The 144,179-nt window shown below is 36.8% G+C and overlaps 1 protein-coding gene across 9 annotated transcripts; it reads left to right on the top strand.

The window, feature by feature from the left end:
- The first annotated feature begins 40,800 nt into the window (after positions 1-40,800).
- On the top strand, positions 40,801-109,737 carry LOC131037835 (chromatin remodeling protein EBS). 9 transcript variants are annotated; one of them, XM_057970070.2, is made up of 6 exons: positions 40,802-41,158; positions 41,266-41,614; positions 41,746-41,814; positions 74,710-74,839; positions 102,587-102,724; positions 102,817-102,840. In XM_057970070.2, exons 1-6 carry the CDS (start codon positions 41,092-41,094, stop codon positions 102,823-102,825), a joined length of 762 nt encoding a protein of 253 aa, XP_057826053.2. In that variant the 5' UTR covers positions 40,802-41,091; the 3' UTR covers positions 102,826-102,840. The 9 variants fall into 9 exon arrangements, with proteins under 9 accessions (XP_059066951.1, XP_057826053.2, XP_057826059.1 ...); XM_057970097.2 differs by lacking the exons at positions 102,587-102,724; positions 102,817-102,840 and adding exons at positions 80,372-80,432; positions 109,222-109,737 and having other exon boundaries at positions 40,810-41,158; XM_057970104.2 differs by lacking the exons at positions 102,587-102,724; positions 102,817-102,840 and adding exons at positions 80,372-80,432; positions 109,219-109,737 and having other exon boundaries at positions 40,810-41,158.
- The last annotated feature ends 34,442 nt before the right edge of the window (positions 109,738-144,179 follow it).

The raw sequence follows: 144,179 nt of genomic DNA, 5'->3' as shown, positions 1-144,179 counted from the left end.
TGCTAGGAGCATTTGTGATTCCAAATGTCATAACAAGTCATTCATAGAGTCCTTCTATGGTCTTGAAGGTTGTCTTCTATTCATCACCCTCTTTCATTCTAATTTGGTGGTAACAACTCTTGAGGTCTATCTTGGTGAAGTATTCAGAACCTCCCAAACAATCCATCAAGTCTTCAATTCTTGGAATGGGAAATTTGTACCTGATAGTAATCTGGTTTATGGCTCTAGAATCAGTGCAAAGTCTCCAAGTACCTCCCTTCTTTGGGGCCAAAACGGTGGGTACTGCACATGGGTTGATGCTCTTTCTAATTAGTCCATTGTCTAAGAGTTCTTGTATTTTCTTGGCTATCTCCTTGTTCTGATCCGGTGTCATTTTGTAAGCTGCCATATTGGGCAATGAAGCTTCAGGTATGAAATAAATTTGGTGACTTATGGCACATTGAGGAGGCAATGTAGCCGGTGTTCCATCACTAATAATGTCCTTAAACTGATTTAGGACCTGCTGCACTTCTTTAGGAATGCATACTTTCTTCTCTTTGTTGTCTTCTTTTGGCTTTGCAACAATGGCAAACCCCACTCCTCCTTCCTTGAGTGTGCTGATGAACTCTTTCTCACCAACTAGCAGCATATTAGAACCTTTTGAACTACCCTCTAATTGATCTCTTATGGACTAAATTTTGTAGGTGGTTCCATCCTTTTGAAAGGTATAAGCATTCTTCTCTCCATGGTGTATTGTTTTTCTATCAAGCTGCCATGGCCTACCTAGGAGTAGGTGGCAAGAATCCATGGGAAAGATGTCACACAAGATTTTGTCCTTGTAGCCTCCTATAGTGAACTCCACCCAAGTTTTTTCATTCACAAGAACATGATGCCCCTTGTTGAGCCATGTAACCCTATAAGGATCACTATGTGGTATTCTTGGCAAATTGAGCTTACTCACCACTTCCTCTAACACTATGTTATCTGTGGATCTTGAAACCACCACCACCCTACATACCTTTCCCATGATCTTGCATTTTATCCTAAACTAGGATCTCCTTTGGCTAGGTTCCTCCTTAACTAGTTCTTTAATCAAGACTCTTCTTATCATAAGGTTCTCTCCAACCTTTGAATCCAAACTTACTTCTGATGCTTTAATGTTTGTTGCATCCTCTTGAGAATAATTTACTCTCCTCTCACCTCCTTCGGATGAAGAAGACTTCTCGGGACATCTATAGGTCGGGTGTCCAAGTTGATGGTAATTGTAGCACTTCGTGGTGGCAAAATAGGACCCTCTTCCTGATCCACTAGACCTTCCTCTAGTAGAGTTGCTAGATCCCCTTCCTCTATAGTTGCTCTTGCTATTGGAATCCCCACTTTGCTCAACCAACTTGGATTCCCCCTGGGATCTTTGGTCTACACTTCTTCCACCAAAGCTACCTCTTTGACCTTTGTCATCTCTTCCTCTACCTCTACCTATGTTGCTTTGCTCTTGTTTCTTCTTTGTCTTTTCCTCCACCTTCAGTGCCAATTGATAGCACTCATGCACAGTTGTGGGACATAACAAACTCAATTCCTCTTGAATATTCCATCTCAAGCCATTCAAGTATCTGGCTACCTTGATGCTTTCATCCTCTACCACCTTGGATCTTAGACACAACTTCTGAAATTCCTTAGTGTAGCTACTCACATCCAAGTCTCTTTGCCTCAAGTTTTGTCTCCTCTTGTGCAACTGGATCTCATAATCTTCAGGGATGTATGCTTATTTCACCTTGGCTAACATGCCTTTCCAAGTGGCTATTGGGTTCTTACCCTCTTTTTGCCTCTCTTCTTGGATAAATATCCACCAAGTCAAGGCTGCTCCTCTTAATCTAGACTTGACCACTTCACCTTTTGTGCCTCACTGATTCCATCACATTCAAAGTGATTCTCCAATTCTTCAATCCATTCCATGACTACCTCAGGCTCCATTTTTCCACAAAAAGTGGCACTCCTTCCAAGTATTTTCCTCCTAAGGCCTTGATTTCTTCACGGAAAGGTTCTTCAAGTAGAATAGGGTCCGGTTCAGGTGTTCTATCCTCTTCTACAAATTCTTTACCCTTCCCTTCATTGACCTTAATTGTCACTTTCTCATTTTTGTCTTCAATTGCATCTAGTTTGCTCTCCAATTCTAGTAATCTTTCCCTAAGGAGCCTATTCTCTTTCTCTTGGTCTTCTACCTTCTTGGCTAACTCTACATTGGTCACCATCCTTAGACTATTCTCTCCTACTGATTCAGTGTTTGTCATGTATTGGCTTCTTCCCAAATCTTGGTTGCTCTGATACCACTATGATGGGGAGGGGTACTCAAAGAGAGCCAATCCTTTCTCAAAAGGTAGACAAGTGATGTCTTAATGGGCTCCCTTCATTAGTCACTGGTATATCAACCAAACTAAATATCTAAACTCTCTAGGAGTTCTCCCAATCAGTATGTGCTCACTGGTTGCTCAGGCATGGTTGAGATTCACAAGGGTAAATCCAACCTTACTATGTCAAACTCCTAACATATGCTTGAAGGGGTCGTAGTAGGTTTCCATGAGTTTTTACAAGGCTAATCAACTGGTTTAGAGTTTGGGTTTCATCCATTTCTCCCTCGTTCTTTCCTTTCCCTATTTTCTAGGCCTAGTAGCCCTAGAGCCCTAATTAGCCCTACCTAACCGGTTTTTGTGGATTTATTTAAAAATTTCCCAAAGAATCAGACAAACTCATTTATGATTTGAATACCCTTTTGGAAGAACTTCAATATTCATGAAGTGAGAAAACTCAGTCTGACCGTACAGGTACGAAACCCAAAAATGACTTGTTTTGAAGGGTTTTAGGGTCTTTTTGGTCTTCTTCAAGGGTTTAATGTCTTCCCTGATCTGCCACACCTCCAAACTCTCACATAGGCTCTGCCACATCCCACTTTCTCATGCCAAACACTTGGAAATTCCAAACCTTCTCATCCTTGCAAGCACTTGCATAATTTGAATCACTTCCTAACTGGGCTATGACTGAGATCGCCTAGGAAATTATATCCAATGGCCTTTCCATGACCTCCAAAGCAAGACAAATACTATGTACACTATACAGAGGTTCCATGGCTTGAGTCCCAAGGGTTATTGAGAATAAATCAAGGGACTTTAAGTTGGAACCATGATTGGGCCTCTCAAACCCTTGCTTAGGCCGAGAGCTTACAAAATCAAAAACTCAGTTAAAACCTACAACAAAGACTAACTTAATTGCTTCATGAGAACTAAAAGAACATATACAAAGAAATTATTAAATAACAGCAATGTAATCAATCCATTAAGTACAGACTACTGCTCCAAATTTGAGAAAACACAAGGTAAAAACTTGGAAAATGGTCTTCAAATGTATTATGATGTACTCCAAGATATCACCAACCTCATTACATTCATACTCAAGGCATTTATATTCCATTTTGATCCTAACTAACTCACCATCGGTTTCTTAACCAACCCTTTTCTCAAAGTTGCAAAATGTTGTCAAGCAACTTTGACAACTTTTGCCAAAAATTGCATTTTTGCATTTCATGCTTTGTTTCTCATTCTAACCTACCTAGGATGACTAAAAACCACTAACATGACATGTCTCAATGCCAAATAAGGCTTGTCAAGATGTTTTACAACAAAATGCACATTTATGCCATTTTAGGCTTACAAGCCAAAATTGAGTAAATGCATGATCTCATTGACATCCAACCTACCAATGCATAGCACAAACACATGAGGACCTGTGAGAAGTACCTTATTCACAATCCAAAACCAAACTATGGACCAACACACCAAAATGAAGAAATTGCACTCAAAACTAGGTGCTCCTGCACCGGTGACCTAGACTTGTGGGTGAGTCGAATGGTTGCTTTTGTATGTTTGATATGTTTGTTGATTTGTGCACTAATAGTGTCATGACTATGGTTGTAGGCTTCTAGGAGTAAGCCTAGTCCTAGGGAGAGGGTGTAATACCCCTCTAGTTCGCTCTTCTGCATTATTGCTTCTTGATGTGAATTTGGCTATGTGCATATGGTTGTGGCATTTCCAGTTTGGATGTAAATGATTCTATGGTGCTTTGAACTAAATCTGGATGCTTCATTTGTTGCAGTGTATGACCTTGAGTGCATATCTTATGCTCTATTTGATATATGTTCTATGATTATTCTGGACCCGTGATGTGTCGGATTGCCTTATGGTGATTTGTGATTATGCAGTTGCATCAAGATGTGTGATGACCTATTGTGCATTTGATGATTATGATGGATTGATGAAGTGATTTAGAACTTTCATATGTCAAATGTAGATATGGATGTTGATTTGATTGTTGATTGGAATGGAACAAGTGATGTTAACCTGATTGGTTGAATTAAAAGTAGAAAACTATGTTTATGTTATTTTATAAATGTCAAAGAGATTAATTGCTTATTGATGCAATTATTGATACACGTGTCAGATATAGTGGACTACTATATGATGATAATTAGGTTAGGATGTTGACCATTTGGGGAATATTTATATGCTTATCATTGCAGTGAAATAATATAGATATTGTAATTTAATGCAATTAATTAGATGAGATTATTATTATGTGCTTTAATTGATGATTAGATGTAAAAGGGGGGATGTTGCATCATTTGAATGTGTGTGTGTGTGCACGTGCGCGCATACACACACACACACACATATATACATACATACATAATACATATATATATGTGTGTGTATACATATATATACATATATATATATGTATGCATGTATGTATGTATGTGTATGTATATACACACATATGTGTGTGTATACATACATACATATACATACACATATATGTGTGTATACATACATACATACATACATACATATATATATATATACATATATATATATATGTATGTATGTATGTATGTATGTATACACACATATATGTGTATGTATATGTATGTATATATATATATACATGTATATATATATGTGTGTGTGTGTGTGTGTGTGTGTATATATATATATACATGTATATGTATATGTATATGTATATGTATATGTATATGTATGTGTGTATATATGTGTGTGTATGTATGCATATACATATATATATGTATATGTATACATACACATATATGTGTGTGTATGTATGCATATACATATATATATGTATATGTATACATACACATATATGTGTGTGTATGTATATATGTATACATATATATGTTTATGTATACATACATATATGTGTGTGTGTGTGTGTGTGTGTGTGTGTTTATGTATACATATGTATATACATATATATATATACATGTATATATATACATACATATATATATGTGTGTGTATGTATATATATGTACATACATATATATACATATGTATACATATGTATATATATATATATATATATATATATATTATGTATACATATGTATATATATATACACACACACACACATATATATATATACATGTGTATATGTATATGTATATATACATACATATACATGTATGCATATATACATATATATATACACATATATACACACATGCACACACAAACATATATATACAAAGATATATATATATATATGTTTGTGTGTGCATGTGTGTATATATGTGTGTATATATACATATATATACATATACACACAGATATACATATATATGTATATATGTGTATATGTACACATATATACATGTATGTATATATATATATATATACGTGTGTGTGTGTGTATGTATACGTACGTGTATATATATATATATATGTATGTATGTATGTATGTATGTATGTATGTATGTATGTATACATGCATAGTATATTTATATATGTATATATATGTATGTATATATATGCATACATATACATATACATATACGTATACATGTATGTGTGTGTGTGTATACATATATATACATATATATACACACATATATATTTGTATATATATTTGTGTGTGTATATATGTGTATATATGTGTGTATATATACACATATATAAATATACACAGATATACATATATGTGTATATATGTGTATATGTACACATATATACATGTATGTATATATGTGTACGTGTACATATATACATACATATATATACATACATACGTGTGTGTGTATATATATACACGGTATATATACATATATACATGTATACATGTATATATACATGTATACATGTATATATACATGTATACATGTATATATACATGTATACATGTATATATACATGTATATATATACATGTGTATATATATATGTACACACACACACACACATATACACACGCAGGTATGTATGTATGTATGCATATAATTGTTAATTTATATTTGCTTTGGATTTGCCTTAACCCTAACAATCAGTATCAGAGTCGTGTATTTATGTAAATTGGCAGGGACTTTTAGATTTGAGTGGGAGCAATGGAAGAAACCAAATTCAAGGTCGAGAAGTTCAATAACCAGAATTATCAGTTATGGAAAATGCAGATGGATGATTACTTGTATCAAAAGGATATGTAGCGGTCATTTGAAGGAAAGACAAAGAAACCGACCATGATATCAAATGAATATTGGGATATTTTGGACAGAAAGGCACTGGGAACCATTCGATTGTGCCTTGCACCATATGTAGCATTCAATATATCAAAAGCAACAACAACTACAAACCTAATGCAAGCACTGGCTAAATTGTACAAGAAACCCTCAGCTTCAAATAAGGCATTTCTTATGAAGCATTTATTTAATATGAAAATGAATGAAGGAGGATCTGTAGAAGATCATTTAAATGAATTTAATACAGATACCAACCAATTGAATTTTGTAAAAGTTAACTTTGATGAAGAGGTTGGGGCTCTCTTAATTTTATGTTCTTTACTAGAAAGTTGGAATGGCTTGGTTATGGCTATTAGTAACTCTGTCTTTGGTACAAACACTTTGAAATTTGATGATGTTGTCGATGTTATCATAAGCAAGGAAATGCGGCGAAAAAACACAGGTGAGACTTCAACATCATTGGATACTGTTTTGAATTAGATAACAGGGGAAGCTCAAAGGAAACAGGAAAAGGTCCTAGGCGTGAGAAGTCATGAAAGAAGTCAAAGAAAGGACGCTCTCAATCAAGAGGAATAAAATATTGTTGGTACAGTGGAAAGCCAAGACATTTAAAGAAAGATTGTTGGTCTTGAAAAAACAAACAAGGAGATGTAAATGAAGATGACAATAAGGAAGCCAACGTTGCAAGTAATACTTTACAAGATGCCTTAATTTTATGTTTAGATAATGTTAATGATTCTTGGGTAATATATTCAAGGGATTCATTTCATGCCACACCCCATAGAAAATATTTTCTAGATTATGTTCAAGGTGATTTTGGACAGGTATACTTGGGTGATGATGAGCCTTGTCAGATTGTTGGAAAAGGCAAGATAAAAATCAAGTTGCAGAATGAAAATTATTGGTTGTTGAACGAGGTAAGGCAAGTCCCTAATTTAAGAAGAAATTTAATTTCTGCAAGACAATTGGGCAGTGAAGCCTACATAGTTGCCTTTGCAAACAATGTTTGGAAGGTCACTAAAGGTGCAAAGGTAGGCATGTTGTATTTGTGTACTAGTAATACTTATTCTACCTCAGCTTCTATGGGAAAAGTTGTTGTAGGGACAACTACAATAGATGTTGCAAGAACATATTCAAAACTATGGCACCATAGACTTGGGCCCACGAGTGAGAAAGAGATGAAAATCCTTCACTCTAAAAATTTGTTGCCATGATTGAAGCAGATTGATTTAGAGTTCTATGAAAACTGTGTTTATGGGAAACAGAAAGGAGTCAGATTTCTCAAGGTTGGTAAAGAGAAGAAGAGTGAGAAGTTAGAGCTTATGCATTCAGGTGTATACGGATTGGCTTAGGTATCATCTCTCGATGGCTATTGTTATTATGTTATTTTTATAGATGGTGCAACCAGGAAAACATGGGTGTATTTTCTAAAACATAATTCAGATGTTTTTGAAACTTTTAAGAAATTGAAAGCTTTGGTTGAGAATGAGATAGGAAAAAAGTTGAAGTGTCTCAGATCTGATAATGGAGGTATATATTTGCAGCAAAGCATTTGAAGATTATTATTCTTACAATGGAATTTGAAGACAGAAGATGGTTCCAGGAACCCCACAAGAAAATGGTGCATCTGAAAAAATGAATAGGACCAGCATGGAACATGCAAGGAGCATGAGATTGCATGTTGGACTGCCCCTACATTTATAGGTAGATGTTGTACATGGTACTATTTATATGATAAATAGAGGACCTTCAAATCCTATAGATGGTGGCATTCCAGATGAGGCATGAATTGGTAAAAAAGTAAATTATTCTTTTCTCAAAACCTTTGGTTGTGAAGTTTTTGTCCATGGTGATAAAGAAAACATAACCAAGCTTGATTCTAGATCTCAAAAATGAACCTTCATTGGATATGAAATGAATGACTAAGGTTATTGGTTATGGGATTTTCAAAATTAGAAAAAAATTAGAATTATATATGTTATATTAAATGAGAAGGTCATGTATAAAGAACATATGCGGGAAAAGAAGCATGAATAGGTCAAAAAGGGATATGTGGTGCTGGATGAGATTCCCAATAATAAAATTCCATTGGTACCTGATGCTCAGCAACAACAAAATATCCCACAAACTCCTACAAGTGTTAGACATTCTACAAGGTTAAGTAGACCTCCTAAAAGATTTTCTCCTTTTTTGTATTCTATTTTATTAACTGATTTTGGTGAACCAGAAGGATATGAAGTAGCAATGTAGGTAGATGCCAAACAACAGTGGGAGCTAGGCATGAAAGAGGAAATGGATTCCTTGCAGAATCAAATTTGGGACTTACTCCCATTACTTATATGAAAAAGAGCCTTACCAAATAAATGGGTTTGCAGACTGAAGAAGGAGGATGGAGGACATAAAAGATATAAGGCTAGACTCGTGGTAAAAGGATTTGCACAGAAAAAGGGTATAGATTTTAATGAAATAATTTCTCCAATTGTAAAAATGTCTTCAATCAAAACTATTCTAAGTCTTGTGGCTGCAAAAGACTTGCATCTTGAACAACTAGATGTTAAAACAACTTTTCTCCATGGGGATTTTGAGGAAGAAATCTACATGCAACAACCATAGGGATATTAGGACAAAAGTAAGGAGGAGTTAGTGTGCAGGTTGAAGAAGAGTTTGTATGGCCTAAAGCAAGCACCCCAAAAATGGTATTTGAAATTTGATAGCTTCATGGCTGAACAAGGGTACGATAGATGTCATTTTGATCATTGTGTTTATTTTAAGAGATTAGATAACAATAGTTATATTATCCTGTTGCTTTATGTTGATGACATGCTTGTTGTTGGGACTAAAATGCAATGTATAAATGAACTTAAATAGAAATTAGCAAGGTCATTTGCTATGAAGGATTTGGGTGCAGCTAAGTAAATCCTTGGTATGAGGATTTCACAGGACGGGAAAAATGGAACATTAACTTTGTCCGAAATTGAGTATATAAAGGTGTTGAAAATATTTAACATGCAAAATTCAAAAGCAGTTAGTACACCTTTGGCTAGTCATTTCAAATTGACTAAAGATATGTGTCCAAAGACACAGGAAGAGGTAAACAAAATGTCTAACATTTAATCTTCATCAACTATTGACAATTTGATGTATGCAATGGTATGCACACAACCAGATATTGCACATGCAGTGGGAGTTGTGAGCAGGTATATGAGCAATCTAGGAATGGAACATTGGAATGTTGTCAAATGGATTCTCAAGTACTTGAGAGGTACTTATGCAAAGTCATTATGTTTCAAAGGATCAAACTTTACTCCACAAGAATATGTTGACTCTGATCTGACAAGTGATATTGATACAGGGAGGAGTACTACAAGGCATGTCTTTACTGTAGGGAGAACTGTAGTTAATTGGATTTCTAGGCTACAAAAGGTTGTTGCACTTTCAATCACTAAAGTTGAGTATGTGGTTACTACTGAAGCTAGCAAGGAGATCATTTGGTTACAATATTTTATGGAGGAATTGGGCAAGATGGAGGAGGATAGCCCATTGTACACTAATAGCCAGAGTGTCATTCATCTTGCAAAGAATTTCACTCTTCATTCGAGGAAAAAATACATTCAGCTCAAGTACCACTTCACGACCTATTTTGGAGGATGGCTAGTTACAGCTTGAGAAGATTCACACAAGTGACAATCTTGCAAATATGTTCATGAAGGCAGTCACATGGGAGAAGTTGATTTCCTCATCAATTTCTATTAGCCTTCTTGACTGAAAAATCATGAAATTAAGGAATCACCAAGTCCATGTGTTTTATTCAATGGGAGCTGCAAGACAAGCGACGTCATCCAGGATCAGTCTCCAAGCGGGAGATTGTTTGGTGTGGAGCCTAATCAATCTCCAAGTGGGAGATTGTTAATATGCGGTGGCTGATCATGCAAGTATTGTACACTCGTAATGTATCCTCACCTTAAAAATTGTATGTTATAAGTGGTTGGAATGAAAAAAAGGCAATGTAATGGTGTTGTACTAATTTACTAGATAATAAGAAAAGATTGGATAGTTGTGTTTTGTGGATGTAGTCCATCTTGGGTGAACCATGTTAAATCTATGTGTTATGTATTTTTCTTCATCTTTTGTGTTTGTATTTTTCTTCATCTTTTGTGTTTGTATTTGCATATAATTGTTAATTTGTATGTGTGTGTACATATACATATATACATACACACATGTGTATGTGTATATGTATATATATATGTATATATACACACATATACATATACATATATGTGTGTGTGTATACATACATATGTATGTATGTATGCATGCATGTATGTATATATAGATACATATATATCTATATATATATATATATGTATGCATGTATGTATGTATATATATCTATCTATATATACACATACATATATATACATATACATATAATATGTATATGTATATATATGTATGTGTATATATATATATATACACATACATATATATACATATACATATTATATGTATATATATATACACATACATATATATACATATACATATTATATGTATATGTATATATACATACATGCATACATATATATATACATATATAGATATATATGTATCTATATATACATACATGCATATATATAGATAGATATACATACATACATATGTTATATATATGTATGTATGTATGTATGTGTATGTTATATGTATGTATGTATATGTATATATATACATACATGCATACATACATACATATAACACACACACACACACAGACATATATATATAACATACGCATACATATATATACATGTTTGTGTGTACATATACATATATGTATATATGTACATGTATATATACATGTCATGTATACATATATACATGTATACATATGTATATATGTATACATACATATATATACATGTATATATGTATACATACATATATATACATGTATATATGTATACATACACATGCACGCACATGCACATATACACATACATACATATATATATGTGTGTGTGTGTGTGTGTGTGTGTGTGTGTGTGTGAATGTTTTAGTGACTATAGGTACAAGACATTGACTATAAATATATACATATACATATGTGTATGTGTATGTGTATGTGTGTGTATGTTTATATGTATATACATACACATATGCATGTACATGTACATGTATACATATACATGTGTGTGTGTGTGTGTGTGTGTGTGTGTGTGTGTGTGAATGTTTTAGTGACTATAGGTACAAGGCATTGACTCTACCTAACTCCATAGGTTTGAGTGTGCCCGTATTTTTTATTGTGATTACAAGATATATCACACTAGTCATTAATATTACCTAGCCACCATCATTCTTATTATGGATTATTTTTCTTAATTTCATTCATTTACACCTCTGTTTACCATTTTGGTAATGTCTGATCACCCTAACACATATTTGTGTAAGAATTGTAATGATTGTTTGTGCATAGTTGGTTGTAAAATTGTACCTATTATAATATTTATATTAATGATATTTAAATACTATAGTAGCAATTTAATATCTAATTGTGTAAATAGCTTATATGTATTCGATTTAATGTGGATTGCATGATTTTATCTCAAGGGTCATCTTAGGGATTTAATTGATATTTAGTTTAAAGGTTTTTATTATTATTTCATTTCTCATTCAAAAATCGAGTTTATAATTTGTTATTTGAGCTCATTATCAACGCTTAGTCTATTTTTCACAACTTTTGCTCTCAAACCCTACATGGCCATTTTTTATTTGATGAAATTGGGAGATTGCTTTGGTAGGATTTTGTGGGTAGAGACTCAAAGGATTCGTGTTGGTGATCTCTACAAGTTGTCCCAATTTCATAGGCTATTTTGGTATGTGTGGATCTCACTTTCATTATAAAGTTTCTCCAAGTTTGAAGGTATGGATCTCGATTTATCATTTGTTTTTCAATTTGAGTGTCCATGGAATGATTTAAAACCTCTCCATCGTTCAAATTTGGTATTTTATTTATTCAATTGAATTCCATGTTCGTAATTTTAAAATTGTGAGTTTATATGGGGAAACTTTGCCCATTTTTTTTATACATGGGTGAAATGATTATTTAATTACTTTTTTGGAGTGTTGTGTAGTTGTAGATCAATGAGTTTTCTCAAAATTTTGATTGGTGAAGTTTGAATTTTGAAGCTTTTTGGAGGTCCATCAATGGTGGGTGACCTCCATGACTGGATTTGGTCCAAAACTTGAATTGGATGAAAATTGGAATTTGATGCTTTGAGTATAATTTTATAATATGGAATCATAATATTATATCTATAAATTTCATTGTGGGATCAATTTGGATTTGTTATCTTGGCATAATGACTAATTGAGTATGCCATGTTTGTATGTGAAAATGGCATTGTAATTGTGACTATTTGATGTGTATTGAGATGTCTTGGGTTTTGTTTTGGATTTCATTGAGCCTAGGGTAGGTAATAGGGCCAATTATGCGAGTGGTGTCTACTAGGGATTGAGGTACAAAGGGGCCACCAAGGTAACTTATTAGGTATTTTAGTAATCATGTGAAAATATTAAATAAAACTTGGGATGGGTTAAACATTAAATAAGATAAATGGATGTTCATCTCATGCCTTGAGTGCTCGTATAGACTAAGGATGAGTTGGGAAGGCCTGGTCATTTGTGGAGTGTTGATCTGGAATGATTAGGTCTCCTCATTTATATGAGAGGACTACTCAATCCCGTATGAGCCATCCCTTCGAGTTATGCGATGACACTCCTTGCTCTTTTTCTCCATGCACCTAGCCCTATAGATGTAAGTAGTTCCCTATGGAATTATTGTTGTTTAGAAATTTGGTTATCTCATTGTGGCATATGTTGAATGGTAATGTTGATATTGCTCTTGATGGTGCCTCCCTTGACTTCATTGTTACTGATTGAGGATGCTTCATCCCCTTTTGATGTTGCTTATTATTGCTCGAGAATCTATTCTTATTTGGTTGTTTCTCTATGTTGTAAGTGATGCATTTTTGGTGCTCCAACCTTGTTGTGGCATTATGATTCTAACATTGTTGATATGCTCAGTTGAGTGTTACTTCATATTGAGTGTTTCTCCATGTTTTCTCTTGTAGGAGCCTATTACTCCTCTTGCATGCTTGTGTGATTATACGGGTCATGTGGCTATCTCCATGAGCATGGTGGGGTGGACTTGAGGGTACCACATGTTCGACCGACGTTGCCAACCACCATTTGGAATTGAAGCACTTGGATCATGAGTGGTTCAGATAGTTCTTCCTCCTTCCCCAAAAGATATTCCTTCTACTTCTTTGCCTTCTTGCTAGTTGTAATCATTGTAAATTGTATCAACCATTGTAATAATTGATGATATGTATTTAGAACACTTCATGAGGAGATTCATTTAACTGATTTGGATAAGTGTAATTCTTTACATGGACCTATGTTGGAAACAACCACAAGCATGATCTTGTATGCTTCTCAATTATTGATGTATCATGATGATATCATAGGAACAATTCCATTAGTGCTTTAAAATGAATTGAGACAAGTTCTAAATAGTTTCAGAGGTTGATTTAGTCATCTCCTTGATTGGTCATGAGTTCTCGACTAATTTAGAGTGGTTTGTGCTATTTGGAGCCAATCCATGCTCATTTAAGACATTTCGATAGGTTTCATTAGGGTTCAATTGTGGTTTATAGTTTTATTATACTCCCTTAATTGTGTTTGTAATGGTTTAGGGAGTTTTGGATGAATCAGTGGCATTTTGAGTCCACCTAGACTCTGCCTTGTCTTGTAGGAGCAATTTGGTGACTCAATGTCACTCATCTTGTCTCAATTTTGTACCTTTTAATTGAATTCTCTTATTTAGGGTGTCATAGAGATAATTTGAATTCAACAAAGGGTTTGGGGTATCTGAGACGTCAAACTATCCATCCATGAAGCTCATTGATCCGTACGAATGTGCATCTCAGGGTACGACAACACAAGTTCACCAATTTGAAAGATGCTAGTGTGTCCCAAAGACACTTGTGTAGGTCATGTAAAATTTCATGACATGCTAGTGACCTCTCAGGACACTTTGCATATTCCCAAAATTGTCATTAGACACTTGCGTAGATGCTTGACAACTGCCCTTGGACACTTGTGTAGGTTTCTAAAAATTGTCTTACATTGTTTAGTTCGTAGAGGATGTGCTGCGAAGGTAACGATGCCAAGTAACCCTTACGGGTGGTTTTATTAAGTTTTGTTTAGGTTTATATGGTGTTAGTGGTGTCCATTGCAACTAGTTTTTTGTCAAAGCACATCCATGACACTTAGGACTTAGTAATTGGTCTTGTTTACTGATTTGAGTCTTGCAAGTTTGAGGGTGGTCTTGCATGGTCCTAGTCACCTCTTTCAGATTTTTGTAAGGTTAGGGAGACCTGTCTCCTTATTCTTTTTGAGTTTCAATTATTTAGTGTTCTACATGTGCATTGTCAGTTATCGACAGTTTGATCATATCTTGAGGTTTGAGCATTATACTTGTATTTGTTATGCATGGTTAAACTTAATTACTTCAACAAAAAAAAAATTCCATGCATTATATGTGTAATTTTCTCTTATCCTATAAGGTTCCTTTGTGGGGCATTACATTAGGTGTGATTGTCTCTGGGAAGGGAAAGATTGCAAGGATGTGTCAAAATGAAATTGTTTTAATGTGATCCATTCATAGTGTTGGAGGTTATAATTGAGAATGCTTTTATACTTGATTTTCCATCTATTATGAAGATACATTCATTCATAAAATCTGTGAATATTTTTATTTTTATGACCCTTAAATATATGATTGAAAAAAGGAATAAGTGCTACCTTATTTAGACGACTTAGTTTTGGTAACCCAACTATGATTATAGAGGATGTAACACTACAAAATAAAATAAGGAACTACATTCATAGTTCAAAAACTCATAAAGTAGGACTTAAAGGACAACATCTAAAATTAGCAAGGTGATGAGAAATATTTCCCCTCTTATTATTCGAATAACCTTTGGGGGACCAAAGTCTCTCTAAGAAGGGATGTGCAATGTGTAAGGATCTAGAAAAGACTAGGAATGATCCATGTGATAAAAGCAAAAGATGACCAACACTTTAAAACTATCAATTTTGTCCATAAGATGAAACTACCACTTTTATACAGTAGGATGCTATGAAAATGTATTGGTAGCATTTAAAATATTATGGTGCTTTTGAAAATGTAGTGTCCCTCCTTGACTTATCTTTTGATTTATGCATCGATAGACTTGATTAGACTCTTATGTGATGTTTTAATTTATATTTCAGATGCTTGTGGATGATGTTAGACATTTATATGGACATTTGACATATGATGACTCTATGGATGATTGATGTATCATAGACTATTATGACTTGATGGATATACATTTGATGATCTTTATGAACTTATTATCATTGGCTGATTCATATTTTTTATGAGATTATGATGGAATCTTGATTATGATAACCATATTCCATGATTATGATGATGATTGAATTAATGTTATAATGATCATGATTGTCTTCTAGTGTCTTCATGATAGGGACGATGTCATACCACTCATTGCGAGCATGATATGGCATTGTGATTCACTATCACTTGCCTTATTATCTATGATATATGTTATTGTATATGTTGTGTCATGGTTATTGGTGGTTGCAAGATTGCGGGTACTAGACATCGACTCCACTTGGCTTCACAGGTCTGAGTGTGTCTTTATCCCAATGGCAAGTTGTTGGAGATGGCATGAGTTTCCTCTACACACTCTAGGCTTAAGTTGTCATCAATGTCAGTTTGAGTGTTTTGGCACAAGTCATTGTGTTAGTATTTTGTGATGTGGTTGTCTCGAGGTGTTGTGGGTATTTGATTGGTCAATTAATTTATGATTGTTTCGTATAGTTTAAATAAATAAATTTAATATTTAGCTTTGACATTTTATTGAGTGATTTATTATTATTGTTCGATTAATATTTATTTAGTGTTTTAATATTTTTTTAGTCGATCTAATGTTTATTTGATATTTATTTATTTATTGTTTATTTGTTTAAATGTTATTTCTAATGTTGATCATGATTTTATATTTATTTGTGGCATTTATTTATGTTGCCTTGAGTTATATAATTGGGCTTTGGTTATTATTTACTTGTTAATGGATAATATATTATTTTATTTTATTATATTCTCTTGTTACTAATTGGGTAAATAAGAATTAAAAAATTTACCTACCCTATTATTCTATTGGTCAATTTGTGGGGGTAAGTAAATAATACTATTTTATATTATTTACCACGTATCTCTGCGTGGTAGGTAATTAATATGGTTTATTGGAATATTTTGATTGGTGGAGATTTTTCTATAGTTTTGAATTCAATTTTTTATTTATTATTTTTTTTGTACATTTGCCTGGGTTGGCTTTCAGGAGAAATTTCTGTGTGATTGAGGATTTTGGCTTTGCTTGAGTTGGTTTTTGGCTATGCTGGTTGTGGACTTGACTCTTCATCTAATTCTCTTGATCACAACTTCTATTGTTTCCAAGTTGGTTTCATTTCATTCCTCTGTGTATTTCATTTCCGAAAAGAATTGTCTACTTTGTGCTTGTGTAGAGCAAGATGTGGGTCATTTGGGGAAAAAGTTGTGAATGGTATATATAGATATATTTATCAAGTTACATTATTGTGATTTGGGGAAACAATGCAATATGTATTTTTATTACTGTTTGGGCTATTGTCGTGAATGGTTTTCTTTGCTTCTATGTTCTATGTATTGTCGGAAAGCATCTTGTAATGATTGTTGTATGAGAGAGAAAGATTTGTTGATTGTCTTTTGGAATGCTTGCCAATCCTTTTGTTGAATTTTCATTTCCTTGGAAGTTTTCTCTGTGGTTCTCTCTATGTTGGTTAGCTCCTGTATATAGTTGGGAGTTGTGTTCATATTTGATGAAGTCATTTTCCCATGATTGGTTTTCCATTGTGATTATTTGTTAAGTCCTTAGTTTTAAGTGGCTTTTGTGTGCCCATCAGACTTGTCTTAGAGTTGATTTCGAGCCTTAGCGATTTTTCTAAGCTAGTAGTAAGTTTATGTTTCCATTTTCAGAATTTCTTGACTTTGTTTCAAGTGTGCCATAAGATGTGTTGTATGCACCACTTTATTGGTTGAATGCGCTAGAATGTGTGTCAAATGCACCACATAATGGGTCAAATGCGTCATTCTACCTTTTCAGTGGTTTTTGATAATTTTGTTAGTTTGCGATCGATTTTTCTAAATTTGGCTTTGTACCAAAGGCTTTTTATGATATCCTTGAGGTTCTCAGGTTTGTTTATTGCTCATATTTTGGCTATTTGTATTCTATGAGCTCCAAAAAGAGGAATAATGCCTTGTCATTGAGGATGGTGTGTGTTAAAATGAGATTGCTCCAACGAGATATGTTGCTTCCTTGTTGCAGAGGTTTTCTTGATGGCTCTAGCGAGAGGACTAGTGCCTCGCTGTAGAGGGGATTTGGTTGTGCAATAGGATTCTTGCCTTGCCTTATGTTTAGGTTTATGGATTTTATGAGGCTCTTGATTGATATGTTGGCTTTATGGTTTTAATTATGTTTTAGATTTGTATGTGTGCATGATTGATGGTAAATGTGGATTCATTTCTTGTGAGCCTCTTTGTTGTTCTATGTTATTTGAGTTTACTCTAAGGTCTTGGCTCATGACTAGGGAGAGTGGGTTTCCACGTGATGGTTGGGGTCAAGAGAGAATAGGTTGTCAAGAGGTTCCTTGTAAGGATGCTTGAAGTCTAGACCACCAGGAACACGTTGGGGGTTTTCTTGTTGTAATTAGGTGATAAAAATAATAGTTAATTAGCGAGATGGGTAATTCTGACTCACCTACTAAGATAATAATTGATATTTGTGCCCTATAAGCCCAAGGTAAGGCTGGTTGGTTCATTGGGTTGGGTCATGGGGATACCCCTAGTGTACTGAAAAAAAAAATGATATCGGTGCCCCACCTCATGGCCCTTGAGTGGAGACTCGGGATGAACTTGGGAAGACCGTGGAGACAATAAGCCAAACTCCCTTGATTCTCTCATAGGTTGAGATGGCTCTGTAGACACCTAAAATTGTCCTAGATTAAATAAATATTTTATTTATTTAATTATTTTATCCTAAGCCTTCTATTAATTAAATAGATTTTTATTTATTTAATTAATTCACTTACCCTCTTCTAGCCTTTCCTTATTTAAATAACCATTTTTTTAATTTAAATTATCTTTTCCCTAAATTAAATAAATATTTTATTTATTTAATTGGTCTCACTTCCTCTATTAATTAAATATTTAATTAATTCATTAGCTTTTTCTCTTCATGACACATGTCATTTATCTCTTAATTTTCCTCTACCTACCCCCTTCACATTTTATTATTTCTTCTACCTACCCTTTAATCCTGTTAGTGTAGGTTTTTTTATTTTCCTTATGTTAGGGGGTATTTATTTTTCCTACACATATATTATTAAGCTTGCTTAGGTTATTAGGTGTGGTTAATATGAGGACACGTGGCAGAATACATTAGCTACATGTGTAACTCTCCACCTCACATGGGTAGTTGAGTTACACGCCCTCTTTTGGCTTGTTGTGCCACCTCTCATAACCACTATTTTGTCATTTCCTAAGTGGGTTATGGGGTAGTTGGGTTTCTCACCCTCTTTTGGCCTTATGTGCCACCTCTTATAACTCCTTTTTTGTTTTCATGTAAGGAGGTTATGCCACATGTTTTGACATTTACCAAGTAGGTAAAAACCTCCCACCTTTTATGGGGTAGTAGGTAAAACCTCCCACTTTTTATGGAGGTGGGAGTTAATGCATCTCTTGGTTGTATATGCTATTATTTTTCTATATAATAAGCAATATACTCTCACCTTCACAAATTAAGTGATAGCTCGGTGAGAGTCTTCTCTAAATTCTCTTCTTTATCTCTATTTTTCTCTCATATCAGATTTATCTTCATTCAGCTATTTTGATCTTCGATCATCCGTTGCTTGGAGTTGCATGTGATCTATGACCGACATCAGATCCTGGCTCGATTCTTGCTTCTCACAGAATTTAACATGGTATCAGAGCCGTGTTGTCTGGTATAACTCATTGCTTTTCTGATTTATTTGAGAGATTTGAGATTGCTAGATAGCTAATATTTTTCTTAAAAACCAAGTATGCTCTTCTCCTACATTTTCGTGTGATCTAGAGAATCAGAACAGTTTAAAGGAAAATAAGCTTCTAGTTAAATCTAGTTTTATATATGTGTTCTTTGAGATCTGGGTGATTGCAGCATTTTTGGTAATATTGGAGGCTTCTTTAGCATTTCCAGAGTGTCTAGAAGGCTTGTGAAAATCATAAGTGACTTTTATTTCACCAAATTCAGAGTTTGGAGAACACAGTAAAAAAAATCAGAGTGAAATATTTTACTAGAGTTGTTTTTATTTCGGCCCTAGTGTTCTAACCTCCGTTCATTCTTAGAAAAAAAGATTTCTAGGTTTTGTTCCCAGCATCGAAAAACTTTTGGGTTTTGGAGGGTTTTTCTAAAAAATTAATATTTTTTGCAGAAATCGAGTTTCAACAAGGCTTAAGCCGTTTTTATATCAGGGAAATTCAGCAACCTTTCTTAAAAGTTGCATAACTTTTGCCTCGGGTGTCAGTTTTTTGCAAATGAGTACTTGACAGAAAGCTGGAAATGAGCACTCTTCATAATTGTAGGTCTTATTGAAATATTCTACCCTTCTTTGTTAGATATTGCAGGTTGAATCAGCTGCATGTTTTTTTTTTTCCTTCTATAGATCATATCTTTCTTCTCACAACTCTATTTTACAAAAACGAATAGTTGTTGGAAAGGTATTAAGATACATTGAGCAGCTATAAGGCTAATTTTTTCAGATTTTGTGTTAAATTTATATGTATTTAAACTTTCTATTTTGGCCATTAAAGCCTTAGAAAGCATTGTAATCTGATAAAAGCCTTGTAAATGCACTAATTATGAAGTGCCAACCTTGTAATATTTGGGGGGGGTGATTTCAAAGACTAGTGAAAAGGGGGGGTGTCTCTTGTGTCTTCTTTCTTGCACTCTTCTTGACTCTTTGCAATCTTCTTTTCTACTATCATGGATGCATCTATAGTTCCACTTTTAACACCATATAATTACTTTGAATGGAAATCTAAGATGATAATATATCTGAAAAGACATGGATATCATCGTGTTACTATGGGACTTGAAACTGAACCTCAAGATGCTGCAGAAAAGATTAAATGGTTTAATAAATGTGATGAAGTTTTTGGTACATTGTGCATGTCAGTCTCTCCTAACCTTCTTTTTCACATTGAATTTGCTACTACACCAAATGCAGTATGGACTACTTTGGGAAACCTCTTTGGTAAGCAGGATGAACTAAGAGGTCATCAATTGGAGAATGAACTCATAGGGTTGAATCCAACCAATTTTGATACTATAAAAGACTTCTTCACTAAACTTAAGTCTATAAGATTGCAGTTGGAACAGTGTGGAACTAAGAAAGATGATAAGCAACTGATATTGAGTATTCTTTCTAAGCTTGGTCCTAACTATTCAGTGTTTGTTTCTACATTCTATGCTACCAAATGTGCCCTAGGTACCACATTCAAAATGCCTTCTTTAGATGATTTTACTGCAGAACTCACTAGGGAGCAGGACAAATTGGTTCAAATGGGTACAATAAAGCCCTCTAAGTCACATGCCTTAGTTGTAAATCAAGGCACAAAAGAACAAAAAGGGTCTAGTAAGCAAGATAAGAAACAAAAGAACCAAGGAGAGAAGAAGAAAGATCAGAAATCTGCTACTTCAAAAGCAGACAATGAGACCTCTTCATCAAAAGGTGAACAACCTAAGAAGGAGAAGGTCGAGTGTTCTTATTGTAAGAGGCCTGGTCATGATGAACATAAGTGTTTAAAGAAACAAATTGATCACCTTTCAAATCTTCTTGAAAAGAATAATATCAAGGTTCCTGATTCAGTCAAACAAAGTTCATCAGAAGGATCTTCTAAGGACATAGATAAGAGTAAGGGGAAAGGAAAGGGTAAGGCCCTAGTTGCTATTGCTTCACAACCAAATTCTTGGATAATTGACTCAGGTGCTTCACACCACATGGCTTCTTCAGAAGATGATTTCACATCTTTAGAGCCATGTTCTATGCCTTCCATCCTAATGGGTGATGACACTCCTGTTGAAGTGCATGGGAGAGGGTCTGTTGATGTGGGTGAAGGAACATTTCAAGATGTCCTTTCTGTTCCATCTTTATCAACTAATCTCCTATCTGTTTATTGGATCACTCACACTGGTTCTGGCAAGCGAGTTGAGTTCACACTAGATGCTGTGGTAATCAGCGAAATGCATAATGGGTCTACTGTTGCTGTGGGAAAAGCAGATCATCATTCTAGATTACATCAGTTTTCTCACTTTGTTCCTGACTCTCCTTCGACAGTTTTACTCACTCATGCAGATGAGGTGAGTTGTTTGTGGCATCAACGGTTTGGCCACTTGAACTATCGTTACTTGCAACAACTCAGTCAACAAGAAATGGTTTCAGGGTTGCCTTCTATTCGATTTTCTGATGGAGTTTGCCAGGGGTGCATTCTTGGTAAGCATCCAGAGGAGAAGTATGATAAAGGTAAAGCTTGGAGAGCTACACAACTATTGGAGTTGGTACATAGTGACTTGGCAGGACCATTTCCACAACCATCCTTCAACAAGGCTAGATATGTCTTGACATTTATTGACGACTTTTCCAGATATACATGGGTTTACTTTCTCAAACAAAAGTCTGAAGTCTTTGAAAATTTTATATATTTCAAAGCCTTTGCAGAGAAACAATCTGGGAAGTTCATCAAGATTCTGCGTACAAATAATGGGGGTGAATATGTTAATAATCAGTTTGAACAGTTTTGTGCTTCAGAAGGTATCAACATGCAGCACATAGTTCCATACAGTCCTCAACAAAATGGTGTAGCAGAATGAAAGAATAGGTCCTTGAAGGAGATGGCTAATTGTATGATTCACTCCAAGTCTTTGGCACCTCAGTATTGGGCAGAGGCCATCAACTGTGCATGTTACATCCAGAACCGAGTTCCTCATAAAGCTGTGAAGGGGGTAACTCCCTTTCAAGCTTGGACTGGTCGAAAACCCACAGTTAAACACTTTAGAGTGTTTGGTTCTCTTGCATGGGCCCACATTCCAACTAAAAAATGCAAGGCTATGGATCCGCAGAGTAAGCCTTGCATATTTGTTGGGTATCCAGATGATGTCAAAGGGTATAGACTTCTCCATCCCTCTACACATGAGTTGTTCATTGAGAGGAGCGTTCGTTTTGAGGAGAGTTCTTCTATTTCTTCTCATAACACTTCTCCTTCCACTATCACATTGGAGACATTGCATGATGTTGATAGTTCTTCTGAGGATCTTAATCCTCCTAATCCTGTTCAGGAGTCTTCTTCCTCCACTTCAAATGGTGACAGTGATGGTGAGGATTCACATTCTTTTCATAGTCATCCTTCAGAGGTTGATGATTCTCCCCTAGACTCTCCAGCTTCAGTGCCTCTGTGGGCTCGACAAACTTTTGAGTCAGCAGGAGATTGGCTTGAGGTCACAATTTCAGCAAGCTCCACATCTCTTCATTGCTTCAGCTTCTGATCCACAGTCCTTTCGAGAAGCTTTAGGTGTTCTTGAGTGGGATGCTGCAATGCAAGAAGAGTTCAATTCCTTGGAAAGGAATCACACATTGAGATACATATGCACTATATTCAGGAGCTCATTCAGGAAGGCATCATTGATCTTAAGTATTGTTCTACATCGGAGCAAACTGCGGACATCTTCACCAAACCTTTCACTGAAAGCAAGTTCCTTCATTTGCAATCTTTGCTTGGGATGCAAAAGGTGTCTACTTCAAGAGGGGCTTCTTATTCCTTCATTCTTTCTCTCTCTATTTAGGGGGGTCTATTCCTCTTATGGGGGGGCTTCTTCTTTTGGGGGGGATATTTATGTACATGGGTACCTAACATGGCCTCATTTGCCGGGACCCATCTTTTCACCCACCTAAGCTATGCTTAAGGGGGGGTGTTAGTGTAGGTTTTTTTATTTTCCTTATGTTAGGGGGTATTTATTTTTCCTACACATATATTATTAAGCTTGCTTAGGTTATTAGGTGTGGTTAATATGAGGACACGTGGTGGAATACATTAGCTACATGTGTAACTCTCCACCTCACATGGGTAGTTGAGTTACACACCCTCTTTTGGCTTGTTGTGCCACCTCTCATAACCACTATTTTGTCATTTCCTAAGTGGGTTATGGGGTAGTTGGGTTTCTCACCCTCTTTTGGCCTTATGTGCCACCTCTTATAACTCCTTTTTTGTTTTCATGTAAGGAGGTTATGCCACATGTTTTGACATTTACCAAGTAGGTAAAAACCTCCCACCTTTTATGGGGTAGTAGGTAAAACCTCCCACTTTTTATGTAGGTGGGAGTTAATGCACCTCTTGGTTGTATATGTTATTATTTTTCTATATAATAAGCAATATACTCTCACCTTCACAAGTTAAGTGATAGCTCGGTGAGAGTCTTCTCTAAATTCTCTTCTTTATCTCTATTTTTCTCTCATATCAGATTTATCTTCATTCAGCTATTTTGATCTTCGATCATCCGTTGCTTGGAGTTGCATGTAATCTATGACCGACATCAGATCCTGGCTCAATTCTTGCCTCTCATAGAATTTAACAAATCCTAGCCAACCATTTATTTCTTTCACCTCTCAATCTTATCCCTCCATTTTCTAAAGTGCCTTCTATACAAGAGGATTCTTTCATCCTTATAAAGACTAATAAGAAATCCTAATCTAATCCAACAATCTTTATGCAATCGAGTGACTTTACAACCACAATCCATTCTTTGTTGAGCTCTTGTGCGTATACAAAATTTGAGAGCAAATATATCAAACTAGATCAATGGAGATAGGAGACAATGGAGCTCAAACCCTACTTGGCATACAAATGGTATTATTGTTTCAATTTGTTAATTTGTATGTTCTTAGGTTTCTTCATTGGTGTATGGTGAATGTTTTTATTGTAGAGCTAGAATTATTTGTGGTTGGATCTTTGTGTTTTTGCAATAGTTTGTCATCATCATTTTTCACCTAACACAAGCTCCACATGTTTTATCAGGGTGTGACTTTTCCCCTTCTATGTGAGCATAGCATGTGATGACACTCTTCCCTTACATGTGTCCATGATCCTTATGCCTTGATTGGTTGATACACATTTGAGAGTTTCCTATGTTTTATGTTTAGCCTTGTAGTGCATTTTAAAATGTGACTATTTGGTGGTGATGTTCTTGTGTAGTATCCTTTGGTTGTTAGGTGTCAACCTAGGTCTAGAGTGTGAGTGAGACCTTGTGTCATCTCCTAGCACGAGGGGTGGTTCCTTTGGTTCCACATGGTCGGGTGGTTTGATGCCTTATTCCATTGGGATATTCTTCGTTGGATGCTCTTATGCGTGGATGTGGATTATATTCTCTTCAGCTTATGGTTGGATATTATAGCAGATGGATGTATGTGATTTATATAACATTGTATTGTGGACTTTATGAGATCTTTATACTCGTACTTGAGAGCTATGCTCCTAGATGAAAATGGAAATGTTTATGTATTAATAGTTGATGTATTAGGATGAGGATGAGGTTATGACTATTGTAAGAGGACATATTGTTGTATCATGAGGTATCTTGGATATTGATTAGTTTATAGAAATAATGTATTGGTTTATCGATGTGTATTTAGTATTATGTGGATGATCATTATGTTAGGATTTGAATTGGTAATTAATATGGCAGGTCATGTTGGAAGGAAATAAGGGTGTTAATTAATGATTAAGTAAATGGGATTAGGAACATTTGATATTGGTACTCTAAAATAAACTTAAGAATAAATGGGTAGTGAAATGAAATATTTTGCATTCATCATATATATATGCATGAAAAGAGTAAATGATAGTTGTTTTTATTATGCATTGGATAATGGTAGTGGTTATATTGTTATTTCTTATAGAGGTATATGAGTGATGACGTTGAGATACCCTATGGATGTTTAGATGTTAAGTCGTGTTTAATTTCGCTTGCGTAATGAGTATTATGATGGTACTTTTATGTTCATGTTCACGATGGATATGCGTAAATCATGTTGATGGATGTAGTTGTATATGAGTACTTGGTTATATGTGTTGCATTAGTTGTTGTTTTAAAAAAAAATATCTCTATTTGCATGTTAGTTAGCTTTATTTCTCTAGGGTATTTTGGCGGGAGTTACAAAACATTTCCATCTAGTTCCAAAGTTGTTGTGTAATTCTAAAATTTCCCTTATGTCACTTAAGGATATTGATGTTTTTGACATGATTGGTAGAAAATAAAAAATTGAAATAAATGGTTGAACTTTTCACTTCTAATTTTGCTTGAGGATCCTTCTAATACCTGTGGGTGATTATCACGCCCTAAAATTACCTTGGACGTGTTGGAGTAATTAGGAGAACACCTTAGTAATTAATTGCTCGGGTCACTTATTACTTTAATACACTTAAGCTAAACACAAGAGTGCTTTTCCATTATTAGATTGAACTAATTATAGTTCAATTTGTCTCAAGTCATATGATTAAGACACTTGCCATGATCTAAATCAATCCTCCCCTAAGGTTTTTTTCTAGGGTTCTTATTTTTATGCTTTTATAATCATTCATTGTAATCAATTCAATTCATTTATAAGTTAATCTCAATATCAAGCTCATCTTTGGACCAATCTCTCTCAAGGTTACAAAACATCAATCATGGCTTTTTCTCTTTAGATGTGATAGGAATTTTGGCTGCAAGTGATTTTTGGGAGACGTGGGGCTAGCTATCAACTCCAACAAGATAAAATATAACTAACAATTATTGTTGTTAACAAATTCATGGCAATAGGGAAGATAACTCATGACAAGTGTTTTTCTCATGTGTGATGTCATTTGATATAGAATTTTTTGAGAAGAAACATGTTTAAAAAATCATGAAAGGGGGAGTGGTAGGATAAGTGGGAAGAAGGATGAGAGGATGCAACACAAGTAGTGTCATAGAAAGAGGAGGTTGGGAAATAGTTTAAGGTTATGTATTATTGCTTCTAGATTTAATTGTGTGTTAAATTTTTCATCTAGAAAAAAATAGATGCAAAAATTAATACACAATCAAATCTAAATGCAATAATACATAATTTCATGGATTGTGGAAATTTTTTGTATACAATAATAAGGTACCAATAAGAGTGATGCCTAAAAGAGTGTCACCTCTATGGCATTTGAGCTCAATATAAAGGTATTATGTGCAAGATATTTAAAACGTAGACCTAAAATGAAATAATACCTTGATTATAAATAAAATCAAAGTACATTTTATTTGTTTAATTTGTCTGCTCTAATAATCAAGAAAAACAAGAATATTTCTTATAGATTTACCTTTTAAAAAGGTATGGGATGAGAGAAAGGAGTGCCTTTTATATCATTTAAACACCTTTACTATGAGTCATTTTCTATTAATCCTTTAACACAAAATATAATAAATGATGCCATGCCATCGTTGGAAAAATGAGAAATGTCACATCAAACCCCTTCCTTTTTGTCACATGAAAGAGTAGAGAGGGAGATATAAATGAATTTTTTTATGCTTATGTAATAAAAATAACATACTAATCAATTTCAAATAGAATGAATCTTATAAAGGATTAAAGTTGAGCAGGTGGTTAGTCCATCACTCTTTGAGGACTTGAGGAATGAAAATTCATTTTTTTAAAATATACATTAGTTGTTAGGGGTATAACAAATAAGGGAAATAACAATAAAATTGAAGGAAGGTTCAAAACAAAAGGAAGATAAAAATCTCTTGGTAAATCCAAGGTTAAATGTTAGAAATGTGATAAAAAAGGGTCACATAATATGACTAAAATGAGAAGAAGAAATGAAAGAAAGGGTCCATTCATGATTTAAATTTAAGATCCCCTTAAAATGATGTTAGTGGTGTGTTTTCTAGTCCTTGTTATAGATACACAAATAGTTAACTCTAAAGCTTCCTTTCACATGACTCCCCATAGGGATTTTTTTAATGAGTATGCAAACATTGTTGGTAGAAAGGTATGATTGGTTGACAATATATTCTTCAATATAACTAGATGTGGTAGATAACTAAGATCGTGTTTGATGATGAAATAATTAAACACCTTTAAGGAATTTTGTACATGCTTGGTTTAGAGATAAAATTATTACCAATAAATAAAACTAGCAATTGCACCTTAGTGTGCAATGGGTATGCCGAAGAGGTGTAGAATGTCAATTAGGACTAAATTTGGTCAATTTTTTTGCATAAATTTGTGTAGTACATGAGATCAATTGGTAAGCCAAATTTAGAAAACAATGTTTCTTGTGCAACATAGGTCTCAATGTAGAAGTGATACTTTCAAATCCACTTTGCATCCTCTTACAAGGTTCCCACTATAATAGAAACAAAAAAAATCAATTAGGAAGATAATCAAGTTCCATGACCAACAGGTTCATATTATGTTTGCAATCAAGTGAGAGGGAGAGAGAGGTAGAGGGGGGTCGGGGTGTTGGGGGGGGGGGGGCAAGAGAGAATGAGAGAGAGAGGTAAAGAGATAAATATAGAGATATGGATAGAGATGGAGATGAGATGAATACGAAGATGGAGAAAGAGGAGAGAAAGATGGAGAAAAGGAGAGAGATGTGCATGGAAAAAAGAGAGAGAATAGATAGGATTAGATAGATGTGGAAGCTATATATATATATATATATATATAGAGAGAGAGAGAGAGAGAGAGAGAGAGAGAGAGAGAGAGAGAGAGAGAGAGAGAGAGAGAGAGAGAGAGAGAGAGAGAGAGAGAGAGAGAGAGAGAGAGAGAGGAAAATCAATATGAAATTTGAGGTTTAAAAGGAAGGATATGGAGAGAGAGATGGATATATAGAGGGAGACATCTATATAGATAGAGCGGTGAGAGAAAGAGGTAGAAAAGAAGATAGAGTGAGAGAGGAATAGAATAAAATAGGTAGAGAGACAAAGAGGTGTAGAGTGAGAGATAAACATATAAAGATAGGGAGATAAAGAGGTATATAGAGGAATATGGAGAGATAAAGATATATATAGATATTTAGAGAGAAATAGAGATAGACAAATAGATATGAAGGGAAAGGGAGATAAATATGGGGAGATAGACCTAAGAGAGACATATATTGGAAGATGAACAAGAGATAGGTAATGATAAAGAGATAGATAGTGGGATATATATATATATATATATATATATATATATATATATATATATATATATATACAGAGAGAGAGAGAGAGAGAGAGAGAGAGAGAGAGAGAGAGAGAGAGATTATGAGTTAGAGAGAGAATAAGTAGAGAAAAATATACAAATAAAAATTTAAATATAATTATGCTACAATAAATTAAAATCTAATAAGACATCTATAAATTAAATTAATTCTATTATCTTGTAAAATTATTATTTGTAACTTCATGAGACAAAATAATTAAAATTAAAATTTTAACTAAAATGTAAATTAAACCTTAAAAGAAGAAGATGATGACTATAATAATTTAATAAAAAATAAGATAGAATATTCTAATAAAAGAAGATTAAATTAAACTATATTCTTATAAAAAAAATATAGATTTCTAATTCAAAAAATAGGTATTGTACGATAATTAATTTTTTTTTTAATAAGTAAATAGTTGCATAGGGGCAACACCCTTGTATTATACAATAATTAAAATTTTAATAAGACAAATAACTATAAATTAAATGAATTTTAATACTTTTGAATTATTATTTGTAATTTCATTAAAAAGAATAAATAATTAAAATAAGGTTTTCACTTAATGAAAAAGTAATCATTTAAAAAAATAGGAAAAATAGCTAATCCTTTCCTTTTTAATAATTTTGTCTTTTCCACTTTCCAAACTTAAAAAAATATATACCATTAAAATATATTAACCTGTTGGTCATGGAATCTCCAAACAAAAGAAGGTACCATTAAAATATATATTATTAATAACATTCTTGTTTAAGAAATTATTTTATGGCTCGCAAGATGCGAAATCTTGCAGTAAAGCAGCATAGAGTGCATACCCCTCTCCCAAGTTCGCCTGCCCGTGGGGTTCCTTGAGAATAGGTTTGAGATTCTGGGTCATCATCCTCCCTCTGCCATAGGTGTAGACCCTGCTAAGTTATCCCACTCGGGTTTGGTTAACCCTGGGAGGGAACAATGGCCTCAAAATTAGCTTCCAAAAAATGCAAACAATAGGCACAATTCTATAGAATGGCAAGATATTTAAAGCAATAAATCCTGTAGGGACATTGCGAGCTCTAACCAAGGGGGACCATGGAAATATCTCTGGTAATTTCATCTACAAGAATCTCAGAGATAGGGTTTAGATCGCCCCCATATCCTCTTTCACACCAAGATTTGCTTCAGGTGCCAATTCGATCCCCCTGGGGGAGAGACGAAACCCTACCATTGGTACCCCCTCTTCCCATCAACGTCTGCCTCAGACCCGATCAAAGGATGGAATTTTTATGGGGCAAGGTCTCTCCAATCCCCATGGTAATCCTGATCTTCCTGGGGAAATGCTCATTTCAGATCAAACAATAACTTAAAGATTCATGTGCCCCAAAATATAATCCCTAACCCGACAAAGCAATTTTCAAAATTGTCCATGTCTGTAGGACAAAAGCGACTAAACAAATCTGGAGCTGCAAACCCTAGACCGCGGGACAATTTCTTGCAAGTCTCTGACGAAAAAATTGCCAAGGGTTTGAGGGATCACTGCAGAAAGTTTGGTCTATTTGCTAAATGGTGCGGGAAAGAACAATCCGTTGAATCCATTGCTTGTTGGATGGAAAAAAAATATGCGGGCCATGTAAGTATTACTATCCTCCCTAATGACTTTCTTTTTGTTGATTGTAGAAGTGAATCATTAAAACTGGAATTGTTAACCGGTGAATATGTTTTGTATCAAAGCTTTAATTTTAATTTCATAGATTGGCAACCTAATTTTTGTCCTAGCTCACATGAGTTTCAGAAAATGTTGAAATGGGTTAGATTTAAATACCTCCCGATTGAACTCATGCATGTCCAAATTCTGTTTAAAATCGGTGACTGCCTTGGGGGTTTTGTAGGCCTAGAAAGGGATTGGTGTCAATCCTCGGATCTTAAAATGCTTATCAATATGGATTTCAACACATCCTAGTTTAAACCAATCGTCTTCATAACAACCAACTGTAAATATCATATAGAACCTAAAATTTATGATGGCCCGGTGTCGGATCGCATTGCCTTCAAGTTACCACCTTCCTCTCTTTTAAGAAAGAAAAATACTACCTCTAAATCCCCTATCAAAGAGAACTTGAACACAGCCTATCCAACCAATGGGTCAAATGGCTCTAGGGATGTAGGGGATCCATCTAGGCTCACTGAGAATGTCACCATTATGAAACCCCCCTAAGATTGAAGAGGGAGAATTTGTGTTGGATAAACAACACTCCTTATCCCCTCCCCTTACTTCTCCACCAGAATTTAAGAAGTTATCAGATAAAAATATGGTTGAAACCGTAGATGGCAATATTTCTGAGCCGAGGATTGAGTCACTAGGTTTGGTGAACCTTACTCATGAGAATATGATTCCACCTTCATCTTATACAGTCTCGAAGGGTGAAAATACTCAAAGGCTGTTTGGAAACAGGGTTGAGAATTTGAATAGTTTCAGTTGTGGAGAAGGTTAGAGAGACTCTGGAGCCCTCCCCTTTTAATCCCATGGAGGTAGTTGGGAAGAATAATAAAACTGGACCAGAGGCTTGTGTGTAGAACAATCGACAAATGACCATCCTGAGTTGCAAGATGATAGAGATAAGATGCCTCGATCAGAGAGGGGAAATGCAAATGAGGATAAGAAGGAGGCATTACTCAACTAGGTTTGCAATAAAGTCACAAGTGATCTCAGGGATAGGTTTATAGAGGAAATTTTTTATGAAGATGAACTAATCCTTCAGAAACAAGCCCTAATTGCGGGGATCATGGAATTAGGGGATGAGGGAGATGAGTCGAGCAAGGATGCTGAGATGTTGGAGGGGTTGAGAAACACAGATGAGGAGGTCAAGGAATTTAGGGAGGAAATCCTTGGGATTGATCATAACGAATGTGGTAAGGAAACCCTGGACTATGCTAAGCAGATTAAAAGAAGAGGCAGGAAATCTTTATCAAAATTGAGAAATATGGACGGGCCTGCAGAAGGCTAGGTCAAATTAACCTCTATGTTTGATGTAGGGAAGGGGAAGTACCTTCCCAAGGAGCCATGAAACTCTTTTTATGGAATCAAGCAATGATCATAAAACACTGCAATACAACAACTAACTCTGAGATAATAATGATTTAGGAGACTAAACTTAATTCAGTTGATATTGAGATCTTCAAGAAAAAATTAGGTTTCAGGGAGATGGTTGGCCACCTGACCAATGGAGCTTTAGGGGGTCTAGTTGTAATTTGGGATCCTATAGTGGTTTCTTTTGAAGTAGTTAGTAGTCAAGCACATTGGATGAGTGGTTGGGTAAAAAGTATCAAAAACAACCTCAGTTTCCTTCTTATAAATGTATATGACCCAATACAAAATAAGGATAAAAAAAGGACCTGGAGTGAACTTGAGTTATTTGTGAAGGCAATCCCTAACCAGATTTGTATCTTTGCGGGAGACTTTAATGCCATCTTGAACCCAAAAGAGAAATGGGGAGGGAATAGAACAATTTCACAATCAGAGAAAGACTTTTGTGAATGGGTCCATAAAACCAACCTCATGGAGAAAAAGACAGTAGAGGGCACTTACACTTGGAACAACGCAAGGTTAGGCTTCAGCGTCACAGTGAAAAAACTAGATAGGTTTTTTCTTAGGGGGAGCCTGATCGACCTCCCTAATTCCCTATCTGCAAAAGTCCTTCCTATCTCAGGCTCTAACCATTATCCCATTCAGTTATCTATTACAGAGGAATCCATACCCAGAAGGCGTCCTTTTAAGTTTGAACTGATGTGGCTGAAAGAGGACAAGGTGATGGGACGTTGAGCAATGGTGGAAAGAGACGAAAGTCTCGGGATCCAAGCTTTTTGGAGTTGTTAGTAAGCTGAAAGTGGTTAAGAGTAATCTGCTAAGGTGGAATGAAACTTATTTTGGCAACATTTTTGAGAGTAAGGCTAGACTTGAAGATGAAATAAGTGTGCTTAATAAGATAGTTGTGGAAAAAGGGATGGATAAGGCTCTTTTCCTGAAAGAAAAATGTTTATTAGTGGATTATGATGATATCTTGGCTAAGGAAGAGTTTTTATGGCACCAAAAGTCCAGAGAGTTGTGGTTAAGTGATGGAGATAGGAATACTAAGTTTTTCCACAATAGCACTAGACAGAGGAGGATAGTTAACATTATAACTAAAATCAGAACAAGAGAAGGACAAATAACTGAATATCCTAACCTAATCGCATATGAGGTAGTAAAGTATTATGAGAATATCCTAAATAATTGGGAGGTTTCTAACTTGGGTTCTCAAGTTGAAATCCTAGCTAAAATACCTAAAATTGTCACAAAAGAGTTAAACAAGAATCTAGGGGCCAGATTCTCTAAAGAGGAGGTGGAAACAACACTAATGCAGATGAACCTTGACAAGGCACCGGGCCCTGATGGCTTCCCACCGCCCTTTTTTCCATAAATGTTGGTATTTTATTGGGGATGATGTAACAACGACATTAGAGGGTGTCAGGAATTCAAGTAACATGCTCAAAGAAACCAATCATGCTTTTTTCACCCTTATTCCTAAAAATGATAAGGTAGACAACTTTGAAGATTTCAAACCAATAGCTTTATGCAATAATATCTATAAGCTACTCACCAAAACTATTGCAAACAGATTGGAGAAACTGCTCCCCCTCCTAATTAGTGAAGCTCAAACATGTTTTGTCCCGAGTAGATCTATTTATGATGGTGTCATCATTGCCCAAGAGGCCATCCACTCTATCCAACCAAACAAGGATTCAAGTATGCTTATTAAGTTAGATATTAAGAAAGCTTATGACAAGGTGGATTGACATTTCCTTTGTAAATGCTTGGAAGCCTTTGGCTTCGCCAAGTCTTGGATTAACCTTATCTATGAATGTATCTCCTCTCCTAGAATATCCATCCTGGTGAATGGTACCTCAGAAGGCTTCTTTGGCATTTCTAGAGGACTGAGGTAGGGAGACCCTATATCCCCCTTTTTTTTATCATCATGGCAAAATCTTTAGGTAGATCCATCTCTAGGGCTAGGGAAAGGGAGACCGTTAAAGTCATTAGAATAGCTAATGATTTGGACCCCATCACTCATCATTAGTTTGTTGATGATACAATGTTGTATGGCCTAAGTAATAGACATGAGGTATGATCATTCAAAGTAATACTTGACTCCTACACTAAAGCCTCGAGACTAGAAATTAACACAGAAAAATCTGAAATCTTCTTTTTAAATACTGAGAGGAGTGAAGAATTTGCAATATGTAATATTCTGAAATTCAAACTAGGGGAACTTCCATGCAAATACCTGGGATTGTCCTTAGCTAAAGGCTATAGATCTTCAAAACTTTGGGATCATATAGCTACCAAAATAGAAAACAAAATGAAATCTTGGAAAGGAAAATAGCTTTCCTCTGCTGGTAGGGCTACCATGATTAAATCAGTCCTCTTTGCCATGCCAATTTACCAACTCTCTTGCATTGATCTCTCGGTAGTTAAAAAGGAGAAGCTAAATAAACTCCTTAGAAATTTCTTCTGGCAAGGATCAGAGGATAAAAAGAAATTGGCACTGCTGGCTTGGGATAAAGTATGCAGGCCTAAGGAGGATGGGGGGGGGGCTGGAATTAAGAATATTAGAGAACAACGTAAGGCTTTAGGAGTGAAATTAATATGGCGAATGAACAAATTCCCCCACCTTAAATGGGCCAGAATCCTTTGCCATAAATACTTGAATAGCAACAACTCTACAAGTATCTTTAGAACTGCAAACCCCCCAAGAGGTTCCCACATTTGGAACTTCATGTTAGACTATAGAAGCATTATTATAGAAAAAACTAACATGGAATTTGGGAGATGGTGACCAGGCCCTATTTTGGTTAGACTCTTGGGGTGGATATCTGGTTATCAACAATATGGCCAACTTCAAGCATTCCCAAACCCTCTTGGAAGGAAGGTGGGGGAAATATGTTAGTAATTATATTGAAGAAGTGGAGGGCAACATTGCTAAAAGTTGGAGGTGGAAATCCTTTGATAACATTGATATCCCGACTAGTGAAAATGAGGAGTTGATCAAAATCCTAGAGTCAAGAGTTATAACTTTTCAGCCTGGCCAAGATAAATTGGTGTGGGATGGCTCCAAAATAGGGAGCTATAACACCAAGGAGGGGTATAAACTTCTTATGGGAAAACAACAAGTCCAAAATGTAATATTCCATTAAAACTATGTTGGGATAAGAATTGCCTTCCTAAGGTAGGATTGTTCTCTTGGCTAGCACTGCAAAACAGGGTCCTTACTGTCGACATGTTTAGAAAGTGGGGATATGAGGGTCCAAGTAGGTTCCCTCTTTGTGAAAAGGATGAGGAAAATGTGGACCACTTATAATTACCCTATGATTTCTCTCATTAGTGCTAGAACTGGCTACATAATAAATTTGGATGGAGTTCAACAATTCCAAGTTCTATTATGAGTATGTTCCAAGCTTGGCCTATAAGTTGGATTGCTTGTATAGAGGTCTTTGGATCATTGCTCCATCTATTGTTATTTGGGAATTGTGGAAAGAAAGGAACATGCAAATCTTTAAATAAAAAAGGTTGGGATGGGAACAACTAACTAATAAGATGGAAGTTGTTATTATTGAAATTATGAACAACCGAGTCATGAAGTGACATCATGGGAAGGCAAATTTGTCCTTCTAGGATGAAAAGATGAGGGGCTGCTGGACTGGCATGAAGATCCCTCCTTATATTGGGCTAGGGGATAAGAAAGGTAAATGCAATAGGGAGACTTGTGCTTAGCAGCCACCCATGAGTGGATGGTTTAAACTTAACTTTGATGGGGCTTCTAGAGGTAACCCTAGTTAGACAGGTATTGGGTGTTATCTTGATAACTCTTAAGGGACTAAGGTGGCTCAGAGAGATAAACTAGTAGGCATTGAAACCAACAATAGGGCATAACTCATGGCTCTGGTGGAAGGACTAGAAATGTGTAAAAAGTCAGGAGTGGAGAAACTAGTTGTTGAAGGGGACTCGACCATTGTGATCAATGCTTTGAGAAAAGGATCCATACCAAATTTGAGGTTGTATGTGTAACTTAGTAGAGCTTTAAACTTGGGTTAGTCCTTTAAGAAGATTATATTGAATCACATTTTCAGGGAAAGCCGATGAATTAGCGAACATGGGAGCAGATGGTCTCACCATAGAATAATAGGGGTCTCATGGATTTTAGCCTCATAATACGGATGTGCAATTCCTTCTTCCACGCTCCTTGATCTACAAGGGGATTACAGATAGGCAAACCTCTTAACCAAACCCGTGGTCATTGATTTAAACTCTTTCCTCCCTTCACTATTACAGTCTTTAGTCTAAGTTTTTAGCTTGAGATATAGAGGCACATATAGTCTTTCATATTTGTCAATATTATTATATTTTCACACATATATACATATTCCTTAGGTATTGTAATTTATATATATTTACTTGAATAGGTATATGTATATTTTTATACATACCTTAGTCATTTACTCCACACACACACACACACACACACACACACACACACACAAATATATATATATAAGACATATATTAGACATATACACTACACATGTATTCTTATTCTTCTGCCCTTACGCGTGCACACACACACACACACACACATATAGAATTACATATACTTTTCTGATTTTGTATACTCTCTCTCTCTCTCTCTATATATATATATATATTATGGGGAGTGTGTTCTCTCATCTGTCACATGGGCAGTTGTTGTATGCATGAGTAGTCATTATTACTTAAATGCTCATCATTATCGATAATGTTATGAATCACATTATTCCCACCCTGCTAGATGAGCGGTTGTATGTGTGCTAATTTGGGTTATTTAATACTGTTGGCATCTGCTAGATTAGTTGTCGATGTCACTTCTTGCATTTATTTGCAACTTTGCACTCTTATCTACCTTTAATTGCATAGAACTTTCCAGAATAGTGTTTTATTTCCCTTAGGTTTGAGGGCTAGGTGGAGGCTATAGGTAAAATGGAGTCTAATTTGAGCCTGGTCTCGACTAGTGATAGCAGGATGATGGCTTTCAGAGGAGCAATTAAGTTTGAGAGATGGGGAGTTATCCTGAAAGACATGGATGACTTTTCCCATAGAGCGGTTCAAATTATCCTAGGGGATGATCAGGTGAATAATGAATTTAGGTATAAGGTTAATTGTGATATTCTAGCCACATTTGCTGCTATCCTTCTTACGATAGGGTAGGCAAGAGGGAGGTGATATTGTTAACCAGGGTCATTTTCAAGGATAAATTTCTTGGTAATCTGGAGCGGGCAGTAAATAGTGTGGATGATAAGTTGAGAATTCCCTTCCCAGAGGATTACAACATCAACGTAGGGTCGGGTGGGCCCCAAAATGAGGGGAGGATTATTATCAAATGTCCCTTGCTTGTCATTAGGGATAAAGGAGCTTTCAATCTGCGTCGAGAAAGCATCGAAAGAAACTTGGACTTTCTCTTCAAATGGCTTCATTTGAAGGAAGCTCCTAATAACAATTGGTGGGTAGAATATCTGGTGAAGGAGGGGTATAGTGTTCCGGAGGACTTACCTGATATTCTGGTAGATAGGATTCAAGTCTTACCACCTGTTATTATCAAAGCAACTAAAAGTAAAAGCAATCCCATAGGTGGAGGTAGGGCTTTTGGCAACTCTCGTTCGCAGAACCATGGAGAGGTTGGTTCGTCTATGGGCAGGATGCTGGTTACTGATAGAAATTATGTGGACTGTAACTTACTATAGGATTAACCCATGCATGTTTTTCGTATAGTAGGCATTTTGTTTTTTAAGTTAGCATGTATTTTTTATGGTTTATATCTTCAAGAAAACTTGGGTATTTTAAACTAGCCGATATAGTAGGCTTTTGACTCAGGACTTAATGGTTCAAAGAATGGACATTTAGTATATTCTAACAGTCACTCTTGTGGCTCTAGTCTGTTATGGGAGTGTTATAGGTCTTGTGCTTAGATGATAGTTGTTGTTTTGAGCCTTATGTGATATATGTTCTGGATAATATTCTTGACATGTTGATAGCTCTTGTTCTCTCGTTAGCTATTTATATACTAAGATGGATAGTTATATTAATATATTGGATATACATGCTTCTCCTTTATTACTAATGCTTGACAGAAATACAATATACTCGGCCTTGTTTTGAAATATTTTTGTCTACTTGTTTTAACTTGATGGAATCTACTATCGCCTGTCTATTGCTTCACTGATTACATTTTGGGAAACATCAAATTTTCTAGTATAGATTTAATTTTATAGTATCTATGCTATATGCCTGAATTATGGTTTTGAATTATAAATGTGCGCAACTTCCCTCATATGGGAATTGGAGTAGGATTTTTTTTCTTGTCATTGTGTTTTTGCAAACGACAGGAAAAACAAATACCACAATCATAGGAACAATTAAACCTGTACATTAGGCATTTTGTATGCTTAAGTTAGCATGTATCTTTGCAGGTTTATGTCTTTAAGAAAACTTGGACATGCTTTGGATTTCTCGACAGTTATTCATATACTAAGTTGGACAATTATATTTATATACTAAAGTGCGACATGAACCCAATTCACTTGGCTTTGTTTTGCAATACTTCTGCCTACTTACAATCATCTGTCTATTAATTCATTGATTACATCATGGGAGAACATCAACTATACTGGTATTGTTGATTTAATTTTGTCAGAAATGAAGGTTTGGTTTGCTTGTAATTTTGTTTTGCAGGTGACAAAATGGCCACCTACCACAAGCATTGAACCAATTTATCTGGCAGTACTTGATATAATCAAGGAATTTTAAGGGAGCTAATGGAAAGCACAGCTGCACAAGGGCTCCCGATCAATGTAGAGTAGGATCAACATTGGAAACCCTGAGAGTCTGGATCTAGGGGTGGACAGTTCAACATCAATCTTTGTGGTTAATGGTCAATGTAGGCTGTGCTTTGAGTTCTCTTGTATGTACTAAATTGCATCAAATCAGCCAATAACTGAGATTGGACGAAGGTTTTTGTAATACTCCTCAAATGTGTAGTAAATATACTTATATGGGGCAAGACCGAAGGTTTTCTCCACTCGACTCTTTCCTACCGGTGCCCCTAGCGAGCAGGGTTGTACTAGGATTTAATATCAATAAAATTCTTTGTCTACGACCTTTTACTGATCATATATATATATATATATATATATATATATATATATTATTAGTAAAAGCAAAAAATAGTAGATTTTTCTTTTGTGCACATTCCTTTTCTAAATAATCATATTAAAATATATGTTTTTTTAGTTTTTTATCAATTAATTTTTTTTTAATATTAATGTAAACATACTATTGAGATCAATTCATTCATCTCACATCCTTCTAGTCAATTTTGAACCATTGATTTCAATAAGTAAGTTGAAAACTTCATATAGGGTATGCCTTCGACATAATAAAGGATGTGGTTGTGTAGGTTGTCACTAACAAGGATTTACGTAAAATGGTTCATGGAGTTATGGTGCTTGGCAAGGAGTTCATGTTCATACTATGTTTCACATTGAAGGGTAAAACTTATTATCAATGCAATTTTTTTTAAAACATCTAGTGCAACACGATGGAACTTCAACAACATGTTTGCAATTTAGTAGTAGCTATGTATAATCAATAGCAAAATGCCACTTCAACAATAATATCGCTCTGGTAGTAACATCACTCACTAGCAAGTTGTCACTTTGGTAACACATATACAACTTTAAAAATAACCATTAATATTTGACAATAATATGTCACTTTGAAAGTAATGTCATTTTGACAATAATTTATGAATCATTGATAATAATGCCACTTTGACAAAAAATGTGCATCTTCAGTATCAAGATGATATCTTTTTGGTAATATGACTTCAATAAAATTATGCATTTTCAATAGTAATTAGAACTTCAATAACAAACTCTTACATTGGAAAACCATAGACTTGTAATTGAGAAGCTTGTGTTGTGTTGCGAGCACATGCAACACATTATTATACAATCGATGTATTTTAGCACACATTAATTCTAACTCATTAATTCTAACTCATTAATTCTTACACATCATAAATCATATAATGAATTGTAAAACTTCTTGGTAAAATTTTTTTTTTTTTTAAACAAACATTTTGATTCATTAATTGTAAAACTTAATGATAGAAACTTAATATAATTTTTAACAACATTTAAAATCAAATGAATGGTCCATAATTTAAAAAAAATTATCCTGAAATTTTAAAAAAGATTTTAATTCTTTTCAATAGGAATAAATCGTTATTTAACGACCAAATTTGATTTCAAAAAAGCGAGGGTGTGGAGTGGGGGGTCTGATTATTATTGATTTGAAAGAGCCTTTGGAAAGCAAGAAATACAACTTATGTAGAAGAGTATTTAACCTCATGAACAAATTGCCGGCTAACTGACACGATTATTTTGCCGGCTACCTGACACGATTGTTTTGCCGGCTACCTGACACGAAAGCAAGCAAAAGATAGACCAGAAAGACGGGAAAAAACACGACAAAGGATAAAAAAAAAATGTTTAAAATAATATGGATGAGATAAGTCCCTGTAACCTGTAGCTTTTCCTGTGATCTGAAGCCGTGCGACTTTCCCATAATGGAGTTTACCGCGGTAAAAGAGGTTTAAAAGAGAAGTAACCTAATCTCTGATTTGGTAGGTGACGGAAGTCGGTGGGTCAAAAAAAAAATCTCATCTATGACTGCCGCATCAAAATCTCGCGGTTTGGAGAAATATTTGAGCTCTCATGTGATCAGGCGCGTAGAATTCTGGGCGCCGACGTATCATGCCTTGGGTATCGCGAAAATAAAGGAAATAGGCCAAGCAAACGATAATATCGTTGATTGGCTAGGGTTTGACATCAGACAAAGAATTCAGGCTGGTCGCCGTAGCATGGAAATCACGTAGTAGCATATCTACTCACTTGAACAACCATACACAGACGTAGTATTAGCTGGAGAAGTTCATTATATCGGTTTTGCTTTCTGAGGTCCCGCGTTCGAATCGCGACGATGACGAGGGCTAAAAAAGAAGCTTTGGATTATTGCACTATCAAGGGAAATGGCAAGGTCGTCAAAGGTAAGCACGCACGGTAAATTATCGAGAAAAAAGTAGGACTGCAGATCTTAAAACCCTAGTAATGGCTTGTGGCTGAGCCCGATGTTTTGCTTTTGTCTTTGTTGTAGTGGGAGATACCGTGCTCATGCGCGCTCAGGATCCCGATAACCCTCCATACGTAGCGCGAGTGGAGAAGATTGAGAGCGAAGCGCGTAGCAACGGTCATGTTAGGGTTCGCGTGCGATGGTATTACAGGCCGGAGGAATCTATCGGCGGTCGACGGCCATTTCACGGCGTGAAGGAGCTCTTCTTGTCCGACCATTACGATACGCAGATCGCCGACACCATTGAAGACAAATGCGTCGTTCATTCTTTCAAGAATTACACAAAACTCGACAGCGTGGGCGCGGAAGATTATTTCTGTCGCTTCGAGTACAAGGCCGCCACCGGCGCGTTTACTCCCGATAGGGTGGCCGTGTAAGAAAATCGCATATTTTGGTCTTTTGTCTTTCGAATCCACTCCCTTTAAGATAAGCCATGCCGTATTCTTGGCATGTTTCAAACCCGCGGTCTATACTTATGATAAGCTTGGCTTTCATTTTGTATAGGTACTGCAAGTGTGAAATGCCGTACAACCCCGACGATTTGATGGTGCAGTGCGAATTGTGCAAAGACTGGTAAGCACTTTCCTATCTTTTTCGTTGGACTTCGTGGAATAAACAAAAGCCGGAGTCGGGCCTATCTATGCCGGCATGTCTGGTGGTAAAGTTTTGATGTGGACGACGACTTTCTTTACTTTAAATAAATGGCGGCGTTTGACCTCTTTCTTAACAAACTCAGGCCACAATTTTGACTGTCCCGAAGTTCGCCTTTTATACAATGGCGGTATCTACACTTGGCCGAACATTCGTCCATTTAGATCGCCAATCGAAACCCTTGAAGTTTAGAACCCTAGTTGTATTGGTTTGCATAAATTTTTCGCTTCAAATCTGTAGTTCGCTCCTTCTTTTGAAAGAGAGTTATCGTATTCCTCATGAACGTACTTTCTTCTTTGAGATTGAGTGTAATAACCATATATATACGTGCTCTCTGCGTTAAGTTATCTGTTGTTTAGACAGAGCGTCGTCAACAGCATTTTAGTAGCTCAGCTCACACTTGTAGTATTTTTCTGTGTACGTCTGTCAAAATTATTTAAAAAGCTTGATAAGAGTTTCTTTATATTTTTTACCTTAAGATTTTTCAGGAGAAATGTGTTAAGTAAGATGCTTCTGTGCTATGAATATAAATTGAAACATTGCACGTGGTATGAGAATGTTGCTCGTTTTTCTATCTCAAACGTTACATTTAGTTTTGACTAAAGTCTAGAAAGCTTATGTGCATTTCGCTCTCGCATGAAAATTGTTTAGGCTGAGTTTTGTCCACTACACACTCTACTTTCTACATTATTGCAACTCTTTTTGTAGTACACAAGCAGTTTTTTGATTGTAATTTTTTCAAAATTATTGGAAAACATTGTAAGCTCTATATAAGGATATCATTTCTAGCTTTTGTTCTCTTACCAGGTTTCTCAAAAATGAGAGAAATGAATCCTCAAAGATGCTTCTGTAGTAAGAACATAAGTTAGAATTATTCACATATGTGGTATGAGAATGTTATCAAGAATAACTCGAGACATGCTTTAGAATTGCTCTGAAAGTTATCTTATACACTCTGCTGCTGCTCTTTGTGGATGGATGTCATGCAACAAGCTCCATAGGTTAGGCTATTACTGCTCCATTATTTCTACTCTTTTTGAAATTTACAATATTTCTAATAATAGTGCACTAAGCTGTGAGAAAAATGGCGGTACTCTTACAGTCGCTTCCTTCCGATATGAACATGGTTTTGGAGTCGGCGTTTTGAGATGTTATTTACATTCATCTAACACGTGTATATTGCTTTTACATGTATCCTTTTTTAAACAAGGGTCTTTCTCTGGACATTTTAGTAAAACGCTAGTTCAAAGTGTTTACTTTTCAATGAATGCATCTATGCTCATAATAAATTCATTGTGCATAACAGTGCAGTAACTGCAGTTCCACTTCAAGTACACATAAATGCATCAGACTGTTCTGTAGCACAGGGAGAAGTGAAAGTATTAGGATAGATTGACAGTTGCATTACAATAGCTTAGACAGAAACATACACAGGAGTAGGTACATTTCGTCACCTGAACAGTGTCTCAGTTCAAGTATTTTAGGTTCTCAACCACTCAGCGTTTTCTTATACTCATTATTCTACGTTTTGAATCACATTCTTTTACCATACGTATGTACAAACATCTTCCTTGTTCATTTATAGTTTTGTTTGAGCCTAATATCAAGTGTGTTTTGTTCAGCAGAGTTGACAAAAAACTTAAGTAGACAGATGTTTGTCTACAAAGAGCTCAATTGAAAGAAATGTGCACATTTTATGTGATTGCAGTTAAGGAAATTAAATTTAGAGCAATGCTTATTTGAGAAGGAAATGCAGCTAAGCGTGCAAAGGGTTTGTCTCTTAGGTTAGTGCACTGAAATGTGTAATTGCCTATATGTTTTTCTTGGAGCCTAGTAAATGTGAGACTTTGACAGTGAATGCATCAAAACATTACAGATAAAAGAGCATGCTGTCATTAAATACTTTTAAAAAACAAACATTTGATATTTAAAAAATGCTGTATCTGTTATATGGTTCTCTATTGTTCGTCCAGTTATCTACTCTACTACAGCTTGAGATAAGTTTTATGTCTTTGTCAACCTCGAAATAACTCTCTTATTGACTTTAGCTTTTTTTTTCCTTTTTTGGGTTTAGTTTGGTGGTTTATTTTTGGAGCTCTAATGTACACTCTACCTTAAATTGATTTCTATTTATATGTTCTGTTTGTGCATTGCATTACCATTTTACGAGTCCATTAAAAAAATGCAGTCAGAATGTAAAATATTTTGTTTATAGCTTCACGTCCCGATGCATTAACTCTATTTTTGCTATAGTGTATATATATCTATAAACAAGAATTACCATATTCTGGCTACCATTTAAGAAAAGGCCTCGTAAAACAATGATGCAATGGACAAACAATGCAAAATAGTTCATCAACACTCAGGGAGATAAGTCTCTGTCAATATTTTATAGAGAAATTCTTAGATGATAGAAGGTGATGGTGTAAATAACAGCACCAAAAATTAACCACAGGACTGAACAAAAAAAAGAAAATGCTAAGAAGAAATGCTTAAGACACTGAAAGCTAATATTCCTTTGCAGCTAGTTGAGCTCCGGGAGAGCTAGAAAAGTAAAACAGATTCTTGACTCTGCTTGAAAAAGGTTGCAATAAGTCAAAAAATCCCATCACCTCAGTTTGGTATCTTGCTAAGTTGCTGGTCCTGGTATGGTGATGGGTATGAGTTCAGGGTTTGGGTACATTGGTACATCATATTTTTTTCCCTTGGGTACGCAGGTATGACATATATTTTGTATTTCTTGAGTATGGGTACAGGTTTGTCAACAGTAATTAGTAATAGTCAATTTAACTATAATTTATAATTTAATATAAATACAAATTATAAAAACAAGAATACTCATAATTTCCAATAAATTAAATATTTAAATACCTCATAATTTATAGAAAATTCAGTGATTTGCCAAAAATCAATACAAATTGAAAATTACAATCAATATTCAATACATAGGCATTTTTTGTTGATCATAATTTATATTTACAAGAGAATTGATTCAAGCTGGTACCAATGAATTCCTCAATAGTGTTGAGTGTAAAATAACAATGGGGCATCTGTTTGTAAGTGAAACAAAATTATCATCTGCCAGCATAATGTACATTTTAAATTGGAAACTAGCATCCATGCAGAAATTTATTAATTTGACTATGAAAAACATGTGACAATTTAGGATGCAAGTCTGTCTGATGGCACAGAGATTTTGTAATTTGCATCTGAATATCTTTGTTAACAAGTCCAATCAAATTGCAAAAGAAAAATGGAGAAGAAGATTCAGTGAAATGGGCAATCATCAGTGGTGTTGTTACATCAGAGCAAAGGGTTGGAACCAAAGAAGACTGTGCATTTCCTCCTGACCAGAGCAAGCTACTAAAGCCCAAATGCTGTGGAGTGAAAAAACCTGCTAATATTGTTGATACAGTTCTAACACTGAAATGTTCCGCTTTTAGATAGTTTCAAACTTGTTTTGTTAGGTAGATATTACTTTGATGTGATGAGAACAAACAAATGACTTCGATACCAGTTTTTATTCACAATGTAGCTCAACTGTGGTGCATATATTATGCCTGTGAAACCTTATTCCAGTATTAAAAAAATGTCCAAATGATCCAAGGAATATTTTGAGAATCAGTTTGAGTTCCTATCTGAAGTCATTTTTGAGCTTATTTAAGGGATTTTGTTCACATTGTACAATAGCATTGCACAAAAAGTTGATATTTTTGGAGCCAAACTGTTCGTTTTTATTTTGTGAATTGGGAAATTGCCTTAATGCAAGGACTTTTCTTGTTTGGGCCAACCATCAATATGGGAAAGCAATTGAATGTAATGAGGAACTACACTTGAAGGCCACAACCTTCAAGGATGAAGCACTAATAAGCCAATAAATGCTTTGGTTACATGTTTAAGGTGTTTCTATTTTCCAATTCTAGGTGGAACTTGCACTTGATTAGGATGTGGTCGAGTTGGGTCAGAACTTAGGTCTTCATTATGCCTACTTTACACTAGGTATTTGGGGACAAGGATAGGACAGGCAAATGCCTTGGATGGATTTGTTTGGGAGACCATTTTTTTAGGGAATGACAAAGGGTGACTATTGAAAAATAGGAAAATTAAATTTTTTTCAAATACTCATATAATAACATTGATAAAATCATTCATTATATACATTATAGAACCTTAATACATAACACTAGAGTTGAATTGATATTTCACTTGAGAGTTGACACAAATTAACAATATTTTGTTGCTTTCATTGGCAATGTGCATATGTATTATATGCAAATAACAAAAAAATGCCCAAAGGTTGCAAGTTTCATCTAATGATTGACAAAAATATAGAAGCTTGCCAATGCCCCTAATTAACATATGTTAACATTGCATCAAAATTGGAGTATGAATTTGAGTCATTGCTACTATGTGGGATTGCCTTATCCACTGGAAACCCAACCCATCCCTCCTATGCCACCTCCCCTCATCACCCTATATGGCATCTTTGAGATTAACATCCCAATGTGTGGTTGGATTTAGATAATATTCAAGAGTTCGTCGATCTTGAAGTCATAAGATACTATGTTGGAGTTTGGCGATACATTAATACTTTAATAATAAAATCGTTTTCTGCAAGAGTGACTTGCAAGTGGTTGATGAAGTGAAACCATGTTGTTATAGATGTTAATTGCAGCAAAAATGACTTTCAAGTGGCAATTACAAGGGCACTTTGTTGGAGTGATGATATTTTAATAATTTAATAATAAAATCATGTTGTTGCAGAAGTGACTTGCAAGTGGTTGACGAAGTGAAACTATTATGCTATAGAAAATGTTAGTTTTGGTAGAAGTTACGTGCAAGTGGCAAACAAAGTGAAGTTCGTGATGTTGTTGAAGTGCAATCAATAAGATTGTTGAGTTATATGTTGCTTGTTGATGAAGATTTTAGTGGCTACAAAAGTGACTTACTAGTGGTTGATGAAGTGAGGTTGTTGAGTTATACAAAACTTTAGGTGAAGATTGTAGTGGTTGCATAAGTGACTTTCACGTGGTTGGCAAAGTGAAATAATGTTGCTCCAAAAGATGTTAGTTGTTGTAGAGGTGACTTGGAAGTTATTGGCAAAGTGAAACCATGTTTATGTAGAAAATTGATACTTATAAAAGCAACTTTTTTGTATGCTTGTGCAATAGGAGAGGGCTAACCGTCCTAGGTTAAGGGATGCCTACACAACTCTTGGCCTTGTTTGGGGTGGCTAGTTGCTCCCTTTTGTTTTTGGCAAACTTTTTATTTGGTAAGTAAGCTTGTAGCTAGGGTTGCAAAATCCAAGTTGTGTTTTCTTGGTAGGACTTTTCTACTTGGCTGATATTTCTTTAATCCTACTTCTCAAGGCATTGCCAAAACCTTGAGCTATATCTACAAAGATAGTTATATATTGATATAACATCATATTCACCACTACCTTTCTTTACTTCTATATATATAGAGTAAGGATTGGCCCTTTCCTACTAATGTGAATCCTCCATGTCTTGTTCTTGATTGATGACGTTACACAACCATTTGATGTTGTCTGTTGGTTCCAAATTAGTGATCTTCCTAAAAAACGAACAAACTTTTTCTGCTTTGCTCCAATGCCTCATTAGGGTGCTTGTGGAAAAGCTAGACAAGAATGGACGTCATTACACCAACACCCCACATGACAACAACCTTATGATGTCGATAGGGAGTGGAATCCTTACTCCATGTTGAGCAATTTCGATCACCTCATTTAGTTTGTCGAGGAAACAATTCTTCAACAATTGCTAAGCCAATGCTCTCACAGTGACCTTCGACTCTCCCATATCTAGAAGCAATGCCACAAATTTGGAGGCAATGTTCTTGTTTACCCTATATTGGTTATTGACCACAAAAAATCGTCCTAGGGAATTTGTTTTATGGCCATTAGCACCAACCCGTGTTGAGTTTGAAGGACATCTTGAGCCTATCTATACTCAAAATTTTCCTCAAGAAAGGCCATCCGCCTCTTTGCACTTACCAAGCAAATTGGGGTGTCCATCTACTAAACCCCACAACTCAAATTTGCTGTTGAGCGAATGAATGCCCCATTCATTTTTATTGAGATTTATAATAAAATTGCTCTACTTGCACACGAGCCAACCAAAAGCTCATTGGGAAGGAAGAATCGATAGTTTATGAAATGATTTCACTCAACTAATCCTTGAGATTTTAAGTTATGATGCTATTTTGCTCGTGCTTCTTTGATGCAGGAGCATCCACGGTCGATGGGCAATCTTGCATCAACCAAAAATATTTCCTTTCAGTTTTGTTCTTGTTTTGTTCTTTGTGCAGTTTTCTGTGTTCTTGCCTGTTGGCACTGATAGTTGCTTGTTCTTCGTGGTAGATCTTGTTTTCAGTTTCTTGGCAGTTTCATGTGGTTGATTCCAGATTTCTAGTTCATTTGGGTTCTTTTCCGGTCAGTTATCACTTTTGGTTGGCTGTTTCTGGGTTCTAGGGGTAGTTCTTTTGCTTACCGGTTGGTTTTCCTTCATTACCGAGGCGATTCTTGGCGTGTGGATTCATTTTGGGTCTTGCCCGATGTTCTTTGGCATGTGGTTGACCTTCTTGCTGGATCGTATCACTTGGTTGTTATTTTCTTGAAAGATTTATCTAATTCTTAGGGTCGACCTAATTACACGTTTCATTTTCTGTATTGGTGAATGTAATCTTATGAGGCCGACCTGGATGTGTTCCGATGGGTATAAATATGATGTTAGGTAATCATTTGTAGGGGTAGAGGAAGTAAAACACAGAATAAGGATTGAGATTCGCATGTTGTGATCCGATTGATTCTTAGAGTCCCAGTTGGATAGTATCTGGCTTGAAGCTTGCATGTAACCAGTTAATTACCGGATGTTCTTTGATGATAATATAATGATCGCCAGATAATTGCCGGAAGTTCTATGGCTTTAATATGGTATGTTTATGTGAATTTGTTATGTTTTCTTGCTGCTTTCGTTGTGTCTCCCTCACTGCATAAGCCGGTTGACTCATTTGAGGGTTTTTACCGGGTTATAGCTGCATCAAGTGGTATCAGAGCTGGTTATGGACCGGCTGGTGGAAGAATCGTTTGTGAACATCGAGGCATTCCTTGAGGTGGACAGATCACCTATTGGAGGTAGGCCGCGTGTGTATTCAATAGTCCGCCAAGGGGAGGCAATTGAAATTGGTAGTCAGATCGCCGAGTTGAGGCAGTTCACTGGAGTGGAAGAAGAGATGCCGTCGAGGAGAACAAACCCCCGAAGGGTAGAATAGATGATGGAAGGCTTCAAGTATGAAATCTAGAATGCTTTGGTTGGTTTGCAAAGAAACCTTGATTCTGAGGATGAATATGAGGAAGCCGGTGAAGAGCTTGAGGAAGCTGAAGGACCGAAAGATGAGAGAGAGGAAAGATTCCGAAAAGTGGTGGCGCAAGCAAGTAAAGTGCATAAAGTTGAGGTTTCTAACTTTTCCAGAATGTTGAACTCGGAGGATCTGATCGATTGGATCAAAGAGTTGGAGGACTACTTTGAGTTTGAAGATGTGAAGGACCCGCAGAGAGTCCAGTTGGCACAAACCAAGTTGAAAGGGCATGCTGCCTTATGGTGGAAAGAATTGCAGAAAGACAGAGTAGAGAATGGTGAATTGAAGATCACCTGGTGGAGACAGATGGTTGCAAGATTGAAGGCCAAGTTCATACCGGGGGACTATGAGTTGGAGTTGTTCAAGAAGTTGCAGAACCTGAAATAGAGAAACATGACTGTGAAGGAATATACTGAGGAATTCTCCAAGGTGGTAATCAGATCTGGACATAGAGAGATGGACAGAGAAAAGGTGGCAAGGGTACATCAATGGACTTGCTTTTAACATTCAAGATGAGATGAGTATGTTGAAGATTTCCACAGTTGAAGAATCTTACCAGTATGCTTTGAAGGCTGAGGAGAAAGTGAGGAGAAGACAACCAAATAAGGGAAGGGAGAAATTCAAGATGAGTGATAATATGAGGAAACTGGTTGAAGAAGAGGAGTCAAAACCTAAGTGGAGTAAAGAACCGGAGCAGAAGACACCGAGGAAAGGTAGCAACAGTACCAGTAGAGAATTTCTTGGAAAATGCTTCAAGTGTGGAGAAATCGGACATAGATCCTATGAATGTAAGCAAGGGATGACAAGAAGTTGCGTGGCAAGTAAGGAACCAGAAGGTAATGGTATTGGGTCTGACTGTGCACCGGAGCAAGGAGAATCACTTATGTTCAGAAGAAAGGATACCGGATCTACTCAGAGGAGGAGTCTTTTCCGTACTGTGTGTAAATCAGGTGGTAAGTGTTGCAAGGTCATTGTAGATGGTGGAAGCATTGATGATTTAGTATCCAAGGAGATGGTTGTGAAGCTTGGGTTGAAGAGGCTTAAGCATCCTTGTCCTTATGAGGTGAGTTGGTTACAAGATGATCAAAAGATAGAGATAAAGGAGCAGTCTTTGGTGAGTTTCAATATTGGGCCTTTTAGAGATGAAGTTTTATGTGATATTGTGTCAATGAGTGTTTGTCATGTCTTGTTGGGAAAACCTTGGCAGTATGATAGAGGAGCTATTTATGACTGTAGAAGAAACCTGGTTACTATTGAAAAGGATGGGCAGAAGTTCACATTGATTTCTTTAAAGGAGAAAGAGAAGGAGGCGAAGAAACTGAGTCCTGAGGGAAGTTGCACTACTAAGAAATTGGTGATAGGGGCTATACTAGAAGGATTGATAGAACCGGTTGCAGAAGTTATACCGGAGGATTTGAAGAAAGATATGATAGAACCAATTGCAGAGGTTATATCGGAGGGTGACATGAGTTTGCAGAAGGATCTGACAGTTGAGCCTGATAGACAGGTGGATCTGGATGACAGAGAGTTGAAGGTAACTAACCGGATAAAGTCTTGTGGCAAAACCAAATCAGAGTTGCAGAAACAAAGACAATGTGTTGATCAGAAGCAAGGAAAGAGAAACAATGGGGGTTAGGGGTTAGAGGAGCCGGTTGAGGCACCGAAAGAGCCAAAGCAGAGGTTGGCAGACAAAGATGTCTGGATCAGAAATGAGCATGGGATCTTCATTCTGAATCCTTTTAGATGTTCATGAGTTGCCTCTCATGGAACATCTTTTTTTACCTGGGTTGTTTGATGCAGGAGCATCCTCGGTTGATGGGCAATCTTGCATCAACCAAAAATATTTCCTTTCAGTTTTGTTCTCTGTGCAGTTATTTGTGTTCTTGCCAGTTGGCACCAGTAGTTGCTTGTTCTTTGTGGTAGATCTTGTTTTTGGTTTCCTGGCAGTTGATTCCAGATTTCTAGTTCATTTGGGTTCTTTTCCGGTCAGTTATCGCTTCCGGTTGGTTGTTTTTGGGTTCTGGGGCAGTTCTTGTGCTTACCGGTTGGTTTTCCTTCATTACCAACGCGATTCTTGGCGTGTGGATTTATTTTGGGTCTTGTCCGATGTTCTTTGGCGTGTGGCCGACCTTCCTGCTGAACCGCATCACTTGGTTGTTATTTTCCTGAAAGATTTATCTAATTCTCAGGGCCGACCTCATTACACGTTTCATTTTCCTACATTGGTGAATGTAACCTTATGAGGCCGACTCAGATGTGTTCCGACGGGTATAAATATGATGTTAGGTAATCATTTGTAGGGGTAGAGGAAGTAGAACTCTGAATAAGGATTGAGATTCGCATGTTGTGATCTGGTTGATTCTTAGAGTCCTGGTTGGATAGTATCTGGCTTGAAGCATGCATGTAGCCGGTTAATTATCGGATGTTCTTTGATGATAATATAATGATGGCCGGATGATTGCCGAAAGTTCTATGACTTTAATGTGATATGTTTATGTGAATTTGTTATGTTTTCTTGCTGCTTTCGTTGTGTCTCCCTCGTTGCATAAGCCGGTTGACTCTTTTGAGGGTTTTACCGGTTATGGCTGCATCACTCTTTTGATTTATATCAATTGTCCCAAATGATCTAGATGGACAATCAGTATAATTCATTGCTCCATTTGTCCTTTCGTATATTTGCACAAGAAGTTGCATAAATCATTCTACTTATGTCATAATTACATTCGATTATCATGTTTTGTCATAGGCAATGAGATTAGTGCGGTTAACAACTAGGTTGGCTAATCCATCAACTTACTTTGTCTTCTCTATAAACATGATTGACTGTGAATTTTTTTTGTTTATTTACACTTTCAATTGCTTCTTATAACATTGACTTTACTTACCATTTCTGCATATTTCAAGTCCGTTTGCATTAATGGTTAAAGTTGAGTCCTCTTCAATCTCTAGGTTTAAATTTCTTAGCTTGATACTGCGTTTTAAGCTAGTTATGAGGTCTTGAAGCTCTACATCATTGTTCCTCTATGTAGGCAACAATATTGAGGCTCTACAAACAGACTCTCCCTTGAGTCCCTAGGATTGCCCTTGGAGGCCCCATCAAAATTCAGTTTGAACCAACCTTGCAACGGTGGACACCAAGTAGCCTCCAATCTTGCCCTTTTAGTCCCATCCCCACCAACACCACAGACTAGTGGAGGTCAAAAACCAAACCATCTCTTCATCATCTTATTACCCCACATTGTACAAACTCCTTTTGTTTGAGCTTTGATTTCTGATTTTGCTGTTAATTATCTCAACTATTGCTGCCTTTACTTTATTTAGGAACGAAGGCAAGCTTATTTCTTTATCTTGAAATACTCTCCTATTTCTCTATTTTCAAATTTTCCATGCCATGACTGAGAGGCAAATAATCGGTAGGCAAGAAAAGAACACATTTTTGTTAAGAATTGGCCATGACTTGAGGAGGCCAAAAACATCATTAAGGCCCCAACCCATCCTAACTTGGTGTGTAACCATCTTCAACACTCATCCGAAAATTGACATCCCAAAAGGAGATGATTGACATCTTCTACCCAACTTCTACAAAGGGAATACCTTGAGGGGCCACTATAAGCTATCTTAGTGAATTTTTCAATAGTTAGTATTTTCTTTTGTAATGTTGCTCAAGAAAAGGCTCTCTTTTGGGAGGCAAAGATTTTTCCAACAAAGGTGTATAGAAATTTCAAATTTTCCTCCATGTTTCATTGCATTCTGTAGCCATCCTTTATGTTATAGTGCCCATTCTAAGCTTCGTTCCAAACTAAGGTATTGTTGTGACCTAATCACACATCACCCCATCCTGGATAGGGACCCCCCCTTTGCTTTTAGGCCCTTTTGGCCGTTTGGCTTTCGTTTTGTGTGTGTTAGTGGCAATCTCTTCAATCTCTCCGTGTTACAGGTGTTTGGGAGTCAGTTGAGGTTAATCTGCTTCTCTGTCAAGCAAATTCTGTGAGGTCTATGGCTTGTTTTGTCCTTTTTCTAGGGTTTTGCCTTCTGTCCTAGATTTTAGGGGTTCCTGTTAGGGTTTTGGAAAAACTAAGCATACGACTGGAGTCAGGACCCTTCAGGGGACCTCCCAGCAAAATTTGAGCCCAAACGGAGTAACTTTCTATTTTTAGAAAGTCCCTATTTTTTAGGGATTTTTTCGAGTCCCAGAATGTCACCATTTTGCCAAAAATCAAACTTACTATTTTTAGTAATTTCTATTTTTAGTAAATTTCTATTTTTAGTAAGTCATCCTGCGCCTTGTCTTGGTCTCTAACTCTGACATTTTGGAAAGTTTCTATTTCGGGAAAGTCTATTTGTGGCAGGGTCAGGCTAGCAGACGACGGAGAGCCAACATGCACAATCACTTCTAAATCTGGAAAGTTGAAGTAGACAGGTAGGGGTCTAAAATGGCTAAATCTGAAGAATCATCCCTGAAATGGAAGGTCAAAAATATTCTAAGTCTGGAAGTCGTTCACAAGCAAGAAATTCCGCCTCTCCACGGACAGAGTGAAAATGCGCCCAGGTAAGGCCTGGGGCGCTGAAACCAAGGAAGCATTCACAACTACAATTTTCCACCTCTCCATGGACAGAGTGAAAATGCGCCCAGGTCAGGCCCGGGGCGTTGAAATGGAGAAGTCATTCACAACTACAATTTTCCACCTCTCCATGGATAGAGTGAAAATGCGCCCAGGTCAGGCCTGGGGCGCTGAAATGGAGAAGTCATTCACAACTGCAAAATTCCACCTCTCCATGGACAGGGTGAAAATGCGCCCAGGTCAGGCCTGGGGCGTTGAAATGAAGAAGTCATTCACAGGCACAATTTTCCGCCTCTCCATGGACAGGGCAAAAATGCTCCCAAGTCAGGTTTGGGGTGCTGAAACCAAGGAGACATTCACAAGTGCAATTTCCGCCTCTCCATGGACAGGGTGAAAATGCGCCCAGGTCAGGCTTGGGGCGCTAAAACCAAGGAGGCATTCACAAGTGCAATTTTCCGCCTCTCCATGGACAGGGCAAAAATGCGCCCAAGTCAGGTCTGGGGCGCTGAAATCATGAAGGCATTCACAAGTGGAAAATTCATGAGTCCTCGGCGTGGTAAAATTTCACCCAAGCAGAGAATTTGAAATTTGCTTAAGGCACAAAATCCAAGGAGTCAAGGAAGGTTAAAAACAAAAATTCCCCTTGGGCGAATTTTCAAATATGCTATTTTTAGACACCAAATCCCGACCAAATATGGAAAATTTTATAGATTTAGAATCGGGACGAAATTCCCCATCCAATGAACCTAACTCCTAAAAATTAGGAAGATCCCTAAAAAATAGGGATATGGAGAAAAGCTGGGAAAGTTCCTTCGACGGCACGAGGTGACAAGTCGGAGTGGAATTGAGCAAATCACGAGAAAGATCCTGCAGTCTCCCTCCAAAATTGGAAAGTACGGAATCAACGAGTTGGCAAGAGGAATCTTCCAAAGCATGACGCATGACTGGGAGCATTTAAGGAAGGTTCTAAATTCGAACTCACATGCATGGGAAACTGCCTCGCATGTCGTCATAATTAAGGAAAGTATGATGCGCCATAAATGCAGTTACTTATTTGATACCTCTTGGGAATTGTATATAAGTTGGAAAAAACATTTCATTTTTCACGTGCGAGATTCAGGAAAGAAATAGTGAAGAAGTGAAAAGTTTTCTATACTTAGTCTCTATTTCATCATTTTGAAATATTCCCAGGATGGCGGAACCTAGCAGGACAGCTAATATCTCCAGGCAAGCAATGATTAAAGCAGAGACGAAGGGTTTTCTTTCCCATTCTCGGTTGAATTCGAGATGGGAAGGGATCAATGATACCAATTTCGACACGTTCAACTGGGCTGCACTCAAGATAAGAATGTTCGGAACTGCAGGACACAATCCATCTCCGACAGCTGTCAAGATTGTGAGAAGTGGAATAGTTGCAGCAGCTGGCTTTCCTCCCGCCATTCAATGCCTAGATCTAGTCTTGGAATGTGTAGCACGTTACAATCTGGAGTGGAAGACGATCTCAACGCCAAACGGCAAGTTATCGGCAACATTGACTTCAGAGGCGATTGGTGAAGCCTTCAGAATCCCTTCACATTACTCCATGACATACAGGACCAGCAGCGGAGCCCAAGCAGTCTATGAAGCAGGCCCCACCAGATGTGCTGATTTGATCAGCAAGCAATGGTTGCTGAAACCTAGAGTGCACGTTTCCAAGATGCCCAAGACTCTCACAATCTTCGAGTTCAAGCAGGAATATGTGGACATGATAAAAATGCTAAGTAGAGTAATGGGATGCTCGCACACGGTGAACTTCGAGCCTTGGATGTTCTTCTACATTGGCGAGATCATGAATTCTAATACATTGATTGACTGGGCCTGATTGATCAGCCACTACTTGCACGAACAATTGAAGAACCTGCAGGAGAAAAAGTCTCAGTCCTTCTTCATGAGCTCCTATCTGTTCTATATGCTGGCACGAAGGGGTGGATTCGATGGGCTACTAGCAAGAGGAATCATGGGCTGCGAGCCAGCTCAGCTAAAGGTGCATGAATGTTATCCTCAGCTACATCTCCACAACGTGAATTCCTACAAGTTGGCGAATGACACCTTCACCATGTATCTGACACGACTTATGCAAAATAAGCTGCACATGAGGTTGTCTCCGCAAGCAAGTGCTTTGGTCCAGAAGTATGGCGTTGTGTTCCTGCAGTTTCCCAAGTTCACCTACATCAGGACACAGGGTTTCTCCTTCCAATCTTACAAATTGCCTAGATATCCGTCAGATACGCTTATATTGCTCGAGCTCATGAGGCAATTGACTGCCTACGACCAGCTGCAGAAGAAGAAGAAGAAGCAGTCTATTAAATTTCCAGTTGTCTTGGGGGATTTCATGGAGATATGCCCAGGATTGGAGGCCGTTGAAAGTGCAGCAAGCGAGTTGGCATTCTATTGACTACCATTTTACACTTCCAGGGCCCAATATGATCCTTACAGCCATATCAGGAAAGTTGCCGGTGTCATATTCATACATAGATTTCACTTGGAGGATTATTGGGCCGGTGTCGAGGATGACTTTGAGGTCCGGAGAAGAATGCACTCTAGACTGCCCCTCGACATCATCAGAATAAGTGAGATCCATCAGGTGCTAGACCAGGTGAAGGAAGACTCAGATTTGATGCAACCCGAATTCGAGAGGATAAAAGATCAACCTATCCTGTTGCCAGATTGGTCGAAGCCGGAGGTAGATGATTTGAACATTCTGGCTAGGCCAGTGCTAAAATTCACTAAGCATTGGATTGATAGGCAGACAAGAAAGTTGGTTGAAAACCATGTCCCTCTGACATACCAGCTGATGGGAAATTTGGATTCTCACAGCGAGGCAATTGAAGAGTCTTCACAAGGTCAGGCAGGAAGAGAGGCCCGGATAGACAAGGGGAAAAGTGCCCCGAAGAGGCCAAGGATAACAAAGACGAAGGATGCCCAACAAGAAATCCCGCGCGAGGTTCAGCAGGAAGCCCAGCAGGAAGAGCCTCCACAAAAAAGAACGAGGACAGGAAGGGAACATTCACCAGTCAGCTCCGCGAGCGTACAAGAAGTAGAAATGTTCCCACATCCCGCAGGCCCACTTCCAGGAAATGTTCCAGCACTTGATATACTTAGCATCAATGCTTCACATGGCCGTCATCAGCCAAGAAGTTAGAGGCAAGAGGTTTCCCCACACCTGGAAGAAGTTCGCCAGGATAATTTCATAGAGACTATTCTTGGCGAAATGGAAGAGGAATCTCAAGAACAAGAGCATGCAGGGGAGTATAGCCATTCCATCCCCGCGCCGGATTGGTTGGTAGGCAGATTGGGAAATGAAGCAAGAGGGGAGCCCAATCCTGCTTAGGAATTAGAAGAATTATTGAAGAGGATGGATCAGCCACCGGAAAGGAAGGCCCCCCGGAAGTTTTCCAAGGTAGTCAGGGAAGAATCCGGAGCCCGGACCTTGCACATTGCTGAACCTGCTGTGGATAGGGATAGGAGTGAGATCAGGCAGGAAGATTACGTCATCAGACAGGTGGATCTCGGCCATGCTTCCACCGGTCAAGTAATGGGAGATTTCGACGATTCTTCCTTTGCCATGAAGGAGAAATTGCTGAAAACAAAGGCAAAGTGTAAGCGGCTGAAGGAGGAAAACAAACTTCTATGCGAGTATGTCAGGAGTTTCAAGAAACCCCTCAGGGAAGTAGGTCCTTCATCCACTCCCCCTCCCTTCCTTCCTAAGGAAGTAATTGACGATGCGGAACTTACAAAGGTAATGGCACAAAATTCCCGAGAATGGGTAGAGGATGTTTATGCTGAGGCAGGGAAATTTGTAGAAGATCTAGCTCAGCTCCATTCGAGGTTCGTAGCCCTCCTAAGTAGGTTGGAAATAGCGGAAGGACTATGGGAAGATGTTGATGTCTACCAAGACTTAGCCATTTCCCGACTCAGGGCTCTGATGAGGACTCCAAGGCAAACACTGGTAGACGGGAAAGTAATCCAGGAGAATGAAGCCTACGACTTTCCCCGATGGTTCTACGCCATCTATTCAGGGAAGAACATCCTTGATAAATTCAACATTGATTCCGTCACCTTGAAGGAATCCATCAGGGGGATACAGGAAGAAATCCTCAGTGCCATGGAAGCTTTATTTTCAAGGAAACTCAGCGATGGGGGAATAACAGTGAATTCTTTGAAATCCCAGTGGCATGATTTCTTCTTCATCGGTTCGTTTCCCAAGGAACGTTTTGCAAATGTTTCTTCATTCTCCGGTATGATGAAGAAAACACAGGAAGCCATGGCGGATTGGGAAAGTTTCTTTTCCAGAAGTGAAGAGGAGATTGCCCTGATGGAATTCAATATCGAGAATGTGCCAAGTGTCTCCATTGGAGAATTGGAAGCCATCGTCGGTAGGTTCATTACTTACGCCATTAATGAGTGAAATAATGGTCGTCCGTTCTTGGACGAAAGTCTTTTGACTGAACCATGATGGCGTATTTATCGCTGAAGGGAACATTGACTAGGCGCGGGACCGGTCAACGCATGCCACCACAGGATAAGGGAATCTTCTTGCATGTCATCCCCTCATAGTGGTTTTATGACGGATTCTTTTTGCATGTCGCTGTCGCTTGAAGAGTGATGGGTATTTATGACGACGTCAGTTATATTCCGGGCATGATCATCATCATGGGTGCTATTTTAGGCCCTTTTTAATTTATTGTGAGTGGGCATAATGGGTTTTTTAATGCAGATTCCCACCTTGTTGCATCATGTGTGGAGAATCTTTTGGGCAAACCCTAATTAGGGTTTTGCATGTAATCTGGGCTTGAGGCCTATATAAGGGGGTGACCCCCTCATTTGTAATCAGGAGAGACTATAGTCAGAGATTGTTGCTAAGAGTTTTTGAAGCAAACACTTAATACATTGTTCAATTGTTGGTGTGTTCTTGTGTTGTTTTGGAACTCGCATGGTCTCGTTCTCTTCATAGATTATATTTGTTTTCATGCAATTAGATGAACTGGATTTGATAGGATCGCTTGTTGCCAAATTCCTGCTCATACTTTTGGTGTGCAGCTGATTGTTGCATGCCGTGCAAAGTTAGTTTGAGCCTCGTTATAAGTGTATGTTCAACTTCGATTGTTAGAAGAGATTGTTCTATCTGATGGTTTCTTTTGATGATTCGAAATCTTTAGCACTCCCCCTGAAGATTGCATCGCCTTCGTGTAAGTTGTGCTTTGCTGGCGAAGCGAAGTGCGGTTGGATTTTGCACAAGTTTATCCCGTCTCCTTGTTCCTAGGATTAGATTACCTTTAGTTTAGTTTCCCTCTACCCTATTCCTATTTACTTTCTGCATATTTCGTAATCCGAAAATCTAAAACTTAGAGCTTCATTGCAAATCATCCGTGTCAATAAATTCTCGAGCTTGCATAGATTTCTTCAACATACGTAAGGCCCCTTGGATTACCAGCAATCACATCGGCCAATTGAGTCACATCCGCAACATAAAAGGAACCTTGGAGTCGGTTGTCTGTTTCTTCTACTATATCAGCATGCAACCGTACTTTGATCAAGAGAGAGTGAAGTGACCGTTAGGCAACTTTATTCTGTGTTCGACGCCGTCCTAAAAAAACACGTCAACAGGTATCTTGTCCACTTCTATTCTTCTTGATAAGAACCACACATATAGTAATAGAAATAATATATTGCAAAAGATATATATCACGACTCAAAATGTGTATGTGTGCCAAGATGCCCTAATATCCAATATATGTAAAAATATAGTAAACCATCAAGGTAGGGTAACACCATACGATATTCCTTAAGGAAAAAGCCACTCTACACCATATCTCCAAGAGATCCCAAATACAATATCATACTTCACATGTATAACAACCATAATCACCTTCCTCTATATATACCTCCTAATAATACAATGGAAGGGTAAGTCTTGATGAAGGCCTACTCAACTCTTGATATAATTAATTACATAAATCATTTACTTGACCCAAAATGACTAATTTAAGGGATGTGTGCGACAAGTCGATAGATCCATCCACCTAGTTATAATATCATATCCCTAGTTACATAACACTTCTTTCCTTCAAAATGTTGCCCAAAGTCAACACCTCTTTTGATGAGACATCAAGCATGTTAATGATTTTCCATCTCCATTGGAGCATGCCATCTTTGAATTCCTCTACCAAATAATCTCTTTCTTTCGATCCCCAATTTTGGGATAGGGTTCTCTTAATTTTTTTGTAGATTCTATTCATAGCTAGATCGAGCCGAGCTCCAATTTCAACAACAATGGTCTCACTCTCTCTTTGCACTCCACTCCAAACGTGCGGCTTGTAATCTTCTCATTTGCATAAAGATCCACAATCTTGCCATATAAGTTTCCCATGCCCTCTCCAAAGACTCCTTAGCTCAAGTAAACTTCAAGGCGGAATACTACGCATGGAGGTTTCGTAGGGAATTGAATTAGGAACAAAGCCCTTAAGAACCTCACTATTGTGCCATGTGTTTCCTTCTTGTTTTTGGAAATGCATCATCTTGCCAATAACATTTGTGTCGGAAACAAGACACGCGAGGGCTCCACAAAAGTTTAAAGTTAAGTTGAAAAGGTTTGCTCAAATTCCTGCCAAGATGTTGCGTGTTCTGATCACCTATGGGCTTAGCCAGCTTATATGAAACTTTCTAGGTGCCACTTGTCGACCAAGTGGAGGATTCAAAAAACCTTGAGCACAAAGGGAAACACAGACACACCATTGGCCGATGACGGTAGGAATGAATTTATACACACCGCGTGATTGAAGCAAGAAGCATGTGCTGAAAATAGAAAAGAAACTCTACGCACAAACTCTTTTAAAATCATGCGCTCATGCCATAAGTTTGAAGAGGTGCGATAATTCAAAAATCCTTCATGCAGGAGTAGTTGCAACGATCGTCACAATAAGGTTAACACTCGGCAAATATGCAGGCAAAAGATGAGTTGTCAAAAGCTTTTTTGATAAGGGAAAGGAACTCTATTTGAGCTTGTAGGCATTATGTATTATGGGTTTTGAAAATTGCTCATTCAACACTTTGAATGCTCCTGACAATAATGAATAATATTTCTCAGAGCTTAGTAATTTGCATTTGTGATCAGACCTTAGCATATTTGTTCTTAGATAAGGCATGGGATTGTGCCTATGCTTGCCTTTTGCATTTTTTTATCCATGTTAACATGCCTTGCGTCATTTTGGTGAACTTGCAAATAATGGATCATGTGAGACTTTTCACTCTTCCATTTTCCTTAGGTCTAGAATTAGAGTACCTCTTTATATATAAATTTTAAGAATGGTTAATTATTGTGAAAATCTAGAAGGATTCAGCCGTTTCTATCGAGCCTTGGCAAGTGCTTCCCACAGGAGGATTTGAATATTATGCCCTATGTCAGTGTAACTTTGTGCATTTCATTCTCCTCTCATCAATGAAAGGTTGTGGTTTGATGTGCTCATTCCAGGCAAATAACATTTCCTTATGATTCCCTCAAAAGGGGGCTTTAAGGTGTTGTAAAAGCTTTGCATTTGAGTCTCGCCTTAGTTTCGTTGTCTTTCATGTTTTTCCTCCTTCACTTTCCTTTCTCCCAAAGACGAAGTGCTAGCTTCTAAAATCTCGGAGATCGTTTCATAGATCACAAATCGAGTCCTAGTCCCATGTTTGTGAAACTTCTGGACTGACCTTACCAAGGCGTGAGCCTTTTAGGGTTCGATAGTTTTTTTTGGCACGCTTGGTGGCACTGTTTGGGTTCTCATTGTTGAACATTTAGTCTATTTTTTTTAGCATTCTACCGGATAAAAGTATTCAATCAAGGCCTAGTGGCTTTGCATGATCAGAAATGATAAAAATGACTCAATTGGTATGTATCTTATCCCCAACTTTAGATGAACCGGCCATCCTTATATGGGATAACTTTTAGCAAGTTTTGGCTCATATTTCTTTTTCAGTAGGAAATGTTATTTGAACATCAATTGTTTTTTCCCCCTTTCCATGAAAATCTAGAAACCTCATCCACACATCCACAATCCGTTTATCGTCTAAGCCCTCATATTGCCCAACACCCTGATAAAAGAAACTCCACTATTGTTAATATTAGAGGAATAATGGCAGACTTCCAAGGCTAGTTGAGTTCAATTGAAGCGGAAAAATAGAGATATCAAGATCAGCTTGCTTATCATGCCCATTTACGACGACAAGAGCTAGAAGAACAAAGAAAGAAGCAAGATCCAACGCTTGTGAACCAAATGGATGTAAGAAACAAGGAGCTGTTTGTATGCACAAAGTAATCAACCCTTGTTCTTGAGCCTTTACTTGCTCACGGAAATCAGTTTTCCTTGTCTTGCCTAGGAAAGATTTTTCCTCCACAAATTCCTCATCTTGACACCATTTCGTTATTTAAAGGTGGACCCATTGTTTGGAGATTAGATTGGTCTCACGAACAAAAGAAAAGGATGGAAAAGCACAAGGATTGTAGGCCCCCACACCCACATGAAGAGAAGGCAAAAAATGATGAGTAATCCCAATAGCAGGTGAACACTCTGTTTTTGAAGGAAATGGGTCATGTTTTTTCTTTTATGATCAAACTTTCTTTGTTGAAGATGAAGGAGAAGATAAATTTGTATTAGCTTTGGAGGTAGAATCAGAACAAGGAGGAGACATAATAGACCCTTGCGAATGTTGGCATTTTTGATGATTATGTTGTGATTGTCATTGATGGACACACACTTGCATTGAGATCATTCTTATATGTATGAGTTAAAGCTCAACCGGAATTTGTTCCAACCGGTATGATGTATTATAGTCTTTAGACTATCGGTGTTTTGCAGAATGTGTTTACCGGTCTGAAGCGGTATGTTGACCCCAAGTGGTTCGTGGATCTCAAGCGGTACGAGGGATCAAAGCGGCAAAACACATATTTCCCAGTCTTCATTTTTGTCAAACTAACAACCGGTATTTTGTATGAACCGGTAATACTTTGTGATGAGTTACCGACATTTTGTGACGAGTTACCATCAACCGATTGTTTGACGGTGCCGACACTCTGGCGGTGCTTTTTGTGTCGTGTTACCAAGTATGTCTAGATTCATTGAACCTAGGAAATTGGATTGTAAACCTATTGGACCGACATGAAATCAGATTCCTTTATAAGGACATCATGTCTAGGGTTTTAGGGAGTTGCTAGGGTTTAAGGTGGTTGATGAGTTTTTGTAAGTACGATCTTAACTGAGAAGATCAAGTTTTTGTGAGCTGTAACTAAGTGAGAGTTATTGAAGACTGAAGTAATGCTGAAATGCATTAGCTACGAGCCATAATGGATCTAATCAAGCAACTTGTGCCATTTGCTAGAGCATTCACTTGTTGATTACTCACATCTTTGACAAGTCTGAAGCCCTTAACTGGGTAGGCTCAGAGTAGCCTTTGTAAAATCCTCTAACAATGTGGTTTACATCTGTGGATCTAAAATCCTCTAGCAAGGTAGTCTTTGATCGGACTTATCTCCTAACAGATATTGAGATTCCTAGCAGGATTTGTTCTGGTAAAGAATATTGTATGACCTTAACCGGTCTGGTTTCTATTTTGCAGATAGTTACTTGTGAGTTTGATCTCACTGTGGTTTTTCCCATTTGGGTTTCCACGTCAAATATCTTGTGTTATGGTGTTATTGCTCCTGTGGGTGAATGTCTTATTTGCATTTTGGTTTGCATGTGTGTTAACCGGTTTGTCTGTTAAACTGTTCTACTGGTTTATCACTAGACTGTTTAAGTATTTAAATACAGTGTTTTTCGGTATACTAATTCACCCCCCCCTCTTAGTATTCATCAGCGAACACTTGGTTTATGACAGTAGATCCGAGATCAAAGCAAGCATAAAGGAAGAAGGTGAGGTTGTTTCTAATTCTTTAGAAAATCTTTGTGAAGTGAAAGATCTCTCTATTTGGGAAGAAAGCAAAGAAGAGATAGATGAAGCTCAATTCTGGGATGAATTCAAACTTTTCTGCTCAACGATAGAGCGTAAAATCCTACCTCATAAGACAGGAAATTATGAGAAACAACAAAGGGACTTCAACCTCGTAGCATTAGAAGAGTCAAGAAGCACAAACTATGCAGAAAGGCAAAATACAGAGAGAGTAGAATATAGCCATGATCCCACGCTTTCTCATTCGGTACCTTTTGGAGGATGCGCTATTCCACATCTAGCCCAACAAGGGAATTGCCACTCTCCTTTGGTCATGTTCACTTCGAAATATGAAGATGAGCTTCTCAAGGAAAAAGTTTTCCCCCTCCCGCTACTAGAAGATAGTATTGACAAATGGACAAACCTTATGGTCTCTGGTGTGTGGGAAGAGTTCAGCAATTTGCAAGTTGCCTACCATTCCCTTTTCCGCTATACTTTGTCCAAAGCCTTACGAAATACCATAAATTAGGCACGAAGGGAAGTTATTTCAAAAAATTGGTTAATGACTTTGTTTAGCCCATCGATTTTTTGAGTAGTTTAGGCCAGGGCAGAATTAGTTTGTTGTTTATTTCTCTCCAAGAGGTGTTACTGCACGTACTCTTGCCTTTAAGGGTAGCTTTGTTTAGCCTCTTAAGTTTTCCTTTAAGTGTTGTTGTGCACAAGCTTTGATCCTCAGAATGCCTCACACTCAAAGTTTTTAGAACTATCAGCTAGCATGGTCCCTCATCATAGAAGCAACACCGTATTTATTAAATGTCTGCAACATAAGTTTCTTTGTGTTTTGGTGCTTTCTCGTGGGCACTATCCAAGGACACAACATGCCAAGGTTTGAATGTAGGTGTTTCAATTCATTCCTTCATATCGCCTGACTAACAGGTACACTCTACTCGTCATCTTTTTTTGTATGCAGTGGTTGGAGGCCATAACTTAAATTGATGCATGCTGAATGTTGAATTTTGCATTTTAATTTAGAGGTAATGTTTTCTCTTAATGATATTAGTGTTATTCTTTCATGCTTAAGCATTATAAAGTAAAATTGCCATTGCAAATATTGTTTAAATTTAAAGTTCATTTTAAACATGTTGGAAGAAAAACTTTGCAAGAAAAAAATAAACACCACTAAAATTCATGTGTAAATATCAGACAATAATTGCAAAAGATTCAAAATATTGGAAGCAATGTATATTTATTCATTTATATGCTAAATTTGTACAAGTGTATGTATATGCTTTTGACCCTTAATGTTGTTGTGTAAAATTTAAAAATGGGCTCTCCTAGATTTGCAAAATTGTCTTGATATTTGTTTTAAAGCAAAAAAGAAAAAGACCTTGATTTAGGCACAAGGCGGTATTGAGCTATAATCATCACATTTGGGGGTTGTCTCCTCCATCGTCCTTGTCTTCGATGTCTTCCTTTGTTTCCAACACGACCCTCTCACTCAACAAATTATCATCACTATCTAGCTCCCAGTTGTTCACTAGGAATTGAAAATCCTCTAGCCATTCCGCATTGAAGTCGGGCTACTATTCGGTCGCCTTTTTTGAGAAACGCATATGCATGGCTAGAGTAGTCTCGATGCTCCCCAATGGAGCAGGTCTTGAAATTGGCCACAAAAGGTAGCTGTGGCACCACTGCATCCTTCTATACGTATGCCTTCAGGTCAGTTGTAGTGAGGATGCCAACCCCATATTGTGCCACCACGAGAACCTTGTCCAACCCACTAGTATATTCATTTCCAAACAAATCTTGAATTCTTTGCAATTTCATCTTTCAGTGCCTCTAGGTCAAGCAAGGAGCCCATAAAGTGAGATTATTCATCCGGTAGCGATCTTCACTGACCAAAAAATCTTCTCCTAAGATCCACTTAACAACAACAAACATTGAGTCATTGTTAGTCTTAATCAAGCATTCTAGTCGCAGGTTTGTGATAAATCCTAAGAATGCTCACTATACCTTACAGGCAGTCAGACTAATTGGGGTTTCCATCTCTACCTAAGCTTGCAAATTATGCTAATGCTCTTTACTACGTTGGCTTAATTTCTAAGTTTAGAATGATTTAATTAGTAGGGTAATTGCCTTTTATAGAGAGTTCTTGCTCCCTGTGCACGTGCGAACAGCTATGTGCTTGCATTTTGTGGTGAGTGATCATTCCACATAACAAGTTTAGAGGTGCTAGGGCGACACACTCAATACATTCCGTATTCAATAAGCATTTAATTTTAAATGTCCCTTTATATGATAGCAGGGTTTGTATAGAAGTGACTTGCCTTTTCAAGTTAAGTAAAACATTATTGCATTTATTGTCCTATTTATGACATAAGATTTGGCTCTTAAAGATTCTAATTATCATGTCAGGAATGCTCATTCCATTGCTAGTCATGTTGTTGGTTTGCAGTGGCGTCCATAAGTTCATTCATGATGACATAAAAAATATTTCCTTGATGTGAAATATTGCAGGGGTATGTGTCCTCTTTAAGTGAAAAATCTAAAGGTTACCCTTGCTACCACTTTGGTTTCTAACTTGGGAACCTGGTTTTATTATCATCAGAATTAAGATGAAATATGAATGAGCAAAAGCTCCAAGGACATAAAGTACAAGTTAAATCTTTCTATACCCAAGTGATGCGAATAACTCTATTGGGCATGGACACCTAGCTGGCAATAGAGCTATGTTCGTCGGAAACCAAAGCGATATCCTTGTTGGGGCTATGGACACCTGTCTGGGAGCAAGGCTTTATCTGGTTGGCTGTGAGGCATAACCCAACTATGTAGCTCAATGCAAATGTGTCTTCCTTTCTATTTCACCTTGTGGAAAGGGTAAAGAGCGAAACACAATGCACACACGAATGATTGGACCTCCACTTTTGGTGCCCTAACTCTTTGTGGTATAAATTTCTTATGTGGAGAATTTTTATCTTTGGTAGGTTGTTCCAATTTTTTTATTATAAATTAGAGACCTTAATGCATTAATTTCTTATTTTTCTCCTAAAGGCAGGAATCCTTTGCATTGTCCTTAATGAACTTCGGGTCATTTTGTTGAAATTAGGACATCATCTTATCCCTTACTGAGAACTGTTGGAATTTGTTGCCGAATGTGTCTTCCATTCACTCGAGCCAGCCACCATTTGTTTTGTGGTCTTTTGTGTTGCTAGTTCCTGGTACTTTAACCTGTCTGCTTTGTGCCGTCTCGTGAGTGTTTTTAGAAATGTGGTGATCTTCTCCAAGGAAGGTTTTATTTGATCTCCTCCTTGCCTATGATGTATTTTAGTTTGTATTTGTAGGTTGCGTCTTCTCATGCCGACTATGCTATTAGGCCTGTTAGGCTTGTGCTTAATTTAAACGATTGATATTATAATTTTTGAAATTCTTGCCTGTAGATTTCAGGAGGTTAAATTGAAGTAGGAGCGAGTGGAGTACCAATATAGGCAAAGCCATGGATCGCCTATCAATGGCTAGTGTTTTGAGAGGAAGCAATGCATTAAGATTAATGCTCAGGTCTTTCCTGAGTCATCATTGACTATCGATTTGAGAAATCTGCAATGAGTCGTCAAAGATAATTCAAAAATGCACTCCGAAGCTAGAATTTTTGGGTCTATCCTTTGCAAGTGAAGATCCCTTATGAGATGCCAAAAGATATAGATTCTATCCGTAGCTAGATCTTGTCGAGCTTCGATTTCAACAACAATGGTCGCGCTCTCTCTTTGCACTCCACTCCAAATGTGTGGTCTATAATTTTCTCATTTGCATAAAGAGTCACAAGCTTTCCATGGAAGTTTCCCATGCCCTCTTCAAAGACTCCTTAGCTCAAGTAAACTTCAAGGTAGAATGCTATACGTGGAGGCTTCGCGTGGAATCGAAGTAGGAACAAAAGAGGAGTCCTTAAGAACCCCACTATTGTGCCATGTGTTTCCTTGTTTTTGGAATGCCTCATCTTGCCAATAACATCCATGTCGAAAACAAGACGTGGGGGCTCCATGGAAGTTTAAAGTTAAGTCAAGAAGGATCGCTCAAATATTCCCGCCTAGATGTTGTGTGTCCAGAGCACCTATGGGCTTAGCTAGCTTATACGCAACTTTTTAGGTGCTAGAGGAAGGCACCATTTGTCGAGGAGCATTTAGAAAAACTTGAGCACAAAGGGAAATGCAAGCACACCATTGGCCGATGAAGGCAAGAATGAATTTAGACACACTGTGTGACTGAAGCAAGAAGTAGGCGTTGGAAATAGAGAAAGAAATTCTTTGCCCAAACTATTTTAAAATCATGAGAAATCTAGGTGGTGCTCATGCCATATGTTTGAAGAGGGGCAATAATTAAAAAATCCTTCGTGCAGAAGTTGATGCAATGGTCGTCACGATAAGGTTAACATTTGGCAGATATGCAGGTAGAAGATGAGTTGCCAAAAGCTTTTTTGATAAGGGAAAGGAATTCTATTTAAGCTTGCGGGCATTATGTATTATGGGTTCTGAAAATTGCTCATTCAATAGTTTGAATTCTCCTAACAACAATGAATAATATTTCTTTGAGCTTTGCATCTGTGATTAGGCCTTAGCATGTTTGTTCTTAGATAAGGTGTTGGACTATGCCTTTGCTTGTTTTATCTAGGTTAACATGCCTTGTGTTATTTTGATTAAGAGGTAGCTACTATATGCTCAATTCAGCTTTTCTATTTCTTGGTGAGTATGCGAATTATGGATCATGTGAGACTTTTCCCTCTTCCATTTTCCTCAGGTTTGGAATTAGATATGCTTTTTATAAATGATGTTTAAGAATGGTTAATTATTGTGAAAATCTTGAAGGATTTAGCCGTTTCTATTGAGCCTTGGCAATGCTTCGCATGAGGTGATTTGAATGTTATGCCCTATGTCTATGAAACTTTGTGCATTCCATGCTCCTCTCATCAATGAAGGGCTGTGGTGTGATGTGCTCATTCCAGGGAACTAATATTTCTTTATGATTCTCATAAAAAGGGGGCTTTAAAGTGTTGTAAAATATTTGCATTAGTGATTCACCTTAGTTTAGCTGTCTTTCATGTTTTTCCTCCTTCCCTTTCCTTTTCTCCAAATACGAAGAGCCAACTTCTAAGAGGTCGTTTCACAGATCGCAAATTGTCCTAGTCCCATATTTGTGAAACTTTCAAATTGTCCTTACTAAGGCGCAAGCCTTTTAGGGATCAACAATTTCTAAAGTTCATTATCCTGTTCAAAGGTGGAAAACCCCCCATACTCTTCCTAGAATAGGGCTAATGCACCATCATGTATATTCCAAGTTAGATTATCTATGATGATTGCCCTACAACTACTCATGAAGTTTCACAATCCAAACCCATGGGGAAGCCTTTTCATCATAAAGATTCTAGGGGGCTCCACATTGTTGAAGTATTTTGGTTCATTTGGAATTAGGTTTTTTGAACATTTTCCATACCGACTTTGCTTCTAGAGCCCTGATTGAGACATCTGTCTTTTTAATCCTACACCATCCTTTTTTGGTTTGCATACTTTATCCCATGCTATGAGTGCTAGTTTATCTTTGTCGGACAAGCCTTGCCAAAAGAATTTCCTCATTGCTTGATTCACCTTTTGGCCTATACCACTCGACATGGCCAAATATGATGCTAAGTAAATTGGAAGGGTTGATATAATTGCCTTCAGCATAGCTATTCTGCATGCCCAAGAAAGCCAACTTGCCTTCCATGTCCCCACCTTGTTTGAAACTATGTTTAGGAAAGGATCCCAAAGTTTGGTCGTTCTTCATCTTGCTGCCAAAGGGAGTCCAAGATATGTATTTGGGTAATTGCCTGCTTTGAAATTTAGAACTCTTAAAATATTCTGTTTTTTGAAAAAAACCTTCAACTTATCATCATTCGAGTATATGTCTCCAAAATTTCTTTCATTTGTTTGGTCTCTTTCATCTATATTGCTCCAATCAACATAGTGTCATCAACAATCTATTGATTTGAAACAGTTGGGAAATTGCTTGTAATTTGAATTCCTTCTATTCTGCCCTCTCTTCTTGCTTGACTATTTGACCTACCCAAAGTATCAACCATTAAAACAAAAAGGAAAGGATATAATGGATCCCCTTGCCTTAGATCTCTGGATACTTCAAAAAAACCTTTCGGGGAACGATTAACCAAAATTGAGTACCTTGGGCAGGCAATGTAGTTGAAGATCGAATTCATTCAGTTTGTGTCAAAGCCAAAAGTCCTTCAATACATCAAATAAGAATCTCCAATCCACTCTATTGTAAGCATTTTCAATGTCTAGTTCAACTAACATTTGCTGCTTCCCAGTATGTCATGTTGAATGTATAGCTTCCTGGGCTATAATGACCCCATCTAAGATTGATCTTACAAGATAAAAACCTATTTGTTGCTATGCTATTATCTTAGGGAGTATTCTCGAGTTTGTTAGCCACTGCCTTTGTCAAGATCTTATAGATTGTATTGCATGAAGATATAGGTCAGAAATCCTCCAACAAAAGTGCTTGCTCCTTCTTAGGTATCAATACTATAGAAATGAATGCCCTAGAGGCTGAGGTCGCTGAGACCCTCAGAAGCCTTATGTAATTGGGTGGTTTTCTGTTGCTGGCTCTGTCTGTGTCTGGGCTTTGTCTTTCTGCTGTCTTTTTGTGCCCGGCTGGGCTTCTGCTGTCTCTTTGGCTGCTGTTTTATATGTTTATCTTTGCAGCCCGTTTTGTTTTGAAAGTTTTTTTCTGATTCTATACCTCTAAGAATCATTTTGTAAAGGGTTTCAGGGCCCCTTCAAAACCTGTTTTTGCCTTAATCCAAAACTCACCCTTTCAGCATGAATTTTCTATGGCCTCATAAACTCCCTTTCGTATAATGTACCAATATTTGTGGAAAAAGCTTGCTGGGAACCCTATATGGCCAAGGGCTTTGTCAGGATGGAGTTGCCAAGCTGCTTCCTTTGTCTCTTCCTTCTTGAGGGCATCCAGTAGCGTCTTATTTTGTTCCTCTGATATCAATTTCAGAATGCTTTCTAAGATCCTGTTTTGAGGTACCAAATCTGAACCATCCAAGTTATTTTGCGTAAATTGTGAAAATAGCTCACTATTGATTGCTTGATGATTTGGTCAAATCTAACATATCCTGTTTTGGCTATGGTCAGTCCTTTTTTTACAGTCTTTTTGAGACACAAGCTTCAGGTAATTGTATTACCATGTAATGTAATCATTATGTTCTTTGATGTAATATAACAGACATTTCGTAGAAAAAAGGTTAAAAACTATAATTATTATATGTTTCAGGACAAATTGGATTTTGTTGGTTTGAATGTTTATTGAGATTATCATTAAAGAGAGGATACTTATTGACAAGGGGCTCAAAATTTTTGGTGTAAATGATTCTCTGAGATTATGCGTGGTCAACCTTGCTGAGAAAACCCTGAAAACATTAGGTCTTGTACCATTAGAATGGTTGATCCCAGATTATGTGTGTTTTGGCTGCTCTCAGAATATGTGGCTTAGATCATCAATATTAATTATTTGAGAATAAATTTGTATATATTTCTCCTGGAAGACCTGTACTTGTGTTGTCATTATGAATGGGTTAGATACACAAAATTTTGATCTAGAAGGTTTGGAGTGAGTTTTGTCAGTACCTCACTCTGATGAGTCAATTTACAAAAGATTGTTGACAACTAAAGATCAACAAATATTTCTAGGAGACCTTTGTGAATGTGACGATCACACTAGTAGCATTTACATATGCGGAGCTTGAGGAATGGGTTCTTATGTTATTATTACATCTTATACATGGAGAAGGTTTGAGACGTCACATGGCTTAATAGAACCAGTTTTATACAGAAAATTGTCATGTCCCTTTTTCTGGATTAAATAATTAATAATATTTTTTAAGTTGGGCCAGATCACTTTTATTTTTGGGGCAACAATAATATTATTTTAATAAATTTAAAAAGTGTTTTTAAAATACTTAACTAACTATAAAAGGTATTTTTAATACTTGGAGGGAAAATATAATAAAAAGAAAATAAAAAATAAGGTGGAGGGCCTGAAAAAGACAACTATAAAAGGAGTGCATCTCATTTCATTTCAAGATCATTTGAGTTATCCTCTTGCATCCAATTTTCAAATTTTGGTTAGATTGTTCAATCTATGGCATCCAAGGACGAAAACCTTTGGTTTGATCAGGGTTTGAGAGGATGAAAATCCTTTTGAATTCATCATTTGGGATCAAGGACTAAAACCCTTGCTTCCAGTCTTGAGTGATTCCATATAGGAATCATAATTGTGTTGATTTGTGGAGGATTTGTACTCTCAAACCCGCTTGAATTCCACATTTGGGATCAAGGACTAAAACCCTTGTTTTCAATCTTGGGTGATTCCATTTGGGAATCACCGTTGTACCAATCTGTGGAGGATTTGGAGATATTTTGAGTTTGCTACAGTGCCATAACAGTAGTTTTTGCAAGCACATAGCAATAATTTCATTGGCCAAGCATATTCAAGGATTTATATATTGATCTTAAGATTTTTGATAAATTTTGGAGCATCATATAGAGCTGTACTGAGGTATCCCTAGCTGAGCACAACATTGGGAGGAGAAATTAAGTCAATTTGAAAATTAGGTCAGTCATACCAGCAGCTGTTCGCATCATTTCAGTCATCATTCATCAGCAAAATGGAGATAAATATTAAAATCGTATTTTGATATATTGGCAGTGTTTCCAAGACAAATCTGATTTTTACCAGCATTTTTGGCAATTTTGCAAGGGTTTCAAGGGCAAATCAGGCTTCACCTGGCAGCCATACATCTTCAGCCAGCTGCCATATCATCTAGGGTTTCAAAGAAAATTCATAAATAATATTTGTGGCAGTTTCCATCAGTAAATAGAAGTTTCTAGCAATTCTGACATTTTTCAGCAGTCCGAGCCTCTGTCCCAGGCCGTACAGCAGCTAAAATCAATAAAAAAATAGTTTGTTGCTTTTGTTATCTTTGTACTTTCTGATCAGCTGTAATAAAATAGAATAAATTTTTAAGGGTTTTATATTGCTGGAGTAAGCATTTTATCCTCCTAGGGTTTATTGTTCGATTACATCAGCGAAATAAGGGTTCAAAAGTTGTAAACAGTGTGTTTACTTGCAGTTTGGATTGATTTTGTCTCATAAAATCAGAAAAATATAATAAATATTGCATGTGTCTGGTTGGGGACATTACAGATTGCCAAATCAATTGGAAAATGTTAGAAGTTTGACACAAGTTTTACACCAGGCAGGTACAATTAACCAACTGCTTGTGATTCTAATACTCAACCACAAATGAGCTCTATGTCAAAACTAGATATGAGAAGAGGCAAATGACATGGTTTGCCATTAATGAATGATAACATTGAGGAATCTGATGACAAGAAGCAAGGATATATGGGAGAATCTCATGAAGGCAAGCCTTAACAGAGTAATTGCAAAAGCGCATGATGCCATATCTTATGCTAGAGCAGGAATTTCTAGGATGAGAATAGGGAATTCTGTCTCCAGTCTGTAGGAAGATAGTTCCTGATTGACAATCTCCATCATTGGGAAGTCACACTTTCAAGCAAAATTCATTTTCAACTTTTTACGTCTATTTGTACACTTTTCTATTGGTTTTTTAGTGTCAGTTTCAAAAAGGCGACGGATAATGATAATTTTATATTTGAATGAACATCACCTGATATCTTGTGAGAAAAGAGTTGATCTTGATTTTCATACTTGTCATCAGATTGTGCAGGAAGATGATTGTTGTCCTAGTAGGACTGAGAATAATGGTTGTTTGTGGCTGGCTGATAGTGGCCATCATTCTATGGAAAGTCAAATGTTCATGGTTCTAAATTCGATTCTTAGAGATCTAAACAATGATTGACAAGTGCATTGGAAATTTTATCTACCCATTCACAATAAAGGGGCAAAATAAAGGACTATATGTTATTGCTGTCCTTTAACAATGTTGTAGATACATGAAAAATTTCAAATAGGCATATTTTAAATCAAATGATGCATGGTGAATTTATCAAATACGTTCAATCAAAGGTTATGTTACTGCTCCCCTGGTACTATATTGTCGGTTAATTTTGAAACAGCTTGAGAATCTAAATGTCACAGCCTGAGAAAACTACAATATGTGGATGTACTGCATGCAATAATTATAGATTGTATTAAAGAATTCAAGAAAAACCTAGATGTAGATTGATAACACTTAGGTCAAACCTACGGCAGAAACATAAAGAGTAGTTAACTTCCAAATAGAGGCACCCTGTAAACAAAGCAAATAAGACGACTTACCTGGTGGTATTAGTAGGAAGAGCATCTCACATGGCAAGGCCAAAATATTCCATTGTTGGCTGCATCCAAAGTCCATTGGTTTGAATTTGACATGAAATTCTGATTGCCTATTGGAGTTGGCAAATATTTGGTACTAGTTGGTTTTTACCCAGCTCAAGTGTTTTTACAAAATGACGCTTTGTTGCATAGAGGAGCTTTGCTATCTTCTTGCTAGGATAAGTTTAAGTTTGCATTTTGGCGATGGCACTTAAATAAAGCATAGAAAAGAGGTGGTCACAAAGACACATATTCCTTGAGAGATTTCACTTTGTTTATGCAACTAAAGATTTATTGGTTTTGTCTAATTTCAATGTTATTGTGTTTAGTCCGCAATATTTTCACTTTTAGCAGAATCTAGTTTTTATAACTACTTCTATACTTGATGGTCTTACTAATTTAGATTTCATCTGTGCTTTTCATATGGTAAAAAAATCTGTGGGATGTTCTAATGTCTTAGGTATTACAAGTCTTTTGATACATTTCATCCTTTGTCTTTCGAATTGCAGTTTTATTTCTGATTGTAGTAACATTTTGTTTGTAGGTTTCATCCAGCATGCATGAATCTAAATACAGAACAGGCAAAAGCTATGGAGTATTTCTATTGTCCAGATTGTACAGATGGTGACAAGAAACAAGGAAACCCTGCCAAAGATTTTTCAGTTGCAAAGAAGGTGTGTTTCTTTCCCCATGGTTTGATCTGCAAAACTCTTGGCTTCATAGAGGTGTTTGAGTCATGATAGTAAAATAAATTTCACATTTGGAGGGCAATCCTTCACATCAAACTACAGCCACTATAAGTGCAACATTGCAATCAATAAAGCAAGGAAATTATATTTTTCGTCTGTAATTATTGTCAAGTCTCAAGACTGTAAATATAAAAAGATAAAATTAAACCATAGTCACACCATATGGCCATATGACAATTGACTGAAGAAATTGAAAAGATTATTGCTGAGGTTGATGTAAGCAGAACTATCTTTATTTTTTAAGCTTTGCAAAAGAAAAATAATGCTCAGCTAAACTTATTCTCTTTACTATTCACCTCTCAATGTGCTGTGATCATCCATGATTCCATTTATATTAGCTTGTCAATCATAGATGATACTGTCTGTTTACCCATTTCATCAATATAAAGCCATTTCCGTTTCTTGCTACCTATTATGGGACATTGATGCTTTTATTAAGGCCCCCCGATGCAACTAGTTTGTAGGTCGATACATCAAATTAAAGGTCTATAAAGTACAGCTAACAAGTAATATTATTATAATGGAGTAACAAGATGCATTGTGATTCTTGATTAAAGTCAATTTATATAAGATGATTAGGAGTTGGAGGCTTTAGGTAATAACACTTCCTCATAGGACTAGGATTATATCTAGAAATACTGCATCGACTGTTTTTCTATGTTAAGATTGTCAACTTGGTATAACCCTCTATGTAAAGCCTTATGTCTACATGCACAATTAATATTGAATTCATTAAAAAATAAAAAAATCAGGGTTGTTAACTTGCATTTGTTAGGGTATGAACATTGTAGACAACTTTGTTTTGTGAATTGCTGTTATTGAGTACATTTTGTACTGGTGCTTGTTCTGATTATAGTATTATACATGATATGAGAGATTTGTAATAGCTTGGACTTAAAGGGGAAAAAGTAAAAAATGTTCAAAATAGCTATAGTTGCAAGGCTAATTAACCATTTGAGATCGCATGGTTCTAAGCTATTAGGGGACATTGTAACACTATTTTTCGACTAAAAAAGATGCCATGGTGAATAGGAGTAGGGATTCTGGATGACAATGGGGTCAGACAGAAGATCATATGACTAATAGATTTAAGTTTTTTTTGTTAAGTTTGTACTTACAAATAATATTGAATTGAAAAGCCAGTTCTTGATTTGGATTAAAACTATACAATCCATTTGAAAAATTCTGGTATAGAGAAGGCCCAAATGAGATCCTACTGGATTTCATGTAAATGCTAGATTCTGCAGTTGAATGTATTGCCCTTTGGAGTGTTTTTGGAACGAGTATCAATGGCAATCAGATGGCCTTTCAAGGGAGCAAGGCATCATACTTGCAAAAAAAGATAACACTCGGCAATTGTACCCTGTAAAGAAAAGTTATTGTAGTATCAGTAGTTCAACTCTATAAAGGGATTTTTGTTTTGGATCTTCTCTCCATAAGGTGCAATATTTTTTGACAAAGCTCTTATTTTGTCTAGCATATTTTCCCTGTTTCAACACCATTTGCACTTTGAGATTATTTGCAATAATGATCCATCCATAATTTCTTGTGTTGCATTTTGATTATTCAGGAGGGCAGATATGAGGGCCAACCTCAATGCTTTATTTTTAAAAAAATTACTGGGGAAAGAGTACAAATATGGCTTTAACAAGCAAACTGGAGTACAATATTAGCAAAGCAGAACTCCAAAGTAGCACAAGTATAGCATCAACAACTATCAAAATCTTCTGAAAGAAAGCAACAAAAACCAGTGTCTAATACAAACCCTTCATTTGCAAACCTAATATATAAAAAACAGATGTTTTGAATTTGGAACAGTGAATTAAACACTGGTTTTTTTCGTAATCTTAATGATGGGTAAGAAAATAACTCAAAGTATTGATATTAAAGTATATACAATGTTGATGTTAACGGATGATCTTGGCGTTTATCAACATGGTTAGTCTAAGGCTATTGAGAAAATAATAAAATATTAAAAAGGCATGTAGAAGCATCAACAAAATCATTTTCATGGAATTGACAAAAATAGGTATCTGGTATGAATGGAATAAATGACCATTGATATGGGTATATTCTTCAACATGCTCAAATTTGATAAAAGAGTGTACCCAGGGTATATCAGTTCGTTTTATTCCTCCAGCAATGAATTACACACACACACACACACACATTGATTTAGGTATGATAATTGCGGATAACAAATATGTAATATGTAGAGATAGAGCCTTTGGTAATATTTTGCGAGTCTGTTCAAAAGATAATTGGTTGTCAACTTTTAATGATCTTCGGATTGCCAACATTTTGGGTAAATTTAATATTTCCTTTATTGACAACTTTGTCTCATAATTGAGTTTGAAGCATTTTACAAAAGAGGTGAGAAAGCAAGTCCTAAAAAATCCTATTGTGGACAACAAATGTTTAATATGTAGAGATAGAGCCTTTGCTAATATTTTGCAAGAGTGGTCAAAAGATAATTGGCTGTCAACTTTTAATGATCTTTAGATTGCCAACTTTTTGGATAAATTTAATATTTCCTTTATTGACAACTTTGTCTCATAATTGAGTTTGAAGCATTTTATAGAAGAGCTGAGGAATTAAGTCCTTAAAAATGCTAGGCAGCCTCTTTGTGTTTTTTAGGGAATTCCTTGGGGTTTGGGGATTTCTCCTCTTCTATAACCATCAAATCTGCGTGCAGCTTGTCTAATGAGTGCAACTGATTACAAACTGTACTCTGAGATTGATGCCTTGCATGGTACAATGAGAATTAATCCATACCCTAGGACATATCCGATGGTCTACACTCTAAAATGCTAAAAATTGGATGTGTTACTTATGTGTAATTGACCTGGATTTTCCAATGTCCAATTCTTCAAGATGTATTTGAGTTTACTTATGTATTGGTCCGATGCAATTTGCAACTGTAACAAACACAGTAAGGCAATCACTTTGAGTAGCAATGGGTTTGGCATAAAGAGAGTGTATAGTTTTTCAATCCAAAATCCGTTGTCCTTTGATAGAGATGACAAAGTCAAGAGTACCTTTGACATATCTCAACACAATCTTTGCTGCATGCCGATAAATGATTTTTAGATGTGCCAAAGAAAAAGGAGTGAACCGACAGCAAAATAAAGATCTGGTTGTGGATGCAAGAAATATCAAGCTGACCACCAACTGTCTATAGAGTGATTCATTGACTGGTCATGAGTCATCGTAGGTTGACAATTTTAGCTTGACCTCTGTAAGTGTAGTGAAAAGAATACAATTTGTTGGAAAAACCTTTTTTCATGTGGAAAGATTAACAGCATATTTGATTTGAGCCATGAAAAATGAGATGGCCATATTGCTATAATTCTATACCTAATTAGTATCGGAGGAAGCCTAGATTAGTTGAGTGAAAAACAAGAAAAACAAATAAGATTTGACCACTTTAGTGCATTGGCCATGATACCTGTGATGGAAGCATCTTAACATAGATTCTTACCTATGATGGATGCATCTTGACTTAGGCATTAAGAGTCTCAACGTCATCATTGTTGCTTTTGACATAGACATTTGGATTAGGGGGACTTAGTCTGAATCCAAAATCTGAAAAATATTGATCAATTTTCATGTACTTGGCTCATGGACCCTACTTAAGTCTGTATATACTCAAGAAGATTGCAAATGTTATTATCATACTTGATATGCTTAAGCCTGAACCATTTAAACCTCTTTGTCCAAATCATTGTACAAGAAAACACTCTTGATATCCATTTGACACAACTTCCAACCAAATTGGTCTGCTATGAAAAAAACTAAAAAGCAACAAAAATGTGACCATATTCATTGTAGGAGCAAAGTCTCTTCATAGTCTAGCTCGTCTTGTTGCTATTAGCCTTTCACAACTAGATACTGTATGTACTTGTCCAAATTATTGCTGGCTTTGCACTTGATTATGTACATCCATTTGCAGGCAATGGGCATTCCACTTGGAGGCAACTTTGCTAATTCAACTTGTGTGGTAGCCTCCCGTGTAGATTTGTCTTTAGCTTCTATACACTACTGTAGTTCAGGCACTTTGAATTAGAAGTGAGAGCAAAATGAACATTTTTGTAGGAACTAGCAATTTAAGTACACTTAACATTACCTCTTCACTTCTAGTAATGAGACTGTAAAAATTGAAACTATAGCCTTGTCATATTCATCAAGCAAAGCAATGAATGACAGAAAGCCTAAATTAGCCTTAAATTCAAGCCATTTAGCCAAGAATACAGAATATTTCTTTCCAGAGAACTAGTTTACAAGGCTACTACTGTAGAAAAACATAAGCCTGTCAAATTTTGTTTGGACCAAATAACCAACCAATCTTGCTAATAGATAACTTAGTTTTGCAGAAAATCAAAATAAGTAGACAAAATTAAACCATGATAAAGTAAACATAAATCTGAATTAGACATAGTGAGCTAAAATATAACCTTAGAATATAGACCATTCGCCTGTCATAACAGTATCTCTTTGGACCAAAGCTCCACCAAAATAAAATAGATTTAACCATTTTTATCTTGTTAATTTAAAATGAAAAATCCTTGTAGATAAGGAGACAAAATTAAACCATTTGTGACAGCCGATTGACGATATTGACATAAATCCTAGCATCTGAATATAGATAAATCATAAAATTAAAAACATGATAAAGTAGACACAAAATTAACAAGATAAAAAACATTAAATCTATTTTATTTAAGTTGAAAGATCGCGTGATGTGCACATTGAAAATTTTATTTAAATTCATCTATTTGTTTGCGCTGGTTGAATTTGTGTAAGTACTATTTATATGGTGTGAAGTTATAGAATGTATTTGCAGCAGTGTTGCAACAAAAAATTGTGTTTCTTCGACTCAAATGCACCACCTCCCTACTCCTTGCGAACTTGCAAGTAGTTTTGCCTTCTATGTACATCTTGGCAAGCTCTTGTTAGTAGTCTTGCCCTAAAAATATTGTACGACTGCATTATTAATAAAATATTTTGCCATTTCGTAGATTTCAAGGGTTTCACAGGTTGGTGGGAGATTGATTAAGGTTTTAGATGTATGTAAATGTGGTTTTTACATGATTTAAAAGTGATTTTTTTTTTGTAAATCACAGTAAATGTTTTTTTTAAAAGATGAGATTTTTGGGGAAAAAACTGGGTATAGTTGAGATTTTTTGAAGATTTTCCATAGACTGTGGCCATTTGTCAAACAGTAGCTCTTCATTGGAACCAACAATTTTTCACTATGAAAAGAGAACATGGAATATGAAGGGTTTTGTCATTTGAATTACCTCTTTTGATGTTTGTTCTTTCATTTTGGCGCTATGGAAGGATAGAGGAATGCCATATAATGTTTATAGACTAACTTAGAAGGGTCTCATTGTTTCCTTCATTATCAAGCTCATTTGGTGATTGGAACTGTAAGATCAGTGATTTTGAGTTGCAAAGGTGTGTTGCAGATGTAAGGAGTGAACTTGTGACAATGTCTAGATTGCAAAAAGCTGCAGAGGTATTATATCACATTTGTACTTGACTATGATTGTAGAGATAATTTGCAGGCTCTTGTTGCAGTTTTCACACTTTAAGTTTTTCTCAAGGATATAGTCATTGTTAAAGTTCTTTATGCTTGTTTTTATCTTTGTTTTGTGTTTTATCTTCATGTTGGCATAGTAAATGAACGTCTATGACTATAATCTCTTCCATTTAGAGGTGAATTAATAGTGTATGAGGGTGTTAGAAGTGTTGACAATAAGGATATCTGTAGGTGATGATCTCCAGGAGAGTATCTCAAAGGTTTTGTGGGTTATTGTTAGCAGAAATATCAATTAGTCTATGGTTTAGATTACTATAGCTAGAAAATTATATACATATATATTCGTGGAATTAAAAACATGAAAATGTGTTACATTAGGTTTCAATCTGCACCAAGATTTTTCAAGTGTAATACCTAGCAAGGCTTTGCATGTGAGGTTTTTAGAAAACAAATTGCATATGCATTGTGTCACCTTAGTATATATACTACATATCTTTGTTGTGAATCATACACTAAACCATCTCAACAATTCTCTTGTTTTGCATCCAAAACATTTTATGTTGTTGAAGGGCGTACATCGCTATAACCTAGTATTGGATGATTTCTTTCTTATAGTAGTCTGGAAATGCATTAAAGTTAACTCGGCCCGATTATTGGATTGCAAGGTTCTGATAGGTCTACTTGTTTGAGTTTTAACTAATGTTTTGAACTTTACAAAGGAACCACATTAGTCAAAGTTGTTTTTTAGAAAGTAATCCCTCGTTTTCTTGGAGAAATAATGAACCAAGAAAAGAAAATAACTTTCAAGGATCTTTGATGATTACAAGGATGGTTCATACCATAGGGCAAGTTTCTAGGCAGGTAGATAAAGCTAAGGTGTAGAGACTTGGGATTTGCATAAATAGGGCAAGTTTCTAGGCAGGTAGATAAAGCTAAGGTGTAGGGACTTGGGATTTGCATAACTTGTGAGCCTCATTTGGAAAATTTGGCCATGGCAATTAACTGTAAAATTACACCAAAAAAAGAAAGAAAAAGAAAATCAAAACACTTAAACCCAAAACACGTAAAATGATCATTAATGCCTGAGAATGATATTCATTTGATTTGCTAGCACAAGCAAGGAGGAAAAAAAAGGAATTGAAGCTAAAAATACATTCCTTTGAAACAAAAACCAGGAAACATGGATAGGTCCTAATTACTACTCTATTGCTTCAACACTTGCATTTTTTGAATGGTTTGGAGGACCTAGGGGTATTGATTAGAACTTAGAAGTGATAAAATTATGAAAAATGGCATATGCGATGAAGGTCTAGACTTGGGATTTGCATAACTTGTGAGCCTCATTTGGAAAAATTGGCCATGGCAATTAATTGTAAAATTACACAAAAAAAAAGAAAGAAAAAGAAAATCAAAACACTTAAACCTAAAACACGTAAAATGATCATTAATGCCTGAGAATGATATTCATTTGATTTGCTAGCACAAGCAAGGAGGAAAAAAAGGAATTGAAGCTAAAAATACATTCCTTTGAAACAAAAACCAGGAAACATGGTTAGGTCCTAATTACTACTCTATTGCTTCAACACTTGCATTTTTTGAATGGTTTGGAGGACCTAGGGGCATTGGTTAGAACATAGAAGTGATAAAATTATGAAAAATGGCATATGCGATGAAGGTCTGTGTGGTCTCAAAGACTTTGGTTTGAGGTTGGTGGTGGTGGTTTTGCCCTCAACCCAGCTTTGTATTGCAACAAGGAACCTACCAGCAGCATTGTCCCCAGACCCTCCAGACCTTGTGAGGGGTGCTAACCATGATCCAGCTAGGTGTGCACACTCTAGATTCTCATGAGGGGCAATGTTGTCCCAAACCCCTGTTCTAGTTATAAAAGAAAAAAGCAAAAATCTCTTTGGGTCATGCTGGATGCGAAAAATGAGAATTTTTAAAATCCCAAGTAATTTGCATATATTTATAGTTTTGGTTTACCAAGTGAATCCCTATCCTAATTAATGCTTCTATGGCTGTAGCAACATTTGTTGGGTTGTGTAAGATACAAGCACAAGACCTCACATAAAGCTAGTGATAAGGGTTGAGTGATACAAGCTCCTCTCTATTGTAGTTAATGATTTCATGTTGTGATTTTTGTTTTTGATGCTATAGATGTAAACTTGTGTATGTGTTCAACGTAGCTTCTATTTGATGAGATTATTGTGTCTTTTGAGGTTTATTTAGTAAAAAATACATGAAGCAAGTTTAAAATCATTAAAAATCTTTGAATTTCTTGGGGTTTTCAATTTGTCGAGTCTTGGCCGAGTTTGGGTGCCGAGTTCGAGTCCGAGCCAAAAATCAGCTTGCCGAGTCCAAGCCGAGTTTGAGTCTTGTTTGTATATATATATATATATATATATATATATGTATGTGTGTATGTATGCATGTGTGTATGTGTGTGTGTATGTGTGTGTGTATGTTGCTTTCTTCAACGCAAATCTACTTTTGTACTCATTTGATTGATATTTGCTTGCATGTTATCAAAGTAGCTTCTAATTGATAAGCTTATTATTTCTTTAAAGTTAATTATGTAAGGGTGCATTGTAAAAGCTTTAAATCCTTAAAGAATCCCTTTTTTCATGGTTTTCCAATTTGCAAATCTTTTCCAAGTCTGAATCAAAATTTAGCCTCCTTTGCATGCTATGCATAATCCTTTAGTAGGAAACTACTTTTGTTTCTGCTTGGTAGCTAAATATCGAGCACACAAATCCTTTATTTTTGATAGTTGGCAAACAGTGAACTATGCTAGTTTTTCTCAGTTTTGATTAAATGTTGGAGGTTGATATTTCCATAACTCGTCTCAAGGTGCTACCTTTTTCTTTAATTATTGATTCATTCAAATTGACTTTGACATGACCCTAAATGGTCCACCTTGCCCAATGATTAGAGCAACCCTTTTTCCTTGCTTGGCATCTGTCACAATGCATTTCTTTTCACAATAATGCATAATAAGGTTAGGATTCTTTGCATATTGACTGATAAGTAACAAGTTTACTATTGAGAGGGGGCGGGGTGTGAATCAGTAGTAAATGAATCTTAAAACTTTTTAGTCTATTAAATCCTTTTGTAAAATTGCTTTTAAACTGAAACTGAAATAACAATGGCAAAGCAATCACACATGGAACAATTGCACAAGATTTGACGTGGAAACCCAAGATGGGAAAAACCACGGTGAGTAATGCTGCTAGGATCTACAGTCCTAATCCAGCCTCGCAGTTAAAATCAATTACAATCTTTAAGTGCACCAACCGACTCATATACAAATGAGCACCAACTCAGAAATCTCAGATACCGACTCCAAAATAATCACAACAACACAATACAGTCAACTATCATTACATAATCACTAGCATGTACAAGGACTGAAAGAAATCTGATCATACAATACTTTGCTCTTGTACAGAATGATGAAGGAAGGCAAATGATTTGAACTATATTTCTGTGGGACCCTTCAAAAAAAACTCTGAGTTCAATCTGCAAAAGATATATCACTGTAATATAACTTCAGACCATTAAATATCAAAAGAACAAGATAGTGACATCAACCCTGAACAAGTTCTTCAAAACCACTGTTATCAACAAGAATCCAACTAAAAGATTATTTCTTGAATGGCACAAACAAGTACTTATCACTTCATAGATTGACACAGCAATAAGTCTAACACATACATACACCTCTGAAAAATATTCTTGTATAGTCAAAGTTTGCAACAAAACTTATCAGCAGTCTTAGAATATCAGCAGCCTTGAAATTGTTTTTGGAACGATATAAGCAAGAATACTGCTATAAAAGATTGAAACAAAATTATCTTCACCGTTACATCTGACTATGAAAGGTTCCTTCACCCTTTTTCTGAAAACTGTCATAAATCTTCAGCAAACACACTGTTCATCATTATATCTCAGTGAACATACTTTTCAACATTACATCTCAGCGAATCACTGTTCATCAATATTTCTTACTACGCAACAATTCTTTTAAGACATAATGAATATGAAGTGTTCTTTGTGTTTCGACTCCAACAACCCCCATTATGTTCACTCCAAATGTCAATAAATAAAATACTTCTTTCCCAACTGATAAGAGCAACTAACTGAAAACAGTTAGAAGGTTTTTACCCCAACTAACAAAACTTCCATATAACCAACCAAACCAAACCTTAAGCAAATACGATGACAAACAAAGATGTGTAATATGTATTGCATTGCAGCGCCACATAAGTTGATAACAAATGATTATTTGTTTGGAGATTACAACCAATTTGTAACCAAAACAACTAATAAAAAAACTACCATTTTTATCAAACACACATGATATACGGGTGCTTGTAAGAGTTTTGTTTTCAGATATCGTTTCAGATAATAATGTTGAGTAGAAGGCGAGACAAAGAAAGATATTCTTCAGAAAACCAAGATGCTTCTTACGGCTGGCACAAACTGTAAAACATAGAAGTAAAGGCTGGTAAAATAATAGAACTATCTGCACACCTTTATATTCTGTCTTGATACATATGCTAAAATTCTATGCTGACATATGCATAATCAATGCAGATTATCTGACATTCGATGATGACAATGTGGAAAAACATGGTAACAATGTGGAAGACATCAATGACAAAACCAAATGCCAACAATCTTATTATCCCATCTATGTTTTTTTTATGCACATGCGAACACAGAATAAAATACCAAGGTATCTTATCCTCTTTTGAACAAAGTTTCCCCGAATGCTGAAGATTTCGCCTAAGGATCAATCGAGGCAACTCCAAGGTTTTGGTATTGTTGGTGTCTGTTTTGTCATCTACCAAACATTAGGATAGGATACCCGAAGGTATTCTATCCTCTCCTGAAAAATCACTACTGATTCCAAGGTCTATATGTGCGAACAAGCGACTTTAGTGGAATAGCTTCTTGGGTAGTGTATTCTGAAAATCTCAAGGGGGACTTACGTTTAACAACTGTCTTGAACTGCTGGACTTAGATGGATATAGCAATTTTAGGCTCTTTTTTTTTTTTTTTTTTGATTTTCTAGGATTTAGACTTTCAAAAGAAAGGGAAAAAAGGATAGGGTTTGAGAAGGCTAATCTAATCCTACGAATTCTGGAGATGGTATCAACTGGGTGCTCTTGAGAAACCAAACCTTGCTTCGCCACACTAGGGACAACTACACAAGGCCGGTGCAATCTTCAATGGGTTGTGCTTATGATCGAGATGTTGGGATGCACCAGGGATGGGCTCAGACTAACTTTGCACGGTAGAGTGAAAATCATCCATTTACCAAAAGTATGAGCGGAGATACACCATCAATTGACACTTATCAAATTCTTCATTCAAATTAACACAATGAAAGCAAATCTAAATTAATTCTAACTAAGTGTTGAGGCAATTGAAACCATGCAAATATATTATCTGCAAATGACCTTAAGCATCAATACATCAAAAACCTCACACTCTCCAAATGAGAGGAGGTAGCCTTATATAGTTTCTCAAAAATAAACGAATGACCGAGATCAAACAGCGATCAAGGGCCCAGATTGAAAGCTACAAACCCTAATTAGGGTTTCCCAAAACTAACTACCCTCGACCAATGAGAAAATTACATTTGGGACACTTGTCTTTCTTGCTAAATATGAACCATCAATGAAAATAGAAGGTTGTTGCATTGTGAAGTGTGCCCTTCTAGTAGCTTCTGGATAAGTCAGGCTCATTGAACCTGGACATGCTGACTTGGAGCGATCTGATTGGTTGGAAGATGATGAGGCACCACCTCAATGTGTTGGATGTCTTCCTTGAATTCTCCAATTTGTGTCAAGAAATCGTCTATGTATGGAAATTTGATTCCTTCTTGTCGCCATTTGATTCTGCTTGGGAGCTTGTCTTTTTTTAATTCCTTCAGGAGATGAAATCCTTCAAGAAGTTGGAAATTTATTTAACTTTTCCATATTTTCACCAAGTCTGAGAACTTTTCTCTCTTGATGCCTTGAGATTCTTTCAAGTGCCTCAAATTTGGAGAAGACATCTCTTCGCGAAGTATTTCTCATACTTAGCCAAATTTTGGCCCTCTCTATGCTCGGACGAACCTTGCTCGTGGTCCTGTCTTCAATTCTGAATTTGGCTTGAAACTCCATTTGTGTTATCTGTGACGATCCTGCCTTTAGCTGCCAATTTATGTTGCACGAGAGGAGGGTAAAAGCTCTAGATAACCTCTTGCAAATATGAAATGATGGGATCAAGCTATGTTAGATGTTCCCTATGATCATGCCCTCCCTCTCAATATCCTGAAATTTGGAGAAGAATTTCTCCATGCCTTTATCATAATTGAGGAAATTGGAATTTTCTTTGTGAAACATTTCCCATACTTAGCCAAATTTTGGCTATCTTCACGCCCGGATGAACCTTGCCTGTGAACTTGTCCTTAATCTTTCGTTTGGCTTGAAACTTCAGCTGCGATCTCTATGATGATCCTACCTTTGTTTCCTCCTGTGACCTGTAAAACCAAAGGAAAGTAAGTTAGAAATCTATCTTGGATTAAAGAAAATCGAGGCTGCGAACGGCTAGGTGTTTGGAGATTTTATTTCATTTTCATACTTAGCCACGAGAATGGGATTTTCACATGTAATTTCTCCAACCTTCAAGATAACTGTGATCACAATCCAACACCAAGTGTTATAACTCTGAAAATTTCTTATACTTAGCCAAAAAAAAATGATTTTCCTCCCTTAGAAATTCGAACAAATTCACTAAAAATCATTTCTCAAACTCTGGAAAAAACTCAGAAAATACATAAATCTGCATCATGAATTTAATTTCACCTGCGAATAAACGGAAGTAAGGCTGGAAATTTCTCAAAAATACTCAAAAATTCAGCAGAGATTCAATAATTCTTCCTTATACTGGTTGTCTTTCTCCAAAAATCTGTGAAACTTTTGTCAAAAAAGTTTATCCAACTTCTAGCAATATCCAAAACTTTCTCCAGATGAACTCCAAACTGAAAGTATTTTACTATGCTCTCCTTAATATTTTCAAACTTCTTGGTGTAGAAATGAAGTTTACAACGAAGTATTTGTTAATAAAGTTAAATCCTCTATCAGAAACCCTTAAAATCTTCCAACTCATGTTTCCAATTTTAACTTCATTCTTTAGTAAAGTGTTGTCATGTTTCCCAATTCTAAGAAAATATCTTCCAAACGTTTCCAATTTGGCTTATAAGTTGACATAATTATTAATCTTCCAATATTCTCTTTCTGAAAAACTTTCCATTTTGGCTTCTAAGTTCGAAATCTTGAAGGATTTTCATGACATCACTTGCATTTTTATTGATTTTTCTTGACTTTCATGTGTAGGCGGACTTTTGGAGGCTTACCTTCATCTTCCTCAAACTTGGGCGGACTTTCCTTACCTCTCCAAGGCATGGCGGAGTTTGAGAAGGCTCTTCAACATCATACTTAGCATCTTGGGCGGAGTTTGAAGACTTCTCCTTCAAGCATAGCGGACTTTGGACATTCCTCTAGCTTAGTCATGGTTAAGTCAAGGCGGAGTTTGAGGACATCTTCCCAAGACATGGCGGACTTTTGCTGGTCTTCAACCAGCATGGCAGACTTCTAGAAGGTCCCTAGAGGGCAGACTTTTCATATGGCTCTTCTTCCATGACTTAGCATCTTGGTCGGAGTTTGAAGACTTCTCCAACATGGGCGGACTTCCCTGAGATCACCATCATTTTGCTAGGGTAGGGCGGACTTTAGTGGTGGCACCAAGGAGGGCGGAGTTTTGGGCTCCCTCTCCTTAGTCTTCTTGACCTATGGCGGACTTTGGAGACTCCTCTACATGGCGGGATTTAGGCTATACCCCTTCATGGCGGACTTCTAAGACCTCTCCTCATGGGCTTCCAAACTTAACCTATACATGGCAGAGTTTTGACAAGGCTCCCACATGGCGGACTTTGGAGGGCATTCCTTCATGGCGAACTTTGGATTACCTCCTCAAGCATGGCGGACTTTCATGAGACATCAAGGAGGGTGGAGTTTGAGATGACCTTTCCAAGGCAGACTTTAGGCATCTCTCAACATAGGGCGGAGTTTGGAGAGACCTCAACCAAGGCGGAGTTTAGGAAGGTCATCAAGGAGCTAGGATAGGGCGGAGTTTTAGGTGTTGGCCACCAAGGCTTCAAAGCATGTCGGAGTTTTGATAACCCCTTTCCTTGGCCTTCTTGACCTATGGCGGACTTTAGAGACTCCTACCTTGGGCGGACTTCTATGGCATCTCCTTTGGGCTCCCCAAGTTGCATGGCGGACTTTGGAAGGTGCTCTTGGGCGGACTTTGGTGGCTTCTCCACCATTTGAAGACCTTGGGCGGAGTTTTGAGGGGGCTCAAGGCATGGCGTACTTTGGTGGTGTCTCCCCAAGTACCCCACACACACATGGCGGACTTTGGAAGGTGCTCCCTCATGGGCGGACTTCTAGCAAGGCTCCTCATAGCCTTCCCAACATGAATGGCGGACTTTGAAGACCATCCTCAAAGCTTCTTCATGACAATGGCGGACTTTGGAGTGTTGGCCATCATGGCCTCTTCAACACATGGCAGACTTTAGGAGGGTCTTCTCTTCATGGCCTCCCACATCATGACATCATTTGAACCTGCAAAAACCCTTGTTAGCTAGACTTAGAAAAATTCTTAGAAAAATTTCAAAATTTCACATCTTAATCAAATTTAACCAAATTAACTTGAAATTTCAAATCCATGCCTAGGTAGATCATCTGAAGCAATATGATCCCTAAAATCTAGGGATTTAGCTGTTTTAGGTCAAAACTTGGAATTTTCGAGTTTTGGTCGAAGCTGGTCAGTGGTGCAAGTGTAAACCCTAGGTTCGCATCCCGAAAAAGCAAAAAGCAGGGATCTCTAAAAAGTAGGAAAAACTTTCTAAAAATAGCCATACCAGGGATCGGGCTGAAAATGCCAAAAACAAAACTTCCTAAAAAATAGGAAAAAGCAAAAAAGCAAACTTTCTAAATAGAAAGTTGTCTAAATTCATCCAAATCAATTGCGATCTTCGTCCTTTGGCCTCTCTAAGCACTCTGGTGGTGTTCGCATTTCAGAATCACATAACTTGCAAAAACTAACTTTCAATCGTCAGGGTCTGAAATGCTTTGAATTGGACAAGGCTTGGTGAAACTGCAACAAAAGGTCATAGGACACTAACAAAACCCTAGAAAGCAGGAAAAGAGAGGGTTCCCATTTGCAATGGGGCGATGTGTGAAAAAAGGTCACAACAGGTATGTAGGGTTTCTATGTGTGGATAAGCTCAATTTGGTTTGATGTGATTATGCTGGAATCACAAGGGGACTTACATTCGAACGCCTGAGCGTCTGATTTGCTGGAACTCAAGTCCTATCTACTCATCGGGATAATAAAAAAATAGCAAAGGGTGAAAGGCTCAGAAAGTCTACTTTAAGACCTAGAATGCGAGAAGATGTATGAATGAATGACTAGTTGGAGTCCTTCTGGGTTGGGTCTCACCATCAGGTTGAACAATTCAACACTAGCTCAGTGCGATCTTCCAAGGTAGTTCTAAAGATGTTCAAATCATTACTGTCAAACACTGATCGTCATTCAAGTTAATGCATGAACAATAGACACTTGATGACTTGAGATTAAGCTCATCCTATGCCAGTTGACCACGCAGGGTGCACTTACGATCAACAAGAGGCTAGTGGTTTGGACTAGGCAAATTCCACGCGAGTGCATTCAGTAACTTCTTTCATTCAATCTAATTATTTACCATCTAAGAATGAAGATTCAACAAGAGACCATGCATATTGCAAAGGAACAACACACTTCACCATAACTTCAATGAAAAATGGAGTTCATTTACAATCAAGGCAACAATTCCTTGCCTTCTCTTCCTAATCTAATCTAATTGCTATTCTATTCACTATTCTAGCTACTAACTCTTAGCTATTAAATTAACCAACTATTTTTTTTCACAAATGAAGAGCCAGAGCTTTATATAGAGAGCTCTTTACAATTCAATGGCTCTAATTGATTTACAATCAATGGCTAGGATTACAAGATGGAAATCCTAGTTAGGGTTTGTTATAACAAACTCCTTTAGCCAATGATAAAATTACATTCAAAATTTGAGAACCAATAGGAAGCAGGGGTCGATGCCTCGAAGTTTGTGTCATCACTGGTGAGTCAGGTACATTGAATCTGGACATGTTGAGGTGGAGCTATTTGACTGGAGGAATAGTGATTGGGATGCCACCTTGTTTGGTACTTGCTCGTATCTCTTTTGATACTCAATTTGGTGATGTTGAGAAGCTAACTTTGATTAATTCTTTTGAAACTATCTGCTTCTTCAACATACCCTTGCACTGACCTTGGTTGATCTCCCTTTGTCCTCAATGTACTCGATGAATGATGTACCTCCTTGACTCCCATGTGTTTGATGAAGCCTACTTCTCGGTCAAGTCACTCCTCCTTTGGTAGCTCATATCACCTTGAAATGTTTGTAAGATCCTTCTTCTCTGTCATCCTGTGATCTCTTTGAGGATAGTTCCAACACATTGCTTGCAATTGTTGATCATTCAAAGTCCTTCAATTTAGTAGCACCTTGAGTACCTTCTCATGCATCCAAGGCGTCCTTAGTGATGATGAAACTTGAATAGGTCCTCCTTGTCTGTTCTTCCTTCTAGTTCGATTTTGTTGATTTGCAAAACAAACTAGGATGGTGTCAAGTACACATGATATACATTCTAACATAGCATTTCTTACCTTAAATCATCCTAAATAAGGCATTAGGATTAATTTTGCTTTGGATCCTCTTCAAGGATAGGCCCTATAATAAAATTCGCTCAGGACCCTCTGGAAGGGTCAGGAGCGAAATTAACATTTTGTTTGATTTTCCTTCATGAAACTTCATTTTCCTACAAGTCACTTGCCTTCAAAATTGCTTAGAGATAGGTTTTGCTCAAGGACCTAGGCAAAATATTAGACCTTCTAGGAATTTCGCTCTAGACCCTTTGGAAGGGTTAGGAGCAAAATTTGCTTTTTGACACCATTCATCTTCCATTCATCATCATTATGCCTTGATCTTGACTTGTCAAACCTCCTTCCATCATGATTATGCAACTAGCCTCCATCCTAGCTCGAAACAAGGTGAAAATATGGAGTCCTAAGGATTTCGCTTTGGACCCTTTGAGAGGGTCAGGAGCGAAATTTGTGATTAAGTCTCAATTTTATCATTTCTTTTGCTCCAAATCACTTCTCAAGGCAAGTACACGTCAATTCTCCCTCAACCATGTCCTAGGAACAAAAACTTGGTCTTCAAACAAGGAATAAAAAAGAGGTTTATGAAATTTCGCTCTAGATCCTTTGGAAGGGTCAGGAGCGAAATTCTTCCTTAGGCTCATTTTACACTTCCTTTTCTCCTAAATCACCTTAAACTTGTCTTATCAAACCTCCTCTTACCATGATCAAGTCAATTTGTCATCAAAATAAGGTTGCCTTAGTGCACTAGGTGAAATTGAGATCCCATCTAGAAATTTCGCTTTGGACCTTTTGGAAGGGTCAGGAGCGGAATTGACATTTTAAGGCTCAATCCACATCCAACTTGCCTTGGACTTGCCCATTCCCCTTTATCTTATCATATTTAAGCTAACTTGCTCTCACAGTGGTGTGTCTATTTCAAAGTTTTGGTGAGGAAATAAGTTATCCTAGGAGCGAAATTCATGTTTTACTTGATTTTCCTTCACAAAACTCCATTTCTCATCCTTTAATCATAAAAAACAAGTCTTTTGCCTTCAAAAAATGCTTGGGAATGAGTTAGTTCGTAGGTTGGAGCAAGGTATAATGCTTCATGGAGAAATTCGCTCTGGAAGGGTCAGGAGCGAAATTCTCTTTTTGGCTCAATTCTCATCCTTTTTCACTTAGCTTGCTTTAGAGTTGTCTTTTTTTGAATCCCTTCCTTGCCATGTATGTCCGCCATTCAAAGCTTCTAGTGAGGATTTAGGTTATTTAGGGAATTTCGCTCTGGACCCTTTGGAAGGGTTAGGAGCAAAAATTTGTGATTATGCCCAAATTATTGACCTTCTCATCACTTGACTTTATTGCACACATCAATACTCTCTCAATAACGCCCTAGGGACAAGGTTTATACTGCAAATTAGGACCAAGAAGAGAGATCCAAGGAAATTCGCTTTGGACCCTTTGGAAGGGTTAGGAGCGAAATTCTTCCTTATTGCTCAAATTCATAACGTTTAGTGACTAGGACCTACTCAAATGCATGTCTAAGGGCGCCTCCAAGTTCAGTTAACCTCAATTAATGCCATGGAGCCTAAGCTTGATGCAAATTTGGGGAGATCCAAGGAAATTCGCTTTGGACCCTTTGGAAGGGTCAAGAGCGAAATTGAGAAATTAGCCTTAAATATCACTCACATTGTTCTCACCTTAGGATATACCAACAAACGACCTTAAGGAAGTGCCTAGCCAAAACGTTGAATGAAAATTGCATTTTAACAATTTCGCTTAGGTACCTTTGGAAGGACAGGAACTATCTAGGAATTTCGCTCTGGACCCTTTGGAAGGGTCAGTAGCGAAATTCATGTTTTAGGCTCAATTTTCTCATTTCCCCCTCTCGCTCTAACTTGTTCACAAGGCAAAAATAGGTCATTCCTCACACAATCAAGACGTAGGAGCAAGCTTTGAGGTCTAGACTGGGAGCAAGAGAGGAGTCTAAGGAAATTCGCTCTGGACCCTTTGGAAGGGTTAGGAGCGAAATTTACTAAAATGCTCAAATTCTTGACCTTTCTCCAAATTTTCAAATGTAGACTTGGTTGTTAGGCATTTCTAAGGGCAAAATGGGTCAGTATCAGATCAATCAATGCCTAGAACTTCATTATTCATCAACTGAACCAATCTCAAACCCTTAAAGGGAAAATCCTTGATGATACTCACTCACAAACCTTCATTCACTTCCTTAACTCAGAGACATAGTTCTCAAAAGGCAAGACTCCTAGCAAGTTATAAGGACTTGCTCAAACTCAATCAAGACTTAACCTAAAAACAAGAGCAAAGCTTGACCTAGAGAAGACCTTCAAAGAGACCCTAACTTGGACCACCTACTGACCCACCTCAACTCAAGCAGACCTTGCTATCCCAATGATCTCCCTGACAACTCTCCAATGCAAAGGCTAATAGCGAAGACCAGACAACAAAGCAAAGAAAACTAACCTAGCAAGCAAAAAGTAGGGGGCCCTCCTTCTAGCGTCAATTCTGTTGGTTGCGGGAGGAGGGTGAAAAAAGTCCTTAAGATTACTCCTTGCAAATATGAATTGATATGACTTGGAGTTCAGCTGTTCAGGTATTCATCGTGATCAGCCCTCCTTCTAGCGCCAATTCCGTTGGCGTGTTTTTTATGACTACGTCGATCACAGAATAAAGTTGCCTAACAGTCACTTCACTCTCTAATGATCAAAGTGCGATTACATGCTAAGATTGCAAGAAGTTCAAACAATCGACTCCAAGGTTCATTTATGCTACGGACATGACTCAGTTGGCTGATGTGATTGCTGGTAATCCAAGGGGACTTACGTTTGCATCATTCTTTCACTTTTTGTTGTGGCTGGAACTCTATCGTCGGATATGGCAATTTTGCGATGTTGCTGCTTCGAATGGACTAAAATGAACTGAAATTAAAAGGGAAAGGCTTTAGAAGGATCTAAATCTACTCCTAAGGGTAGTGATAACAATGAATAGTGCTTTGGTGGACAAATTCCAAATAAACCAAGCTTTGCTTTGCCAAGGTCAACTACACCTCCGCAAGAACCGGTGCAATCTTCTGGGGATGCTAGAGGATTTTCAAATCGAGAAAGTACATTTGAATACCCAAAAACGACGCAATCCAAACGACTATCCACAATTGAACTTAGCACAAATTTAGGGGGCTCAGACTAACTTTACACTGCAACTTACAATCAGCAAGATGCAAAAAGTATGAACCATGGAAATTCATCAGACACCATTACATTCTCCATTGAAATCAAAGCACTTTACTATTTCTAATCTAAGTGAGGAAGGTGAAATCATGCAAGCTTTGCAAAAATAACTTAAGTGGACACCATCAGAGAACAATGTTTCATTGTTATTATCTCAAAACTTATCGCAACAAATTTCATACAAGTCTCCCACCTTTACAAATGAGGGGGGTCACTCCTTTATATAGGCCTCATGCCATGATTACATGCAAAACCCTAATTAGGGTTTTCACTAAAAGATTCTCCACTCAAGATGCAACAAGGTGGGAATCAACATTTAACACCCATAAAGCCCATATACAATTAATTACAATCCTGCCAAAAATGGCACCCATAAAGCATTAATTAACCATTACATTTAAAAAGTGCCCACTATGCAATGAATGTACCCTCATGCAAAGATCACCCATGATGCCATAAATGCTTCATCATTTCCACATGCGGCGGCTGCATGTAAAAGGAATCTGCCATAAATATTCCAGTAATGAATGCGCCACTACTTCCACATGTTCATTAGATCCTTGCCATGCAAGTGGACCCCGTCGTCGTATATCCGCTCTTGGACATCCAGAATTGTTGGAGAGGGATAATTCGATTCAGGAAGAATTTTCTTGAAATCTCAACTTTCCTTGCTTGAAGAAGGTTTTTCATCAATTCTGCACATTCCCTATTTTTTAGGAAAATTTCCAAATTAGGGTTCCACAGTCTAGGAGAGAAATTCTCATACGAATCCAAATCTGTAAATTTTTTGAAATTTGGATGTGATTTGATGCACGAGAATGGATTTTTAAAAACTTTTCTTGGGGGAAATTTCTTGTTCAGTTCATCCCTGATTCTTTCCTTGCCAAGAAATTGTTTTTCCACCTTCAATTCATCCCGACGTGGAATTCACGTTGTGAAGGAATTCTCCTTTGGAAAGAAATTTGTTCCTTATCCCTAAGGAAGGAAATTCTTCATGCCTTAGCCAATTTTTCACCTTTTCCAAGAATTCTGTCGTGAAGGAAGGAATTTCCAACACTTAGCCAAATTCTCACCTTTTCCAAGAATTTTGTTGTGAAGGAAGAAATTTCCATCACTTAGTCAATTTTTTCACTTTCTTGGAATTTCTTCTTCTTGGGTGCAATTGTTCCCGAGGGAAGGAATTTTTGTGCTCTTTGAATTCATCATGTTTGCAGGGAGTTTTTCGACCAATTTTCACATCTCCTATTTTTTAGGAAATTTCCTAAAATTTAGGACTTAGGTCCAGGAGAGAGAATTCTCCCACGAGTCCAAATCTGCAAAAAATTTCAGATTTTGATAAGATTTGGTGTCTAAACAATGGAAATTTAAAAAATTTTCTCAAGGGGATTTTTGCTTTTTATTCTTCTTAACCCTTGGATTTTCATGCCTTAGACAATTTCTCTTCATTCTTTGACTTGAACGTGGAGTCCAGCTTGGTGAAGAAATTTCATTATTTCCATGCCTCAGAAAATTTCTCTTCAACTTCTTGACTGGGCATGGAATTTTGACCTTGATGGAGGAAATCTCATTTTGAAGCATTCATCCTTGATCCCTGAACTTAGGCACCTGCCTTTGGACTTGCCTTTGGACTTGGGCAATGATTCCGCACTGGTAAGGAATTTTGTGACTTTGTTGAAGCTTTCCATGACCATCAAGTTTTGGCGCCTTGGTACCTTCCATAGGCGCAATTCTCCCTAAGGCAAGGAATTCTTAACTTCAACATTTTTCCATGCATCATCCACTTTGGCGCCCTTCCATGTGCAAAGGAATTCACACTTTGTTTGGAATCTTCCATCACTTCCTTGTTTTGGTGCCTTCACCATGCCTTGGGCGGAATTTCACCGTGGAGGAGGAATTTCATCAAATGTTGAATCCTCCATGACCCCTCCATCTTGGCGCCCTGCTGAGTGTTTGGGTGGAATTTCACTGTGGAGGAGGAATTTCATTTAATTGTGAATCCTCCATGCCTCCTTGATTTTGGCGCCTGTCCTTCATCTTGGGCAGAGTTTTGTATTGGTAGAGGATTCAGTGAAATTTGTGAATCCTCCATGCCTCCTTGATTTTTGGCACGCCTGTCCTTCATCTTGGGCGGAATTTTGCATTGGTGGAGGATTCAATGAATTTTGTGAATCCTCCATGCCTCCTTGATTTTGGCACTTGTCCTTCATCTTGGGCGGAATTTTGCATTGGTGGAGGATTCAATGAAATTTGTGAATCCTCCATGCCTCCTTGATTTTGGCGCTTGTAAGAATTTGGGATGATTTTTCCAGATAGAGAGAGTTTTCCCAAGCTTTCCATTTCAGGAGTGGGCTTCTAGCACTCAACCATCTTCTGGCTTTCTTTGTTTGCTTTCTGACTTTTCGGAATTAGAAATAGTTGTAAATGCTTGATCTTTGTCACCTTTTGCCCGAATGGTCCTGACAGAACAAACTTTCTAAAAACAGATGCCCTTAAAGTTTCAACGTTAGACCCCTAGACAGGATACAAGAATGACTTACTATAAATAGAAACTTACTAAAAATAGAAATTACTAAAAATAGTAAGTTTTTTTTTTGGCAAAATGACGACATTCCGGGACTCGACAAAATCTCTAAAAATTAGGAACTTTCTAAAAATAGAAAGTTGCTCCGTTTTGGCTCAAATTTTACTGGGAGGTTCCTTGAAGGGTCTTGATTCGAGTCGTATGTTTAGTTTTTCCAAAACCCTAATAGAAACCCCTAAAATCTAGAACAAAAGGTAGAAATCCCAAAAAAGGGCAAAACAGTCCCTAGACTTCACCAAACTCGCTCAAACGAAAAGCAGATTAACTCCAAATGACCCTCGAACACTCACAAACTTAGAGAGAGATTGACGAGATTGCCGCGAAAAGACCCAACAACAAAAAACCAAAAGACTAGAAAGGCCTAAAAAGTAGGGGGTCTCCATTTGCAATGGGATGATGTGTGAAAATGTCACAACAGGTCTAACCAAGATTTGTAGAATAAAAAACTTCTTAGAAAGAAAATATGATGTAGTGTGAGGCATCAATTCATAATAAGTATCAATGCTTTTTATCGATGATAGATATGGATAGACTATTAACATAAGTACTAAATAACATGCAAATTGTTTAATCTCAAATTTTGCTCGAGAAAGTTTGGCCAACAACACCAAGATTGAGAAATAAAGAAGGGGTTGGAGGGGTTAATTGCATTACAGAAAACACACCTTAATAGAACATGGTGGCTATCAATTAACACAACATATGTGTTTGTGTCACAATTATGTGTGTCCTAACTTGAAAGGGTTGTTCATGGCAAGGGAATTTGTCAATTTCAGCCATGTCCATATCAAGTACATTTTACACAACTATGCACTTTTCTTTTCACTTACTTTTGACAGCCATATGTTACTTATCAATTGATTTAAAAAATTGCGCCTACGCTTTTATTCATGTGCTTCAGGTAAATAACTGTATGTTATACTTAATTTAGGTTAATAAGGTGATGTATAATTTGAAAGCATAGTTCACAGACTCGGCGAGTCATCAATTACTCGCCATTGAGTTTTTTCGCTGAAATTTTCACATAATTTGTTGAGTTGTTGGGTGTGTGCTTGGTGAGTTTGATGACTTGACTAGCATTTTGCTAGCAACGTGTGAAAAATGCAGAAAAATGTGGAAAAGATGAAGATTTTTGCCTTTAAAAGTCCGAGTTGTCCATGTTGAAGACACAACAACATTAGAGCATTGTAGAGAAAACTGGAAAGATTTTTTAGGGGATTTAAAGAACAATTTTTGGTGTTTTTGATCTGCACGAGGTTAGTTAATTATTTTATATTCCTCTTTTTCAAGCATGGAAATTTATGAGTCGTATAAATTTTTTAAGCATGTAAAATTCACATATTATATTGCATTGAATTGATTCAATTTATGTAAATTTATTTGTTGATTAAACTTTAAATGGTTTACATTTACACATTTATTGGAAGTTTTTTTAAATTTTTTTCCTAAAGATAGAGTTTATGTGTAAGGGTTAAAAAGATGTTTTTGAATAAGGGAAAACAGGTTTTGATGGGCCCCTGCAACCCATTACAACCAAAAGATCGAAAGATATACATAAAAGCAGGGTTAAAAAGATGTTAATTTTGTTAAATTCATTAATTCAATTACTATTACCGTATTACGTTTCAGCTTTTCAAATGCATTTAAATTTTACATATAAAAAAAATTCATGTTCAAATTGCTGTATTTTTTTTTAGTACAATAATTTTTGTTTTTACCAATGTTGCAGGTTAATATACAATGGAATCTAGCTTTGCATTAGGTTCAGACTTAGCAAGTGGCCACCATCTTGTTGGAGCTCAACCCCTTGGAAATTGTGACCTTGCTTGGAAACATGCCATAATGGGATTAGTAGTGGGTATATTTGTACTTGGTACTCCAAGAAGCCTAGTGGAGGTATCAATTTCCTCAAATATCATCTTGTAGGCATTCCTAATTGTACTTTCAATCCATGTTCAGAGGCTTCAAATGAGGTGAAACGAGAGATGCTGACACTTCTTGCTCTATTGGATTGGAAAAAAATGGAGAGGGCTAGGGCATAGGCAGCCATAAAAGCAATTGATAGAACGCCATGTAGATATGACAACATCATGCATTGTGGGCTCTAGTTACGGTCCACATATACATGGCACATCCATCTCATCTAGCTCTAGTAGAGCTTAGTCATAGGAGTTTTTTGTGTCTATAATGTACATTGAGCTCAACCTTCATTGGAAGCTAGAAGGTGGAATAAGCAGGTGCACAAAGAAGTAGATAAGATGCACAACTTTTTGGTATACAACGACTGTTTTTTCCTATTTGGCGAGGAGTCCATATCGGTGTAATGTCCCCACTTTGAAATAGAATTAATGATAAATAATAATAAAAAAATTAAAATTTTAAAGAATATAATTAAATATTATTATAATTTAATTAAGTTAATGAATGGTCAAAAGACATAAAATGAAAAGTTGTGACCCCCTCAAACATGAGATATAAAAGGGAGAAGAGAACTTCATTTGAGGGGTGATAATTTGGGAATCAGAAGTGCAGATCTGATTTAAATAAGAAGTGCAGATCTGATTGTGAAAGGTTGTGTTCCTTTCAAAGGGCAGAAATAATAAAGAGCTGCACTCTCTCAAAGGTTGCCAATGGTGAAAGGGTGTGTCTCTTGCCAAAGGGCATACATGATGAAGAGGTGTGACCTCTCCCTCACATTGAGAGATATGAAGGAAAGGAATCAAAAGCCTCTAGTGACATCACCATCGATCAGATCAGATCAGAACTGTTATTAAGTTACAGGAAATAACATCCTTGTTCTTGGTGTATGCATGGGGATGTGCTCAATTTGTGAGCTTAATATATGATGCCTGATAATGTTTTTATGTAGAATTTAATAGTAGTATTAATATAGACAGCAATATGTATGACAGTGTAATAATGCCTTTCTATCACTGACTGTTCATATGATGATTAAGTAAATTATATAATGGAGTCAGTAATACCTTTCAATCTCACCATCTAATTATTGGATGCCAACCCCGAGTGTGGGCCAAGAGGCCAAGCTGACGAGGTCCTTGGTGCTCTTGGGCTTGTTGGAGAGGGATAGACTCGAGGCGCCTTGTGTGATTTTCCTTGAGCTCCATAATGGGGACAGGTGTAGGGAGAGAAAGGTTTGCTGAATCCTTCATATAAACTGGGCAATATAGAAAGAATGTTGAATATATGATCATCGTAATATAACGACAATATTGACTAACCTGTTGTGCAAGTTCTTGTTAAGCTTTAGTTGACAATAGTGTCCCTCTATTGTATTTACTATGCACTAAAATTGTGATTCTAGGTCAGGATATAAGAATTTCCCATTGGGGGGCATTACAATTGGGAGTATTTAGTGACATCATTTATAATTGTAGGGAAAGAGTATAAGTCGTCCTCTCTAAAAGAGTTAAGTGAAGATTCCTCCAAGATGAGTTGATTTTCTTGATGAGTTGATTTTCTTGAAATCAATTGATTCGTCCTATGAAATAAAGAATGCAAACACTTCGAGCTTGATGTTGGGAGGAGGTTGTTTTAGAGGCAGGCATACAAAATGTTATGCAAGTTGTTATTGACAATATATAATGTCCCCATTTTTTGGTTCTCTTGTATTGCATTTGGTGTTGGCTTTTTTGGGTTGGTGTCAATGGTATTAGAGGGGTTTTTTGATGTTGCCAGTGTGTTCAAACGGATTAATGGAGATGAATGACACTTCTTGGTGTGATTTCAGACAACTTGTCTGCGACTTACTATTTCTAGCAGGGCCATTTTTTGCACTTACTATTTATAGTAAGTTTTAGAGTATCTTAGATTGGGCAGTTTGGTGTTTGGACACTATTTTTAGCAGTTGCTATTTTTAGTATGTGTATTTTTTGTAGTTAGGTTGGCCTCTGTTTCTCTAGCAGTGTAATATTTCATACTTGGATGTCGGGTTGTTTTTAAAAAGGGGGCTTTTTATATCTTAATAGGATGTCGAGAATTAAGAGATTTATCTTTTTCTAAGGCTAAATTTTAGGTTCCAAAAGTTAATGCCCAAGGAGGAGGGAGAAAATTAATATTTTAAAAAGGTTTATTATATGTTTCAAAAAGGGGGATGTCTAGGGGATATAAGGAGACTAAAGTAAACTAAAATGTTTTATTTGAGAACTCTTAAAAAGTTGGAACTTTTTAGGGAATTTGAACTTATGGTTTTGGGGGAAAAAGGGTTGAAACCAAAAAAAGAGGCCTATTAATTTATGTTTGAGCTCTCATTTATGTATGTATCTTTTGACAACATAACAGGATGCTGCTGGATTGCTTTCAGGGTTTTATCTTCTACTAGTTGAGGTTGAAAACCCTCATCTTTGCTTGCTGGTTTCAGTGGTGAGAGATTTACCCTAGCCGGAAGGAGTGATTCTACTTCAAGGATCACATTTGCATTCAGAGAGTTCTGTTTTTTCATCATTTTGGGGTTTGGAAATGAAGATTTTCTCCGTTTTTTGATGTGGCTTTGGAGGTTTTGGCATGATTGCTGCATTGCTTCATATGGGTTTTTGTTTGGAGATGTTTGCACACATTTTTAGAGGCCTTATATGTTTTTATTATTCTGAAAATTCACTTTTTACTGTGGCTGGAAGTATTATTTTTTTTGTAGCTCCATTGGTGATTGAAGTTTGGTTCTGGGTAAAAGACTCCTCATAGATGGGTGCCATCGTTTGAGTATTCATTTGTGTCTTTTGGTGAAGATTTGATTTCCTCGATCAAATCGCCCTTCCTAGAGAGCCATGCCAATTGTGGGTTATTGCACAAATTATTTCCGCTATTGTATATGCCTGAAAATCTACCTTTGGGTGAATGTAGCAGGTCTGATTTGCACATTCGGGCCTGAATTTTAGATTGCTTTATGGTTTGCTTCTTTTAAGTTATGTTTTTCTTATGAAAGAGAAATTACCTCATTGAATATGCATTGTATTTCTTGTATCTCAAACATGATGGATGAAAGAAAACATGAAATTCCTTCTGCATCTTCTATCTAGTCTGAAAGAACACAAAGAAAAAATCATAACATAGTTTATTAAATTTAAAAAAACAACAGGGCAGCAACTTAAGTGTTTTAAAATAAAAATAAAAATTAGGGGTGGTCATTACACAATACAACATATGTGGTGGTTGGAAGAGCGCTTTAAGAGAGATATTCGACATTGTTTTGGACCCCTTGTAGCCCATTGCCTTGACCCTCTGTGGAGGACATAGAAAATATTGATTGGCTGACATTGACTGTAGAATATTGAAAGAATATAACAAAATATATTTATAATTACTTGTGGTTTCTTAACTTAATGAGACATCACACTAAAGGAAAAAGTTTGTGTGATTGGGTGCCACAAGGTTTGCAATTAATTTTCTAACGTTGTGGTTTCTTAACTTAATGAGACATCACACTAAAGGAAAAAGTTTGTGTGATTGGGTGCCACAAGGTTTGCAGTTAATTTTCTAACGTTGCAAAGTGTTGCTAGTTTATTAACATCCCCGAAGGAGATGTTTGGGAGTCAAGCATGCTAGACTTAATATATTCCAAGAAGATTGATGGGGAGAGGACCATAAAGACAACTTTTGATGATGTCTTTTCCAAGAGAGCTATAAAGATTGTCAAGGTAACTTCATTTTAAATTTCAAATCTTTCTTTTTTTTCCAAATTTTTAAGTATATAGTTTCGTTGTAACTTTAATGTGTTTGTATTTTGTAGATATTATAGACTATAGAGCCATTGACAGGAGTTTTGTGTTTGCTGGATTGGGAGCAAAGCCAAATAGGAATATTTATGAGGCCTTGGATAGGGCCAAAGAGGCCATTCATAACTATTATAGGGGGTAGGCAAGTAGAGTTGCCCCATTTGAGAGATTATTGATTGGAGGTGGTACAATCAACTTTACTAATCCATTCATGTAGTGGGGTATTGATTCAATCCCAAGTTTTCCTTCTTCATCAGCTTCGTGGATGCTAATGGGGGTGTTATGAAGGATCTAACATGCATTGAGAGGATCACATTCAAGGTTGAGGTGAGAGATCTGATCAGTGCAGAGTTGCAAATTATTAATCAAGCTAGGGGGAAGGTCTTTTCTTTGCACTAGCTATTTGAGGAAGATGCACTCAGATACTTGGTAACAAAAAGTGAAGTCTTATATCTTGCAAGCTACAAATTTCAATTATTAATAAAGTAGTTTATTTAGCAACTCTTGAATATCTTATTTGCATGTTTTTGGCGAGAAGATTGGGGTGGATATACCCCAAATTTCCAAAAGCTAGCCGTCCAAATTCTATCTCAACCTTGTAGTGCCTTTGGCTGTACATGGTTGGAGTTTGTTTGACACCATTCACATGAAGAAGTGTAATAAGTTGACTCGACAACACTTTAATGACCTATCGATTTGAATGAGATTGATTCGTATAGTGATTGGACCATGTAGGATGATGAGACCTCCTTATTCACAGAGGATGATATTTCTAATTTCAAGAGACAGGCTTTGGAGGATGTGACTGTAGTAGAAGCAAGGGAGATTGGATTGCCATTGGATGAATGATAGAGGACTCGTTGTTGCCATCTAACAGCAAGGTGGAGCCACAAATACATTCTTCTAGGCTAAGCGGGGAGCTGCAATAGAGTGCAAGGAGTACTTTATACCCCCAATTTTCCATTAGAATGGGGAAGAGGAAATTGTAAAATCTTATCATTTTTAACTTGCTTAGATATTCGATATATGATGATGAATTTCAAATTCAATCTATTAGTTTTTAGAATTACAATATTGCTTGCTATTCACTATCTCAAACCATTTGAGACAATACATTTATATAGGAAGGCGTCTTCCTTCAAATTTCTCCCATATAATTCTACCCACTCTAAGATTGGTGAGTTGCTAAAAGCCTAAAACTACTCATAACCATTATTATTTGATTTGATTTGATTGGTAAGTGCTACCTAGAGGGTAGCTCCCATTGCATTAAAATCACAAAAAATATATACATCAGCTCCTAATAGACCAGGGACATCAGTACATTGGAGTCCTAAGATACAACAAGAACTTGTAACCATTTTAACAATATACACACTAACAATATATTTCCTAACATTACCCCCTTAGTGCGAACATGGTAAAATATTTCACACTTTCACCTACAGTATGTCCAACTCTTGTGGATCAGTCTTGATTCAAACCTAAAGAAAGTTAGAGACGAATAGGAACACACTTTCAACTGTTCACCTCATTTGGTTTTTTGGATAACCAGTAATTGTTTCAAGGTCCATGGACTGCATTACACTATTGCTTTTGTTCACTACAATACATTACAACAATAGGCTACATAAGGAAATAACATTTGCAAGATCAAAAATAGCTATTGTTGTTGATTGTTGCCACTTGTTCTCTAATAGCATAAGAAATTGACATTGCCACCAGAAATGGACACAATGCGAAACTTCTACTTATTAAAAAAGACAAAGAAAATAGGAGTACACAACACAATGGGAAACAAAACACCACCAAACCAGATAAGTAGACCCATGTTGGTGATGATGAGATGACGTTTTGTCCTTCCTCCATTACCTTCTGTCGCCAAGCTTGAATTTATTTAAAACATGAAGTCTTTATCACTAAGACAGATAGCTCTTCATCATTGGCACAGTCTTTCCAATCTGTTTCTTTATCTAAGCAAGCATGTTGATTTAGTTTATTATCTAGTAGATCTTGTACTCTCTTTTTACAATTCAAAATTATATGTCCTATATCATTACAATAGAAATATTATATTTCTCCTTTTGAAGGAACATGCTTGGATTTATGTACATATAAGATTTCTTGGGATACTGAGTGTTCATTATGGTCAAGTAAAGTAGAGATTACTCCTTCAAGGCTAATGTTACTTTTGTTAATATAAACACCATACCAAACATATTCTTAGGCAAACTATTTGAAAGTATTGCTTTGGCATCATCATCCGTTACTTTCTTGTTAATGTCAGCTAAATGATTTAGGAGAGTGAAACTTTTTACATGATCAATCATTTCTGCACCTTTATCCATCTTTTATACAGACAATCTTTGCTTCAATGTCATCTTGGCACTTTCTACTTCATATCTTAAGGGCTTGTTTACTGACTATCAAATCTCTTGTAGACTTTGTGAAATCCACATGGTGTAAGTATGCTTTTGACAAGTTGAGGCCAGTAGTCCCCAATGCTTTTTGATTTTTGATTGTCCACTTGGCAAGGACATTCACATTAATTGGAAATATTGAGTTAGGTTTGAAAACATCCCAAAGATCTTTTCGATTAGGTGTAACAGCATCTGTATTTGCTATTTATGAAAGTATTGACCTTTAAATTATCCTATGATAATTAATCCATGATAACCTACACAAACTTTTACTTGGACCTAAACATAAGGTAATAGCTTTGCTTGGAAGAGAAAAGCACATATATAATGGTGTTCTTAACACTTAATAGGTGCATCAGTAGAACATGACTAGATGCTTTTTTGAGATTCGGGCATGGCTCCATGTTTCTGCCAATCTTCATTGGAACACCATATCACTTCAAATGCTGAAACAAATGACCTTGCAAGCGAGTGACGGTGGCAAGTTGGAGAAAAAAATTTCAATCCCGAAAACCAATATTTGCTTTTATACAAGGTTGATTGCCGGTATATTTGTATTAGGTCACTTAGTTTTACACTATCTTCTTAGAAACAGAGATGGGAAACCCTTCTATTGTTGTCAACAACTTAGGTGTCCACAGAGAATATTAAAATTGCTCGTGTTGGTTCAAAAAAGTGTGATTGCAACCTAATAATATGGCAAACTCTAGTAATGAACTGCAATGTGATGTATGAGGAGAGGTGATAAACAAACTGTTGACCTTTGAAAGGGACATGACCTTTCATAATCAGATCTGCATGTCTTATTTAAATCATATGTGCACTTCTGATTTCCAAATTATCCCTCTCTCAAATGAGGTTCTCTTCTCCCTTTTATATCTCATTGTTGAGGGAGTCACAACTTTTCCTTCCATGTCTTTTGACCATTCATTAACTTAATTAAATTTTAATTAATTATATTTAATTATACTCTCTTATATTTTAATTTAATTTTTAATATTTAAATTTTATTATTATTATTTATTACTAAATTCTATTTCAAAGTGGGCACATTACATACATTTAACTTGACAAACATACCTACCACACTATTCTCATCACATAACAAAAATGGCGAGTGGGAGTGAGAAGGGTGGAGTGGGTGGAGCAGCTAGTGTTTTGAACGGGGGTGTAGTAGGGGGTTCGGAGGAGGATGATGGAGGATCAGAGGAAGATGGAGATGATTGTGCTGCTGCCAGAGGCAGTTTTAGCCCATTTTTTGCTTTCCTCATCACACGATATGCTGTTGGTTAGTGTGGGAGCCATGGCTGAAGTGTAGTTGGGGGTGATGGCTTTATGAAGTAGCTGAGATCAAAATTGATCAGACAGAGGTCCAGCTATTGTTAGCAATTTAATAGAAGTGGAAGCCATTTTGAAGTGATCCAAGACTTTCATTGTGATTGAAGCAAGGAATTTTCTAAGGGTAGTTCAATATTTGAGAAAGCTTATCAAATCGCATTCCACAGTAGCAATGCTTTATATTCCCTGATGGCAATTGGTAAGTCTTTTATATGGGTAGAATTTAACAAAAGGCATTTGTTCAGCTGAAGTAAAAGATTAGCAAGCCATTGGTTTTGGCAATACCTAGCTTGCAACTACTATTTTAGGCTAAGTTACCGGTTCCGGTTCGGATTCAGGTTTGGATTCAGGTAATGATTCTCGGATTCGGCAATTTTTTTTTTTTTTACGGGTACGGGTACGGGTCCGTCCATACATACATACATATATATATATATATATATATATATATATATATATATATTTTTTTTTTTTAGTTTTTTTTTTATATATATGTTAAAACTTCAAACATCAAAATTATATATGTTCACAGTTCAAACATACAAATATGAAACATACAATGTAACTTTCCCATACAATGATACATAAATGATAACAGATAAATCATAAATCCATAATTGCCAATGCCAATAAATATTCTGATATTGATACATCGTAAATCATAAATGTAATATCATATTCATAATTTGCAAAAAAGATAATATTCAAGTTTCAAGTTTCAAAATGTTAAAATAAGATTAAAAAATTTGTTTTTTAATTGTTTTTCTTTGTTTTCTAACCCGTGGGCCTCGTTTTTGGGAACCCACGGGCTTGGGTTCACCCGGGTCCCCCTTGGTTCGCCCTGGGTCCCGCCCGGGTCTTGCCCAGGCAGCTGGGTTCCCTGTGGGTCCTGCGTGGAGCCACAGGGAACCCAGCCGCCTGGGCAGGACCCGGGTGGGACCCAGGTCAAACCAGGCTCGGACCAGGACCCTAGGCATGAACCAGGACCAGGACCCGACCATTTTTGGCAAGAACCGGTAACTGGGATTTTAGGTAGAGACAAATTTTACTGATTGTGTGTTGGAGGCTCTTTTATTACAACTATGTAAGCTTGTTTGTTGTCATTCAGATTTATTTCGTGGAGCACTTTGGATATATTGCTCACATAATGAATTGTATGTCTTTGTTTGAGCAAAAATTAACTACATCAATTATAAATTAAATATCATATATCTATATCAATATATATTATATGTCTTCAAAGGTTTAGTGTTGTGGTAGAAACACTCCATTGTTGAATTAGCCACACTAAGGTTCAAACCCCTGCTGGGCCATTGAGCTCACGGCATTTTTGCCTTTGTTGGGTCGTTGAGCTCGTGGGTTTGAACAAGTGAAGTGCGGGGAATGATGAACCCCCCAAAAATGATCAAAATAACAAACTTTTTCAAATTTGATTCCGTCTTGGATCAACCCTCTTTCTAAGCAATTTAGTAATTTTACGAGTTTTTCTAGGGTTTTGCAAGTTTTTACAATGATTTTTTTCACTTTCTTTGGCCATTTTTTGCAGTTTTTAACATAATTAAATGCCAAAAATCATTGAAATTTTGGTCAACTTTTGGTCAACGATTTTATCGTGAATCGGGATTTTTTCAGGAATAAATTGGCTGGCTCCATGATTCAGGATTAATTGGGTATAATCATGATTTATTCCATGTAGCTCAATTGTAGAACATTGACCACAAAAAAATAACTTTTATTTAAGTTGTACAAAACCTGTAAATAACATGCTCAACAGTATCAAAATTTGGGTCTGCAAAAGTAGAAGCATAGTTAGGACAGATGCAAACTATACTCGGACAAATGATAGCAGTGATTTTAGGACTCCTCTAGATTAAAGAAAATACTAAATAGCAATAAATGGACTTCAAGCACAGAAAAGAGAGGAATTTCGTTGGTGAAAAATTGCATACTCAAAATTTACGCAAATTGCAGTGTTCTGGCCATTTTTCCTCAAAGAGGCTATCTTACAGTCTTCCCTTCTTACATCTGATCATTCCTTTTTGGGAAATGGAATAAAGATTTGATTGATCCCATACAGGAGATTAATCTTTGGGACTGAATATTTGTTAAATTTATTTTAGAACAGTGAGATATAAAATGTTAAAGCTACCGGAAGTTGTTTAAATGAAGGCATTACAATAAATCTTGCAACACTGGCTGTTTCTAATATTCTGTGATTCTTGGTACAAGTAAGTCCATACAGACCTGCTCACATCTTCTTGCTTGTGTGTTTTTCTAATGAGGTTTCTGAATTGTGGTTCTTAACGTTTGTGAATTGACAATATTTGTATCTTTCGTGTGTGGCTTGCCTGTTTCAACTCTAGCATGGAATTGATTGATTGAGTTGAGATTTAGGATCTTTGTGGTATGAGGGCTTTAGAGACTATTGCATTGCCCACTTGAACATTGCATGTTGGAAATTACACTTTGCATGAAACAATTAAATTTTAGTATCAATTGCTCATGTAAACTGGTAATGTAAGCACAGAAATGCATTTCATATATGGAAGAATTGTGATAATTTCATTGCTGAAATTCTATGACAAACTTGACAGGAAGAGTACACCTGCCTTTTCATCTTGAATGAGTGTGCACTAACGATGTCTTTTACTTGATTAGCAGCCTGAATCAAAGCGGCAAAAGAAATGACAAGGTGGATGATTCTTGTGGTCTAGATCTGTTTTGTAATTGCAGCTGATAATTGAGATTGGTTCGTTGATGAACTACCAACATGTGGATGTTTTCTGCAGTTGCCGTATATTCTCGATATTGCTGTTTTAGTGTGTCTATGTGTATAGTTTGTGATCAGATATAAGTAGCATTTTCCCCTTAGTTATGGTGTTGTGCTATAGTGAGTCATCTTTTGCCTTGTTATGCCATAGCGAATGAACATAATGTTTTGTACAGTGATGAATGTAAAAGGTACACAAGTACCAATGGCGAAAGTAGAAACCAAGATATAGGTGGATTAGGAGCGTGCAGGTGTTAAGCTTATGTGTCAATGAAACTAAGAGAACAATTGGATCATGGGGTGGTTAGTTTATGATCTTGTTTGTGCAACTGTCTTGCTCCATAAATTTCAGAAGAATTTGATGTGTATATGTATCATTTATAAATTTCCAGGGTCATTTTCTTTGAGTTTGCGTTTGTTTTGCATTATTTGCTTCATCCAAGTTCACCTAGATTTCTTCCTCCTGAAGTAAAACTTAAATTGGGTGCGCCTAGCATAGCCCCAAAATTCTGTGTTAGCTAGAAAGGCTAGAATAATGTGGATAGCTTTAGAAATCCATTTTAGGGTAAATATAAAGCATCACAAAGTGTAATTTCATTTGGCTACTAATGAGAAATACAACTAGATATTTACGCTAGTTGAATTAGTAATACAACTATGGATATTTACGCTAGATGCATTAGTAATACAACTATAGATAGTAATACAACTATAGATATTTACGCTAGATGATTTTCTCCTTGGAGCGTGTAAGCCAATGTGATAGTTTCACCCATTAAAAGGTTGATTTATTAATCAGTGGTTTTTCCATGTCACGTTCGTAAATTGACAACAATACACTAGCTAAATGATTAAAAAAATGACATTTCAACCTTTATCATTATATATTTAGTGATAATTAAGGAGCTGTTGTATGCCTTCTATTTATTGTCAGTATGAAGCATTGCCACCCTCTCATATGATAGATAACTACATAAAAAGAACGTTCAAAAAGCAAATTGCTTTGTAATAGGTTTTGGTTGTCTCCAATTTATATCTTTACTTCAATTTGCATGAAAGTGTTTTATATGGCAATAGGGTTTGTATAGAAGTTTGTAAAGTACGAGTAGTTTGCCTTTTGCATGAAGGCACCAGGTATGACATTGATTAATTAAGGTACCACATATTGATTAATCATATAGTTAGAGAATTCCTCAACGTCACAATGCTATTGATGAAAATTCTTACATGTGTACTAGGAAGGATGTAGAAAGATTGCAACATTCTTATAAATTTGGTAGGATACGAGAAATATGAAATTTAATGTAATAATGATGTATGATATAAATTGAAGTTAATGTTCCTTATTCTTTCTACAACTTAAATAATAAAATGCATTATAGTGAACATATGCCTATCACGATGCTAATTATGGATGGGAAATCTTACCATTGTAAATGTATAAGTTTTGTTAGATAATTTAATAAAATATGAAATTTAATGGAATAATGATCTATGATATAAGTTGAAGTTAATGTTACTTTCTACAACTTAAATAATAAAATGCATCATAGTGAACACATGCTTATCACGATGCTAATTATAATCTTACCATTATAGATGTATGGGTTATGTAAAATTTAATAAATTATTCGAGTTGTACTTGATGTATATTCGATAATACTATATGGTTAGTATGAATTAGTAAATAATAAGAGCCATTATCATGTGCAACGGGTAAATATACAAAATAAAATATTTAGTTGATTATGTAATATATTTTTTTGAAGGGGCATTTTTTAAGCTGTCAAACACTATTGCTATTCAAATCTGCGAGTATCTAGTGAAAGCACGTAGCTTGCGAGCACCCATCGGGGATTTAAACCTTGGTGGTGGTTTTACCAAGCAAGTTTTTTAACTATTGCATTACATGGGTCACGCTCAATGAACATTTTATAAAATTGTTATGTGAAATTTTTTATTTACATCTTAAATCTGAATGTTTATAGAAATCTTCCTTCACTTCTATATGTATGAAAACTTTTCCAAAGCTAGTTACTAACATTTACACTTTCACATTAGACTAGTTTGGATTAAGGTGTAGAATCTTCTTTTCTAGATTTGGGAAGAGTCATGCTATGATGCTATTAGTAATGCAATTGGTTGCTTATTAAAGTTTTACTACTTCCTTCATGGGTCACTTAATGTTTGCTTGTATTATGGTGGACATAGACATCTCTAAGGATGTTTATGGGGATATTATTTTGATAGTGAGGGAGGGGCCCTAGAGTCCATTGCTCGCCTTCAATTGTAGATGATATTTTACAATAAGTCACTTGGCTTCTAACCATCCACTCTAGAAGAAAGGTCTTCCCAAATTTGTGTCTTAATTCCACATGAGATTTAAGGTTGAGGTTGAAAAGGGAAGGGTCTACCGTTGTGTAGGTTGGATCCTTGGGTTATATTTTGCAATTGACATCTTGGTTGCAATTATGCTAGATCTTGCCGAGTAGTTTGGCTCCAACCGTATGATATTTATTCCATCTAAGATCTTGATATGTTGGCTTTAAATTGCTATATTTGATGTATAAGGTTTTTGGTCCCCTCAAAACTATTTATCTTAATAATTTTTTTTTCACCCCTTCACCTCCATGACTACCATTCAAATTAACTATAATACCATGTCCAAGATTTAGAATAATATCATCATAAAATCTCAACTTATAAAGGTCAATAGCTATTTGTTGTGGGGAATATATAAACTACAAAGGAAGTGATCTTCCACACACCTCCTTTTACTTGATATAAACTACAAGACTATTGACATTTGATGCATTTGTCTTGTCACTTTCTTGATCTTAAGATCATTTTTTTTTATCATCTACCTTGACTACCCTTTGAACACTAAAATGATCTATTTATAATTTTTTACACAATCCATGCTTAAAGATCTCTATTGCAAGTGAAATTTTAAGACATTATTTCAAAACTCTACAAGTTAAATTGATCCTTGTAAATGAGTACCATAGTAAAGAAATTATCTCATAGCCATATGCTTAAAGTGACCTCATTTATAATAATTTCAAGAGGTCATGTTGACATGTAAGGGGGCTTAACCAAATAAAAGAAATTATCTTATAGCCATATGCTTAAAGTGACCTCATTTATAATTATTTCAAGAGCTCATGTTGACATGTAAGGGGGCTTAACCAAATTAGTTGATTCATCCTCATTCAAAGTGGACTTGTCTATAGAAATAATTTCCAAGAACAAGGTTGCAATCCATTTATCAATTCAATAACCAATTCTTTCAAACATGGATGCCATGATTTACAAGGTCAAAGTTCTCCATGATCCAAAGTGTAGGATGAATAAGAATTTTTTATAGAGACCCTCTTCACCAAAAATATTGAGACTTATCAATAACAAATATAACAATTAAAATTATCAAACATAATATTACCTAGCTCAGAAAAAGTCTTTCTTTTTTCCCTCTACCTAAAGCCTATTATGATAAGGAGATATTAACCTTGTAATTCTATGCACTAATGTTAGATCTCAAATACCTTGGGAATGTGTACTTGGATACTCATGTAAGTGGTTGTGAGATTATTATTTAATTAATTCTCCTTGTAAGTTGAAATACTAGTTGTAGTCATATTAAGATAAGAGGTTACTTGTGGCAATAATGGTTGTGGAGTGCTTTGAGGTCATTAATTCACTTTCCTATTCCCAGTTTCTAGGTGGGAAAGTGGTGAATCTACTCATTATTGAGTAGGTCCCTCGTGCATTATAGAAATTGATTCAAAGCTTCATTTTTCTAGAAGTGCTTAAATGATTGAGTTGTCAAACATACTTGTATGAGTGATGCTATTTATGGTGCAATAAATATTTGTCACATGGAGACATTGAGTTCTTTTTTCATACCATGGTTTCATAGTAATTAGTTTGGTGAATCCACTTATGATTTAATCTCTTCAATTCTTTATAAATTAGATGTTGTAGATAGTTGCGTCATGAGTCTTATGTGTTAAGGAATTTAGATCAGAGATAGAGAATACAATAGTCTAGTAATATGTAGTGATGATAGACTTTAATAAGATCACTGCAATGAATATGTTTTACCTTCGATGTGTATATACATATATAACTCTAACTACTAATCTTCTATGATAATATCGACAGCTTGCTGGTTCGTGAAACTGCCACAGTTATTGGTTTTGGTTCACAACAAGTGTCGATGCCTATAAATAAAAGGATGAAGATTCATGTCCACGTAGGGGCATGACTTTTACGTGGCTTATGCCACGTAGAGTCATGACACTACGGCGACATGACCCTTCATTCAATGTCGTTATATATTACCTACTTCAATCTGAATGAAGCTATATCCTTAACACTCCCTCTTAGCAAAAGAGGATTGAATTTCATAATTAAGTTTTAAGGAACAACATTCTAGATATACACATTCATTTGACATGATCATTTACGTAGTAACACTTACTAGTGAAATACTTCATATCTCAGAGAGATATGGATTATCTGATATCCAACACTTTGGGACAACAACTACTTGAAGTCTTATCAGATTACAACCTTGATTCTAGTGACAATTGTAACATTGTCATTATCACAGGTGAAATAATTTTAGTATCATGATATCCGGCACATTCCGGGACAACAAATTAATGTAGTCAATCATAATGTGATTGTTATCATAATTTCCAACATATTTCGGAAAAAACATTTAATGATAACAATTCAATAACTCATCATAGCAAATTTAGTATCAAGATTTCCGGCACATTCTAGGACAACAACTTAATGTAGTCAATCTTGATAACAGATCAGGCTATTGTGAAAGTCGTCACCTTACAATAGAGATCTTACACTTGCATCACATGAAAGATCGTCACCTTCCATGACATAACACATACATGCAATATTGCATTCAAGATATTCATGAATATATCAATTACATATGATTAAGATTAATATCAGAAATTTCCATTATAATTTAGTCATACTAAGTTTACCTCTAAAGTACTCCACTTTCAACTTTGCAAGAGGTTTGGTGAATATGTCGGCACTTTGCTCTTCAGTGCTGATGTAGGTCAATTTGATGACATCTCTCTCTACCATATCTCTTATGTAATGGTATGGGATTTCTATATGCTTGAATCAATTATGAAAAACTAGATTTACAGAAAGTTTGATGCAACTTTGATTATCATAGTGAATCACATTGGGGTTTAGGGGCTTCCCAAATAGTTCAACTAGCAATTTCCTTAACCATACTACCTCACATGCTCCCATGGAGGCAGCCATATATTCGGCTTTAGTGGAACTCTAAGCAATTGCTGATTGTTTTCTGCTAAACCAGGATATCATAGCTGATACAAGACTAAAGTAACACCCCGTTGTACTTTTACGATCAATGGAACTTCCTGCCCAGTCGGAATCAAAATACCCTTGGAGTTGTATCTCAACATTTTTATACTTCAGGCCAAGTCCAATAGTGCCATGCAAGTATCTCAGAATATGCTTAGCAACCATTAGGTGAATCTTCTTAGGTTCACACATGAAATGACTTAACACATTGGTAGCGTAACAAATATCAGGGCGAGTGTTTACCAGGAAAATAAGAGATCCAATAATGTGTCTATAGTATGTAGGATTTGTAGGTTCTGAATCTACTACATCACTTTTGAGCGTATGAAAACTTGTTTCCATTGGAATGGATAGAGGCTTACAATCTATCATACCAAATCTGGTTAGGATATCAGTGGTGTATTTTCCTTGATTTAGGAAAATATAATTCTCTTTTTGCCATACTTCTAGGCCCAGAAAATAGTGCAGTAGACCTAGATCCTTTATATCGAATTCAGCCACAAGATCTTGTTTGCATTTTGCAATGAGGTGATCTTCTCCTGTTATCAACAAGTCATCAACATAGAGAACAAGTATTAAAATGTCACCATCCGATATTTTGAAGTATATGTTAGAGTCTGCTTCATTTTTGAATATCCTAGTTTGGAGAGAGACCTATCTATCCTTGCGTACCATACCCTGGGAGCTTGCTTAAGGCCGTAGAGAGTTTTTTTTAGTCTACACACATAGAGATTTCTATCATGTGTAGCAAAGCCTTCAGGTTGTTCTATATATACTTCTTCCCCAATAACACCATTCAAAAATGCGGTCTTCACGTCCATTTGGTGTATCTTCCACCCTTTGGAAGCTGCAATGGCAATGATGGTTCTTACAAAAGTATATCAGGCAACTGGAGCAAATGTCTCTTCATAATCAATTCCAACCTTTTGAGAAAACCCCCTGGCAACGAACATGGCTTTGTGTTTTTCAATACTACCATATGGTGCATATTTGATTTTGAATAACCACTTTGATGAGACAACTGATTTGTCTTTTGGTCTAGGTACAATGTCCTAGACATTATTTTTTAAAATAGATTGGTATTCCTCAACCATTGCATCTTTCCAAGCTTGACATGTTAAAGCCTCTTCAACATTTGATGGTTTAGATTTTGTAAGTTCAGTCATGAGGGCAACATAGCATGATTGACTTCTTGTTTTCTTATTCTCTTTGAAGATTTCATCGGGTTTCACATTATTTTATTCAATCATCTTTCTTGCCCATAGTGGTCTTTTCTTCTTGTTAGGATTTTCAACATTCTCGAAATTAGGTGATTGAAGTTCATGATTCTCTATGCTATTCTCCCTCTGATTTTCAATTGTAGGATTTTCATCTGATTCTGCGGTTAGATAATCTTCTGCACTTAGAGATAGTTTATAAGCAGCATCTTCTTCAAATTTGACATCTCTACTGATTTCAATGGATCTTCGTCCTGGAATATAGACTCCGTATCCTTTAGTGGTTTCACTGTAGCCAACAAATATGCTTTTCTTCCTAGAGGGTTCTAGTTTGGTTCTCTTTTCTTTAGGAACGTGAATATACACATGGCAACCAAAGATTCTTAGATGGCTTAAATCTGGTTTATTTCCTGTAAAGGCTTCTTCAAGTGTTATATTCTCTAGGATTGAATGAGGGCATCTATTTTGAATGTACACAGTTGTATTTGAGGCTTCAGCCCAAAATGAGATATGTAGATTTTGATCATGCATCATGGCTTTAGCAGCTTCAATGATGGTTCTGTTTTTTTTTTTTGCAACTCCATTTTGTTGAGGATTATAAGGTACAGTACACTCCCTCTTAATCCCAACAGAAATGTAGAATTCTTTAAAATTTTCAGAGATATATTCACCCCCATTATCTGATCTTAGAGTCTTTATTTTCTTCCCAGTTTGATTTTCCACTAGGGCCTTAAATTCTTTAAATTTCAATAACACTTCATTTGATTCTTTGAGTTTTATGAAATAGATCCAAGTTTTCCTAGAGTAATCATCAACAAATATCACGTAATACAAGAATCCCCTTAGTGATGGTAATGACATTGGACCACACAAATCAACGTGGACAAGTTCTAGTATAACTTTTGATTTGTGTTCACTTGAGGGAAAGGACCCTTTTGAGTTCTTCCCTAGAGCACATCCTTTACAAGTTCCAACATGATTAGATTTTAGATTGGGTAATCTTGTGGTAATTTTTCCTATAGAAGGTAGGGCACTAAATGGAAGATGTCCTAATCTTCTATGCCAAATTTCATTAGAGTTTGATACTTCATGATTTAGTGCTTCTTTTTGAGTATAACATAATTTGTATAAACTACCATCTCTAGATCCTATAGGAATAACATTCTTTATGTTAGAGTATTTAGGCCAGAGTAGAACTTTATCTTCATGGAAGGTGACACGATATCCTTTGATCAACTAGTCCTGAAATAGAGACCAAATTCCTTTTGATACCTGGTACAAAGAGAACATCTTTCAATTGTAATGTAACTCTTGTTCTTAATTGAATTGAGCAGGTCCCAATTCCTTTCACTGGATAGGTAGAATTGTCTCCTATTGTAACTTCTTCAATTGAGTGGCCTTCAAAGGTTTTGAATTGATCTCTAAAACCGGTTATGTGTCGAGATGTTCTACTATCGATTATCCACATATGTTTGTTTGAGTTTAGTTCGCTTGGTAAGGCTAAGAAAAATAGAGGATTCTCTACTTCCTTGACTTCAGCTATGGTTGCTTGAGCTTTCTTTCTTTCTGGGCAGAACCTGTGAGTGTGTCCAAATTTATCACACTTGTAGCATTGAATCTTGGAGAAGTCTTTGCTTTTGTGATTATTTCCTCTCTTTTGTTTGAACTTCCTTTTCTTCCCTTTGTTGTTTGTGTTAGCATGTAGTGCTTGAATTTCTCCCCCTTTGTTTGGACCCAATCCTCTTGTGATTAGTCGAGATTCTTCTTGAGTACAATCATTCTTGAGTTGATCGAATTTTGGTAGTGTCAGACAAGCGCTAATGCCTTGAATAAAGGATTCTCAACTGGATGGTAATCCCTTAAGTGCTATTAGAGATAGCTCCATATCATCTATATTATTCCCAATAGTTGACAATTGGTCTTTTAATTCTGAAATCCTCATGAAATAGTATGTGATTGTTTCTCCTTTGTTCATGTAGATATGCATTAATTGTTGTTTTAAAGTGAGCAATCTGCTTGCTTTATTTATTTCATATGAGTTTTGAATGGTCTTAAACATATCATAAGCTGAAGTTAGTTTTTAGATGGTTGGAAGAATGTGATCTTTAACAACATCAATTATGATTTTCTTAGGCTTGTTGTGTCTTTTCCAGGTTGTTTTCTCTTGCTCGTCTTTTGGCATCTTAGTATCTTCTTCTATGTATGCATCTAATTCAAGTTATTGAAGAATTGCTATTATTCGAATTCTCCATTAGACGAAGTTGGATGCACCTTCGAGTCTATCCTCCACTCTAACACTGTTCACTATGATTGATTTTCGTTTGATTCTAAGTGCAAGTTTGAATTTTTTTTAGAAAATAGGTGTCACTATTTTATTATTTCTCTACCAACGTGGCTCTGATACCATGTTAAGGAATTTAGATCAGAGATAGAGAATACAATAGTCTAGTAATATGTAGTGAGGATAGACTTTAATAAGATCACTGCAATGAATATGTTTTACCTCCGATGTGTATATACATATATAACTCTAACTACTAATCTTCTATGATAATATTGACAGCTTGCTGGTTCGTGAAACTGCCATAGATATTGGTTTCGGTTCACAACAAGTGTCGATGCCTATAAATAAAAGGATGAAGATTCATGTCCACGTAGGGGCATGACTTCTACGTGGCTTATGCCACGTAGAGTCATGACACTACGATGACATGACCCTTCATTCAATGTCGTTATATATTACCTACTTCAATCCGAATGAAGCTATATCCTTAACATTATGTAGGTTGAGAATTGTTAATATAGACACTGAAAATTGTCCCAGGTCTCCAACAACACTTTTCACTAACTTTTAATCTAAATTGATTAAATAATTTTAGTATTTTCTTGGTACTAGTATTCTTCTAATAAAATAATTTTTAATAATTTAATTATTGTTCTTCTAAACCATTAATTAAATAATCTTGATTATTTAATTAATGTTCATCATTATCTCTATTTAATCAATTAACCTCAATTTAGTAATTGCTCAACCTAATTATTCTTCTACAATTAAATAATTATCTAAATTATTTGATCCCTTTTAGATTAAACAATCTGCATTGTTTAATTACCTTAACTAATCTTTCCTTTAGGATTAAATAAGTCCCCAATTCTAAATCTCCCTAATTTAATAAAAAAAAACAATAATAAAAAGATTCTTAATCATGATAATATTATGGCAGGTTGGGTTGCTGGATTAGGTCGCGAGGATACCTCTGGCGTACTGAAAAAAAAAAAAAAACTCACTATCTTTCCAATATCTCTCTCCGCTTATTACTTAACTTACCAAATTTCCCATTCTTCCACTTGCCAATTTCACTTCCCACTTATCTCTTCCACTTGCTAATTTCCCTCACACTTAACTCTTCCATTTTCTATTTTCTTTTCTACTCAAACTCTTTATTTTCTCTACTTCCAAATGGTAGCTTTGTCTTGAAAATAAATAGTTTATTTATTTTAAATTAACTCATTTTCTTTGCTCCTTTCCTTCACTTGTAAATGGCAACTTTGAGTGTCCTTCAATCCTATTAACTGATTTCACGAAATTTAAATCAATCTTAGCCATTGATCAAAATTCAAATCTTCTATATAAACCAATCAAATCCTCATTTTCAATCTAACCACAACTCTTCAAAACTTTTATGAAATAAATCATTATCAATCTTTTGAGATTTTATGAAATTTGTGCACATGCAAATATGAGAGCAACAATCATTCAACTCATAATGTGGAGAAGACCAATGAATGCGATTCAAAAGAATATAATGAAGGTATAATTTTATGATTAATTTCATTATTTCTTGCATTCGATTTCGTTCTCTATTGAGTAGTATTAGATCTTTAGCATGAATATGAGGTTTTGTGGTTGTCCATGATGGTTTATGTATTCCTTTCTAATTTCTGATGTTACAGATACATTGTCGTAATGCTATTAACTTGAAGGGAGAAAGTTGAATATATTGGTGTAAGATTTCTATTGGATCAATATAAACTTGTTCTCTCTTTGATGGTGGGTTTTTTTCTCAAAAATATTTCTGCATATACATTTAATGTAATGTGTTTAATTATTTATAATTTGCAGTATTAATTTTCTATTTTGAATTCCTATACACTATTTTGATTTATTATTTTTAATTTAATTAAGAGATTGATGACTTTTAGTAGTGGCTATGAGTAGCACATTCAACCTGACCATGCTAAGAGTGAGAGCCAAGATCATGGAAGTATGACTAGTCTATAATGGCATTGGGGTGTGACTAATAAAATAAAATTATAATTATTCTTCTTAGTAGAGTGTCTAAAGACCACCATAATTTCAAATTACACATCAACATGCATACATTGATGCCACGTGTACAAACACTCAAAATAAAGACATGAAATTATATTTCAACATATGAAGTCAAATTATTATATTATATATGAAAGGATGACGAGAGGATCCTCTCTGCAAAATTGGTTATGTGTTAATGGCGATTGGGAGAATGGGCAGTGTGCAATCGACCTGACCAGCGACATTGAGGAGGATAAATCCTTGTGGGTGGATTTAGCTATTATTGGTAGAATAATAGGACCCAAAATGTCAAGAGTAGCAATTAAAGAGTGGATTTCCAAGAGATGGGGAATGAGTCTAGTGGTTAAATTCATACCTCGAGGTCTCTTTGTTGTGATTTTTGCAGACAATTCGGAAAGGAATAAAATTCTGTGCAAACAAAATTGGTTCGTAGGTGAACATCCAGTTTATATTCAGCCTTAGGCTCCAAATTTCAATCCCCTACCGCTGGCGGTATATGATCACCCGTTGTGGATGAGACTATACAATCTTTCAATTGAATATTGGGGGGACCAGAGTCTGGAGAAAATAGGCAGATCATTGGGAACCCTTCTTGAAATGGATAAGGAAATTGTGGAAAAGGATCTATATACTTATGCCCGATTAAAATCGCTGCGATAAGGAGATCCCATCTTTTATCCTTTTAATCTCTTCGGAAGGAAAATGGAAGCAATAGGTAGAGATTGAAAAAGGAATCATGGTTTGTAACCGTTGCGGTAGTAGATTTCATTCAGAAAAGGATTGCAGAATGTTTGTCAGGAGAGCCTGGAACAAACCCTTTCAGAGGACAAAGCCCAAACAACACTGGGCAGAGAAGAATAAACCCAAAAAGGAAGTCCTGTGCCTTCCCTCTAATGCAGGATTGGGAAAATATTCTGAAGGGTCGATATCTGGTCAAAACAATAATACTAGGAAGGAAGAATCTGAGGCCCAGATGATGGAGGACTCAATAACCAACAATCTACAATCAATGAAGAAGACAGAAATGGATAATGAGGAGTCTCTTCCTCTAGTTCAAAAGGTGAGTATGAAAGTGGATTAGAAGAAGACGGAGAACAGAGTGATGGCTTGGATAATCTAGATCCTAGGTGTATCAGTCAATCTGCTAATGTTCTCTTGGGGAGATCCAAGGGATGCAGGGACAGAAGAAGTCACAAACTGTTGGCATTTTTGATGATTATATTGTGATTGTCATTGATGGTCACACACTTTCTATGAGATCACTTTTTGAATGTATGAATTATGCTCAACCGGTATCATGTGTTAGTCTTTAGACTACTGTTGTTATGCAGAAAGTGTTTACCGATCTCAAGCGGCATAAAGGCCTAAGCGGCATAGAGAGATCAAGCAGTTCGAGGATCTCAAGTGGTATGAAGGATCAAAGCGACAGAACACATATTTCCCAGTCTTCATTTTTGTCAAACCGGTATTTTGTATGAACCGGTAATACTCTGTGATGAGTTACCAACTGACACTTTGTGATGAGTTACCATCCACCATTTGTGTGGCGGTGCCGACACTCTAGCAGTGCTTTTGTGCCATGTTACCAAATATGTCTAGATGCATTGGACCTAAAAACTTGCAATGTAATCTTATTGGACCGACATGAAGTCAGTTTCCTTTATAAGGACATCGTGTCTAGGGTTTTAAGTGTTGTTAGGGTTTTTAATATTGCATGAGTTTTGTATGAGCGATCATAGGAGAGAAGAGGACGTCTGTGTGAAGTAACAGAGTGTGAAGTGTCTGAAGACTGAAGCAATGCAAAATGCATTAACAATGAGCTTTCATGGATCTAACCAAGCATACTGTGCTAGTATCTAGATCACTCACTTGTTGATTACTTACATCTTCGACAAGTCTGAAGACCCTTAACCGGGTAGGCTTGGCAAAGCTTTTGTAAATCCTCTAACAAGGTGGTACACATCTGTGGATCTTAAATCCTCTCACAAGGTAGTCTTTAATCAGACTTATCTCCTAACAGAGATTGAGATTCCTAACAGGATCTGTTCTGGTAAAGAACATTGTACGACCTTAACCGGTCTGGTTTCTATTATGCAGATAGTAACTTTTGAGTTTCATCTCACAGTGGTTTTTCCCATTTGGGTTTCCACGTCAAATATCTTGTGTTATGGTGTTATTGCTTCTGTGGGTGAATGCCTTATTTGCTATTTGGTTTGCATGTGTGTTAACCAGTTTGTTTGTTAAACTGTTTTACCGGTTTACTACTAGACTGTTTAAGTGTTTGAGTCCAGTAAATTTCGGTATACTAATTCACCCCCCCTCTTAGTATTTATCAATTGGTATCAGAGCCAACCTTTCTATAAGTCTAACCACTTGGAAAGAGACATGGGGGAATACACTGTGAGGGAACTTACTCATCGGCTCACTTAGTCTGAGAAAGCCTATGATGAACTTATGGTCAACTATAAGGCCTCTCAGGCAAAAAGAAGAGAGCATGCTAAAAAACTGATGGAGCTATCTGAAAATAGTTTTTCTGATGAAGCGAACATGGAAGCCCTAATTCAAGAAGTAGAAAAGATGAATGAATCCAATTCCAACCCGAGAAAAGAGATGGAAGGACTGACCATCCGAATGTGTCAAGAGCTTGAGAACCGGAGGAAAGCTGAAGATCTGATAAAAGACAAAGATCATGAAATCTCTAAGTTGAAGCAAGAGATTAGTGCACTTACCGCTAGTCTTCATGAAAGCAAAATGGAAAAAGGAGTACAAGGTGAACTAAACATGGCTATCTCTGAGAATGCAACCTTGAAGGAATCCAATGCTGCTATTTCCAAAGAACTAACCGAGTCAAAGGAAGTACTTGCCAAATTCAATAAGAGCACTATCAAGCTAGAGCAGAAGCTAGAATAAGCCAAACCGGTAAAGAATACCAATGGGCTTGGTTTCTCTGATTATGAGAAAGGTGAGACCTCTGGAACAAAAGATGGAGAATCAACAAAACAACCGAAATCAAAGGATAAAGGTAAGAAAAAGTTCAAACCTGTTTGCTTTAACTGTCTCAAGGAAGGACACACTAATAATGTATGCAAAAGTAAGGCTTACAATAATTTTCCTTATTTTCTAAACAATAAGCCTAGATCCAATAGATTCAATGGTAATTGTTATGCATGCAACAAGGTTGGGCATAGAACATTTGAATGCAGGTCTGTCATGCACAATACCGGAAGGTATCCTCAAAGGAATCAAGGAATTTTCCTAAACCCTCTGGGAATCGGAACCCAATCCGGTTTAATACCTATTATCATCAGTCAGGTAGTGGTGGCCATCAACCGAGAACCGGATGAAGAGAAAACTGTTGGATTTTTCATGGTCGCGGTCACACTATTGCAACATGCAAAAGGAAAAATGGAAACATGAATAATGGACCTTGGAGAGCACCTGGAATGGTTTGGTATCATTGCAACAAACCGGGTTATTCAACAAGATTCTGTAGAAGTAGAAAGAGCATATCGGATGACATACCGGTCAATCCGGAAGGAACGATTGATGTTGAAACTGTTCAAGTGGATATGAACAAAACCTTGAAGAAGAAGCTAGAAGAAGTAATTCAAGAAGAACTGGTTTCTGCACCTAGTGTGGCAGCTGTTGAACCGACAAACTAAGCATCAAAATAGCTTAAGGGGAGAAAACGGTGAAATGTTTCGAACCCCCGGTCTATATCGGTGAAAGACCTTAACTAGTATGTGATACCTGTCATTTGGCAAAAGACCAGAAATGGTAAAAGGCAAATTAGGGTTTACGCCCTAATAGTGGAGCATTTATTACGACAGGTGAGGAATATGTTTAAAAGGAACTTTGAAGTCATTTTTCACTTATTAGTTTTTGAGTGAAGAAGTTTTTAAGTGCAGAGCGACGAAAGGCGATTTGTGTTGCAATTCAAAGAAATTTCGAAACCCTGAAGAAGATTCAAAAGCTAATATCAGACGGTCAAGAGAAGAACTCAAAGCGGTGATTCAACAACCGACGTAGTGTGTGGCGAAGTGGAATTAGAAAGCCCTAATTCTCAATTTTTGAAAGGTATTTCTCAAGTTTTATGTTTTATCATGGCTTCCGCATCACACTCTAGTTCTAGTGCACCCGTTGATTCAGTAGATTTCATCCAACGAAAAGCAAAATATAATGTCGTATCCTTAGTACCCACTGGTGTCATTGTCGAGGAAGGCATTTCTGATTACATTGATTGTAAAATTGAAGACCTAGGATCTCTTGCAATCCATTCTTAGCTAGGTCTATTCTACAGGAAGGATAACAAGATCAAACCGGAGTATAGCATCTCGGAAAAGAAGAAGCTTCACAATGCGGCTTATTTCCTTGAAGATTTCACAGATGATCACATCCGAATCATTTTGAGTAGAGTTCATGGTGATAAAATGTATCTTGAGAGAACACATGACATCACACCAGAAGCTATTCATGCCGTCACCAATTTCTGCAACGTCGGTGAAGTGCCAGCCTTGAGGAAGATCATCAAGACCGAAATGACCAAGCTCACCGGTTCAGTGAGCGACTCACGTGGAATGACTGTCAACTCAATCAAGGACAATCTGGTCAAGTATTCCTATATGGTGATAGGTTACTAGACTTTCTCGGCTAGCAAAATTAACTTTTTCTCTGCTGCAACGGTAAATGCCGCTTACAGGATGATCAAGGAAGATGCATTGTTTGATCTGTGCACTTGTATGCAAAGACAACTTCTATTGAACCTCAAGTCGATCAAACAGGATAATGCATTAAGATTTAAGTTTGGACAACTATTGGTTGGGTTGTTCTTCTACTTCCAAGGTTACTTCCCAGGAGTCAGAGATATTCAGTGGTCTGCCGACCAACCGGTTACCAAGCAAATCAAGGAAAGCCTGCAAGCGGTTGGAACCGGTTACCTTGAAGTCCTGAACAAGTACTTTGATGAGTTTAGAAGCAAAATGAGCCTAAGGATGAGGATATCCAGTGACATTGTCAAGAAATACGAAGAGGATATTTGCTTTATCATCAAAGTGGATGAATGCATAATGGAGGCCGTTGAGCCCAGACAGGAAGAAGTGGAGCCTATGGGCTATGAGGTAATGTATGATATGCTGGACGGTTATGCCTCTACCCTAATCGCCTCACCCCTTGATTCGAAGAAGAAGAGAACTGGCACCTATTTGGAAAGGGTGACACCGGTTAAAGAACCTTCAGTAAAGAAGGGAAAGGAAGTGCCATCTGTATCGACACCGGTTACTGCAGCAAGTCCCAAAGTGACCAAGCGGTCATCAACAAAGAAGAAACCAGAAGTAAAACCTGCCAAAGTCTTTGAGAGAAAGCGGAAGACAAAAGACACCACACCGGACTCAGAAGAAACTGTGTCTGAAGAACAACCTAAGAAGACTAGGCAAACGAGGAAGAAGACAAAGGCAACCAACAATGAACCGACAACATCTGCACTGGTAAATATTGATATTTATTCCTACAAAACTTTGACACATTGTCGAAGAACTATTAAGAATATTAGAAGAAAATTGCTTAGTGATTTGAAAGAATATTTTGATGATTTTTCCGATTGTGAGAAAGAAGAAGTTGAGCGGGACATCATTAATTATTTATGTGGTTATGAACGGTCACCATTAGAAATTAGATCTGATACACCTAATTCTTTATTCAATTCTTTAGATAATAAATGGCGCATTGCCATAGAAAAGGAACAGGAAATGAGGGAGGAAATATTTGCACAATATTTTCTTGATGTATTAAATTCAGAACTTTTTGAATTTATGAATAAATACAAAGGCCTCTCCTTCATGAGAAGAAGAAGACTCCTGTTACTGGAAGGAAAGGTTCATGAAGTGGTAAAAGATACACATACTCATGCTCAAGAAGCTCTAAAGATGCATCAAGTGGCTGAAGCCAACATGAAAGCTGAGCAAGAACCGGAAACTGGCAAACCGGATGAGGTGTATAACAGTGAAGGAGAACCGGTCACAGAACAAATGGACCCCATTGATGTTGATGCCTTAGATGGTTAAAATGTTACTCAGGGTACACCATCAGAAGAAGCAAGACAGGAGAAGCAGGCTGAAGAAGAAAAGAAGCAACATGATGTAGAAAAGAAGAAACAGGCAGATGAAGAGGAAAAGATAAAGCAGGAGGAGAAAAGAAAAGAGGAAGAGAAGAGAATAGAAGAGGAGAAGAAGAGACAAGAGGAAGATAAGAGGAAGAAGGAAGTGGAAAAGAAAGAAGAAGAGAAACGAAAGGAAGAAGAAAAGAAATGGGAAGAGGAGAAGAGAAGAGAAGAGGAGAAGAGGAAATAGGAAGAGGAGAAGAGAAGAGAAGAGGAGAAGAAGAAAAAGGATGAAGAAGAATATAAGCGGAAAGAAGAAGAGAGGAAGTGAGAAGAAGAGAAAAGAAAGCAAGAAGAGGAGGAGTAAAAGCATGCACAAGAAGACAAGCAAAAAGCCAAGGACAAGGAAGCAGCGACCCCAATGGCAACCGGTAGTCAAGCTAAACCAGCTAACATTGCCAGTCCCATTGACCTCCAATCTACAAATAAAATGGAGCTGCTCCAAAGAATCAAGCTTGCCCAAGAGCGACTGGAAACTCTAAGGAGGAAAAAGGAGGAGGATATTATTCAAACTGCAGTAGAAACACTCACCAGTTTGATACTCGGTACCAATCTCCCTAGTATCGATTCCTCTCTGGCACAACTGAAACTCTTATGCACAGTTGTAGAGGATCAGGTGCAAAGCTTGGAAGAAGTGGCTGAAGCTAGTGCAGAAAAGAAGCATCAAAAGGCTCTAAACACTACCATGGTGAAGAAGTGAAATGAGCTCCGGTCCGATTTGCAAAAAGCTCAAAAATATATAAGGGATGCTCTGGATGAGGGGAATCTACTACTTAGTAAGATTTGCCAACCCCATCTCTTCTGTGATGATGTGCTTGTACAGAAGGAAAAGCTACAATCTGACTTGCAGATATACATAAGCACCTTCAAGCCACCATATGATTCCTTTACTGCTTATGGGCAAACCGTTCACCGGTTTCATATCCAGTCTGCAAGAATAGAGTTAGAGATTAGCAACCGGACACGAGATTTGCAGGAACTTCAATTGGTTCTACTCCCACGCCTGCAAATACTTTAGAAATGCTATCTCAATTTGGATGCCTTAACGGTGACTCAATAGATGAGCATGATAGATGCCATGGAAGAACAGGTCTCTCAGATGCAGACAGAGAAAGAGGTGGCTACCTCCCTACTTGAGTCATGGTCCTTATCCATGAAGCAATTTTTGCAAGACTTTAAATCAGTTTTTGACAAGTTTTACTCATTATTGTCATAAACATTTATTATTTTAATACTAATGGAACAAGGGTTATTCAGCTGTACTTTGTCATTGTTGGCAAAGGGGGACTAGTATATTTGAATTTAAATTTTGAAGCATGCTATACCTTCATGTCTATCTCTGTAAGAAAATAGTATACATTGTATTGTTTGCAAAAGAGATAGTGTATATGCTTAGGGGGAGTAATTTTGCTTATGGCATGATTTTGTTGTAAAACACTTGGAAGTCAAAATTTTTCCTAAGTGTTGCCATCAATGCCAAAGGGGGAGATTGTTGGCATTTTTGATGATTATGTTGTGATTGTCATTGATGGTCACACACTTGCTATGAGATCACTTTTTGAATGTATGAATTATGCTCAACCGACATCACGTGTTAGTCTTTAGACTACTGTTGTTATGCAGAAAGTGTTTACCAATCTCAAGTGGCATAAAGACTTAAGCAGCATAGAGAGATCAAGCGGTACGAAGGATCAAAGTGGTATAACACATATTTCCGAGTCTTCATTTTTGTCAAACCGGTATTTTGTATGAACCAGTAATACTTTGTGATGAGTTACCATCCATCGTTTGTGTGAGGGTGCCGACACTCTGGCAGTGCTTTTGTGCCGTGTTACCAAATATGTCTAGATGCACTGGACCTAGGAACTTGCAATGTAATCCTATTGGACCGACATGAAATCAGTTTCCTTTATAAGGACATTGTGTCTAGGGTTTTAAGTGTTGTTAGGGTTTTTAATATTGCATGAGTTTTGTATGAGTGATCATAGGAGAGAAGAGGAAGTCTGTGTGAAGTAACAAAGTGTAAAGTGTGTGAAGACTAAAGTAATGCAAAATGCATTAACAATGAGATTTCATGGATCTAACCAAGCATACTGTGCTAGTATCTAGATCACTCACTTGTTGATTACTTACATCTTCGACAAGTCTGAAGACCCTTAACCGGGTAGGCTTGGCAAAGCCTTTGTAAATCCTCTAACAAGGTGGTTCACATCTATGGCTCTTAAATCCTCTCACAAGGTAGTCTTTAATCAGACTTATCTCCTAACAAAGATTGAGATTCCTAACAGGATCTGTTCTGGTAAAGAACATTGTATGGCCTTAACCGGTCTGACCTTAACAGGTCTGGTTTCTATTCTGCAGATAGTAACTTTTGAGTTTCATCTCACCGTGGTTTTTCCCATTTGGGTTTCCACATCAAATATCTTGTGTTATGGTGTTATTGCTTCTGTGGGTGAATGCCTTATTTGCTATTTGGTTTGCATGTGTGTTAACCAGTTTGTTTGTTAAACTGTTTTACCGATTTACTACTAGACTGTTTAAGTGTTTGAGTCCAGTAAATTTCGGTATACTAATTCACCCCCCCTCTTAGTATTTATCAATTGGTATCAGAGCCAACCTTTCTATAAGTCTAACCACTTGGAAAGAGACATGGGGGAATACACTGTGAGGGAACTTACTCATCGGCTCACTCAGTTTGAGCAAGCCTATGATGAACTTATGGTCAAATATAAGGCCTCTCAGGCAAAAAGAAGAGAGCATGCTAAAAAAATGATGGAGCTATATGAAAATAGTTCTTCTAATGAAGCGGACATGGAAGCCCTAATTCAAGAAGTAGAAAAGCTGAATGAATCCAATTCCAACCTGAGAAAAGAGTTGGAAGGACTGACTATCCGAATGTGTCAAGAGCTTGAGAACCAGAGGAAAGCTGAAGATCTGACGAAAGGCAAAGATCATGAAATCTCTAAGTTGAAGCAAGAGATCAGTGCACTTACCGCTAGTCTTCATGAAAGCAAAATGGAAAAAGAAGGAATACAAGGTGAACTAAACATGGCTATCTCTGAGAATGCAACCTTGAAGGAATCCAATGCTGCTATTTGCAAAGAACTCACCGAGTCAAAGGAAGTACTTGCCAAATTCAATAAGAGCACTATCAAGCTAGAGCAGAAGCTAGAATCAACCAAACCAGTAAAGAATACCAATGGACTTGGTTTCTCTGATTATGAGAAAGGTGAGACCTCTGGAACAAAAGATGGAGCATCAAAGAAGCAACTGACATCAAAGTATAAAGGTAAGCAAAAGTTTAAACCTGTTTGCTTTAACTGTCTCAAGGAAGGACACACTGCTAATGTATGTAGAAGTAAGGCTTACAATAATTTTCCTTATTTTCTAAACGATAAGCCTAGAACCAATAGATTCAATGGTAATTGTTATGCATGCAACAAGGTTGGGCATAGAGCATTTGAATGCAAGTCTGTCATGCACAATACCGAAAGGTATCCTCAAAGGAATCAAGGAGTTTTTCCTGAACCCTCTAGGAACCGGAACCCAAACCGATTTAATACCTATAATCATCAGTCAGGTAGCGGTGGCCATCAATCGGCAACCAGATGGAGAGAAAACTATTGGATTTGTCATGGTCGTGGTCACACTACTACAACATGTAGAAGGAAGAATGGAAAGATGAATAATGGACCTTGGAGAGCACCTGGAATGGTTTGCTATCATTGCAACAAACTGGGTCATTCAACAAGATTCTGCAGAAGTAGAAAGACCATATTGGATGACATACCGGTCACTTCGGAAGGAACAATTGATGTTGAAATTGTTCAAGCGGATATGAACAAAACCTGGAAGAAGAAGCCAAAAGAAGTAATTCAATAAGAACCAGTTTTTGCACCTAGTGTGGAAGCTGTTGAACCGACAAACTAAGCATCAGAATAGATTAGGGGGAGCAAACGGTGAAATGTTTCGAACCCCCGGTCTATACAGTGAAAGACTTTAACTGGTATGTGATACCTATCATTTGGCAGAAGACCGAAAATGGTAGAAGGCAAATTAGGGTTTACGCCCTAATAGTGGAGCATTTATTACGGTAGGTGAGGAATATGTTTAAAAGGAACTTTGAAGTCATTTTTCACTTATCAGTTTTCAAGTGAAGAATTTTTTAAGTGTAGAGTGATGAAAGATGATTTATGTTGCAATTCAAAGAAATTTCGAAACCTTGAAGAAGATTCAGAAGCTAATATCAGACGGTCAAGAGCAGAACTCAAAGCGGTGATACAACAACCAACGTAGTGCAATTAGCAAGCACTAATTCTCGATTTCTGAAAGGTATTTCTTGAGTATTCTATTTTATCATGGCTTCTGCATCACACTTTAGTTCTAGTGCACCCATTGATTCAGTAGATTTCATCCAACGAAAAGCAAAATATAATGCCCTATCCTTAGTACCCGCTGGTGTCATTTTCGAGGAAGGCATTTTCGATTACATTGACTATAAAATTGAAGACCTAGGATCTCTTGCAATCCATTCTCAGCTAGGTCTATTCTGTGGGAAGGATAAAAAGATCAAACCGGAGTATAGCATCTTTGAAAAGAAGAAGCTTCACAATGCGGCTTATTTCCTTGAAGATTTCACAGATTATCACATCCGAATCATTCTGAGCAGAGTTCATGGTGATAAAATGTATCTTGAGAGAACACATGACATCACACTAGAAGCTATTCATGCCGTCACTGGTTTTTGTAACGTCGATGAAGTGCCAACCCTGAGGAAGATCATCAAGACCGAAATGACCAAGCTCACCAGTTCAGTGAGCGACTCACGTGGAATGACTGTCAACTCAATCAAGGACGATCTGGTCAAGTATGCCTGTATGGTGATAGGTTACCAGACTTTCTCTGCTAGCAGAATTAACTCTGTCTCTGCTGCAGCGGTAAATGCCGCTTACAGGATAATCAAGGAAGATGCATCATTTGATCAGTGCACTTGTATGCAAAGACAACTTCTATTGAACCTCAAGTCGATCAAACAGGATAATGCATTAAGATTTAAGTTTGGACAACTATTGGTTGGGTTGTTCTTCTACTTCCAAGGTTACTTCCCAGGAGTCAGAGATATTCAGTGGTCTGCCGACCAACCGGTTACCAAGCAAATCAAGGAAAGCCTGCAAGCGGTTGGAACCGGTTACCTTGAAGTCCTGAACAAGTACTTTGATGAGTTTAGAAGCAAAATGAGCCTAAGGATGAGGATATCCAGTGACATTGTCAAGAAATACGAAGAGGATATTTGCTTTATCATCAAAGTGGATGAATGCATAATGGAGGCCGTTGAGCCCAGACAGGAAGAAGTGGAGCCTATGGGCTATGAGGTAATGTATGATATGCTGGACGGTTATGCCTCTACCCTAATCGCCTCACCCCTTGATTCGAAGAAGAAGAGAACTGGCACCTATTTGGAAAGGGTGACACCGGTTAAAGAACCTTCAGTAAAGAAGGGAAAGGAAGTGCCATCTGTATCGACACCGGTTACTGCAAAAAGTCCAAAAGTGACCAAGCGGTCACCGGCAAAGAAGAAACCGGAAGTAAAACCCGCCAAAGTCTTTGAGAGAAAGCGAAAGACAAAAGACACCATACCGGACTCAGAAGAAACTATGTCTGAAGAACAACCTAAGAGGACTAGGCAAACAAGGAAGAAGACAAAGGCAACCAGCAATGAACCGACAACATCTGCACCGGTAAATATTGATATTTCCTCCTACAAACCTTTGACACATTGTCAAAGAACTATTAAGAATATTAGAAGAAAATTGTTTAGTGATTTGAAAGAATATTTTGATGATTTTTCCGATAGTGAGAAAAAAGAAGTTGAGCGGGAAATCATTAATGATTTATGTGTTTATGACCGGCCGCCATCAGAAATTAGATCTAATGCACTTGATTCTTTATTCAATTCTTTAGATATTAAATGACGCATTGCCATAGAAAAGGAATAGGAAATGAGGGAGGAAATATTTGCACAATATTTTCCTGATGTATCAAATACAAAACTTTTTGAAGTTATGAATAAATACAAAGGCCTCTTCTTCATGAGAAGAAGAAGACTCCTATTACTAGAAGGAAAGGTTCATGAAGTGGTAAAAGATACACATACTCATGCTCAAGAAGCTCTAAAGATGCATCAAGTGGCTGAAACCAACAGGAAAGCTGAGCAAGAACCGGAAACCGGCAAACCGGATGAGGTGTATAATAGTGAAGGAGAACCGGTCACAGAACAAATGGACCCCATTGATGTTGATACCTTAGATGGTGAAAATGTTACTCAGGGTACACCATCAAAAGAAGCAGGACAAAAGAACCAGGCTGAAGAAGAAAAGAAGCAACAAGATGTAGAAAAGAAGAAATAGGCAGATGAAGAGGAAAAGAGAAAACAGGAGGAGAAAAGAAAAGAGGAAGAGAAGAGAACATAAGAGAACAATTTTTCAGGGTCCCCAAGCCATTATTTTGTCAAGAAATTACAATTTCTCACTAGTACATTCGGAGCTGATTTTCGACGACCGTTTGTCGGATTTTTGACGAATTTTCGTTGGAGTGTCGACAAAATCCACCGTCGAAAACTCGACGTCAGATTGGTCGACGATGCCATGCCCATCGGAAATTCGACAATCCAATGGACTCTGCTGACGGTCAAAGAAGTCGTCGGTCGAAAGCTTGGTATTCGTCGTAATTCCGATGATGACCATTTTTATTAAAAAAAGTAATAATTATCATCGATATAAAAAAAAATAATACCTGAGAAAAGCCCTTTTGGTTTCTAATTTGGCGTTACTTTACTATTCACTTAAGCAATGGATCCATTTATCATAAAAGTGTTCTCCCCTTGTTATTTACCTAGGCGGTCCCTTTAAATATTTTATTCTTGTTCGCTTTTAATCTACCTTTTCTAATTTTTGTCGAGCCTTATAAGTGTCATGCGATTTTCTGTTGATCTGGCAGCTTGCGTTGATTCGCGACCAAAAAGTGCTCGAAACTTAGTTTCCGCGAAGTAGCAAAAGGCGAAGGTGGACCCGACATATAGGTTTGGACCAAAGCTAAACACCGATCAAGTTTCATCTGATCAGACGGACAACGTGGTTTCATGAGATCAAGCTGAATGTGTTTTAACCTTCGCGAAGTGGCGAAAGGGTTTGGCGGGTCCCTGAGATAAGAAGTCTTCTTTGGTTAAAGAATGATCGGGTTGGAAAAAGATCAATGGCTTCTCGTTGTTTCGTGGCTGGGAGATGCATGAGCTACACCTTCAACGAAATAGCGAAAAGGTGGAGGGTCCCTCTAAGAGTGGTAGTAAATGTGGTAACCCCAGTTGGTGATGACATGGCGGTGACAAGGCACTGAGTTGCCGATATGCAGTGGGTTAGGGAAAGGTTGTTGTAAAAAGAGTAAACAACGAGAAAGTTCTTGGATCTAACGGTTCGCGTGAATTCACGAAGATAAGATGCTAGCAAGGTAGTCATTGCGAAGTAGCGAAAAGGCCGATGGGCCCAAGGGACAGGCATGACATGAAGTTAAAAGCAGATCATGTCTGTTTTAATCTAACGGTTCTCGTGGTTTCGTGGCTGCAAGCCAAACAAAGAATAATGTTTGCGAAGTTGCGAAAGACAGGTGGAAATCACACGAAGGAGTGACGTGGCATAACAGTTGCCGCTTTTTGTAGAGCTTGGAAAAAGATCAATGGCTTCTCGTTGTTTCATGGCCGGGAGATGCACAAGCTATACCTTCAGTGAAATAGCGAAAAGGTGGAGGGTCCCACTAAGAGTGGTAGTAAGTGTGGTAACCCCAGTTGGCGATGACATGGCGGTGACAAGGCACTCAGTTGGTGGTATGTAGTGGGTCCGGGCAAGGTTGTCATAAAAAGAGTAAACAACGAGCAAGTTCTTGAGATCTAACGGCTCGCGTGAATTTGCGAAGATAAGATGCTAGCAAGTTAGTCATTGCGAAGTAGCGAAAATGCCGATGGGCCCAAGGGATAGGCATGACATGAAGTTAAAAGCAGATTAGGTCTATTTTGATCTAACGGTTCTCATGGTTTCGTGGCTGCAAGCCAAACGAAGAATAATGTTTGCGAAGTCGCGAAAGACAGGTGTAAATCACACGAAGGAGTGATGTGGCATAACAGCTATCGCTTTTTGTAGAGCTTGGAAAAAGATCAATGGCTTCTCATTGTTTCATGGCCGGGAGATGCACGAGCTATACCTTCAGTGAAATAGCGAAAAGGTGGAGGGTCCCGCTAAGAGTGGTAGTAAATGTGGTAACCCCAGTTGGCGATGACATGGCGGTGACAAGGCACTCAGTTGGCGGTATGCAGTGGGTCCGGGCAAGGTTGTCATAAAAAGAGTAAACAACGAGCAAGTTCTTGAGATCTAACGGCTCGCGTGAATTCGCAAAGATAAGATGCTAGCAAGTTAGTCATTGCGAAGTAGCGAAAAGGTCGATGGGCCCAAGGGACAGGCATGGTATGAAGTTAAAAGCAGACCAGGTCTGTTTTGATCTAACAGTTCTCGTGGTTTAGTGGCTGCAAGCCAAACGAAGAATAATATTCGCGAAGTCGCGAAAGACAGGTAGAAATCATGTGAAGGAGTGACGTGACACGTGGTTTAAAAAAGTGGTTGAGGGCCTGCCTAGGTGTAACTGACAGTTATGTGGGAATAGTAAAAGGGAATAGTAAGTTGTTTCGTGAAAGAAAAGAGCACGGGTTTTATGTTCTGCGAAGTAGCGAAAGAGTGAAATAGAGGAAAGACTTAGAGAAATTATGACCCGTTGGAGCCAGTTTTGAATTCGATTTGGCGAATTTAATTCTGAAAGGAAAGCCGAAGCATGCGGAGTTAATTTCTAAAAACTTAAATGCCAACTTGCCCTTTTCAGTTCGCATCAACTTGATTGCTAAGTATTGTTTCATCGAAGTTTGTTGCAGAGTGATTTTCTTCAGGCGAATAATCAGGTTTCTTGTGCTTTTCTTGATAACTCTTGGTTTGTTCTCAAATACTGCTGTGTGAATTACTTCATTAGAGGTCTCTGCTAGCTTCTAGTGGTATAATTGTTTGACTAGAATGGCACCCATAAGAGAATTTACAGGGAAAGTGAATTACCAGGACCGAAATATCTGTGATGATTTTTTAGAACAATTAACCATGTCCACCAATGCTGGGGCTAAGGCCAAAGAGCTAGTACCTAAGAACCCTCATCTAAAAATTGGAGATGGCCTTTATGATAAGGGTAATTGGTTGAGGGACCCTGAAATAGGATTGTCAGGCTTAAGACTCTTCAAAGTCAGTTTTGGGCAGAGGAATTCCCCATCTCCTTTGAATGGCATATGGGAGCAGGGTGTAGGAAAGCTTGTGGTCCCAAGTGTTTTTATGGATGTAGATCTGTTAGCCCTGATTGCACAGAATTAGGACTCTGTGGCAAGATGCATCAGGAACATAAAGGGATTAGTCTTGATTGAGATAAATGAAGATGAATTCAGGAAAGTGTTTAAACTCAGTGAGTCCTCCAATTTGTTAGAACCTATTGACTTTGAGTCGTTAGCCCAGGTTTACAACACACAAAGGGATCATCTTAGAAGTGGCCCATTGAAAGAATTCTTTATAAAGATAGGGGGGTTAACAGTTGTAGGCCCTAGCACAATGGAACCATTCTCTCTCAACCTATTCACTCTGAGAGCTAAGGGTATGTATTGGGCATTATGCTAGATTTTTGGAGAGGATGTTGAAAAGAATATGCCAACCCATTATATGTTAATGATTGCACAAATTCTAAACCCCTCCCTAGCAATAACATTTGATTATGCCTCACACCTTGCTGATGCAATTCATAAAGGGCTAGTAGGAATAAAAAATGGTAAGGTGGATAGGTCATTTGGATGGTACTCCATGTTAATGCATATGTTTCTGTTCAAAGGAGTTGATTATTTTGGAAAGGAGATGGACCTGATTAAGGTCAAGGATAAAGAGGAGATGCCAGTGCAATTGTGGAGTACTATTCTATCTTGGGATAGAGAAGATGCAAGTTATTTAAAGTTTGATAGATGCTTTGCATCTAAAATTAGGATTCTTCTATGCAGAGAAAACCCTAGAATTCTTAAGGCTCTTTTGGAGTTTCTCGGACCAAAGGAGTTTGTAGAGGATATCAAGATTGTTCACAATTGGGCAGACATATATTTGTACCCTGTGTCTACTATTTTTTAACTGTTTGGATTTAGAGGAACCCCCTTTTTACTACCCTATCAGGTCCCATTGAAGATATGGATTGCAGAAGGCCTGAGACAAATTGGGGGAGTACAAGAAGCAGAGCTAACCAATAGAGGTAAAGGGACTATTTTCCCAACTATTACCATGGCTCACCATTTTGTGATCACTAAGGGTGGATGGAGATTTTTTGAAGAATTCTTTAAGCCATATAGGTTGTCTACTGCAGTGTCAAGATGTGTAGACCCCGAGGATTTTTTCAATGGCATGTTTAGAAAAAGAGCAGTATGCAGAGGTAGGCCACATCAATTTTAGTTCCCAGAAGATCTGATTAGAAATGAATTCAACTTAGATGAGCAAGAACCGAGGAAGGAGAAGTGGGTGGCATATAAGAAAGCCCTTGATTTTATCCATCAATTTGACACTGGCTATGACCCCCTTTCTAGCTTCAATCCATTTGAGGAGAAAATAAAATTCCTGATTCTTTATTTTGAAGATCTCATGCAGACCTTAAAAGAAAAGAGGGAGGCCATAATGCAAAATGAGCCTGATAAGGCTAAGATGGTATTGGCTAAGCCTGCCGTTGCTAGAGATATCCCACGTGGTGACTATGTAATACACAAAAGGTCAAAGTACATTGTGATAATGCCAATGACAGGTGAGCCTTCCACTTCAAAAGGGAAGAGGAAAATTGAAGATGTCATTGACATCCAAGATTCCCCTAAGAAGCAGAAAGTGGGAAAGGAAATTGAAACTGATGAGCCTCAATATTCTTCATCTCAGTCTCCTATCCACATTGGAGATGAACAAGCTGTGGCTGAACAATTATTACAGTTAGGGAGTCTCGGTGAGATTGCCTATACCTATGAGGAGACCCAAGAGGGGATGCCCGAAGAGCCACCTAATGCTGAAATGGATTTGACTGATGGTGAGTTAAAGGGCCAAGAAATGGACCTTATTGTTAAGCAAGCTAGTGAAGAATTCCTAGCTGACAATAATTTTGTCACATTAGGAGCTTTTATACAGTTTCTATGGAAGCAAAATATTGATCAATTCAAGACTAGATGTGAACAGAGGAAAAGTAAACAGCCTCTTAAAATTACAACTCAGGTAGAAGAAGAGGTTAAGCAAGAAATGATGGAGGAGTTCAAAGCAATCACCCTTGAGAAAGGAAGAGAAATGGTAGCAAAGGCTGGTGTGTTGATTCTCCCTGAATGGGATATAGCTGATGCCTTAGTGCTTGATGCAGTGAGGAAAGAAACAAAGCCTATGGAAGGAGTGACATTCAACAAAGATAATGCTGCTCTTGTCATGTGGTCTTTAAAGAAGGATGAAAACTAAAGAAGGAAGGATGCATCGGATTCTAGCCTCTTAGGAGGCATGATAGTTAAAAGAGTCCAAGACACAGGGGTAGTGGAAGCTGCAAGCACAGTCCTAGAGACTACAAAATTCGGTGTTGCGGTGTGAGAGAAAGAGGCACAAGAAAAGGCTAATCTATAATTGAAGCTGGAGACTATTTTAAAAGCTTACAATGATGCTAAAGAAGGAATAGCCAATAGAGACAGCATAATTGCTAGACTCCAGAGTCAACTGGCAGGTCAATATCATTCCGATGAATCTTCTACACTCATGATAGCCTCCTTTCCAGCAAGACCCCCTCCTACTAGTCCCATCATTGAATATCCCCGTTCTCCTATGCCTTCTAGTTCCCAATTACCTGAAAATGTCCAACATGAGTTGGAAAAATTGAAACAAGCTCAGACATTGTATGCAAACAAATATGAGGAGAAGGTGAAAGCCACCATCTTGAAGTTTGCTGACTCAGTCAAAACCTCCAATGTATACATAAATATGAAGAGGATTCTTGAGATTTTGATCAAATTGAGAGAAGAAGAAGCCACTTTGGAACCAATCCTGAATAAGTGGGTGCCTAGAGGTAAAGAGTTAGAGCTCATGTGTACTTCCCATGCAGATGCAGAAGAGAATGACAATCTAAGGTCCACATGTGAGTTTATAAAAGAGATGAATATTCTTTCAGTGGAAGGAGCAGGTATAAAAAGAAAAGCCCAACTTTATAGGAAAGAATATTCAAATCATACATTTGAAATGTTTCCAAGAGGTTTCATTGGTCCTGTCCAGCTAAAGGAAGAGAAGACTTGGTTAAAGGAGGTGGACCACAATTTGTCCCTAAGGATCAATCGGATTATTAGTATTGATGACACATCCTTATTTGTGCAAACAATTGAGGAAATTGAAAAAGTGAAATATCATTATGGTTTCATAGAAATAGAGATTAGGCATGTACGAGTCACTTGGAAGTGGCTAGAAGATATGAAACAAAAGATTGCTAGTTTTACTTGGCCTAGTGATGATGTGTATCAGGAGTGGAAAGATAAGTATATGGGATAGAAAGAAGATGGTCGGGAGCAATTATAAGAGGCTGCAACAGAACAACAAGCAGAGGCCGCAGATGCTGAAAAGGACTTATAATTGCTTCTTGAAAATGACCGATTGTTTGTAACAAACTTTCTTTTGAAGGGTCCATAGCTTGTTTGCATCCATACTATTATAAATGGATACCAGGACTCCTAAAAAAATGATCGTAAGTAATTGTAAGAAAACACTACAGAAATTTATCTGAGCTTTTTTCTAGTCTTATGGAGAATACTCTGAGTTTTGTAATATTTTCTCCAAATTAATATCAATATACAGACTAGAAATAGTGTATATACATAAATGTGCATAGCAGTCATAGGGCAACTCATGTCAAATGTGCAACTCAATACAAGAAATAATCTTAGTTTGTAGCCCTATAGCATCATAATGCAGTCCTTGACCAAGTATGTATACAAGAAACATCTAGTTCTATTAAGGCACAAGCATCAAAGTCAGAGGTTATGACAACTAGTGAAAAACATCAAGAACAAAAAGTTTAGTCTCAAGAATTAGGAGTTGTAATAAAAAAACTTACAAGGATGAGGCATATTCATAACTTTTGTAGTCCCACCTTGGATATCAACACTGGAAGCAACTCATATTGTTCGTGTAAAGACAAGACAATATGGGAGTTCATTTTACCCAGCAACTTGTGGTGTTGTTGTTCGTGTTGGCTCTGTTGGACCCTGCAATTAAGATTCAATATACATTATTCAATAAGATTAACTATGCAACATAATGAAATATTGAAAAGTGTGTTACCTTGTTGAGCTTCGCTTGGTTTCGAGAATAGTTTAATATTCTCTACTTAACAGGGCCAACCACGTGAAGGTGGAAGCTCATTTGGCCCCTCCCCCCCCTAACATCACTCTAAATTCCCCGTTAACATCTTATAATATTCATTCATTAATTCTTTCTACCATTAATAAAATATAGCATTCATTCATTAATATCACATAACGTCATTAACACATAACATTGATTAACATTAATTAACACACAACATTCATCAATATTAATTAATACATAAAAATCAGTCATTATCAAATAAGTTAGATTACAATCATTTCTTTCTTTGTTTTTTCTTTGAAGCTATGAAAAGACTAAGTGGAACATCGATGTCTTCATCATTTCCCCCCTCTGCAGATGTTCCGCCAACTGCTCGTGATCTCAATGTATGCCTAGTCCTATACTGAGGACAAGGACATTGAAGCGAAGGGGGGTCCTCTGCAATAACAAAGAAATGGGTTAAATTAAAAAAATAATAATATTATTGTTACAAGTATTTCATTAATTTAGAGAACATAATTGTTGTGCTCTTTACCTGATGGGGCCACATCATTTTGTGTAGCCTCAACCTCAATATGTTGAACACCACGGTCCTCTTCACCTGAGTGGGGAACATCACATTCTTGAGGTTGTGTACCCAAATCATGCTCCACTTGCTCACCACTGACTACATGCTCTAAAATATTAACAAGAAAGGTTACATTAATTACTACTCTAATTACAAATTAAGATGTTTAATTGTATTAATAGCTAAATAAATAAATTTGAATAGCAAATGAATACCTCCACTACTGGGATGCACATCCAAACCTTCATGTGCAGGTGGTGTTTCACAATTAGCAGGCTGCATTCCAATGACATACACATTGTTATCATTGCTTGCTTATTTAAAACAAATATAGTCACTTTATGTGGGAACTCAACATCAATTAGATTATTGGTAAAGTATTCAATTTGAAACAACTTCTATTTACCATATTTACCTATGTGACGGATGCACTCGAATGTTGTATATGCCCACTCAATTCTCGTAGCCGATCAACCAAGACTGAATAGCTTTGCTGGTAGGCAATTCTCTTGTCATCTTTTGTGGGTGCTCTATTGATTTCAGAGCCCTGCATTTTTGCTTGGTACTGTGAATTTTGCTTGCATTGTTTGATAAAAAAAAACGTTTGCAATTTATTAATATTTTGAGACAATATGGGAGTTTACATGAGATACTTACAATGCATGCAACAAGTTTCATGTAACCACCAGAGCCGAGTTTGTGTTGCCCATGCTTTTCTTGCCTTGCTTTGGTTGCCTTTGACGTGTCACTCAGTCTATAAAAAGTTTGAAATATGTTAGATTATATAAATATAAAGAGTAATTAATTAGTACATAATTACATTCTTAATAGTATCCTGTACCTTCTTCTGGCGTCTACTGGTGTATTTCCTTTTTTCCTTTCAATTCTCTCCTTGGCATCCAAAATCAGGTCCTTCCACTCCCTCTCTGGAATCATGGGGGGACGCTCGTACTTTAGGTTCCTCTCCAAAATGGGTCCTGTATTGGTCCCTCACATACTTTATATATGTGCCATCTTTTTCAAGGAGCTTGGTTTTGTCAAAGGTGTCATTTCCAAACCACTCAACCATTTGGTTTGTCAATTCATCTTTTAACCTTTTTTCTTGGTCATTCCACCTTTTAAAGCAAAAACAAACCTGTTAGATTCAGAAATGAACTGAAGCTACATTTATTACACTTCAAGAAATGGATCAAAGGAAAAGTATTCTAGCAATGATATGAAATCAAAAGTGGATAAGGGTTAGTTCACATATGATGTACCCCCTTTTACGTATGGTGGGCCCAAATATCTGCAATGCAATGTCACTAAGGTGTTTATAGAAAATATCATTGCCTGCAAAAAATTCATGGGATCAATATTAGTCCAAAATGAGTGATCATAAAGTAAATTACAATTAGAGTATATATAATAATAATTTTAAAGTACCTGGAACCTTTTGTATCTTTAAGGGAAGCATTTCTTCGTCGCTCACCACGAATGTGGCCTGCAATGTTCCCATACTAGCAATACGAGAAGATTCAGGAAACAATGCTATGTTATCAACAGTAGTCGCCTGTGGCACATCCTCATGTGCATCTCCTCCTGCAAAAAATGAATCCACTATGAAATGGCATTAGAATTCAAGAAAGAACGCTTGAAGGGAAATAAACACATGACAAAAGATAGAGAAACAGAGGGATCTAGGAATAGTGGGCGGGCCAATATGATGTGCATTAGAGGATGTCTGCATGCTTCGTGTTGCCGACATTGCAGTCAACAATATAGGTGAGGGTGACCTCTGATGAGGCGGCGTCAACATTTGCATAGTAACATTGACAACACCTAAAGAATAATACATTAAATATGTCAAACATTAAATATATGAAAAGTGCAAGAATTGTAAACAAGGATGAACCTTTATTTTGAAAATTGATAGTATCAAGTATGATGTGTTTTGGGTACTCAAAGTGATAAGCCAAGCAAGTGATAATACAAGAAAATTATCATCACCAGATCCTGCAACACCCTGATCGTAGGAACGACTTTCATGAGGGCAGATAAATTGATGTAAAAACAATACGTACATATTTTAGTTAATGACATAAAAAGAGAATAAAATATAAACCATTATTGAACTTTTGTTATAATTAAAGCTTTCATTACTGCTTATTTGCAAGTTTTTTGCTGTCTTATACAATAATTCCACCCTCTGTCGTATCTCATCAGTGGTAGGATGCATGGCTGCCAAAGCAACAATCTCTTTTTTAATTTTTATAAGAGGCATTTTAAAGAATTTCACAAGGTCTGTGGGATCTTCAGGGTCATCATTGTTTAACCCTAATGATTCCACATCCATAGAAAGGTTCTCAGGTACTACAACTCCCTTTCCCTTTACTTGAACATCCATCTATGTCAAGAATATCATTAAAAATTACAAAATTAGTCTAAATCACTAAAAAAAAGAACATAATAATGTAACAGTTTGCTTCTACCTAATTTGTACAATTACAATGAGGTTTACCTGCTCGGTAGAAGTGTCACAAGGTACATCTCTGTCTGCGATATGTGATGGATCCATGTCGGCCTGTGACAAAGAAAAAATATAAAAAACGTTAGCGAAATTACATCATACACAACATGAACAACATGAACTTTGTAGACAAAAAGAGTATTAAATAATAAAAAGATGTTGTCATCAAAATCATTGTAAATTTTGTAATTCCTTACCTTTACTTTATGTAGACTATGCAGGATCCTCAACTAAATGGTCACATAAATAGTCACATAGCTAATAAACAATCCAATTTCCATAAATAAACACAGTTAAAAAATTGTCACATAAATAGTCACACCCCCTATCTCCATCTCCATATTAAAAGGTGCATCATGAATTAATTATGTAATGGCATTAGAATTCAAAACATAATGAATTAATTATGTAAAAAAAATTCTATCAAGAAGTCAATATTCAATAGATAATATACTAATCACATTCCTCATCATCATGAACATCAAGGTCATCATCATCATCATCATCATCATCATCATCATCATCATCATCGTCGTCGTCGTCGTCGTCATCATCATCATCATCAACGTCTTTGCCATCATCATCACCATCACTGTCATCATCATCAACATCATCATCATCATCATCATCATCATCTTCTTCTTCTTCTTCTTCTTGTTCTTCTTCATCATCATTGTGAAACTGTCGATCATGATCATCATCCACTTCATCTTCTACTTCTTCGGTATCTTCTTCTTCCATCACATTATACTTTATCGGCCTTCCTCTTGGATCATGTCTAACAACAAATGACCAACCCGGTTTATGTGGAACCTATGAGTAAAATACTTGCTCACATTGACTTGGAAGAACATAGGGCTCATCCCCAACTGGTTCAAATGACCTTGTATTTAGCATTATAAAACCATTATCATGTTCAATAATAGTTCTATCAGGATCATTTTTATTCAATCGTAGCCTGTACCATTTGACGACGAACAAAACTAATTTGAAGGATAAAGTCACACTCAAGTATATCATCCAAAATGCCATAGTATCAATTTTGAGACTGTTGAGGATGAATGTCATTTCTTGATGAAATATTTGTCACCTCAAAGACTGCAGTGATGCCAGAATCACAAGTTTTCTTCATGTCATCCAACTTTTTTATGCGAAATTTATGACCATTGCAGCACATAGCGTTGTGGTGTTTGATCTGCGATATGTCAAACATGTAAAATTTATTGCAT

Source organism: Cryptomeria japonica, chromosome 9, assembly GCF_030272615.1.
Source record: "Cryptomeria japonica chromosome 9, Sugi_1.0, whole genome shotgun sequence".
Lineage (NCBI taxonomy): Eukaryota > Viridiplantae > Streptophyta > Pinopsida > Cupressales > Cupressaceae > Cryptomeria > Cryptomeria japonica.
The sequence above is the reverse complement of the archived record's forward strand: the minus strand, read 5'-3'. Positions and strand labels throughout refer to the sequence as shown.

What these genes read in the sequence shown, in the direction of transcription:
- LOC131037835 (XM_059210968.1), top strand. Translation starts at nt 41,092, where the DNA reads ATGACGAGGGCTAAAAAAGAAGCTTTGGATTATTGCACTATCAAGGGA. An exon ending in TGCGAATTGTGCAAAGACTG is followed by an intron (nt 41,815 to 74,709) that starts GTAAGCACTTTC and finishes TTTTGTTTGTAG; the next exon opens with GTTTCATCCAGCATGCATGA. An exon ending in ATTTTTCAGTTGCAAAGAAG is followed by an intron (nt 74,840 to 102,586) that starts GTGTGTTTCTTT and finishes AAGTGTTGCTAG; the next exon opens with TTTATTAACATCCCCGAAGG.